This window comes from Chlamydotis macqueenii, chromosome 16, assembly GCF_036417535.1.
Source record: "Chlamydotis macqueenii isolate bChlMac1 chromosome 16, bChlMac1.mat, whole genome shotgun sequence".
In the NCBI taxonomy this organism is placed as follows: Eukaryota; Metazoa; Chordata; class Aves; order Otidiformes; family Otididae; genus Chlamydotis; species Chlamydotis macqueenii.
The window spans coordinates 11829116-11953478 of NC_141571.1; the positions used below are offsets into that span (position 1 = coordinate 11829116).

At 39.9% G+C, this 124363-nt stretch overlaps 1 protein-coding gene across 4 annotated transcripts; it reads left to right on the top strand.

Annotated features, from left to right (window-relative positions):
* Positions 1–13915: 13915 nt before the first annotated feature.
* On the top strand, positions 13916–121299 carry PHACTR3 (phosphatase and actin regulator 3). 4 transcript variants are annotated; one of them, XM_086760549.1, is made up of 14 exons: positions 14246–14330; positions 36863–36917; positions 69213–69374; positions 70351–70428; positions 74667–74849; positions 78912–79115; positions 82870–83134; positions 84095–84342; positions 91098–91251; positions 111665–111720; positions 115891–115952; positions 116795–116935; positions 118675–118751; positions 120693–121299. In XM_086760549.1, the coding sequence occupies exons 3-14, from the start codon at positions 69218–69220 to the stop codon at positions 120706–120708; spliced, it is 1641 nt and encodes a 546-aa protein (XP_086616675.1). In that variant the 5' UTR covers positions 14246–14330; positions 36863–36917; positions 69213–69217; the 3' UTR covers positions 120709–121299. The 4 variants fall into 4 exon arrangements, with proteins under 4 accessions (XP_086616672.1, XP_086616673.1, XP_086616675.1 ...); XM_086760546.1 differs by lacking the exon at positions 36863–36917 and having other exon boundaries at positions 13916–14330; XM_086760547.1 differs by lacking the exon at positions 36863–36917 and having other exon boundaries at positions 13918–14330; positions 82873–83134.
* Positions 121300–124363: the final 3064 nt, after the last annotated feature.

Consider the following 124363-nt stretch of genomic DNA (forward strand, 5'->3'; position numbering starts at 1 on the left):
CCCGTTAACAGTTAGCACCTCTTTTTCATTTCAGTCCCTTTTGCTTTTAGTTGGAAATGTTCAGTTCGCTGACCTCCAAACCACCTGTATCGCTTCCAGTGTTTCAGATAAACTTTTCTTAACCTCACAGCAGGAAGACAGAAAATTAAATCTATTGTTCCTGGAGTATCCACAAGTCTATGGAACTGGAGGCCCTTAATATCTCACAACATTGAACCTACAGTGTAACTATTTGTCTTGTCTGTTCAGTTGGATAATAACCAGCTATGACTTACACAAGTAGTTTAAATCAGAAAGCTCCTTTATAGTAGTTTCAGACCTAGGATTTATTTTTAAGGTATTGATCAATGAAAAGAAAACACTGTGTGATGGCTGCAGAACACTGAGTAATAACACTCAACAAAAAAAAAAAGCCTATCAATATATCCACAAAGTACATCATATAATTGCAAAGATACCTCTTCTCCTGGTAGTACTACTTCCTTTCGCGCTGTCAGCTTCAACACCTTTCACTCACTACTAAGTACTACTGATTACACTCCCTAGCCTTCAACATCCTCCCAAGAACCAGAATACTTGATGAAATTGTTATTTTGTGTAGTAACAGCCATCCAGCTGCCAGGCATCAAGAGATAATAGATTCATTGCTATCAATGGAATGGTAAGCAGGTGTTGAAGTGCTTTTGTTGAACCCAGGAAATAATAGCTCTTTCACAATGGGCAGTGGGAAGATGGGTATATCGCCAATAATAATTTTCTAGATTGATCCAAAGGAATGGTAGTCTTAAAAGAAAAAAACCCAAAACTCTCCCAGTATCATTCTACAATACTAAAAGAAAATGAAAGGTTGTCTCTACAATATTTTATGATCCTATCCCTCATTTCTTGTAATGACTTTCCATTTGATTCCTACTGAATTCAACCTTAATTTAGCATAAACATAGACATTTTCATTCAAACCTAGTTCTCAAGAAGGCAGACCTGTGGTTATGGTATTAGTTTGAAAAGGGGGCTCAATCCCCTGCTCATGTGTTCCCAAATTGGGTACATATTCCTACAGGAGGATGTAAATAATTTCAAAATGATGAAATGACATCTTTGTTGTCCCAAACCACTCATAAATAACCTGGAAAAGGAGTGAACAAAGATGTGAGAAAATTTACTAATGAGATACTAAATGACTCAGGATAACAAAACCAAGGACCAGTTGTGAAAAGTTTCAGAGAAACCATATGAAATAGGTGACTGCACAATAACATGGCAGATGAAAGGCAATGAAGATAAGTGTCAAGTGACATGTCTAGGAAAAAACAAATCCTAACTGATGGCACTGAGCAAACATTGCCACTAAAGGAACATGTCTTGTGATTGATATGTAACTAGGAAAATGTCAGCTCAGTGGTGGATAGTGGTTAAAAAAAATAAATCAGGAATTACTAAAAAAGGAACAGACAACATTATATTGCCACTCCATATATTCGTGACTCACCATCTCCCTGAATATGGTGTGCAGCTAGACATTCTCCTCTAAAAACGGAATGGAAAAACGTGGAGGGAAAAAAAATGCAAAAGAGTAACAAAGATGATCAAGAACAAAATGTTTTCAAACAAAATAACTGCTAGAAGATAGTAAACAAAACTAGCAAAAAAACCACGTTCAAAACAAACACAAGGTGGTGGTCCTTCGTGTAACAGATGGCAAACGTACAGAACTCCTTCTCAAAGCATATTGTGGATGCAGGGAATTTACAGGGATTTAAAGGGAGGCCAGGAAAGAATTTAGGATGGATATACAGTGAGATGTACACATGCAGCATGGGAAGTTTAAAACAGTTGGAGAAACATTAGGTAGAAATATCATATATGCCCATCCTTGGTATCTGCTTAATTTGGTAGTGGCAGGACACTTAGGGCAGGCAGGTCTTTGTTCTGCCTCAGCAGGGCTTTTCTTATAAATAGCCCAGTGTAAAAACAGGTGATTCCACTCACTGTTACACTACAGAGTAAGAACACCATCTCAGGAAATTTCTGTTGCACTTCACTGCAGTCTTCTTGCATAATCTGGGACAGGAGTAGAAGGTTTCTAAACCCATTTGAATGCCTACAGATGAAGACAGATTGCTCTCAGGCTTTTAAAAATCACAATTTTAATCCAAAACATACCTAGGTAATTTGGGATATTCTGGTGGAGAAAACATCCATGTCTTCAGAATCCTAGATAAAGTAAAAATTTGGTTAAGTCTGCCAGTACTTCTCAACCTCCATTGTCACAATAATATAACCTCATAATAGTTTGGGAAATCCCTGGATACCAATACAAGGGAGAATTCTTCTGTCATAGATGACTCTCAAGACATCTGAAGTCCTGGTGTGTAACAGTCTGACAGGAGGCTATGGTGCTCTGCCCACAGTAACTGACACGGTTCTGTAACCACTGGTGTGTTAACGCTGCTGATGTAAAATGTCTTACTAAGCATAAATTATACTCTGGTATTTGTTACTTCAGATGCATAAATGAAGGCTAGATAACAAAACTACCTTTCAAATAATTACATAATTCCTATGGCTCCCTGGTAGGCACACCAATAATTTCCTCTATACAATAGTGTTTCATCAGTGTATTCTCCCCGCTCCATCAGATATTTATACAACCAAATAAAGCACAAATTGCTGAGCATAAAACCACTTCCGAGTGCTTGCAGTATCATCCATTAGCTCCATGATTTCCTTGACAGCACAAAGGATTGCAGACTGCCAGTTATAATTAAATAGAGCTCCCTATGGTCTTAAGCAGAGCTCCTCATTGCACTGGATAGGAAAATGCAGGTTAAAACCCAAGAGTAATATAAAATGGACCCAAACCTGGTCCTAGTAACTGTGTTGTACAGAATTGGAAATACCTCTGTCAACAATATTTATGTGACATTTGCACTGGGCAGAATACACAAGCTGTGACATTCTTATGTTGTCAGCTGGTCTGTTCAGGAAATCCAGAAGGAGGCCCACATGAAAATTTAAGAAGTACATACTGTATCGTTCAGATGCACATATATAACATCTTTACAAATGGAGAGAAAGATTCATTTTGACAGCTTCAGTTCTTAATGGATTAATAAACAGAATTTTTGTAAGAGCCACAAAGCCAAGGCAGAGAGAAGACAAAATGTTAAAATAATTCATGACATCTAAATGATTTTTGAAGAAGCAAACCTACTGGCATCTTCCCTGACTGATCCGATTAGTCTTGCAGTTTTCTAAAATAAAATACAAAATATTTCCACTTTATTCTTTTTTGGGGGGGGGGGAAATCCCACACACCAACACAACAAAACCCCCGTTTGCTAGTTCACTAAGTAAGTGTATAACTACCTAATTTTGAATACTATGGGTCATACAATCCTTCGCTGTATGGACATTTACCTCCAATACACATGCCTACAAATGACTAGCAACATTTCTAAGAAGCCATTCACATACACAATTATTTGCATATTTAGCAAAAAAACTGTGTTCTAAATCTCTGTATTTCAATTTGTGGTAGAATAAAATATTTTTAGACTACATGTTAATAATAAAAAAATCTAGTTCTTCAACTAGACCTTACAACTTGAAGTACATAGCCTTGCAGAACTAATTTCTAGGCGAGAGGCCTAAAATATCTGTGTGCTTCACAGACGATATTAAATAAATCCTGGTAATTATTTTCCAATGCAATTTTTTTATATCTAGCCCTAGAAGCATACATTTTTATAACAACGAGAGGCACATCTTAGGGACAATCTCTAAGTGAAAACAATGGACTCTTCCTATTGACTTCAGAGGGGTTTGGATCAAGGTCTAAAGCCCATTCCATATTCCAGCTTGGCCATGTCTCTGTTTTTAGTACCATTCCTGGTGTTGCTTCCAGTATAAATTGGCATGCTTTCCCATTTACCTAACACTGCTGTAGCCTTGTACAGTACTCACGCACGTGGTATGCAAGCCAAAAGACTAAAATGTTCCAATGTTTACAAACACACGACTGTCAGACAAGGGTCTTGATAGTATGTGCATTTTCTTGGTGCTCTGGCTTCATATTAGATTACGCCAATGGCTTTGAAACACAGGAAGCAGCTGGGGCAGTTGGCCTTGCAGTGTACAATTTCAGAGCCACATCCAATGTCCTTCAAATACACATGTAATACTTCCTTAAATCCACTCCGCACTACAGCATTTCAGAGTGTTTCCCAACCTTGTTGGTGAGTGATGAGACTGCTTTGTTAGAATGTCACTTTTGGTGTAATTACACTATAAGAGGACTTTGTCAACAAAATCCCCATAAATCACGCTTGCAGAACACACCCTACTGACCTTCTAATTTGCAACCCAGTGCTGATGTAACTCTTCCTTTGACCATACAGAAAATCTCATCACTGATGTAAGCCAGGTTAGAAGCAGCACTAAAGAAATGGGATTGGTTTTTAGCCTTCATCTTTTCATTGATTCCATTTATCTCACAGTCCCACAGCTATATTGGTACAACTGATGGAGACAGCAAACTACAATGCACAGAAGCAGCAGGTCAAAGTAGAACTTCTGAAACCAAATTACCTTTGAAAGCACCTGTAACTCTCAGATTCCTGTGTTTTAAACAGACACAGTAATCCTAGCAAAGACAGACATCTGTCTTTAAAGTACTAATTAATGAACTCTGACATGCTCAAGTTCTGGGTCAGAATTTGTCTCTTTAATAAGTTTACCAGAAATAATGTTTGTAAAATCCTGCTTCCACTTTTATTCCAATGTGGCACTTGGCCTAGAAAGGGGCTTTGTAACCACCAGCTGAATTTCAGCCTCACTGGAAGAGTATTACAGGCAAGATCTGCATTTTACTTGTTGGATAAAGATGTTAAGGGATTTGTTTCCAAAATATATGAGACCAAAGCTGCATAGTCTGAAGGTGTTCACCTGATTACAATCTATTGCTGTCTCGAATCCAGGCTGGCAAAGTGTATTTTACAATAGAACCGCGGTACAGAAGTGTCCGTGATTAAGTTGTTCTGACTTTGCTCATGATGTCATAGTCTCCAGCTTTGAAGTCATGGAACAGAAGATCTGTCTAATTCTGTCTTGGGTTAACTTTTCAGGTTAAAAGTAAACTTTTAGAACTGATCCTAGAAAAACAACCACTACCTCTGTCCATCAAAGAAGCTGTGTTTAAATTGCTAAGAAGCCTGCCCTTCCAAAGTTTGCAGCAAGATGGCACCTGCACCATTAAGAACCAGCATACTGAGCTGCAATACAGTAGATGAGCAGATTGTTTTGAGACTGCTTGCTGTCATGGCAACATACACAACTGTCAAAAAAAATGATACTTAAAGTAAAAAAAAAGTTAGCTCAGTTTTTGCTGAAGAATGATTTCTCAAAAAGACTTACTACATCTGCAAAAGAGCAGAAGCACAACTTCCACAGCAATAATCTTACTGCACATCCGTATTTTGCCTAAATGAAGAGCGCCTGAAACACTACATAAATCCTTACTTCATCTCTTAGTAAGCTGTCACTTTACTCTGTAGGAATGGTATTCAGTCCTAGTTTTCCTTAAAATTAAAGTAAAAATTAAACTACAAAATTATTTGTAGTTGTTGTTCTTCCCTTCTTAAGTCTTGCCTCAGGAATTGGTGAGCAGGAAGTTGAATGGATGGAACCACCCCAAGATTTACTCTATCCTAGGCACCTATAAAACTAGGTAACACATAGTAGCCACTCAGAGAAGTAAGAACACATACCCATAGAGTAACCACTGTGTTCCTGCCTAAGGAAGCTCAAACAACGAGCTTAATTTTCTTAAATCAGTTCTGCACACTGCAGCTCTGCTGACTCTTTGGTTACGCTACATAGCGCCCGAATATCCGAACTGGAACGAGTGGCTATGACTTCTAGGGAGCCATGTAATACACAACTTCAATCTCAACCCAGGTACTGTGCTGCTAACTTGGACGTTGCTTATTATGAGTTCAAATCAATTTGATCTTTCATTCTCTTGTCTGCAGCTGCTGATCAACTCTAGACTTCCTATATTTCCTCCTGTGAAGACAAGCCCAAGTTAGCTCCCAAGTATATGAGGTTGTGTCTTCTGTGAGATGCTTATAAATCCCAATTATTAGGGTCTTCACTAGATTTCAGGTCCCCAAGAACTACCAACTGATCTACTGAAGGCAGCTGTCACTAGTTTCATGTATCCTTGGCCTCCAAAGTATTTTAACCTTCCAACTGCCAAAATTCTTGTGTATCATGGTCAGTGTGTGAAATACCAGCCAAACTCCTGTGTTACACAAGAATGGAACTGATATACAGATGACATCAAAATGCCATTGCATAAACGTTGAAACTTATACTAACAAGAGTGGAATCAGAATTTTGTCCAGCAGCTCTATGCCAAAGATTCCTCAGCTCTCATCCAATTAGCACAGAACAGCAATTTTCCCTTTCCGCTTCTGCTGACAAGTGAAAGATCTTCGCTATTTGAATTAATTTGAAAAAATTATATGTCAAAATTATTCTAGATTTGGTAACAGCAAGATGAGATCTGAATCAGAATGTACTGTCTGAATACAATAAATAATGAAAAGAAAGGACAGATCTGATAAGGGTAAAAGTTACCCAAACTTATCCCTGAAAAAATGAGCTGTGTTGCTGCTAAAATACAAACTCTTCCAACAGCAAAGCATAAGCAAAGCATTTTTTTTTTAATTTTTTCCTATATGTTTTATTTCCTAATAGAATTTAAGTGCTCAAAATAGTTATTAAAAAGTTATTTTAAAAGTCTACTTATTTTCTAAGCAATTTACCACTTGCGAGGAGAAAGCAAACATCACTACCATAATTACAATGTATTTGCCTCCCTTGCACTGCGGTCCCGTATCACTTACCCTCTGGGAGGTGGAACCCAAGATCCAGTGATGTGAGAGAGACATATGGAAAGCACAGGAGAGGCAGCAACCTGCATACACAGGTTGATCTTATTGACACATGCCAATATAAACAAAAAGTCACATAATGTACTAAATGTAGGGGTGTTATGGTGATTACTAAAACTTTAAATACGTGTGTACAAATATGATTTACTCAGCTGTTCATTGTTCCACGCATCCTAAAGAGTCTCTCTGTTCCACAACAGAGAAAAGACAGCGTATGTAACAAAAGGGCTAGACTGCAACTATGGATAAACTTAAGTGATGTGTTAATTTCTAGCACCTATCTAAATACAGTTTCATGCATTCTCCAACAGCACAGGGGATCACAACACAGGTTATAAGGAAGCCTTCCACCTTCTTCCTTCCAAACCACAATCCCTTCCCAAGCATGTACCCTCCTGTTGTCAGGACAAACTGATCAGAATTACTGATATCAGACTTTCATAAGCAAGTGGCAAGCAGTCACGTTTTTTTAATAATCCAAAGAGCAATCATTAGCAGATGCTAAGTCTTACCCAATTGTGATCTTCCCCCACATAGTACACTAAGTCAAATAGCTTCCTTTTTTTTTTTCTGCTTCAATACGTTCAAGTGATTTTGAAATATAAATAATGAAAATAATATATATAAGAAAAGCTGACAGAAATATAATTACTCAATGAAAGGGGTAGTGAAGAGCTCAGGTACTTCAGGCATGGCACGCAAGATGAAAACTGGCAAAGGAAAAAAAAAGCTTCTGAACATACTGCAACCAGGCAGAACGACGAAAGGAGTTAAACAGAACAGCCAGCCAGCAGCAAATCTGACACAGCACCTATTAACGCCCATAACAGTTTCAGGATCACATCCCTAGAAGCATGAAATGGAGAACAGTGGTTTTCCTAATGAAGTCTCAATTGGATGCAAATTAATCCTCCCATATTTCTTCTTTGCTGGACACACCAGGAGAGGAAGGTGACTAACACACTGTCCACAATGCCTTCCTGACACTCATTTCACCAATACTGCCAAGCCTGGATTTAAGAGTATTCGGGCAAGTTAAGACTGTTACAAACACTTCACGAGCATGTGTTGCCTAGATTTATTGTGAAGAGCCCTAGATCTTTACAAAATTAAGAGAGAAATCAGCTATTCAGCACTGGATTGTTAGCAGGGGGCTAAACAAAATAAAATAGTTCCCAGCTGCTCAAAAATCATTGGGAAAGCAGCCTTCCCTCCTCCCCTTATTAAATCAGGAGGGAAAAAAAAGTCTTTAAACAGTTGCTATGATGAAACTTAACTAATGATATTTATTCAGTATTACATGGGCCTCAAACGTTTGCATAAAATGAGGTTCCCGATTCTACGGAGCTGAGGTTAAACTCCAGGGTCAAGTACCCAAGTTGAGATAAACCCTGGTTCAACCTGTCAGAGTTTACACACAGGGCAGGGATTCTTGTGTGAAGTCTTTCCTCAGCCTCCACCCAAGGGAATGCCTGTGGCAAACCCCAAGGAAAGCACCAGCCCTTGAGCAGGTTTTGCTAAACCCTGGTGAAAGCTTAAAGGGAAAGCAGGGAAGAAGTCCTGTCCGTAGGGCAGGTACCTCTGAAGGAGCCTCCTCTCAGTGCCGAGCGCCCCCAGCTCTGGGAAGGCTGCGAGGGCCCCACGGCTCTGAGGAGGTAGAGGCGGCTCAGCGGGCTCCACTGCGGCCGCAGGGAACTGGGAGCATTCCCCAGGTGAAAAGCGTTTTAATGCAGGGGAAGTTGCGCACGTATGGAAAAGGATGCCGCAGGGAAAGTGATGCTGAGAGTAAAATGATGTCAGTGGAAAATTTCCCTCGCAGGTGGGCCAAGATCTCACCTGTGAGGGCACCTCTTGGCCTAGAGAGTCAGGCCAGATTACACCAATTAAAATGCAGATCAGGCACGACCAGGTATTTTCTCACCCTTGAGTATGTGAAAGGACAATTTAATGATTCAAAGTGGAATTTCCTAACTCCAGTGGTAAACTTTTTCTGACATCTTACATTCAATTTTTTTTTTGTATTTACAACAAACACTAATTTCTTTAAGCTATTTCTATTATCCTGAAGTCTAAAGCCTCTACCACTTATGTTACAAATGTAACAAGAAATACTTCACTGGGTTTTCCTGTATTAATGAGTAGAGCTTGCAGGGTCTCAGTTATACTAGACACGGCTGTCAGACCTCTCATGTCTGCAGTTTTTCATTGTTTTGGATATCTGAGACCATGGAATACTCCAAGGATGAAAGTGAGAACGATAAGAAACTTCCAGCCATGTGTCTTTTTAAGAACACTGTGCCTGTCAAAAAAAGAGAAAGATCTGTGTATAAGAATGTTCATTCCCCAAAGGGCGACACGGAAAGGAGGAAGATTTGGACTTTCTATGGAAGTTGCATATATGCCCCCTTTCCTCAGACATATTGAAGTCTAAGTGGAACAAAAAATGGAGAGGAAAATCAGATTCATCCCTTCAGAGTTCAAATTGGCACAAACAATACTTACATGGCACATCACCTCTAGCCTCACTGGCTTTGACAGCGCCACAGGAGTCCTCCACTGTCTTCCACAGGCAGCTGCCTTTTCCTTGCTTCTTATGCACAATTATTATGCACAGTAATCACATCCCTGTAACCCTCTGTTGGCCTTGGCATGTCACAGATACGAGTTCCCTCCCCATAAACTGATACGTTGCTGTTACTATTATAATCTGCATAAATTGGAATAACTGATGTACAAGTAGATGTTCCTCTTCTCATTGTCACTGTACCACTACCTCAAAGGACTTAGGCAAACAGACATCTTTCAAAGAGCCAGACAGCTCAGCTGTCTTCCTTTACATTTTTCCCTGCCTCTTCCTCTCCTGTTCCTTCACTTATAAAATGACAGTGAGCACTAGAGCTGCGAGAGAAAGCAAACATGAAAATCAGATGGGTGATTCCTAGAATAGCTCTTGAGTACCACAGATGTTAAATGTGAATGTGTACACGAAGCCACCAATAAACAAGTCCCTGATGCTTGTTCATTTTTTATTTGCCTTCCATAGTAGCAACTACATCATCATGCTTCGGAGAAGACATCTTTCAAGTCTTTGTACTTACAAAGTTGTGACTGCTGGATGATACTTCTATCTCTTCTCAGTGACATGCATTTATCTTCTTGACAAATAAAGGCTCAAAATAAGCCCCGTGTCCTCCAGGAAAAACATCTAAGGGGAAAAAAAACCACAAACACAAAGTAAATAGAGACAAGGGTCTTTTGAGCATGGGAATGCTCATCTTTATTGTTACTGTAAGCATACTGAGCTGCAACAAGGTGGTTAGGTTAAGACTCAAAAGCAACAGAAAAAAACGGTTTCTGTTGCTGCATCTAAGAAAACAGCTCTGAGCAAAGCTATTTGTCTCTTGGTCATCAAAATAATTTTAACATGAAAGCTGGTATTGTCAATCCAAATGTATCCTGAACTCATTTTTCTAAATGCTCAGAAATCACATGTAGGCTTCAGATTAATGAAAATGAGGTTGTTTAATATTCTGCTGATTTGAGAAAAACAGCACTGACATGACTCACCTCTTTTCTTTCTCCTCAGAGAGTCATTTCTTTCTAACACAAGTTAGGATTTCTCTTTATATAACTACATCATGAAACAGTTAGCTGTCTATCAATCAGAAAGCAAATTAATCAAATAATGCATACCATTTATATAGTTACATTAAAAAAAAAAATCAAGGGAAGGCATATCAAATGGCCATGCATTGGTGTGGTTGTCTGGATATTTAAGAAGCATTTTTCTGCAACTGAATGGATGCCAATTGCAGAAATATCTGCCACTAAGCTAGAAAAACCTTGTTATAACTTTTAATCATAAATATCAAAGGCTAGAAATTCACAGAGAGAGAAATAAGCATATCAGATCATTGTACTTTCTGGGAAATGCTGCAGATTTTTTTACCACAAGACCGCTATAGTGAGAAAATAAACCAAATAAAAAGAGAAACATATTTCTACTAATAGCCATTCTGATCCTGTAAATATTTCTGTTTGTGACATTTATAGAATTATATCAAGTAATTCTAACAGGGAACTCAAAGGTGCTTAGTACCCACAGCTAGAACCAGGCTTAGTTTCTTTCCAATTTCAGGGAGATTTACAAATCAATATACTTACAATATATTGGTTGGTGCATGCCTCCATCAACTTCTATTTACTTCTGTGAAAACGCTCCATTCCTTTTGGCATTGGTCCTTCAACATGAAGGAAAGACTTCGGCTCACATTTATTTTTCCAGTCAAAAGCTTTCCCCCTAGAAGGGATGCAGAGCCTGCTTTAAGGCAAGGAAATGGAAAGTGCAGATATAATGCTGATGATGTATCTATAAGAAACCTGAAAGTAAAAAGCATGTGGATAAACATGCTCTTTACATGAAAGACATTATTTAGCAGCATAGATTTAAACAATTTAACATCTTTTTTTTTCCCTTGTACTGCCTCCCCCAAACATGACGGTTCATTCGGAAATAGCAAGGTGGCCTGGGGCAGCTCGCTCAGCTGGCATGCACAGCACCTGGGATTTATTCCCAGACTGAGTCTCGTGATGCTTGGTTTGGCAGCAATGAAAGAAAATGAAATATTTTAACTAAGTTAAAGCACCAAGGCCGATTCCAGCCCTGTTTGAGTGATTTCCATCAGACAATTTTTTAGAGTCCAAAGGAACCCTACAAAGTATCCTCTATAGAGGCCATCGGTATGTGAGTTGGTTAGAAATACATCAGTCTCATCTTGAGTGCTTCTGTAGGGTACGAAAGCCATCTTGGAAATATTTTCTTGGGTTGAAAATATTTTAATATATTCAGTCTTGTATACATGCTTAAATCTGATATGGAACTTTTCAACTATATATTTTATAAAAGAAATCATTATCATTCTTCATTGCAGAAGCAGGTATATTGATTAGTATGAACAGACTTTCAAAGAATTCACTAGAAACCATCAGCATTTTCTAGCATGACCTAAAAGCTAAATAGAGAAAAAAAATCATTTAAACTTGCTACTTCCTCTTTTTTTTTTTTAGGACTAAAAATAGATTTTGCTTATTATTTCATTATAAAGCTGAGATTTCTTACTTGAAAACTGGGCCCAGTATCTATGTCAGACAGTGCTATCTGTATGCACAGAAAAAAAAAAAATCTATAAGAAGTAATTTTTAGCGTTCATGACTCCCTTTCAAAGCTGAGTCATGGCAACTCAACAGCTTGGCTCAGGGGGGAAAGGAGTACAAAATACATCCGGATCTCTTTAAAGCATCCCTTGAACCAGCATTTTGGATTTGTTTCTTTGTTTGTTTCCCTATAAATGTTTTATGGCATGATAAAAATGGTTCATTTAGCTGTCTTTTTGGAATTATGATGAGCTGTTTGACTGGGAAGGCTTAGAAGAAATTACAAAAACTGACACTGAAAATGTGTCAAGATCGCAATGTTAAGCTCTCAAAAAAACCCAATTTACAGAACGCCCTTACTACCTTAATTTACTCCCTTGCGTTATGATACAGCTTAGATTATGCACATGCTGCTTTTTCCTTAGGATCTACCTTATACACAGCAAGAAGGGACAGTACTCATTGAATGAGAAACTCTTTAATATTTTGCTTTAAACCCTTTGTTCAATTTCTGTTCTTGTGACAATATTCAAGCTCCCTGATCGACGCAGCAGCTTACCCCAGCCGTGGGCAGACAAGACCAGAACAGCCTTGCTCAGATGGAGCCTTTGAAGAATTTTCTTATCAACTCCTACACTAAATGCAGGCCCACGGATTTATTTTTTCCAAAAGGTCCCTAAGCTGACCAAACTTCAGGGAATACATAGCCTAAAGGTGACTCCCAAATGAGATGTGTGCAGGTGGTTAACTTTGAAACTCCCGCTTCAAGAAAAAAGGCAAATACACTTCCCAGTGTGACAGATGTGACAAGTTTTGGGTTAAAACCCTGTCAAAATGTAAAGACACAACCTCACAGACCTGCTTTGTTTGCTCCTGCTTTCAGAAATGGCTAAACCACATTTGCTTTATATAAGATACACAAAATGTTTTCCATATATTTCTGCAACAACCAAAACGTATATGGATGAATGACCGTGTTATGGAAAATTTTCTGACACTAAGTTTCATCCCTAAAATTTGGCAAGTTTATTCCTGTCTTATGATCGGAACTCAGTCAGCTTCACGTATCACCACCCCTCCCAAGGCTGCCTAAGAAATCCACTTGTAGCTACGCACGTTCCTTAACGCCGTTCCATACAATGACCAAAGCAATGTTTAACACGCACTCCTCAGCCGTGCCCTGCTGTGATAAACGAGGGGGGAAGCTAACCAGAGCACTCTCTGGGGCTTTTCCCGGAGAGCGAGTAAAGCATCCCTGGTTCTCACAGGTCAAACCACCAAGACGACACTGCCTGCAGCACAAGATGGGGGAGTCACCTTTCGCTGAAGGAAAAATTCCGTAAAAAGTTATCCCCTTAAAACAAGTTCCCAAACCAAACGACTTAAACACCCCGTGTCCCCGGGGTCACCTCCGTCACCCCCAACACCTCCTTTGCCGCGAGCTCACCCCCGGCCCCGCGGAACCTCCCGCCGGGCTGCGTCCGGCCGCCGAGGAAGCGGCACCTTCTGACGACGCCCTCCGAACACCCTCCCCTCCTCCAGCCCCGGGACGGGACGGGACGGGACGGGCGCTCTCCACGCCCCCGTCACGTGCTCCTGGGCGGGGCAGGGCGGAGCCCCCCGGCCACGCGCACCTGCGGCGGCCCCCGCCTTTGTGCAGTGCAGGTGCAGCGCCCGAGCGCCCCCCCCGCCGTGACGTCACGCAGCCGCTCGCGGGGCACCATGGGAGAATCCCAATGTTTTCCAACGGATGCGCTCAGCATCGCGGCGGCTTGAGGCGACTCCGGGAGCGACGCTCGGGGGGGAGCGACCCGGGAGGGGCCGGGCGGGCGGCCCGCGCCCCGGCTCTTCCCCACCCCACCTCACCCCGCCTGGCAGCCATGGCCCACCCCCCTGGGGCGCTCGGAGCGGCCCCCTGAGCGCCCGGTGCCGGCGGAGCGCCCCGCCGCAGCCTGCCCACGGCGCCGGGGAAGATGCTGCCGCGGCTGGTGCTGCCCGGCTGAGGCCCCGCCGCCGCCGCGCCCCCGTCCCCATTGTCCCCCGGCCGCCTCCGGCTCCATGAGCGCCTCCTCCTCCCCCCGCCTCTGAATCTTCCCGCCCTCCACCTCATGGCTGCATCGGAAGAAGGGACCGGCTGCTTTCTCCCCCGAGGCAGGTCGCAGAGTGACCCCAGCATCCTCACCGACCCCGCGGGCTCCGGGGCCGGGGAGCACCCAGGTAACAGCCCCGCTCTCCCCGGGGCTATGGGGGGGCAAGGCAGGGGCGCGCCGGGATCATCCGCCAATTTGCAGCGCGCCTGTATCGGGCCGGCATTGGGAACGGATTTTCTGCAGTAAGTGCTAAAATGATGCGGTGCTCGTCCCGCGGCTTTGCCATCGCAGCCTTGAGGGGTCCCGGGGCCGCCCCCGGCCCTGGGGGAAACGGGGAGCTGGGGCGGCGGGAGCCCAGTCCGATAAAGCAGGCTGTTTGCATGGGGTCACCATGGAGACCAGGGGAAGCAGAGGCACAATTAAACGCTTTCTCCCCGCCAGAAGGTAATTTTCACTTCATGGGGAGAAGCGTAATCTTCTTACGAAGTGTAGGCACAGCGGGTGGTGCTGGGGGACACGGCCCAATCGCTGGTATATAAATAGAATGTTGTGATCAGAGATTTTTCTTCTTTAACAATGGCTAATGGCGTTTTCAGCTTAACTTCACTTTGAGGAATAATTCTAAACGTTTGTTGGTGGTGTAATTTCAGTAATTTCAGGTTGTCACAATTTAAGCAATGATGACCCCTTTAGAAAAAAAAAAGAAACAAATAGCTACATCACTTTGATGTGATGTGATTGCACGGAAAGGCACAACAAGCTGGAAGCAAAGGCTGAGAGCCAGTTTACTCTCAGTTTATCTGAACAGACAGTCATGCAAGAACGAGGAGGTTTCTTTATGAGAAAAGCAGCAATCAGAACAGCATAAGACAATGAATGGGGTGTTGATCATCACTGCCCATTACACTGAATTCTAAACTTAGATGGGTTTGGGTTAGGCGCTATCAGCCTGGAAGAGACAGCCGCTGGATGCAATTTTGGATTGAACTTTAGTTCTGACCTTTTTCAGATTACTGAGTAAATAAAATATTCCAGGCTTTTTCCATACACCTGCTATACCACTTCCTTCAGAGCCAATGAGGATATTAATATTTATGACTATTTTCAGTTCTTCTATTTATTTGTCTTATCAAGCAATTCTGAGCACCTTGCTCTGGAGTGAAATACAAATTAAATTAAGGCAAGCAGTAGATGATGTATCTCTGATGCCCAACTGTTCCGATACCCTAAGTGAGGGAACAAAGGACTCTTCTAACATGAACTGCTTGACTCACTCCCAGAGGGGCAATCTTGACTGAAAGAGGAATGTATGTTTCTGCCATTTGATTTCTGGAAGCAGAAGTGACTAATGAAAGGAGGGCATATGCAATCTCCCTTTTAATTCCTCTATATTATTTTTTTGCTACTGAATTATTTTGGCCTTTGTGAAATATACAACAAAGAAAGTAGACAACATGTCTGACAAACAGACAAAGATATAAACATTACTATGCTTTTTGTAAGGAGAAGGAACTATCAATACTAAGCAGCATTTTTTTTTTACTCTAATACAGACTTCATCAGATAAGACAGTGTCCCATTGCATGGCAGAAGCTATGCTGATATGCAAGAAAAGATGTCTTCTATGCTATTGTGTTATTCGTACAATATGTGGAGAGAAACAAAAGGCGATAAATACATACGTGTTTTGTCCAGATAGGAATAGTTAGTAGTAGAGTTAGCACATTTGGTAAGCTTTTCAGGTTTAAAATTTGTTTATCAAATAGTATTGAACATCTGTATGCTTCAAAATGGTAATAAAATGAACATAAATGACTTAATTTAAATAATAGTTTACCCTACAGTGTCGTAAGTAATCACTTACTATGAGCAACTGCATGCTATTGGCTACTCAAAAAACTGAAATACAATCTATACTATTGTAAGAATAATGTAAGCTAGATGACATAATTGTAATTTATCTTAACCATCCATAGGCTCCAAGTCAAAAGAAAGACTTAGGAGCACTAAACAATACATACAAAGTTTGTGTTTACATCCCAACCCTGCTCGCAGACAAACTACGTAGAGAAGTAAGTTTGAACATGTAAGATTCTCTGTTAATTTAAAAATTAAATGAATTATCATTAATATTTAAGTAACGCATTTAAATTATACAGACAGATAAGCCAATTAAAAATACGGATATAATTGAAGGATCACTACAAAAACATTCCTACTTTTATATGGCATTGGAAGGATACTATATTCCTACTGGAGATGCCCTCTTGTTTTGCAACATTTTCTTGAATGTGTGATGTGGTCAAGGATTATTCTGCACCAATTCATTTGGCCATGTCTACTGTAGGAAAGTATATTGAGGTACAAAATGTGGTAACAGCCTGTATTCTAAAGGTTTTTCTGGTGTTCATGTGGATTTGTTTAAAGTCATAATTTATATTCCTCTTCTTGACCTATACAATTACGGTATTTTTTTTTTCAGCCCATACAGGAAATTTCAGTGACGTAGCTGAGCATGTAGAGGCGACCATATATAGCTTTTCATGTATTTACCTGAGAAAATTATTCGGTAAAAAAAAATGCAATGCTTCATTTTCCTTTCTCTCTTGAAACACCAGCTTAACAGTAGTACTGACTGTACACAGCATGGTTACAAGACTTGGTGGCTGTCTTGCACAAGTTCAGAATCTTCTATCACTGGACCATGTAACATCTTTTTAGCTGATACTGAGTAATGTGAACATCAGATTCAAGGAACTCAAGATGAACAGACTGCAGATGGCAAGTGCTGGTTCACCTTCCTGTTGCTTTCATTTGCATTTTTTTTTTATGAACTATTGCTTGAGGTCAAATCCCAAAGGGAGCTTCCCATGTAAGAACAAAGCTGAAGTTTGGGTTTTGGGTTTGTGTTTGTTTGAATGTGGTTTTGTTGTTTGTTTGTTTGTTTTTAAAGAGCACTCTCTCTTCTTCCATCAAGAGCACAGAATAACTAAGTAACTGGCTGGTTCAAATAGCCTTAGATGTTGATTTTTGAGAAGTTTTGGACACTCACAATTCTGACTGATGCTAATAGAAGCTGCATTTACTCCAAGCCTTGAACAATCAGGGCTTCATGATAAGGCTTCTTATCTAGTGTGCTTTTCTTCACAAAATATTCACTGTAGGAATGAAAAACTATTTTATAACGTTGATTTACTAGAACAGATGTGATCTTTACAGACTACAGTGAATTTTATCACATGTAAAAAAAAACCTTAAAAAATTAACCCATGATCTCATTAAATGTTCCTGTAGTAAACAAGATAAACAAGGTGTTCAGTAACCTAGACTAGAGGCAGTTAATAGCTATTTATTCTAAAAGAGATACAAATCCACTGATTTAGATCCTTCACCTGCAACTTTAATTAAACAGCAGCTCCTCACAGTGATCTATTAAGACATCACAGTCATCCTCTGAGAAGAAAATATGAACTTCCGTTATCTTTGCAGGCTCTACTGACAAATAGATCATTTCCTCCAGCATTTAATGGTGCATATAGTTCTTATTGGCAGTGTAGAGAGTACTGGAAATAGTATAAGAAAGATAAGAAGGAACTGATGTTTCTTTGTTTAATTGAATCAGTTATTTTCCTCTTTAAGACAAAATAATGCATTCCAGCCTGTGATTTAAGTGAAATATTTTATGGCCACTGAGCAATATTTTATGAGAACTACTACAGTACAGTTAACACTGGACTTCATCTCTCAGTCTTTATTTAAGCACACTGTCACACCAAGCCTTAGAAAGGAATATGTCCTGAATTTGAGAAACACACATCAAAATATTTATGTCTTGCTTAACAGCAGCACAGTCTAGAGACAGTCTATAGTTAAAAAAGTGAATTTCATTTTTCTTATTGTGCCATGACTTAATGCTAGATTCACAGAAGAATCGCAATTAACACCACAATGAGAATTCTGAAATCCTCATAGGAAAGACTTCTAAAACCAGTAGCATCCTTCCCTGCTGCCATTAAGATATCTGTTTAAAGTCCCATTATTTTCACTGAGTTTGGGAGAAGGCCAGAATAACCAGTTGCATCAGATTTTTTCTATAAAGGTACAATTTAATTGATTGTAGATCTAGGGTTAGCTCTGAGCTGAAAAACTACTCTAGAAAATATCACATGCTGCCATAACATCAAGGGGAGTTTTTTGAGGCAGTTAAGAAAATGTAAAAGTTACAAAATACTAGTTAAGTTCTAATTTAAAAAATTAAAAGGTGACGAAAGATGATTTAGATGGCAAAAGACAGCAATCACTTAAGAAAACATAAAGTAAAGAAGGATTTCATTAGTTATAGAGATCATAGTTTTTTCCTTTCCCCTTTCTCTTTCCTCTCCTTCATCTTTCCCAGTAAGAATCAAGAAAGGAGAGTCTAAAGAGAGCAGGGGTATGAAATTCAGAACAGATTTCAGTATCAACATCTATTTGAAAGACAGTTGCAGGAAGCCAAAATATTGCTCTCATTATATCCTTCCAGCAGTCACAGGGCATAGAGAAGATTGACAATCTCATTTGATTTGTAGTCATAAAAGATAGGGCTCAACAGACTGAAGAAGAGCACACCATGTCAAAACTCTGTTATTACTTGAGCAGATACAGACAACCATGACAATGTGTGAAAATGTCACACTCCCTCCCCACCCCCCCACCAATTTTGGGATAATCCATTTTAATTTGTGTAAGTATACCTTGGTGCCATAAACCATATATATGAAGCTTTGTGATATTTAAAGTTCTCTCACTCAAGGTCAGAATGTTTCTGTTCAAATGCAACCAAAGGGTTCCCAGCAGAAACCGACTGTTCCACACATAATGGGGAGTACACTCAGGAATACTCAGGAGGGACTAGTTTACTTAATATCCCATACATGATACTAGTTTACTTAATATCCCATTATCCTTTTACATTGAAATCTAAATTTCTGTTCTGTAAGGCTTCTCAAAATACTTGTTATTTGTGGGAATGTAGAGTTAGAAAGGTTTTTTTAAGCCATAACACCAGAAAAAAATCATCACCGTATCACCCAGTACTGCATTGCGAGTTATAATTTAATGAATGGTCCATTGTGCTTTTTGGGAAGGTCTTCTTCTTTCTCATCAAATCCTCAATCCCTTGCTGGTCTGATCTAACTGGATCCCAAGTCCCTGTGATGCAGAGAAGCCTCAGTAGAAGCACAGAACTTTCTTTTTTTCCCCTCTGTCCCACAGTTGAGAGTCTTCTACCCCAGCAGCCCTCCTCCCTGTGCGTGACTCATACGCATGGCATTTCTTCTCCACCATTTTCCAGGAGGGAGAGTGATCTCTCAGTTTCTGGAGAGCAGAATGGGCACAGTGCACTTGAGCAAGCTGCATAGGTGGGACTTACTAGCTGTAGATTCTATTGCTCCAAATGTGTAATTTGAGTACTGCACGTACTTAGATGTGTGGCAATGGTGTGCTATCATTACGTTGCATATTACTCAACAAGATGCACGCTGAACACAAAGGGCTTTATGCTGGTTGCCTGGGTATTTTACTTACTGGAACTCTACTTATTTTATTTTTGAGGATTCAAAAGAGAGCTTAGTGAAGTTATGTTTTAATGCTACTTGTGCAGCAGTTAAATGAGATCAGTTAATAAGTATGCTGTACATGTTGAGGGCTGGTTTTAGGCTTTTCCAAGGTTTAACTGTTCCCAGTGTTTGGAGATTTGTATTTAGCCGAATATTAGAGTTCCGTAAATGAAACAGAGACCTTTGGGGGTAGAGGGGAAGAGTGTTTTACCATTCTCTTTTCTCCTAAATCCCAAGTTGGCAGGTAGTTAGAATGTTGCTGAAAAGAGACTTAAACTATTTAAACCTCTTTATCCAAGAAGTAGAAATAATGATTATACACCATCATAACCTGGACTGGATTTATGAGAGTGAGGTCACCATATCAGAAATACCTGGTGGTGTTTTACGAACTTTTTTTGCACCTATAGTTACTTCTGCATCCTTCAGTAATAACTGAGGGTCCTGTTTTGCTCCTAGTTTTACAATCATTGTTTTCTGAGCAGAAAGACTGGACAGAATCTCACTTTGAAATGCAGAAGCCCAAGGGACCGACACAGGGCAAATGTGCACTCTGCTCCCACATTACGGAGACCCAACACACGGCTATTCTGATATTCCAGGTCTTGTTGGTTCTCTTATTCTCAGTGCTACTAGCAAACCCCTTGGGACACGTAAAGGATTGGGTCTAAACTTGAGTATCAGAGTTAAAGCAGGTAGTTTGTCACATGTCAGTGAAAAGCTTTTTCACTAGTTACCTGATCCAACAGTTTCTATTATCTCTCGTTGAATCAGAATTAATTTATTAGTTCTAGAATGTCTTAACTACTGTATTTCCCCTAGTTCCTGGAATCCTTTCTCATGCACCAGAAGGAATCTAGTAACATGCACACAAGTTCTTTCTTCACACGTATGGTTGCACCAACTAAACTCTGGCATTAAAAGCAGCAGGGATGACATTGCACACTGTGCAAACAATGCAGGATTGATTTTTTTTTTTATTTTTGTATTGATATCTAAATAATGCATTTGCATCTTATTGAAGAAATTTTTGCATCTTAAGTATACAACCATCAAAGCAAGCTGTAGAAGTGAAAAAGGGTTTTTTTCAGAGTTGCAGTATCTCATACATCACACAAGTATTGCAGGTCTCTTATATACTCTCTACAAAGGGCATTTCTGTTTCCCTAGTTAACTCTTCAGATGTTTTCATGCATCATAAAAGAACTATCACAGATTACAAAAAAGATTCAGGCTCAGATTCTTCAAACACAGATGTCTTGTCTGAGAAATACCTATGGGCTATATTGGAAATAATGCATGATTGTGCCAGTTGCTGTGCAGCATATAAAGAGAAACTGTTCCCACTTTAAGTAGTTTGCAATCTTATTTGAAAAAGACAGAAAACTGAAAAAAACCCAAGCGTTTCTTATATTTTACATATGAGGAATTGGGCTGTAATTAAATGCCTTCTGAGAGTTTCTGCAGGAAGCCAGGGGCACCACTGGAAGTTGAGTCTGAATTTTGCAGTACTACTGTTGTGATAAATGCTGCTAGTCTAGATGTTTCAGAGACTACTTGTCAACTCATGGAAAAAACTGGAAGAGAGAAGAAAATACATTTTGTATGGAAAAGGAAATCTGTTCTTATTGTAACATTAGAGAACTTTGGTTTTTTATTGATGTATTTTTAAAAATGTAGCTGCAGTTTCTTGTTCTATGGCTTCCAGTGTTTCATATTACTGATAACAGAGAAAACAGTTTAGGCCAGTACATCTTGGAAATTTGATGAATTAAGGAAAAGAATTCTGAAACGCTCCTCTTTGCATAATGTTACACTGAGACAGTTCATTTAAAATCACAGGCAAGGCTGGTCTCTCACTTGGAGATATAGGACAAGAATTTTTATTTGTTAAAAGTCTTCAGAGATTCAGTCTTTGTGCTGAATATTGTTTCACCTAATAGGAAAAAAAAAAAGGCAAACCATGGGCTTTTCAAAGAGAGATGGACAGGGATTTCTAGTTACCTTTTAGTACTTCTCCTTCCTCTTTGCAATTAATTTACCTTCCAATAACCTTTTTTGGATATGAAGTAGAGGTAGTTTGGAACTTGACAGAGAACAGTTAAATCAGAAAAGATGTATTTGTCCACAGTTTTCCACCCAGCTTTGGGCAGATATATGTACACCAGTTCTAGTAAGGATAGAATTTAAAGAAAGAAAAGAAAAAAAAATGAAAAAAGGTATCAGTAAACAAGATAAACAAGCATCCCTCTTCTACGTTAGGCAGAATGGGCACGTGAACAGAATGGAAATGGTTCAGTCAATCAGCTACTCAATGGAGTACTGAAACCCTGTCTTACCTTTCTCTCTTTAATGTTACAGGCTTTTAAATGTTCGCACCACAGTGTGAAAAAGTAATGAGTTATAGAATGCTTGGAGTCACGTTTATCTGCAAACACAACTATTTATTTTTCACTATCTTTAATTTTGGAACTCTGTTTCAAGACTACCCAGTTTGTAATGTGTAATGAATGGGCTACACCATTTATTTTAATGGCATTTTTAAACCAAATTTGTGGCTTTGTGTTTTTTAAATTTAATACATAAAATTAATTACTTTGGCTTCTCCAAGCAGGCCAGATCTATATATACCAAAGAGTAAGTAAAGCTAGATATGATACCTTCATTATGCTTCTAAATGTAGTTAGAGTTTATATCTAGTGCAACGGAATCTTTGTGTCCATTAAATCCCATGCTTTTCTTTGAAATTCAACGTGATTTGCGGTCTAATGTATACACAATTTATACATGCCTTAGAGCACATCACTTGATGCAGGTCAATAGCTTAATCATAGAATGGTTGGAAGGGACCTTCAAAGGTCTTCTAGTCCAACCCCCCTGCAAGGAGCAGGGACATCCCCAACTAGATCAGGTTGCTCAGAGCCTCATCCAGCCTGGCCTTGAACACTGCCAGGGATGAGGCATCCACCACCTCTCTGGGCAACCTGGGACAGTGTTCTACAATCCTCATGGTAAAAAATGTTTTCCTAATATCCAATCTAAATCTACCCCCCTCTATTTTAAAACCATTACCCCTCGTCCTATCACAACAGGCCCTACTAAACAGCCTTTCCCCATCTTTCTTGTAGGCCCCCTTGAGGTACTGGAAGACCGCTATCAGGTCTCCCCGGAGCCTCCTCTTCTCCAGGCTGAACAGCCCCAACTCTCTCAGCCTGTCCTCATAAGAGAGGTGCTCCAGCCCTCTGATCATCTTCGTGGCCCTCCTCTGGACCCTTTCCAACTGGTCCATGTCCTTCTTGTGTTGGGGGCTCCAGAACTGGACACAGTACTCCAGGTGGGGTCTCACCAGGGCAGAGTAGAGGGGGAGAATCACCTCCCTCGACCTGCTGGCCACGCTCCTCTTGATGCAGCCCAGGATGCGATTGGCCTTCTGGGCCGCAAGGGCGCATTGCCGGCTCATGTTGAGCTTCTCGTCCACCAGCACTCCCAAGTCCTTCTCCTCAGGGCTGCTGTAAGCATTGCAATTACTTGTTCCCTGCATTTTGAAAGAGCATGGCAGTGTGACGCAGGTGGGTTGAGAACCTTAAATCTTGACCATCCCGAATTGTTTCGGCAGCAGAGAGAACAGGACAGTACAAGTGAAAAAACACACTCACTCCACAGTGTGCCAGGCCTCTAATGATGGCTCAGAGCAAGGGGGGATTTCAGGAAATGCTGCAGAAAAGGGGAGAAAAGTTGCACAGACTTTCACTGTCAGGCTTTGGAAATGACAGTTGAGATTGTTTGGCAAACTTGGTTCTGTACGCTTGCCTTCTCTCCAGTTGCCTAAATCCTCAGCCCCTTTTGGGTTGCTCACAATACTTGATAGTGTATGGAACCCTGACTTCATTGGGTTTATCTGAGGTTTATGCTTTGCAGATGGGACCTCTATGATTTTGTAAGCTCTGCATTTATGATAGAAGGAAAAAAATGTTAGTGGGGTTTTTTAATTATTTATTTTTTTAGAATTATAGCAGCTATGCAGACTGGGATTGCAGAGATTTGAAGGAGAAGAGCATCCTATTTTCAGATAGAGCAGTTCAGCTTAACTTCAGCTAAAATGTTTCCTTCCACAAACAGTTTCTCATTTGAATTTGCTCTGTGTTATAAGGCCTAGAAGCAGAGAGTAAGTACTCATATCAGAATATTAACTATGCAGAAAAAGCTCCAGAAAACAGAAAATGGAGCCTAGTCTTTCACTCATACAAATTCTCCATTTGTTCGCCGTGAGTTTTAAATGCCTAGTTTCTTGAGTAACTCAGGAAAATTAATGGAAAAATCAGAACTGAAATAAACTACATATCTTACTTCAGGTTTCCTATATGAGATTCTTAACTCTAGAGAACCTAGCAACCTATAATACACTGTCCTGCAAGTGAGTAACGTAAGCGAACTTACTGTCATCTGGGAATCCTCTACATTTAGAAGCAAAACAGAGATCCTGAAGAACATACTATTTTACTGTAAACTGCTGATACTAATACAGAATTGAATGGCATGATACAACAATTTACATCCTCACTAAAACCATGACTCCGCCAGATCTGTAATAGGAGCAACTATCAGCCATTGCCCGAGGCTAGTTTACTTCAATCCTTGCAGTAGTGGCTTTCTTAACAGATGACATGATCAGATGCGTATTTTCTTAAGGCAAACATAGGGTATGCGACCAACAGCTGTCAAGATAGATAGCAAATAGACTTCTTAGTGTTATGGTGTACATTTTCTGCTGTAATTCAACCAGAAGAATAAGCTGAAAGGAAGCCAAGTAAAAGAGATAATTTTAAAAAGTAAAGGTACAAAGAATAATAGAAATAGAAAATAGTAATAGAAACATATCCTGTATCTCTCTTCTTTATTTCAAATTATCTTTGAAGACAACACAGGCTGATCTGGAAAACTGGCATTCCTCCTGTCTCACTGAGTTGGTGCTTTCCTACATTCTCTTGTTCTCTAGCGAACCAGTAGAGCTGACTGCAACTTTTAAATTTAACTTTTGAGTCTATTTTATCTACAGTCTTTTTCACTTTTCTGCTGTCTAGCCTGAGTTTGTTCTGTTACCCAGCACTTTTCTTCTGCCTTAGCAAATGCAGGAGCCCCCTGCTCCAGATGCCTTTTTCCTGAATTATTCTTCAGGCAATAGCATGGGTGTTACTACTGTAACAACAGAGAAGCCAACAAAACCTGCTTTCCTATAGTTTCAGCATTTTCAGTCATCAATTTGATCTGAAACTTTCAAAAATCTCATTTATGACTTAAGACTGTATCCTCTATTGTCTAATGAATTGTCAGTCTGACTGAAAAATATTCCTTTAGGGCACTCAGTGTCTCTCCTGTGTGGATGCTTTGGTGCATAAGCAAAACTGACCTCACACTGAGGCTCTTCCTACAGGTAATGCTTAATAGGGTCACTAGTGTCTTTTTTTTTTTCATGAATTATATCCTTTGTTGACAGCTGCCAGTAAGCTCCAAAGTTACTGTGGGCAACGTGAGATGAAAAGTAATTAAATAATTCTTGTTTCTGAAAGAAGAACCTGGGAACAAAAACAGAAAAGCTGTTTTCAGTAACTTGCTGTTCCATTTATATTTTTCTTGCTCTCATAACTCTACTTCTAGGATGCGTTTAGGCTTTAGTCCAACACATCAAAGGTCTCTCGTTCTACTAAGCGCTTCGAAGAAACCTGCACTATGACCTGGGGCATTGCTCATCTATCTTGCTTGGGAAATGATGTTTTATATAATCAGCTCTCGTGTCCTGCACCTGCAGAAAATTCATTCCACTTCTCATCCTGGAATTTACTATTTATCTATTCCTCTTTTTGCTTGTTGAGCATTTTAGACATATTTTGGACTAACTTATTAAAAAAAACCCCAACACCACCCCCATCCCCCAACGCAAACAGAAAACACACTGCCAATAGCTTATGCATTTTGAGATCATGGTTTGTTTGGCTGCTCTAATGAAGTGATTTTAACAGAGTTAAGTTACTGAATATGCTCTAGCAGCTTAGACATCATCAAAATATCAGCAGAGAAATACACCCTACGTTCTTGAATTGGTATGTGTGGGATGATGTTTTCACTCAATCCAAAGGGACAGGTCTCAGAAGGAGAATACGTCTTTACACATAGGTATATGTATATATATTTCTTAGATATATATTTCTTATCCCAAGAAAAGAAATGTAAGGCTACTTCTGGTGGGTTTAATTAATTAGTTTTTAATTGAAATTCCCCTCCTACCTTCCCTCAAGAAATTCCCCTGCAAAGTGCCACCACAGCGTTGTAGAAATCATTTTTAGACCTTGGTAGCTGATGCAAACTTGTCTGAGAACAAAAACTACTCTTGAACAGATTAATCTAAATATACATATTCAAGTAGAAAAAAAAGCAGAAGTAGGTACTCTAGATCTTCAAAAATTGACTTTCATTTTAAGTAGTTTCTTGAAGAAAGAGGAGAACTTCAGGTATTACATAATGCCTTTTTCAGAAATACTGATTTTTAAACACCAGAAAACTTTTCTGCTTTATATTAATGATCTGTTTTTTAGCCCGATAGTGTCTGTTATATTTCTAAGTACAGACTTAGCAATATATTTTCTGATAGAAAGAGACAAGTCTAAGCATATCAGAGCCAACGGGAATGCATGCAGTGCAGGGATTTTGTTGTTGTTGTAGATTATGATATTCTCATAATACAAGAGAGATTACAGAAATATGGCATAGTCTTATTTTGTCTGACATTGTGAAGAAAGAAAGACTTAAAGGATTAGTCTTGGTAACTTATCTGTTCCTTTGCAACGTATTGTGATATAATAGGAAATAATGCAGTGCATATCCTGAACATGAAAGAGAGCCTCCGGTCAGAATCTCGTTAATGCCAGAAATTATTTAAAGCTAGCTAGCAGTCCCAGTTTCTGTCCCAGAAATGACAACACAAGATGTGACACCTCTTATTCTAACGCTACATAAGAGCGTATCATGCATATGATTAAGATATCATTCAACACAACTAATTCCTCAAGATTCACTTCTCTTCATTGTTAGAAACCTGAGGACAGCACAAGAAAGCAGGATTAGGTTTTAGATGGAAGCTGCTAATTTGACGGCAGGGAACGAAAGTATCTGACTACTTTCTTTTCCAATGTCTGTTGAGAGGGATGGGCTAAGGAGGCAAAGCGAACTGTTTTTCACTGAAGTAAGCTAAGCACTTAATTTACACATTCATTGGACACAAAGCTTCACTCACTGTGCTAACAAACCACCTTAATGAAGCCTTTGCACACCCACACACATTTATACGCATACTGTTGCTCAGCTTGCACCTGCAATGATGGTGAATAGATGTGTAATTGCATATGTAAGTTGTTGAAAGAGCAGCTACTAGGCAAGGTCTATATAGCTATAGTAAGTAGCTGCTTTCGTTCTCCACATTGCTGTGGTTGGCAACTTTTTAGAAGCTGTTTTACCACACAAATCCTGCTCTTCTATTATACAACTCTCAATGACTTTTCCAAGCAGCCTGTATGAGCTCTACAGGTGTTGGTACTGAGTCATGAAAATGTTGGGTAACTGCTCCATGGGCTCACCCCCCTTCCAAAGTCAGAGAGCTATGAGTCTCCCAGCTCCTATCTGACTTTGACAAGCCTAGACCAAGGACAAGTGCTAGAAGGCCAAAGTTCAAGAACGCTTAGATCTTACGGCTAGAGAAAGTTGTGTATAAGAGGCTGAAAACTAGTACTAGAAGATTCCCCTGCGAGTAATATTATGTGCTGAAATCTGCAAAATTTGCCCTGTATGTGTTGCTAATGGTAGTACTGCATTTCCTGGCTTACAGCTTCCAAGTCAGATCTTTCGGTCTCTTGATACCACAAACCAGTAATCCCATCTTCAGAGGGGCCACTAAAATCCTGAAGTCATACCACTTCATTAAACATACAAGCCATGTTCCAAACTTTAATATTACTATTATTGTGAAATTTGTAATGATACCATCTCAAAATTGATTTATTTTTTTTTTGTTCTCTCATTTCCCATGTAACATACATCTGTGCACAAAACAAAGTCATTGATAACTCGGATGTTTTGTATCCTCCAGAAATAGCACTGAGATTCCTTTGTAGGCTTTTTACCATTGCAACAAGCCTGACTGACCCAGTGCTCCTGCTCTCATCTTGTCATTTGGAAAGCTTTCAGAATCTATGACTTCAAAGCAACTGCTCTGAAATAGTATGTCTGGAGTGGTTTTAAGTAGTTGCTTTATTTCATTGTTGTTCTGCCCGTAACACATTCTACCTTCTGAGATGTGAAGAAGGGTTCATCTATTCTACTGCCATCTAAGCCTACTTAAGGTGACAACCTTGTTATTTAGGATTATTTCTTGTGACAGATGGGTTATTTACAGCAATTGTTTCCCAAAGATCTACGTAGTATCATTTTCATGAATTGTTGGCAGCTCTGGGATCACAAGTATCACAGCGTATTTGTTTAGTCTTATCCATTTATTTGCAAATCAGTGAATTCAAATTGGCTTCAACATCAAATTCCAATAACAGTGATGTTTGAATAGTAATTGCATTCTTCTTTCTAGAGTTTTGTCTGAAATTTAACAGTTCTAATCATACATTTTTAAAGGGCACATGTCTGTGTTTGATACCACCGTCCATCAGTTTGTTTGAGGAAAATGGAAACTCACAGTTGCACAGCTAAACCAGCGTGTCACTACAAAACTATTCGCACTATTTAAATGCACGGACATTGAACTGTGATTCTCTCTCAGGTCTTGTGCTATCATTTAAACCATATCCATTGAAAACGTATTTGCTGTGCATAATCACTGTTTAATTGCAGTATCTCATAAGAAGGCTATTTTATATAAGTGAAAATAACAGCATAGGACAAGTGTATGGTTTTCTCTAATAAACAAGCTATTCTGATTACCCTCTCCTAATGGCATAATTGCATTCTGTATGGTCTCTCCTCAGTAATTGCTCTGGTAATTACAGTCTACATGTAGTCCAGGTCCTGACTGGAGAGGAAGGGGTTTGGGTTTGGGGTTTTCTTGTTGATGTTGTTGCTGGAATCTGAATTTTAAAAGTATGCAGCTGGATTTTTCTGCACTGCATCTATGCTGAAGCTCTAGAGTAAGGGAGGGTAGCCATCAGGTTTTAATAATTTTTCAGGTTTTACCATTGCTGCTGAAAAAATAAAAATTGCAGCCTTTATGGGTGGGAAGAGGTGGGAAAAGGAGAGGTAAGGAGGGAACGGGAATTGTTACCTGTTTACTTTTGTATTTTGGTGTGTTTTCCTCTCAACATATTAGGTGAAAAGCACAACCCAAAGGGTAGTCTGGATTTCCTACATTTCCTTTCTTCATGGCTCATTTCACTATAAATCCATCAAGCCTGCAGTCACATCTTCAAACTAGCTCTGAGTGGGCTTAGGCGAGGCCAACCTGGAGCACCAACTTTGGCCCTAATGTCCATGTATAAGAGGTTGCTCAAACTTCAGCTATATTTAGGACTGAATTTCAGCCAATGAAGTACTACTCTAAGAGCTGTTGCTCTAAAACAATTTGGAATGTAGAGCCGAGGATGAAGCCATTTGGCTGTCGTAAGAGATGAGAACAAAGCTTTTACATTCAAGAGAATTTAGCTGTGGAACAACCTTGTAGAAGTACGTGGGCAAATCTAGTCTGATAGTCCTTAAGAAATATTACAAAGTCATCCTCATATTCCAATTTTTTCCACCAAAAAATACATTTACAGTTATAATACTCATTATATTTCCAGAATGTTCTTACCCTCCCTTCCTGAAAAGGATTCCAGAGAACCCAACCCCAACCAAAGTTTGGCCCCCAAAAAAGAGAAAAGCCAGGCAATTATGTCTATAAAGTAACTAAGTTATTGCTAATGGTTTTATGCTGAAAGCGCTCAAACACTTGGACCTTAGACAGCATTAAAAAAAAAAGTATATAACAGCTCTAAGAGAACACCCAAGGTTTGAAGGGGCCCAAGTAACCCATCCTGGTGATGTGACTAAGGCCTGATGGGAAGGACTGGAAGGACAATTTCACTGGTATTGCATGTGGAATTCTTGTTCTGTAAACAGATCAGTTCTGGGAATACTGCAGGAAAAAATATAGTTTGCAATTTGTTGTTTCATGATATGCACTTTGTTTACTATACAATAAGAGATTTAATGAAATGGCTTGGGGACTGAAACAGAATTTTTCAGCTATTCAAAATTTTTTAGCTGATTTAACCATTTACCTAGAATTGTGATGCAGAGCAAGTAATTGCACATGTTAATGGCAATTACAATAACTAACAGGCATAATTAAGTGCTTTGCATATGCACTCATGGGACTTTTGTGCATACAAATGATTTGTATATTTCAGCATCTGATTTTACAAATTTTCTTCATTGTATGTAAAAGAACTTTCTTTTATATGTTGTTGCCATGCCTGTTTCATTTTGCACGATATAGTCTACTAAACGTTCAAAGCATTTAAGCACACAATTACCACTGATACATATTTCAAGCAATGATTGTAATTGACTGAATGCTTAACCAGATTGGATGAGTAATACTTTTTTTTTTTTTTTTATCAAAGACATTGTTTTGTGTTTATCTAGTTCTTCTGTAGATAAAGGACTGTCTTATTTACTAGAAATATACATATTTCAGAAACATGGTTTTATAACTGAGCTTTGAAAAATCCCTTTATGGGTCTTTGGGGCCTTTCTTGAGAATCTACCTGTGGAAGAACCTACTTACTAAGGAGCTGACAGCACAGAGGCCAGAATTTGCTAGACTGCTTCTTTTCTTCCTTTGGTTTTGATTCATTACGTCAATGCTTTTTTTTTTTTTTTTTTTTTTTAAAGACTGAATAATTCATGCTACTAAATTATTACCCTATGGAGTGCTTATTCTGGAACTGCGTACCTTTAGGGTGTGATCATCTCCTCAGAAGCAGAATGTCTTCTTATTCCCATTTACAAAGGGCCAACTTTGAGTGGCACCCACGTTGTCCAAATGAACCAGAAACACAGGAGCTGTCATTAGGCTTATCCACTTTCACTTACTCTGTGTTTCTCTGCACTTAAGACAGTTCCTTTCCAGGGTAAGCCAGGTAGAGTCCTCCAAGAGACCATAGCTGATGTGACTGTTTGGTAAGGGAAGGGGATCCAATCCAAACAGGTTTTTCTCTGTATATCTTCACTTTTGGAAAATTTTGCTGAGATTAGCCTTCATGTATCTGGATAACCCATTTGACCATGAAATGGAAAAAATCTCCTAAACTGAGAGAATGAGCTTACATAGGAGGACAGTCCGGAAAATTTTAGCTATCTCACTGTATGGTTTGGCAGTTTTATAATGCAGCTAGACCTTTTTCAGGAAGCAGAATGCTCACTGCAGAAGAGAGAGCACTGATGATGGTTAAAGAGTTCTAATGATGCCTTTTGTGTACAAACAAAGTACAAATCCATTATATTCTGCTTTCATTTTATTAATTAGTCATTATCCAATGCACTATCAATTAAGCTGCTCTGAAGAAATTCTTAGTAGCCTCCTGTTCCTTTTATTCATAATAAACATAGCAGCCTCTGATTAAATATGCCTGAATCCTTACAAAAGGTTTAGAGGATACAACGTAGTCACCTCTTTACAGCACGACCCAAGGCTCCAATGACACAACTAACGCACGCTCCAGTGTGCGTCCTGAGTGGTCTTGTCCCAGCTCATACTGGTTATGGTTCAACCTAAAAATCAGTCTCCAGCATTGTGTCAATATACACCCTCCAGCTGTGTCTCACGTACGTATTTCTCAGAACACCCTGAGTCAGCCTGTGCCAGAATGAAGCATGTAGTAAAACCGAGTAACAATCCATGTTTATTAAAAGCACAAATTCTTATTTCAGAGCATTTGTAAATAGATGAAGTATTTAAATTCCCACAAGCAAGGTACCAAATGGTCATGTTTAGTCTGGGAACACACTCAAATGGTTCAATCTATTCTAATTTGGCTAATTTCTCCTAAAAGTTATAGTAGTCTCTCCCACTTAACAAAATTAGGCAACATCTGTACAAAGCAAGGTTTGAATAACCAAGCATATGTTTTGCACACATGCAAATAAACTTAATTAAGAGTTGCACTCAGTCATAGGGTGAACTGACGTAAGGTATTGGACTAGAACTGAGCAATGCCACTTGCGTTTGGCTGCTGAACTCATACAATACGCATTTTGAACACTGCAGAAATAATCAGGCAAGTGCAAGTTGATGATAGTGTCAGGAAAACCGTAATACAATCAAAGGGAATAGGCAGATAGAACGCAAGAAGGTGCAAATATATTACTCATCAGGAATTATTTGCTCAGCTATAATGGATATCGTTGAATCTAACTAAAACTGTAAGGGCTGTAGAAACAAATTTGCATCACTCAATAACCTTAATTAGTAACTTCTAATCTTCCTAAACTTATTGCTTTCTCAACCAGTAAAAAACCCAGACTTTTGCCTCTAGTTCCCCAAATGACCTGTAATAACTTTCATATTGCATTTTATTTAACTGAAGCTGACTTGAAACATAAGAAAGTTCTATTATTCCCAAAAAATACAGGAATAGCTAAAAATGAGAATTAGAGAGAAAGCTCTCCTTACTTCTTTTTATAGTCACAGTTTGAATTTCATGCACGGCAGTAGCCATAAGGCATTGAAGCTATTAGATCATTTTTAGTTCTACCTATTATGTGAGCTGTTTTAGAAGGGAGAAAAACCTACTCAAATATATTTAAAGATAAAAGCGAAACATGAAACATAGCATTTTGAATGTAGGCCAGTGTCTGCATCAATGACATTCATGAGCCAACTGCATTCTAAAACAATCACACAGAGCCTGTATTCATTGCCTGAACCATTACAGCAAAACCTGCCAGTTCATGTATGCGGTGGTTTAACCTCCACCGTGGTACTGAAAGATGGCAATCACACATCCTGGCCACAGCACTTCATTTTGTCATTACTTTACACCAGTTTTTACCAGTCACAACAGTCTAGTGCAAAAGGTGGCTTTATACTCAAACGGGGGAAAGTTTTTGTAGGGGGAAGCCACTTAGTTACATGCAGTAGGACTGGTACCAAACATACTTGGCTACCTGCAATTTCCAATGGGCTGGATTTTCAGCCCATGGTGGAAAATGGCTGTCTGCAGTGCGATCAGGATAGCTAACTCAAGCTGAGGAACGGCTGTGTTCTCTTTTCTTATCTTTCACTTTCTCCCACATACACCCCCATTATCTTTAAAATGTATTAACTGCTTAAACTGGGGAGAGGAGGAGAAGAGAAGCATGGTAGCTTCTTGTCAGAGTAATTGCCTTATTCTCTGTTTTAATTGAGATGACAGAAGAACCAACCTGGAAAAGTCATCCAAATATGTACATATAATGAAACATAAGCTGAAGGGGGTGCATAAAATTCTCTAGTCTATTGCCTTTGCAGTGGGCCATTAGTTCTTCGAACGCAGTTATGAGTATTGTGTCCACACCTGGCTTTGCAATCATTGCAATGCCTGCTGCACTTTCTGTGGAGGTCTGGGATAATAGGACACCCTCCTGCAAACAGTGCTTGTTAGTACAATCTCCTGGGCAGTGGGGAATACCCACATCAAATGACAAAGTTGTCTAGCTGCTTACTTTCTTCTTATATACTGGAGGCAAATGTTTACCTACTGAAGAGGTAAAAAAGACAGCCTGTTGGTTTTTTTTTTTAATTTTTTTTTAATTTATTTTCTGAAGTCTCTAACAGTACTTGAACCAGTTGTGCAACTTCTTCTATTATATTTGTGCTTCCATTTATGTCAAAGAGATTTGGGGTGCTTAGTGCTTTGCAAGGTTTTGAACACAGTGTATAAGAGGAATGCGGAATTTAGACTTTGGAAACCAATTCTACACTGAGTCCTGTGAAACTCAACAGGAAGTGGTCTTAGAAATAACCACTGCATATTAGCATTCTACTAGAAGGACTGCTTGTGATCCAATACGCTATTTAATTTTTTTCTTATGCTTTCATAACCTGTGGGTATATGGGTTGTACTTATTTTATATACACTGACTACTATTTTTAGCCAAACGTATTTTTGCTTCAAGAAGCTCCCATACCAGTCTGATCGGTCTTTTCCTCTGATCTGTTAAAACCTCTGGGTTGACTTAGTGCACTAATAATGTCTTCCTGAGATACTTCCTTTACCTAAGTCATGCATGAGAAATTGAAATGTACAGGGACTCTAGTGAAGATCAAAAGAATCCATATCTTAAATTTCATCTTTCACTACTGCTGTGCAAGTGAGTATAGAAAAAAAAAATTTGCCTGTTCTCTCCATCATGTGATTTTAGACAAAGACTTTCATTCTGTAGATGTAGTAAAAAGATGCTAAAACAGATTTCTTGTTAAAAACTACCATTAAGTCAACTTTTTTTTTAATACAAGAACATCTGTGTTTTCATGAACAGAAGTCACGTGTTGCTAAAGTAAAAGCTGAAAAGATCTTTTAGTTTCCATTGAAGAAAACAGTTGAACTTCCATCTACTTCAAAGAATCCCTATACGTACTCCTGGACATTTTAATGGTTTTGTCTAGTAAATCTGAAGGCAAGAAGATCAGTTGTCATGGGAACTGGCAACAGATGACTCAAGAAAACAAAATTAAATGTTGGCTTGATGTCAACAGCTAATCTAGTGCCCTGCCAACTGAAATCACAGTTAACACGAACCATGCCTAACAAGCTGTGATTTGAAGAGAGTTGCAGCCAAAGATAGAGTTTCTCACCCTATGATCAGGAGAACATTTTAAAAATTGAAACTAATGAGGGGACCTAACAAGTTTGGGAGCAGTGAAACTTAAGAAAACATTGTTTATAATTGTTGAGTTAGAACCTTCACAGGTATAAATCAGAGTTTCTTCTTTGATGAAAATGATGACATCAAATTAATTACCATTTCAAGATCTGTCTTAGCATCTTCAGAACCCATAAGATTGATTTGTGCTGGGACACAGTCCAAAAATTGTTTCAAATTGTGGTTTTAGCGCATCTGTTATCTAGCAAATCCAATTCTTATGCTATAAGCTATTTTGCAAAGGAACATCTTTAAGCATCTCATTTTTTGTCTTCGAATTTAAATAAATCTACTTTTTTTTTTTCCTGAAGAATCATATCTAGCTTTTGTTCATCATCAGTAGACTTTAAGGCCTAAAGGGCTACATTAACTGTAATTCAGAAAATATATTAAAAATTGTCTTTCATATGCAGTGATAGAAAATACAGCCTCAGTTGAGAACAATCCTCTAATACTTGGCTCCTCCTAGCGACTGTTAAATTAGCCCATATGGAGTGTAATAGAAAATAGAACAGTCTTGAAATAATGTAAGAGTGTGTTTAGAGCTTGTTTACATAAACACAGACTATGAAAATCCATGCACTTTAACTTATGAAAATACAATGGATTAAATAACTATTAAAATCTATGTGGACACTCATGTCAAGAATTAAAGTGAGCTCAATTTAATTTAGCTTTATTCTTTTCCAAAGCAAATGAGCCTAAATTGAATTAAGATTACTTTAATTCTAGGAGAGGGTATTCATGCAAATTTAGTGTGGTTTAATTAAGCTACTCCAAGCACACACAGTTAGATAACTGGAATTAGATTTTGTAAAAAAGCCCTTAGATTCACATAAAGGACAACATGTAGGCTGAAATATCTTTGTGTGCAGTAGTGCATCAGTCTGGTTATTTAAGTAAAGGTACCACAATAGACTTTTCTCTTTGTTTTGGGATTTCCCATATGTATTATTGCCATGTTCTCTCTAGTTATACTACATATTCAAGGTGACTGCATTGGGAATATTTTCTAAACTTACTGGAGTTTTGCTTTTTGGACTATGTACCAGAACTGTCTACTACCACAACACAATAATCTACACAACCACTTTGAAGTTTTAGAAGTTTTATACTGTCAGTGTAGCTTTGCTGTCACTGCTGGATTGCCAAAGTCTTGCTCAGAACCTGTAACAATTTGTTCTATAAAAACTAAAGCACTCTTTGGCTTGATACATAATAAATCCAATAAGACCTCATTTGCCTTTTTACATGTATAAAATACAGAGAGGCCTTCTGCATTTCACATGCATTTGGATCAATTTAAGGTTAGAAATAGATCAATCTCAATCTACCCAATGAATCTCCATGTTTCAAGTCCACACTCAAAGGAAATAAGTCAGCTAAACCTACACAAAAAGAATCTCTAGGTTTGTGAAAGACTACATATATTTGTTTAAGGGAGTGAAAATATATGTCTGTCTGTCTCAGTATGTCTCATATGAGGGGGCATACATGCAATCTGTTACCTATGACATCTTTCTTCTCTGGAAGATAAAGCTGAGGAGTAGACAAGAAGAAATGGAAGGAGAAATAGCCTTTTGTTGTAACAATGCAATGCCCTGGTTAGTGAGCGCACCTGAGACATTGCAGACATGCTGTAGACTGCTTCTGAAAAAGTTAATTTGTGGCTGGCCTATCATGAATCAAAGAGGGAGTTGTGCTACAATATCATGTCTTCTGAGATTGTGCAATTTATGATCTTTGTTTAAGACTGTGCCTAAAGGCATGATTTAGCCCATATTTTGTACATTGGCAATTCAAAGAAAAATAGATGCAAGTGCAGTGCACAATTCATCTGGCCTTTTTTCCACCACACATAGAGGTAGCTGTACTGTGAATTACTAAGAGCCAATAATACTACAAATTCTATGTCACATCTAACCATTTGCATTATATTCCACATAGAGTGTTCTATAAATAATATAGTTAATGAATAAAACTTAAGGTTTAGCAATTTTTTTTTTTTTGTAAAATCTTCTCTATTCTGATTGCTTATTTCCAAGAAGTGTTGGAAAAATACGGATTGCTCTGTATTTTTGATGAGAACTTTGACTTTTTAATGAATCAAGGTCCTGTTCCATAGGTTGTGTGTGGACCTGAGCTGACCTTGGTGCTGAATATTGGAGTGGTCTTTTCTGGTACGCGTTAATAAATCACTGGTACTCCCAGTGCTAGAGATACATGTACATTTATGAAGCTATATATCATGTTGGTATGGCTTACTCTTATTAGATGATTAATGTAAAGCCAGTCTCAAATTCTTACAGTAATTTTTGAAGGAAGTTGATGAAGAGAGGCCCACAACATCAGTGCATGAAAGCATTATTAGACAAGAAATCAGCCATTGATGTGCTGATTTGGATCTATGTATATACATAGAAACATTAGCCAATTTCAGTTCTCAAAGCAATGAAAATGCAGTTTCGAGGCCATAGCCTGTGCAAAGTACAGTATGCTTATATTCAGTTGTTTAATGATTTATCCTGTATAGTGAGGACAGAAGTCCACGTTTTCAGAATTGACTGCAAATAAAATACCTACTTTTACACAGTGTGCAGTTTGCTTTCTCATTGATAATTCTCTTAAAAGATCATCATGATTTCAAATGAAAAGGCATGAGAGATTGTGAAGTAAGGCTCATATGATTGTGAGAAGAGACAGGAGAAAATCTCACAGGGAATTACAGTTCAGTATTACTGCTTTTTGACATCACTCTTTTCACTCTTTTTCATGTAGGCTGGTGAAAAAATGGTCATCCATGTTTCAAGTGACACGTTCAGTGGTGATGAATGTTAAAAGTTACAAGGATCTTATTTTAACACATGAGAAGAGAAATATATAGTGTGTGTGATATTAGGTAATATCTGTAAAGCTTCCCTCAAAAATTTATTTGGAGCTAAAACTAGCGAGTTAAGTTGCAAATGCAAAAATTCATCCCAAGAAGTTAAACAATACCAGCTGTTGGTTATCAAAAATTGTTTCACTTCTGCTGGCTGTATTTTTTGTACTGAGCCAAAATGGACCTGACTTACTATTTCTTGTTTTACAAAAGTTACTCTAGTAGTCCAGAAGAGCGGATAATTTATAAGCTTCTAAGCTTTTCAACTTTGGTCAAGTGGAATTTTCTGTTGTGCTTCAGTGTTTCTGCCTGAAGGTCAAACACATACATTTGGGACATCTGTAAAAATATAGGTAAATAATTGATGGATGTGGACATGGATTGTATTTGTAAGGGTTACATAAACAGATTATATGAACGTAGGGTGATTCAGGTTGGTAGGGATCACAGAAGATCATCTAGTCCAATACAAAGGTTCTTTGCAAGGAGGAGTTTCTATTTTCTCAGAGGATGCTATGGTTGGAAAAAACCGAGTTATGAAGATATATCTTGTGATTGCAGAAACAAGTGTATAGCACAGTTACACTTTATTCTGTTAAATACCTTAAGATGAGCTCTTATTCCTGTGGAAATCAGTGCCAATGAAATAAATGCAGTTAGGTCTTTCACTTCTCTTGGAGTAGTACTTACATATAATCAGTTGAGAGTAAAATCATCCAGCTTTCATTCACAGAGTAATGCTTTGACCAACGGTCAACAGAAATACGTATGACTTAGTTACGCGAGTGAGTAGTACTGGCAGAATCTGCCCTTTGCATTAATTGCACCCTGCTCCTCACACGCTGGATAGCTGTATATACTGTCACAGTAGCTAATAAGCTGTATCAGCAACAGCGTTACCATTTGATGTTTCCCATCCACTGTATTCATTTACAGGATTATAATGAGTATTGATAGAAAGCCCTTTAGTTCTGACATTAGTGCAGTTGGGTTACTGCATTTATCTTTCTTCACCTACACTGCTAAGACCAGGTTTAATGATTTTAATAGTAGCTCAGCATTACACTGAGTGGCTTCTGTTCAAAAAACTAACCATGAAATGGGGCTAGCAATGGTATACCGTTGAAATAATAATTTCAGACTTATGTAAAACAGATATGGTACTACGCATTCCCTATTGGCTAAATTATGACTCCAGAGTCTTAACTGTGCTGGGAATAAGCAGCTATCTATTCTTGATCTCTCAACATGAGGTACCTAATCTTCTCCTCCCTCTTACACTCACAGCGTAACAAAGAGAGCAGCTATACAAAATTATATATAAAAGATATAAATACAAACAGAAACATATTTAAATTGTCAGCTTTTCACCATTTTGCTGTTTTCCCTTTACAGTATTTTCTGGGCTTGGACAGGATTTTATACAATTCAATTGCATAACAACCTTTCAGTGAACCATTAAATTGCTTACACATGCAACAAATTTTTATGACAGATGATAAAAATAAACAAAAAATGACAAAAGGCCTTATTGAAAAAAACAAAATGAACTTATTGCCACATTTAAAAACAAGAATATCCTAATCAAGGCTGATCAAGAGGCACAGGGATAGTGGTATGGGAATTTTGTAGCTTTTGAAAATACTTTTTAGGACATTTTAAAGATACTTCTGGGAATATATTGGAACAGCTGGTCTCTTTTTCTACTAACTATAACATTAATTCCAAATCAGACAAGGTTACAAATGTTAATTATTGAAGTATTAACAAAGTACTCCAACCGTGACAGGTGTATTCAAATGAAAAAGGCTTTACAAGAAGAGGGATTTCTTCAGGTTCATGACAGTAAGAGAACAAATGTTTCATTCTACAGTCCTTCTAAGTCTAATCTCAATATTTCTGGTTTAAAGAGTAGCTGTTTCCAATTTTTAAGAATATACCTCTTCTATAGGTATTCCTTAAATCTAATAGATTTAGAAGAAAGTCTCAAAATTGAATCCAAACATGCTTTATGAATATTTAAGAAATACTGAACAAGCTATAGTCCTAATTTCACCTAATTTAAAACCCACTTAAGAAGGATTCCTCAAATGCCAATTTTTCTTCAGTGTGTTTCAGAGAGTCTACTGATACTATTTAAAGAGTTCTAAAATTAGCACACAGCATTCTGAAACTCAGACACATTTTCACATGATCATTTTTTTCTTGAAAAAATAGGAATCAGAAGCAAAACACCTTGAATTTTCAAGAGGTAACCTAACCAATTTGCCTCCACCCTTTGCCCTTCCTCAACAGGGAAACAAACTTTTCAGTATCCACGTAGGGTTTTGTATGCCAAGTTTGTGCTACGTCAACTGCTCAAGTCATTACCCGGTAACTTTGACAATTCAATCTCTATTTATTAAAGACTTTTAAACAAACTGCACAATAAAACATTGGAAGATGGAATGTTGTGTAGCTTCTAGCTTCAGTGAAGGGGGTCACCATTTGATACCAGCAAAGAATATCTTATATTTTAGCTTCTTATAACTTGTCATAAGCCAAAGAAGTTCTATGATCTCATAAAGAAATTAATGTCTTCGTTGTCATTTAGCCCCACTTGGGACCAAGCTATGCAGTCTCTCACTCAGTCCCCCCACCCTCCAGTGGGACGAGGAGAAGAATTGGTAAAGAAAAGTAAAACTCGTGGGTTGAGATTAAAAAACAAGTTTAAGAGCATAACAGAGGAAAAGAAAACAGAGATGGAAAACAAACAAACAAACAAAAAACCCCAATAACAGAAAATACTGAAGCATGTAATTTACAGTACCATAGCTCATGGATCTTGATACCCAGCTTCCTCCAAGTAGCAGGAACCTGCCCTCAGCACCCTCCTCACTACTACACTGAGCATGAGGTCACATGCGATGGAACAGCCTTGGGGCTCATTTGGGTAAACTGTCCCACCTATTGGCTAATCAGTAACCTATCCCTGCTGTGTCCCCCAGCCACAGGTGCCACCAGCTCCAGTTCCTCTCCCAGCTCAGGTGAAAACTAACTCTGTCCCAGCCAGAACCAGGACAGTCTTCTAGCACAGAAATACAGCTGAAATGTGGAATATTATATCCAAAACTATTACCATATACACACAGTTTTAAATGAAACATTTAGGATGCGAAATTCACATACTTGAAGTATGTTTATTATGAAAAGCTTAAAAAAAACTTAGTTCTCCAATATAGGGAGAACACCAAAGTGTATGAAGGGAGTTCAGACTCTTAAGGAGGTATTTTTAAAAGGCATGAATTCACTGTAGAGATTATTTATTCCTGCAGTGTAAGTTGCCAGAGGTGCTTCATATAAGGAAGTGTAAAAATGCAAAAAGGCAAGATTAAAGTCTGGGTCCTGTTAAGGAGGAAAAGTTCTATTTTATTTATGGCAATGGAAAATCTGAATCTGAAGTTAAGCCATTCCAAGCTTTTGGGCATTTTTGCCCATTGGCAAGAATACAAAACATCAACTTTCTCAATATATTCATTTGTTAGCTCAGTCCTTCATAAAAAAGTTTTAACTGACCTTGGTCACTGCAGTCAGCCTCAGTAGCCCTTCAACAACATGTGTGTGGCCATGACACAACTCCTCCATTGCTTAACAACCAGTTCTGCTGGCCTAAAGAGTAATGATTCATAAAAACTTCTAAACAATAAAAGTTTTTTGTTGGATTTTTTTTTTTTCCCCCAGCAAAACATTTAAGAAGCTCTTGCCAGATTTTCAAACTTGTGTGCCTAAGTTTAAAGTATTTAGATGCTTAGCAAACGTGGTTTTAAAACTCAAAGAAGCATGTTTGCACATAAGGCATCTCACTGACAGATGAATCCTATTAACCTTGTTAAGACTAAGTACATTTGGGAACTTTGCTGGGTCAGTCTTTAATAGAGATTTTGCTTAATATTTTTTATTCACATTAAAGTTAGCCCTTTGATTGTCATAGCTTTTTCCATAACTTCAGTAAGTAGAAGGGATGAATTCTGTACACAGAATGGTGAGATAGTAATTGTCCCTTTTTTTTTTTTTTTTTTTTAATTAACTTCGGACTTCAGTACAAGCAAGGAAGTACACTTTTAGGTAGAAGGATGTTTGTCCTTTTCCTTGATTGACTTTGTCTTACTCTTTTCCCTACTTTACCTTAGTTACCTGTCCAATGTTAGCATTCCTCCATTCAAGAATCATTCAGGGAAAGCTAGTCTTGCCAGCAACAAGGTGAAGAGATTTACAAGATGATGCAACATCCTTCTTTCTCTTGTGATACAACACAGAAAGATCGTTAAATGTTGCAGCATGTGCCTGAGAGTTTATAATAGGGAGAACTTAACTGAATAACAATTAGATTAATGGTCATATACCAATTAATGGATCAGGATAATGCTCACTAGCAAAGTTCTAAATACTAAAAAAAAAAAAAAAAAAATCAGGGTTTTTTTTTTTTTTCAGCTTGTCATTGCATTTGATTCTCAAAGATATTTAATCTCTTGTCACATTACAGATGTAATTACATAAAAACAGTCAGGAAAATTAAATTTATCAAAAAACAAAGTTCCCAAATTTCTGGGCTGGCTCCCTCTTAGAAAAGAATCAGATACTTCTGAAATGCAAAAATTATACTCAGAAAATATAAGGAAGTCCTTAGCTTGAATATATATATAGTATATATATGTATACAAAATTTTTGACCTGTTATGCCATTGACATTAAGCACTACTTCATTCAACTTTTTCCTTAAAGTATTCTTCAGGGAATAAGTAACAGGCTGTCCATTGAAGTCTTGTTTATGATTGATAGTCTATGCCTCTGTTTTACATATGTTCATTGAATTAAAATAAATCAATCTTATATTATCCGTATGATTAGTGCACTTTTTTCAGAAGAAGCAATTTACCTGAGTTGCAATGGATCATTCAGTCCCTGACTAAACTATTCCGGAAAAATAACATAAATGTGAGTGGTTGCAGAAGATGCATAAGAAGACTAAATAAGAGAAAAACCTGTTAATATATATTCCACAGGGCAAAAAAAAAAAAAGACTGTGGTTTAGTATAATTTCATAAGATTTTTTTGAAAATTTGTTTAAATTTCTCCCTGGATTTTCTAATTCACTAGCCATTTTAAGAGCAAGAGGTATGCTCAGTGTTCCGAAGTGGAATAGTTTGCCAGAACACTATTTCAAGAATTACATGACCTAGTATCCACATAAGCAGACAGTGCTCCATTTATTTTGAAAATATTTTTCCTTTAGAACTGAAAAAATTGTAACTTTGGAACATAGGTTTAATATCCAACATTTCAATCTACTAACAGATGTAAAATAATACCACTCAGTAGGGACAAGACAGAAGAGCTGAAGCAGCTGCAAAATGAAATTTCAACAAAAAAAACCTGTGAATAGTGATTGTATTTGAAAGTGTACAAGAATTCCTGTACCTGTATTTTCGGCAAGTTCTGTACACACACTTTGCAAGCAAAGATCTCAGACAAGAACTGTTTGTCACTTTGATCTTATTTTCTGCATCCTTGGCATAGAATTCTTGAACAGAACAGTCATTGTGGTTTTAAGTCTGCTTTTGCCTTCGTGCAAGAAATCCAATGTCTTTAAATTTAGATGGTAATAATATGTTCCCAGTGACAAAATAACGTACAAAACCATTCTGAGACATGGCTCGCTTGAAGCTGAGAGCAATGTAGCTGAGAGTCCTCTCTTCTTGTTTCTTTTAAATCCAGAGCATGTGCCTTTCCAAAACACTTCAAGCCTCCTCTCCCTATTGAAGGCATTTAGGATTGCAGGAAGGAAAGACTGTTTTCCTGCATTCTGGGAAGTATGGTTAAGACTGGGTGGGGAATAATATGAAATTTAAATATTCTAGAAAAAAATAGTACGGGAAAAGCCCAGAACAGGCTTTCGCTGCTGTAATTTAGGCTGGAATCTTTTCAAACAGTGCTGAAGCAGTTTGCTGACAGTGCTATAAGACAAAATTGCCTTGGGAGAAAAGAATCACAGGTTTGATGTGGTAGCTGACCGAAAGTTACACTGGAGTCAGAGGCACTTTAATGACCAAAACATCTCCAATGTGTTTGTCTCTGGTGTTAAACCAAGTCTAGAGGTCTCCTCCAGCATTTCCAATGAAAAACTCATATTGGTTAAACAGTGACTTCCAGCTTCTTCTACAGGAGAGAAAAAGAGAAAATTTTGCAACAAAGAGAAGTCGATTTGCAGATTTTCATCTGGTTCTTCATTTAGAAAACTGAGCCCAATTCTGAGCATTATGTGGGCTTTCACAGTCACATACGGTATACTATTAATGATCCAGGCGCCTGTCAGAGAAGAGATGATTTTCATGGTTAAAATAGGAAGAGCATTCATCTGTTTTACATAATATAAACAGACCTGGATAGAGCCTAAAGGGTCCATGCTTGTATTCCTGTGCAACTTGAAAGAAAAAAAAGTAAAGGAGTTTCAAGGGAGAACAGTAACAGAGGGTGAAAGGAAATAACCGTTTTCTGCCTCGGATTGTGTTGCTGCATTCTGTGTGCTCCAAGCAACAGCAGCACTCAGAGGTAAGTAGCAAGGAATAGAAGAAATGAATAGAAAAATGGCTAAATACTTCCTGCTACTGATGCCTTCTTTTGTTAAATTGATCTATCATATTTACTTGGAGTTTTAACTGAGGTGAGTGGACATTATGTACCCTAAAGCTTTTGGCATTTAAAGAGTATTTCTGAGATTCTATATTGAGGGGATGCAGCTAGCTTTTATCATTCAGGAATTAGGACTCCTATGACATTTTGCTTGTGATACAATATGCAAGAATGTGTTATTTCTGTGATCATCAAGAATATAGAAAAAAAAAATCCATTGGCTATCTTTTACCTGAAAAAGTAGGATTGTTCTTTCATACTTTCTGCTCCAAAAATCATACAATTCATGACCATGAATGTATTCCTGCAAAACTAGGAATCAGTGATGGTGCTGGCAGATTAATTGCATAACTATTACACATGCTTAATTTCAATATTGATATCTACACTTTTTCAGTAGGGAGAGGGACTTACGTCTACAGTTATGTTGCAGAAAAGCTGGGTGGGGGGGCAGGGAACAGGGAATTTTTCCCACTGCAAGTGTCACAATGCTTTTTAGTTTAGACGTCTGTAGGATTGCTGGTCTCTTTCCTCTTGGAACTGATGAGAAAAAGTGTTTCTCAAAAAAAATCCAAGAGTGTAAGAAAGTTTATTTCTATGAAACCTTTAAATCTAGCCAGTTGTCCAGCATGCCTATGATTGCATTTTGCTGTATAGTTTAAAGATGCAGAATGTTTTTATGCTAGTACTTAAGACATTCATTTTCATTTTCAACCTACTATTGAAAAAAATCAGTTGAAAAGAAATGTATTACTTTGTAAAAGATTAACTTTTCCAATAATGTATAAAATAACATATTGAAGCATTCAGGAGGAAATCCTTTTTTAAAATAAATTTGGATGTGCATTATGATTGAAATAAAGTGCCTGGTGAAATTAAATTCACATACTTAAAAAAAAAAGTCATCAATTCGCTTCCTCTCTCACTCTTCCTACACATTATTCATCTGGCATGTGAAAAGCTGTTCTATGGCTTCCACACAAAAGCAAAGTGAAAAGAAAGCCAAAGATGTTTTAGTTAAATAACGATTATTCTTCAGGATCCTTTTAAAGCACAAAACAAAATGTTCTCCAGATATTGAGAAAACATCACATACGTAGTTTCAGATAATTACATGTTATATACCGGAAAGCCACTATATTAAGAGCACTTTATTAAGATTTTAAAGGCAAGCACTAAAACCTTATGAAATGCTGGAATTATGGTTGCCTATGCAACCTTCATTTGGTTCCTTGTGCATATGCATGATGATGCAGCCTTTAAGTGCATGATCACACACATTTTTCTCCAGTAATCTATGGAGGCAGAAGTATTAATATATTCAGAAGCTCTTTTGTAGTGCCTATCACCACAGTAATGGTTCCACAAAAGCTCTAAATAGTGTGGGGCTGTTGTGTCCACCTTACATAGTTGAGGAGTGTGCAGAGCATCTGAGAGAGATTTAAAAACACTAATTTTGACTGCCTCCCTTGAGACGTGAATACTATGATTTTCCAGAACCATTAGATAAGGCAGCATTTTATATGCTTAGAAAATAATGTCTACTAAATTCTGTTGTGGATTCTTACCTATCTGAAGATTTGCAGTCAACCATAGTTTCAAGATGAGTGCCCTATTTAAATAACTTATTCCTTTCCCCCATGAGCAATCTGGCAGGGGTAGGAGAGAGAACCCCATTCTCCAAGGCCTTCTCCATCTACCTTTCCCCACAGTTCCCTGACCCATTCACAACTTTTGCAGCAAAGCTATCATACGATTTCTCAGTCCTTAATTTTTGCCCACTGAATGGTTTCTGAGGCTGGGAGCATGGAAATAATCCAAGTTAAGAGCACCCTTTAAAAAAGAAGTTAAATTATACACATTAAAGGGTTAAGGAGACTTTCAGTGGCTCTTGGGGTAACATATTTTTTAAGTAAACCTAGATAAAATACTTTAATCTCAATTTAATGAACAATATGGGTTTTGCCAGTGGATTTATAGTGTTGGTCAACAGATTGAATCTATAACACGTGTGATTCTTAATAGCACCAGTCTTCATACTTGTAATAATCTATAGTGCCTATGCTGTAACATTGACTGTTACACACAAGAGCATACTATGAATGCTATATTATTATTGATAGCACAATCTGATAAATTATACTTGATTAATTTATAGATCTCAAATGTGTGGAAATATTTTGTCCACCACCAAATCCTTGTTTCTGCTGGAAATCCGGCACAATTTTGCCATTATGAAACAACCTTGGGTTAACAGAACGTGATTTATATAGTTTTCGGAGGGCTGAAAAGGAGGAGTAGCAGACCTCATATGGGTAGCATCATGGTATTTACTTCAGCATGGTCTTGTCACAGTGATAACTGCCCAATACAACTTCAGACTTGTGTGACTGGAACACTTTTCCTCAGTCTCCATTTGATGTGAGAGGTGAACAAATCTCAACTGAGAGCAGGTAAAAAATTTCCAGTTTTGCTTTAGTGTTTTGTGGTTTTGCCCTAAACACTTAACAGGCTCTTGCAGTAAAGAGAGAGTGGAGAGCAAAGCTGTTTGGAGGAAGAAATCTACTAACCTGGGGAAACAGAAATGTTTTTCTTAATGAATGGACATCATTTGAAATCTGATTAAGCACATGAGATATGAAAATCCCAAAGGCCCATGTGGTGAACTGAATCAGATTGGTGTTTGATATGTAGCACTCACTTTATCATATTATTGCAGTTTGCTTTTTCTATTTCTAATCTCTGAAAGCGATGTCTATGAGAGGTAACTTTGCAATGGTATGACATTTTCTGTCCTTTTTTGCACTGTTAGAATAGTCATTTTTCATTAAAGCAGCTAGTAAGGAACATAATAGTGAAAGTGCTTTAACTGAATAGATCGATGACCAATCTTATTTGGACAACAGTTCCTACTGTGACCTGGGAAAATCTTCTCATTGTTTCCAAGAACTGAAAGAAAGGTTATATTTTAACATAAAATTTTTAAGATTATGGAATTTTTCATGGCACAGGGAATCCTGCTACTATGTATTTCTCATGTTTATGAAAGCACTTTCATTTGATGTATATATTTTTTTACTTGTCAAGGAGATAAGCCAAGGTCAGTTCTGAATCTATTACTGGAGAGTCCTGTGCCAGATCCTCAGTTGATATAATCAATAATAGATCAACTGATTTCATAAAAGCTGTAACACATTATAACACTGATTGTGTTTCTGCCCTGGAAAAAAAGATATTTTTTAAAGTGCTTAGTTCTCTGTTGTAGGAAAAAGTTTTGTGGTTAGAATATTGGACTAAAGAAAAGATCTGTTCTATATCCAATTCTTCAAAACTTTGGAAATATGAGTAAAATCTGTGCCTCACTCAAACTGTGAAGTTTGACTAACCTTTTTAAAAAAAATATTTAAATTTCAGTCTCTTCAGAAAGAAACTTACTTATCAATTCTTTTACTAGCTGTTTTTACAGCTTATATCTTGGAGTCGTTATATGGCTCCAAAATAAAAAAAAAAACAACCCTGCCCTGCAACTTTCACAACAATAATTTTTGAATTCTAAGAGGCAAGTTGCATTAAAAAAAAAAAACCCAAACCTCCTTATTTGGCATGGTGGTAGAGCCCATCACTGTAGATAAGCCTGAGCTGTATACAAATAGGGGCTGCTTTTCTGTGAGTACTGATCACACAATAATCATGTCATGACAGAGTTCTAAAACAAGAATGAAGATGTCAGAGCTACCTAGCAGCAAATGTAAATTTAATCTTAAGATAAAAGCATATCAGATATCCCCAAGTGGATTATTGCCACAGATGCTAATTAGAAAAAACTGTATTATGCACACAGTCGTTTGTTCCAAACGGCTCCTCAGGGACCAGGTTAAGGAGGCATTTCTCCTGTGTGGTTTGTTCTTGTTTACAGGGGTTGTTAATATTTGCATTACCATCTCAGTGAAAAAATATGTTGAGTGAATGAAACAGACTTAAATGTGGCTCTGTAAATTTCAGTTTTCAATTAAAAAAAACTTGGAACACTTCAGGAGCTGAAATTTTAAGAAAAAGCTGTAAATTACAGACAAGCATCAACAGCAGGAGATTTCAGCTCCCCTCATATAGCTTGCATCACTGCCTCTTCAGGAGAAGATGTAGGGATAAATAATTTTGGACAGAGTAAATGACTGCTTCATCAAACAGCTAATCTTAAACCCACAAAAAAAAAGATACCATTCCGAATTTCATCTTGAGTGGTGCTCAGGACTCAGTTCAAAAGGGTTTAAGTGGGTAACAGCCAAAATACAACTGTGAGGGGATAAGTGGCCAAGTGCATCCAGCATACAGGTACTGCATTTATAGAAAAGAGATTACACAAAAATGAGGTGATTAGCTAAAAAAAGAAAACCCTAAAATGCAGAGTCCAAAAAGCAAGATGTTTACAAGCTGCCTTTAAGTTGACAAAAACATACTGTGTTTGAAACCCAGGTGAAATATATGTCCATAGCTCAGGATAAAGCTGTCCTAAAATACCATGAATGGCAATGGGAAAGTTAAGGAGATAGTGTAGGGAAAAGGCTGGCATTCAAAAATTAAAGTTTGCCCAAACTAGGAGAACAGGATCACCTTAGAAACTCTGTGCATCTTTCTCATTTTCCCCTCACTAGCACTGCATGACTCTAAAGCCATCAGATTTCTTTTTGCCTAAAATGGTGCTCACAGGTCCTGTCACAGGGAAGGCATCCTCCTGCCAAAGCAACTGCCAGGAATGTCCTCTCTATTAAATGGACATCCATCCATTATCTTAAGAATCCAATGGATATTGCAAGTGATAGTCATACCTTTCGCAGTAAATTAAATTACTTGCATCCCTTTTACTCAGAGGATAAATGAAGCCCAGAGGGAGGAAACAGGCCACCAGAGAGGTCAGTGGCAGGACTGCACTAGCAAAAAAATAAACTGTACTCCCAGGTTTGGAATATCTTGACTCATGCACACAGACAGGCTTTATGACAAGCGAGGCAAGAAATGTAAACAATGTCCGATATATGGATAATTGTCTGAAAAAAACCCTACACCGAAGCACAAATACCATAAAACCTGGGGTAGAATTCTGAGCTGGCAATACTCGGTGTGTTAGAAGAAAAATTAATCTTTCCTGATAAGGATTTACCAAAAAAATAAGTGAGTTACCCCTTAGCAACATTTTTTCCTGATACATCCACCAAAGCTAGTTCTGCCATGAACCACTCTCAGTCATAGCAACATCATCATTATTTTTGCTAAGCATTTAGCAACTGTGTTGCCACATTACAAATAAATAATTGAAGTGACAAGTCAGGGAAGTGTGAATGAGGAGTTGTTAGAACTATTTCACCTGGTCAGCAGGCAACGCAGCCTGGGTGAGGGTGCCGCAAGCTGTCATCGGGGACCGTTGTAAACAGAGCCGCTTCCAGTCCAGAATGTGCTGGAAAGATGATTAACTTTGTCAGAGAGCTTTTGCTTATCAAAAGCCAAAGGAACAACACAAACCTGACAGTATAACAGTGTCCAGCAGAGAAACCACTGTTAATTCCCTAATAAAATAATGAACCATAAATATTAGTGGACTGAAAGCCCAAGGGGAGGCTCTGCACAACCAGCTGAAAACAACCAGCAGGACGAGTGGGCAGGGCAGTGCAGTCTGGTTCCCACATTACAGATTTGTCTTTTCCCACAAGATCTCTCTGGCTTGCAACACTGCTCGTGGGGTAGCCGTGCTGCTTGGGGGAAGCACACTGCTTGTGAAGACTTCACTGTAGCCATTCCCCAACCTAACTATTTCCCCATCGGTCACTGTGAAGCCAGGTCAGGGGAGCCATACTGCTGGTATTTCCTAGGATGAGAAGTTGCTGAAAGGTCAGGGGCAATTTGACCACATTCTTTCTGCCTCTTAATGCAAAACCACTAAGCTCTGAGAAAGGGAGTCCTCGTACCTTGTGCCACAGCAGCGCCTGGAAGCACCTCTTTGCTTTTGCCCTGGGTGCTCACTGGTGTTCTCCTACTCAGTGCCACTCTGGTCCTAACGGGCCCACAGCAGAGGAATTCTTTCTCTCCATTCTGCAATGCAGGTGCACGTGATGCTTTATTATACATATCAAGGCTGTCTGTAAGGTACTTGCTCTTACATATCCAGCTCCAGATTTACAGAGAAGCTGTGCAAGCAGATGCCTCAGTCCAGTTTATATATACAGCTGTGAATCTACCCCATGGGCACAGTTATGACAATTATGCGTGCAAGCTGGATAATGAAAAACCAAAAATATCTAGTGAAACATGAATTTGCTATTATGCAGCAAGTGGAACTGTATGAGTTTATAAATAGTGTACAAAGATCTTCCTTGCTGGATGACACAGGATTACTGCTGTGAAATTTTCACAAACCTTTGAAATCCCTGCAAAATGAGGCATCATCAGGCAAGTACAGAAAGAGATGACAAAGAGAGGAGGAGCCTGAGTAGACAGTTGTGTTAGAAATACGAGCCTGGCCTTGCTAACAGAGAGCTGAATTTTAACCTGCAAATACAGAAGCTCTGCGAATGCGATCTCCCATTACTTAAATGCATTGTATCACAATCCCTTCTCCAGCCACACTACCTGCAAAGATGTTTCAGTTTTAATAGATTAGCTGACATTTAAAAATATAAATGTTGAGAGTGTTGCTAATATATTTAGACCGGAGAGCTTCATTTTGGTCATCTCTGCCTCTAGCTTCCTCTTGAAACATTTAATAGCAGCTTCATTCCTCTTGGCTTCTAAGAAGTTGGGATTTTAATTTATTTATGCTGATGAGGAACTTTTCAATATCCTCTTCCCCTCTTGTCGCCATTACAGAGAAGAGGGCAAGGATTTTTAAGGGAAACTTTTTTTTTATCTAGAACATGCAAAATTAAAAAGATACTGGAAAATGCAGCATAATTCAGTCTCACAGAACTCTAGAGACCTAGTTAAAGAATACCTGTTAATGGAATTAATTTTTCATGCTCCACATACGCAGAGGAATGTATTTCAGGGAATATATAGGCCTACAATATAAAATCAGAGTAAATTTCAAAAGTAATGTAATGAAATGGTAGAAACTTGACCTGATGAAAGCTCCGATTTGTTCAAATATCCCATGAGTTGTTAATGGTACAACAAATGCTCAGCTTCACCTGTAACGCAGTGGTTGAAGTGGAAAATGCCACATGTGACTCATCTAACAGTTACTTGTAATATTTAATGCAGCCAGCCCCCTCTCAGTCTTCTGCTATGGTTAATCTATTTATTTATAACTTTGCTGCCAAGTATTACTTTAAAACTAAAACAAAGGACAGGATTCAAATATGAAGCATGGGTCACTGCCATCCCATCTTCCCTTGAGGCCGCTTGTGCCGGCTTTCTCCAGATTTTGTGCACCAAATCCTTCAGATTTACTTCTCCAGTCCTCCCCTGATTGTTAATTCTTTCTACAGAAAGTTCACCTTCCCCCCTCATAAAATCTTGAGATTTCCTTAGAAGTCATGTAACTTTAAAATTAAATAATGGGTTTTTAAGCCTTTATGACTCATTTTACCAAGCTCTTCTGAATAACCATGTAGGCCAGAAAATTAATTAATTTCTATTTTCTCTTTGCAAGATCTATTAACATTCTTTAAGAAGAAATAAGCTCTGTCACTCACAGAAAACTGAACTACCAGACCCTAATGTTATTTTTGCAGCACTAGATTTATCTCTAAAAGTAGATCTCAGTCTACTGCAAGATTATCGAGGCATGATCACCAAGCACCATACTACCTAGGCAGCACTTTGGAAGATGAACAAATATATTCAAGTATCAGAAACTTAAGAAAGCAAGTTTCTGATTTTTACTTTTGAAGAATAAGCCTTGAAAATTTGATAAGGTGATAATTCCCTTTCAGTACAGCATGTAACAATAATCTGGAAGGTGATAAATGCTATACTCCAGAGAGATTAGCACAGTGAAACCTGATTATAATAAATATAATGATACAGCAACTGCAGCAATCTGCAAATCCAGAGATCCTTGGAGCTGTGTGAAAAACTGATAGTTTGCTATGCTGGCAGTTCTGAAAAAGTATTTTAAAAATTTCTATTTGAAGGAAATGTTCAGCATTTCATACTTTGATAAACTGAAAGAAGGCAAAACAAATAGTTTTATAACAAAGATATTAATCAGAGGGTTTTTCATGGTAGAAGGTAAGGATACTCTTAAACTCAAAGGCATTACTGAAAAATTTTATCCAGAATATTTTCTTCAGCTTTAGATTTTGCTGTCTTCAATGAACTGATGGCATAGGTCAAAAGCCTTTGGATCTGCAGAGCTGTCAACTAGTGTAATTTTATAATGCGTATTACATTTGGAATGTGAGGTTCTAAAATTCTGGAATTAGGAAGTTGCAAAGAATCTTCAGTTTTCATCTAAAAAGCTGAACATTTTTTTTTAATATCTTTCCGGCTACAGACAAGAAATGGGAGGCAGCCATTAAGCTAGAGAGTCCTTGAAGGCAAAATAAAATCCAAAGTCATCCATCAGTCAGTCCTGTGATTCTGGATCTCTGACTCATGATTTTAAACAGTTTGAGGTGAAGAAACTGAGTTTTGTCCTTCCTTAGTACAGATGTTTACTGTGGATATGCACTTCTGTGATTATTCAGAAGGCAATTTATGCCAAAAGACACACCATGTTATTTTCTTCCAAGCATACAATAGCATGGCAACTTACCAAATGCCATTATGAATGGCAGTTACTGTTATTTGCACATGTATCAAAAATGCAAACATATATCTGTCATTCCATAACTACTAAAGCACAGTTTGATGCTTTTCCCACTGGGTGGCTTTTTTTTTCAGTGTAGTTCATTATTCAGAATTCATAACAGAAGGCAACAAATCCCTGAATAAAATTTAGATTTTAGGGACCATCCGTAAATGAGGGGCTAATATATACGTTACTCACAGTGCAACTGTATTCTGGTCTACGTAGCTCTCACTTTTCTTTCAACTGGGAATGGAGCTGGATTCATAAGCAAACCAAGAAACAACCCTTCCCCCCTGCCCTGAAAGACAGAGCCCTGTTTGAAAGGGGAGAAAATCCCAGGAGATTTGCTTTCCTTACCAGTACACAAACGAACATTGCTGAAGCTTCAAAATAGCATTTGGAAGACGCTTGTGAAGTCCTTTGAATGAAATATTGAACAAGGGTCTAAAGACAAACCCTGGTTATTCAAAGTAAACAGTGTAGAAGGAAAATTAGTATTATTGTAGAGCAGAAAGGAACTGTTTAGTTTTTATATTTCTGCTCATTAAAAGCGTGATTAAATGGAAGAAGGTGAGATGAGATAGACCATGTGTCATACATTTTCACTGAAGACAGCCAGGCAGCATCATATTTTACTTCAAAATAAATTCCCCTGTAGCTCTGCATGCTAACAGGGCTTGATTTTATTAAATGTCATGCTAGAAACTATTACTTTGCTGTGTTTGTATGAAGTAACTACTGGTGCTATCCCATCTGTGCCTCAACCCTCATTAGCCTCTGCTCTCGTTTTCTACAAAGATTAATCTATTTTGAGAAAAATCATGGCAAGAAATTATGCTTGTATAGCAAGGTCTCATTCTGCAAATTGCGAGAACTGTGAAGTTGTCCTTCTGTTTGCACTGAATCTAAGGCCACAATGTCAATGAGAGATGATTTAATGAGTCTGCAAAAAGGCGTATTTTGGCAATCTTTGGTTTTGCTTGTGTAACTGAGTGGTTACATGTACGTAGTCAGAACTGGCCAGGAAAATAGCCATTATATGATTCATACATACAGCTGTGGCAACTATACATCAAATTAGGTCTAAAGACGTACATATTTCATGTACAGCTGCACACTACCATCATTGACAATATTTTTCTGTGACTGTCAGTGCAGTCATCCTACGCATCATTCAGCTCTATTTAAAAAAAAAACAGGTACGTTATCCATTTGTGCACCTTTGGCTTGTGCTCACTCCAGATAGTGCTGGCCTCACAGCTTCTGAATTATTTTGTGTTCACAGCAAGATAAGACATATCATGCTACTGGGCAACTCTGTGGAACTGCCTCGGCCTGTGACTGCAGTCAGAATTTGCTGGGCTGCAGGATTTAGCTAAAGAAGCTAAAAGGCAGAGTGAAGGGTCTCTTTTCAGCACTGGTTCAACCTGAGACAGGGCACACTACACGCTGTGTTTGTTTTAGCTTTCCTCCTTTGTAAAGCACTTGTGTATATACTTACAAAGAAGTATTATGTAAGACTCAGATGTTATCTTAACAAAACAATTGGAAAACATGATACTAATACATCATACTAAGACACTTCATGTGGGCTTTTTATAATTTTTAATGACCACAGAGTATCCAGATTAGTTTGCAGAACAAGATGCTGAGGATCACTTTACTGAAGAGTCTTGTATGTCTCAAGTGGCTTTACAGTTGCCATGGTAAAATGTAAAAAGTACATAAGCAAAAAGCCCAAAGCCCAAACCAAAGCCAAACAAACATGCAGAAAAGGGTGGTCTATTGCTCTGAAAACGGAGCTGGTATGCCTCATCCTGCTGCCTTGCTCGATGCAGCTGCACAGCTCACGCCCTGCAAAATTACTCTCCTTGCTGTTTGTGTAGCACGCAGCTGCTGTTGAAAGTTGAGGTCTCTGAGCAGAAGTGGTCTGTACAGAAGCTAGAGCCACCACGTGATGTCTCATTTTGCTTCTTGCCACCCAGAACACTGCGCTGGGGCAGCAGGCAGAGAAGTTCCATTAGTTTCACATCACTTTCTGGCACAGAGAGGCGCTGCCCTTGTATTCCCTTGTATGCCCTTGTACATTCTCTGATGTTAGCACCAGATCTGTGCACGATTGTTTTTAACAGCAGTACAGGTTTCATCCAGATCAGGCATGGGCAAATGACCATATTTCTGTCAAATCAGCCAGAGCTGTGATACAGAGTTTATGCCAGCTCTGTGCTTTCATGCCAGATTGATGCCAACTGTGGGAAGACAGATAACGGTTGATATGGCACAAAGTGCAGGTGGGGCAGAGAAATGATACCTGATCCAGCAAAAAGCTTGCAGGAACAAAGTTGACTGACCAACGTTTTTTGAACACATTTATGATGGCAGAAAGAATTTCTACTGGATCTGCACTTTGTATCAATGGGACCACGATCATTTTGATCTGATACTAAATGCCCTAAAACTAGATTTATTGGATGCCAGCCCAAGACTTTGTAAAGGTAGGCCTACTTGTTTATTTCTATATCTTCTAGGTTGTGGAAGAAAAGTTGTGTTAAGGAATCTGAGCTGCTCTATCTAATTCAACGCCATGCATAGATCATGGAAATACACAGCTCCTACCATCCAGCACCCTGCTAGCCGACTGTGCTTCTTAGCTCTTCGGTTTAGAGCTCAGAGCTGTACAAACGCTGCAGTGATATTTAAGCACTCTGGCTTGTTTGGGTTACTCGGAGATCTCTAGCACAATGCTTCACTGTACATTTTACAAATACCTCTTGTTTCCATTTCCTTATTAAACAAAAGAACAAAATCATGAGATGTGGTTTATTTTCAGCTTTAAGCATTCTGTTCTGGTTTTGGTGGTTTTATTGTGAATCACATGTTTTGGGTAACATACCCATGTGGTTTTGAAAATATGATCTCTGAGCGATCCACCAGGAATGCACCAGACATGTAACTCTCTAACTCCAGAGTAAATTGCTAGAACAGAACCTGGGCCGTGCGGTCAGCATGTGAACAAAATCACCGAGCACCAGCACACGTCAAAGAAGGAAAGCCTAATGGATCGGGTGCCTGGAAGCAGGATATGAGCTATTCAGTATAAAATGTCCTCTTTACACTCCTGGGGAGGTATTCTGTTTGCTGATTTATTGTGACAGGGATTCTTAGTCCTGTGGCCACATGGAATGTCATCCCAGCCAGTATCCGTTTCATACCGCTGCGGGAAGATCACAGGGACAGACTAACACCTGCTCTGCTGCTCACGGGCCATTTAGGTCAGGGTCAGGCTTGACTGACCGGCAGCATGGGGAAGTTAGGCTCCATCATTAGCTGTGCTGATTTCTGTGCATGTTTTTCACTGCTACCCATCCGATATCCTCAAATTTGCTTCCCTCAGCCCTAAGGGACAAGCTGAGTGGGCTTCTAGCAAGTATGCAGCCACTGCATGCAACTGTGTGGAGAAAGGGTGTCTTGTTGATCTTTCTGCCTTATTTCCAAATAAACATATTTAGATTAGAGCCACTATCTGAACTCATCATCCAAAGACTATACCAATAGCCACATGTCAGAATCATAATTTTTGGTTCTTTCAAGCTTTACCACAGTAGCTTTAAATAAAAGAATAAATTTTCCACAAAGAATCTGCTATTAATAGCATTAGATCATTTCAGCACTTGAAAGGAAGAAATTAGTTGAGTTTTTTATGGGTTTAAAAAATACATTTTAAAAAATATTGTAAGTTCTTCTATTGTGCAGGCCAGAGCGTCTGCCTTCAGAGTTTTAATTACTGGAGAAAAAGAATTTCTCTCTCTTTCTCCAAATTAAAACAAAACAAAACAAAAAAAGAATGAGACTATGTGAAGTGGCTTAAAATAAACATCTTCAAACAATCTGGTCCTATGTGTCAGTTCTTTCTCATGCTTTGATAATCTCATCTCAGTTGTTGAAACAGACTTACACAGATTGCATAGGAGGCTTCAAGATGATTGAAAGGACTTCTGCTTATCCGGTGCAGTGAATTGCCAATAAGAGGTGATGTTCTGTAGGGCAGTCTCAACAGATTTCCTCGCTATATTTTCTCATTATGGAGAAAATCTGGCCAGTTACACTTCTGTGTATCTCACTTCCGTGATCTCACATTCTAAGATCTCTCCTCATTCATTTAAGAAAATAAGAGGAAAACAAGCCACAGGCTTCTCTGCGTTTTCCAAATAAACTTCGCTATCCTCTTATGTAAAACACTAAGAGGATATTCCAAGTGGCAAAGAGCTTTATACACAGCTTCACTTAAAAGCAAAAACATAAAACATGTTTTGTTCTGCAGTCACAGAAGTTTCAGTCATTTATTGTAATGAATGGGCAATGTCAAAGGAACATGTGGTATTTTTAGCTCTGCTTCATTACCCAATGTGGTAAACCAATCCTGAATACTTGTAACATCTAAAAGCTTTCTCTGAGAAGAAAGGCTTTTCCTGCATAGTCGTGATTAAAGTCAGACTGTTATTGTCCAGAGGATCAGTAAACTGTACTGAGCAGGAAGAGAAGGCTGCCTGCAGGAGTACTCAGATCTGTACAAATGTTGAAATGATAGCAAAATGAGTGTAAAAGCAGAATGGGTATAGAGAAGAGGAAGGGTAGCCCAGTGAGAAAGGGAACAACCTCTGATGGGGAGATGTAATTCCAGTGTGACAAACTCCTTGTCTGACCTTATGTTCAGGAATTTAGGTCTGAAGCTCTATGCTAGAGGCAGATAAGCTCAAGCTAACATGACTGAAATAGGGCAGTATAAGGCATAATAATACATGCCTATGAATGCAGTAGAGCTGACAGGCATATGTGATACTGATATCCTCTGTTAACATAACAGTTTAAAAATGTTGTGAAATATGTTTGCTATATAAATCCATTTGGCCTGCCAATGAATTTGGCTTATGCTTGAGTAAGTTGACCTTTCTTTCTTTTTTGTCTCTTACTGCACAAGATCCTTAACCTGCTTTGATATACTCTGCTCAGTGTAGACATGAGCCAAAGTATGAGGGATCTGCCTTACTCAAAAGGAAGTTATGGGATTTCAGAATGAAGAATGGTTTTCTGCCTTGCATTTCCCCTGTTGTTTCTAGACATAATGTTATAGGTAGCTTCGAACAAAGATTTAGTTTGGATATAACCTGCACTGCATAGGAAGGAACAGGCCATGATGAACATGTTAGCTTGGAATAGCGTGGATCAGCCTGGCAAGCGCTGAACACCCTTCTAGTTCTCATAAAAGCCTGTGGATTTCAGAATTTCTTGGAACATCACAGGATCAAATACAAATTATGCCTAGACCAGTGAAATTCAATATCATAATTACACAAAACAATCCACAAAGTCAACAGCAGTCTGAAATCTCTGCAAATGCTGAAGAACAATGGCATACATTTCAAGACAGAGGGATATGGAAATCTTTCAGTATCTTAGTTTTCATTACTCTCCTAAGTAATCAGTTTTTGCAGCTAAGATATTGTAACTTCCTCTATTAGTTCCCATGTAGGTGTCTGGCACAAAGAAGCTTTCAGGAGATTTTTGTGGCTTTTTAGTGGTATACCCCAAAACACACACAGGCTTCCCCATGAGGAAGCAGTTATTACAATATGGGGGGGGGGGGGTCTTGTTTCCAGCTCTCCATAACTCATGCAAGCAGCTGAGAAAACAGTTAAAATATGAAAGCTGAAAAACTGAGAAGGGGGAGTAGTTATTCCATTTCTAAGAACTAAAAAATACATAAATTTAGGTCAGACAGGGTAAAAATATTCCAAGCTGGTTTTCCTTCGATGTTATTTGAGCTTTATGAGACCTTGTAAAGGCAGAACTGAGGCACTCTTACCTGCTCAGACAAAATGTGCAGAAGGGGATTTTGGCCAGCAATTTCTGCATGTATGTGAAACACAGTACAGAGAGGGTTTGTTACACCAAGGCAGATTTGAGCTGCTCCACATCGACCATGGTGGCCTCAGCCACTAAGTTGCCTTGACAAAGCTGTAGGAAAACTGATCAGTAGGAAAACCTTGTGCAACTCAGAGCTGCTACAACCTCTCCTGTTTCATCTGAGGCTGATCTAGGGCGGGCAGGACAATGCCTGACGCATTAGCCATGTGATGACACTTCTGGAAAACTTCCAGGCACTTAAAGGCAGATGTGGGGAACCTTTACCAATGCTGCTATAAGACTTTTAAATGCAAATTCTGATAGTAGACTTTAAAAATATCCAAAAAGCCATTTCTCAGCAGTTATCATTTAGATTTTAGTTCAGCTCATGGCATTCTTTGTACCTACTTTGAATGTATTTGTATGCTAGCTCCTTCCTCCTACATAGGGATGTATAACAGACAAGTGTAGTCTATGGACATTTCAGATAAGCTGTAATACGGGCTAAAACACAACTCAATGGAATTTTTACTTTACCAAAAGCTTGAGAGCCAAAGTCTTGATGAAAGTTACTGACTTTTGGTACCACGACTCATAGGAATTTGCATGTGTGTTTAGGGGCTTTTGAATCTTGTAATTTAGTAAGAGAAATAATGATCTTTATCCTTCCTCTAGAAAGAAAGTACAGGAATTCTCAGTTCATTTTTGGAAGACTGGTTGTTTAGTTTGGTCAGAATTTTTGTTTTAAAGAACAATCTTTCCTTTGCACTTTGTAAGGAAAGAGCTTGTTCTCTGTCAAGTTAGTCACAGGATCACACTACTTAACAAATGCACACCGGAAGATGTTGAGTTCTCAGCATCAGCTGCTCACAGACCCACTTCTAACGGGCTGCATTACTTGCTAATGTAGACACAGCCAATATATTAGATTAGCAAAAAGAATAGCATTTACATTCATAGTTGTTGTCCATGCTCGGCTACTGGGCGACATAGAGTTAATGGACAGAGATTTCTTCTGCCAGGTTCTCATTTTGTTGTTGCCATGTGGGACACTGTCTCCCTATTCTATTTCTTACACAGGGCAAGGATTACAACTTAGTAGTTTATTTTTCCTATAATACAAGAAGAACATGATCTGGAATAGAGTAATTCCAAGAGCTGCAGAGGAGACAGCTCCATATATTTTGAGTAATTTCCAGATTGGTTCCTTGTCCTGAAGATCCTACCATTCCCATTAGGAATAGACTGTGGCCTTGTTTCAGACAAACAGTGATAATCACTACAGTAAACTGGATAAGCAATTATTTTTCTTGGCCCATGACCATTAAAGAACTTCATTTTAGAACACATACTGCTCTATTAGCACTTTAAAGATTGTTAACCAGAGCCCATCCATTTGGAAGCAGAATCTCAATTTTTAGAGTATAGACCTCCTAGGAACTCATTAATTTTTAAAGATACTCATATCTCTAGAGTTAAGCATGTTGCAGTTTTGTTAGATCAGTGCTTTAAAGCCCTTTTCTGAGCCTTGACGTAGTACCATGGTAAGGAGCAAATAATGTTAACTTTAACACAAGATTTAACAGGTTAGAAGTGCCATTGTCCATGGGAACTTTATACTGTCTGACTCTATGTGCCTGTCTTTTCAAAGATGCTGAGGACAACAGAGGGTTTAGGGTACCTTGCTGTCTTTTGAAGACTTTCAACTATTTAGTATAATTGCCTCTTTGGAAAATACCAGTAGACAGTAGGATAAATTGATCTTTAAAAATGATCCTTCCCTCAAACTATTTCCTACATGTGTCTTCTATTTACAGAATGTTATGTGCAGCAGACCAAGCCATCTCTAGAAATTATTTAACCATTCATTCAGGTGATATGACCTCCTAAGAAGGGTTTCATCACAATTTGTATATGAACCAAATGTAGAAATCATTGGCAGCTTTGTAACAGTTTCACAAGGAGCCAAATTGGAAGCATAACCTTTAGATAAAAGTTTAATTCAGTCACTGTGCCTGTTTTCTATCTACTTTTCTCTGTTCTGCTTTATGTCATATTTTTTGTTGTCTAAGTATTTCTTCTTCCAAATCTCTGTCCTATTCTGCATAGCAGGCCTGAAGCATGCAGGAAAGACTGTTGACTAATGTGTATTTGTTGCCAATGGTGGTAAGGAAAGTGAAAGTGCAAAGCAGGAGTAGTGATAAAGGAGAAAACAAACAAAAAGCAGATGCTCTTGTGTTTCATAAAGCAGAAAGAATGTTTTCTATCTGCAGTAGTGGCATTGTACAGTGACAGATGACCAACAGAAAGCTGTGCTGCGTTCGAGAGAAGAAGGAAATTATACATTAAATTACAATGGCATAAAAGTGCATAGGACATGAGGATTTGATTATTTCTCTAATATACAATTTTGGGATGGATATGAAGTGACAGCTGATTGTATATCTCATAGACAGACTCCCATAAACAGAACAAACTCTAAACAGGTCAATTCTGGGGCATGAATCCCAGAAAAAAAGCCATGCATAGTTCCCTGTTAGCAAGCACGGTGCTCTTACACTGATGACTTCCCTGGGTGTTACATGTCCCTCTAAACGTAACTGCTCAGGGAAAAACTGCAGTGAAATGGATGTGAAGGTTCCTCTTGGAGACAGCACAGGGTGTGTTTCAGTCTGCAGACTCCCTGTGGAAGCTATAAAAAAACATCCTTTCAACAGGTTTGCAGCAAGGCTACAGCTAATTAAACAAATGCAGGTGATAAAACACTGGTCCTGCAGTGCAGACAACAGCTTTCCTAGTACGAGTGCTTGGAAAGCCTAACTCAAGCCGTTCCTGTGCTTCCTGGGCTTGGCCTCCCTGTGTCCTGCAGAACAGCATCTCTCCAAGTGCCTTGGGGAAACTGCCCAGTCCTGGGAATTTCTAACACATCTCTAGTACAAAACCCTTTGCAGGATGGACAAGGTTTGGTGCACAGTCTGCCTCTTGGCCCTCTGCAGAGGCAGTGCTCGTTTGACTTTATTTGAATAGATTTTTTGTGACTCTCAGGAGATGCTGCTCTACCTGCTGCCTGAGCAAGCTGTCAGGGGGTGAAAGGCATGGAAATGTCAAGTTTCACCTCTCAAAATAAGATATCATACAGGCTCAGGTAACTGAATTAATTGTGATTATACAGCAATCCTTCATTAGTCTCATTTACTTACTGTTATTTAGTTCTTCCTTATCCAGGTAAAGCACAGTTTGGGTTCTTTTACGCAAACACTGAAAAACTTGTTTTGTTAATGAATTGCTAATGTCACGCTGCGCACTGTAAATCACAGGAAGTGCTATTAGGACTTGACACAATGATCCAAAAAGCATGAAAGATTCCTGATTAATTCCTTTGCACCTTGGCTCATATGGCACTAATGCCATTAGGTGATAAGTCAACTTCCTGAAGAAATGTTTTCTGGAAGAAATCACAAATCTCAAGCATATAAAGCGTATTTTTATCTAAGAGATTTAGCTGGAGTTGCACTTCCCTGCTCTCTTTCCTTTGATAAGTTTAATCTGTTTCCCCATTCATTTCAGCTAAAGCTTGTTTTAAAATACAAATACTTTGATGGGAGGCTCAGCATGACAGAATGGAAATAAACTTCCTTGGCAAGCACAGCCCCCTTCTACCACCCACAAATAATGTTTTGGGTTTGGGTTTTCTTCCCCTCCTTGAATAAAAGAAAAATGTGAAATCATAATTTAACATACGAAGGAGCAGTGGAAATTATAGAACAAGGATACATGGCAAACATTTGAGTATGAAGTGAAAATGGAAGCTCAGACTCTTTTCTTTCTACAAAAAAAAAGCACCATAACTTGCATTTTCATGCAGGGAAGTATAAAATCATAATCAGGATTCATACCACCTGGCTAAAAGAAAGGTGATACAGCCCAAGAACAGCCTGTACTCAGTGGAAGCTGAGCCTGGAGCTGTTTTGGGTACGGTGCCCGAAGGACTCTATTCCCCTATGCCATTCTGCCATTTATCTTGGTGTTTATCTCCGTGAGTCTGAAGTCTGCACAAATTTACTATGCCAGATTTTCCCCCCAAGGTACTCAATGAATGACGTAGTTATTATGTGGATGAACCTGGCCCACTATCCATCTGCTTCCTTATGGGACTACAATATTGGGTGAAATGAAATCCAAGGTGGGAAATCATGAACATAAAGGAATACAATTTTGAGAACAGAGAGATAAGAATTCAAGCCATTTTTTACGTACATTGGTGACCATACAAAATCTAAAAATTTAATAGGTAAATGTCTGAATCTGCACCTCAGTCCTGTAATTTTCCCTACTTTGTTTCAATATTTTTCTGATGTAGCAAATATGATGTGCTAGAGCAACAATCTATGTCACGTCAGCAGCTGTGCATCCAAAATTAGCCTATGATTACATTCAATAATGTACTACAATAACCTTGCCTTTTCTAAATAACTAAACTGTTAGGAAGTAGGTTTTATGTTTTACAAAGGATTCTGTGTATTTTTTTCCAAACCAATGCAAGACAATATTGAAACGTTCACAGCTCCAAATAAAAAGTCCTTTAAAAATTAAATAAATGTCAGGTTCATCAAAAGCTTTTTTCTAATTTCTGATTTTAATTTCTAATTTCTAACCATCATTCAAAATTGGAAAAATCAAAATATGACATGTTCAAAAAACTGAAATGGAAACTTCAAACTGGAACATTCCACTGCAGTTGTCTTTCAAATGGAGCCAAGAAGGAGAAGATGTCTGCAGAAATGCAGGTGACAAAACATTTTTAGAACAGGAAACATCTAACTACTGCAATAAAAAAAAAGCTCTCCAGTTTGAATTCTGCTTCTCTGTAACATCACAGAAGTGTTCAAAGGCTCCTAGACACAAACAATTTACCCCTATCCTGCAGATTCAATCATTGTGACCAGTTCTTCCTCTTTTAGGATGCTAAACCGAGGAAAACGCCTGTTCCTGCTGCTCATTCTCTTTCCCAAAGCTCAGGATATTCCTTACTCTAAAACCAAGACAACCTTTCTGCCTTCTTGCCCCTGCAGGTTTCTCTTGCTAGATAAAAAAAATACCCTCTCTGTAGAGCACCCTTTGTAGAGAAGTGCTTTTCTTGGCTAGCCTCACAAATGTCTGGCTTGCATGACTGACCAGTGTAGACATGAACCCTTTAAAAGCTCAGCTCTCCCTGTGACATCCCCCTCAACACCCTTTTTAGAGGTAGACACTAATTCTAGGCAGCATTGAAAGTCAGTAGTGGTAAAAGCACCTCTATCCCAAAAGCCAAAAAGGTCATTTTGATTCCACTCACCATCCCTACCCTTAGAGTGGACCAAAGGGACCCTTTTTGCCTTTTTTTAACTCTGTATCTGAGTTGCAAAGACAGATGCAATAACATTAAAGGGGGGAACATGCAGAGCTGCATTACAAACCCATTCATCAGAAAACAGAGCACGCCTGCCTTACAAATTTGCCTGCAGCTCTTGTCTGCCGTGTTATTTTTAAACTGCCTGCAGGTTGCAGATTTTTCAGTGGTCCTTCTCCTAACAGCGGACACAGAGGATTTAGCAAGGCATAACTTCCATTACCATAAATTTAAGTTACCAAAATTCCCAGCACATTAAAATTCAGCATCCTTCATCTTCCCATAAACTTCTTGCTGCAATTTGCGTATTCACAGGAGGGCATCCCAAGTCTCTCACAGCCTCTCTCTGTGGCAAGGTCAGTGTAACTTGGCTCTGGATTCCCGATGTTTCCAACTGCCATACATCAGCCTGCAGTTGCTATAATCAGCAACCCAGGCATCAAGCTACAGACTCTTTGTCTCATCATGAAAAACCCAAGAAGACAGACGCAACTGACTGAACCCAATGCTCAATTTCACAACACTGTTATCAGCCAGAAATGATCGTCTCAGCACCAAAACCATCTGCTGTACAAGTGAAGGTTATGTGCAGGCATAAGGCACTCTTCCATCACACATCCAGGACACAAACTTAACAGTACTCTCAGCAAACCTGCCCCACTTCTGTGGGAGGGTGGATGGGATAGAGTCAGGACTTGACTTCTGTAAATGGGAAAGCTTCAACGTGCAGGAAAACTGCACGGTCCATGTACAATTCCTGTAGAGGAGGGACTAACAGGAAAAGTCATCTATTTATGTCACCACAGTATTTTAAAGAAGAAAGCAATGAGGCATTTTTCAGAAACACTGATCAACCACAACTGCTGGTGATGTAAACAGAAGCTGCAGATGCTCAGACTTTCTGAGAGGTTAGAGCCTGTAGCCAAACGTAAGGAATATTATGCTTGGTTTCCTTCTTCTCCGTTGCCTCGTTTATTCTGCAGCCCAGAGCAGTACTGCAGAGCAATATCGGTCAGCTTACAATCTCTCCCCTCATCTGATCTTGATGTCTCACATCAAGCCGTGCACACTCGTGACCACCGTTAGGAGCTCTAGAAATTACACCAGCACTGTAAGAATCACTTGCCCTGCATCATCATCAGAGGCACAGCCATGTTCATTTCCACCCCTCTGACACACACAGACCAGATGACAACTGTGTGATGTATGAGGGGTTTGGTTTGGATCTGGAGCTCCAGCATAGAAGCCTTTGCTCTCAATAGGGTACAGCAGAGACTTGAAAGGAATTTTGATTATTTCAGCCAGAGCAAAATGCTCTGGCCCCACAGGGCTGACGACTGTCTCCTTGTGGGACAGTGTGGGACCAACTGGTCTGAGCAGTGATGGCCAAGCAGAGCCTGGCCTCCCTGTGTTGGGCAGGGTTAGGTTGCTGTGCTGTGGGTTAAGCTTGTGCTCGCTTGACCCTGTATAATGATTGTCCCTCATCCTTCTACATTACACAGCTAGTTAAGCTGTTGCTCATTTCTCTCTGCTGATTTGGAGTCTCGATTTGGCTCTTGACTGTTTACATTTTGCAGACATCCTCTATGTAATTTCATGGCCTGGCCCCAGGCTATCAGGCTCTTGGAAAAATAACCACATTATTCCACAGAGCAGTTAGCACAATTAAAATATTGACTGCAGATTAAAAAAATGTGCTGAATATTTCACAGAGCGGTTGGAGGGTTGGCAAGTCTTGGCAGCTTGTTGGCTGCAGGAACAGGCTGATATTTAGGCGTAGCCTTCTCCTTCAGTATTCATTGCTGTACGTGGGAACTGCTTTTTGTGCTGTCAACTTCTTATCTCCCAAGCAGCCAACCCACAACCAAGAAAAAATGAACTGACTGGAAATGAGGAGCTCCAAGGGCTTTCTTGTGATTCTTATTGCCAGTAAGACCATTCCCTTGTTATTTATGACTTCAGGACATCTGTCTTACTGTGTCTCTATCTATTTTTATTTTTGTCCATCTCTCCAAATGCACAGTGTAGGAACTGCATATGGCGAGAATGTACCAGGTGATAAAACCATTTGCTTAAGAACTGTCTGTACCATATGAGAAGCATTAATAAAGTTAAAAAGCCCACGAAAACCCCCACTGGACCATTTGTTTCAGCTACTATTCCTTCTTTGATATTTTCTTTCTATCTGTATTTCATCTGTAACCAAAGTCTAAGGCATAAGATCCTTACATTTCCACAACCAAGAGGGGAGAAGGGGATAGAAGAAACCCAGTTGTCAGGGCTGGCAGAAACTGAAGAAGCACTGATCACTGCATGGCACTTAGGGAATTCTTAGTGGCTTTGCAATATCTTCCCATTCTCTTTCTTAGGGGAATATCTGGGATAATAAACACTGCTAGAGACACACAGATTTGGGTTTGAATGACTTCCTGGTTCTGTCTACATCCCCTGCTATCTGGCAAAAACCATAAAATTATCTCATGCTACCCATATTAAACTAAACACGTGGATGATGCCTAAACCACTTTGCAGACACCTACATCCTGAATGAAATGCAGTAGGATCAGTAACTTGCCAAGGTGCTGCTTTAAATCAGCTTCTTAGTTAATCTTCACTTGCATGCTTGAGAAGTTCCTGGGATGATAGAAAGTGAGCACCAGAGCAGTTCCCGCTGGTCTCCAGGGCTGGCTAAGCTGAGGCTGTCCTACTCCACTGTAGCTTCCAGGGACAAGGGTCTGATTTACAGTCTGATCTACAGCTCTTTTGAGATGAGCTAATTTTGTGAACGTTTCCATTCCTACTCAAGGGATGTCACAATAAATGGCCAAATGCTATTTTCTGAAGCTTCTATTACAGCTTTAAAGTAATCATAATGGCAAATTAATAGCAGATCTACTCTGACATTTTCCATTCTCATTGCCATCTCTGTAATCAAGAGCAGTTCTACTTCTTCAAAGCTTATTTCTGCGATACTTCTCATTTTTGAACACGCAATTAGGAAAGGAGCAGGATATCTTGGCACTCCAGCTGCGCTATATAGGCTACTGCCCTCCTTCTCTGCTAGGCTCATTGCTAGTTTCTGCTCTCAAGTTAAAATTGACCTCCAAACTGTAAATCATCAATCACCTTGGATAGACATCATTCTTCCAAAGGCAAAAATATATTTTTATGTACATTTTAAATCTCTTCTAAATTAAAACCCAAGATAAGCTCTGTGGAATGAAACAAAATATGCTCTTAACTTCAGTATATAGAAGGACAATTTCACTGGGCCCTCACAGTGTGGGGGGATGGCTACAGCCTTTTCTCTGCTCTGATCGTTCACATGGCCAAGTTTTTAGTTTGTCTCCACTGAATGATTCATCTCTATTACCAGCATTTTCAAAATTAAATGGAAGAGGAGGAATGTGTTCATTCCCCTGCTGTGTTTAATAATCTTCCAAAAATTGTTTCCTGTTTACTTGGAAATCCCCACCTCCATGCTGTGATTTAAGCATTTTCACCTTGTTAACTTGAAAACAAAGCCTAAAAGACCTTACATAGTTTTTTATCTTGCAGTCATAAAGCAATTTATGATAAACATTGTTGTTTCAGAGAGAAATTACTGGGAAATGTACATATGTTCATAGCTGCATATTGCTCATCTAACTCATAACTCGTTGAAAAAAATAAAAATCAGTCAGTTTTTATTCATGTAATGTGTCTGATGACTGATGGCAGCTTCTCTTTTAACAATCGCTGAATTGGTGCTCAAATACAATCTCAGCAAAGACATCAATAACCCCATTTATGGAACCGTGCTACTTACTTCCATGGTACTGGCTAGCACACAACTGTGAATAGTCAGTACGTATTGTTTCGTGCAAGACTTGCCTATAAGCAAAACTTAGTGAATTTTCAAGACAAAATATTAAAAATATACCTAAATTTCTTTTCCAGCTGAAGCATTACCTCTGAGTTCCTGTGGCTTGGCTGGACAAAAGGGAAAGAATTTCCCCCTTAGCTTCCTCAAGGAATAAATTTGCACAATAGTTTAAGTTTTTACTTACGTAGCACATATCAAACAAACTGTTCTTATAGAAAAGATTTGCATTAGCTCACAGAAGGCAGTGTGTTCTGTGTTAGCTTATGTGAAAAGAGTTCATTTAAAAGGCAGTAATATCCTGTGGCCTGAGAACAGATCTGGAAGCTGGGAATTCAGGAGGGACCTGAGCTTTCTCACACTTCCTCTCAGCTTTTCATAAAGGTCTAAATTTTTCTAAATGAACATTACATTTACGTGATTAACCGGAGGCCGCATGGGCCTGATTTACAGATGTGTTAAATTTCTACTGCTTCTATTAAAGCCATTGGGAGCTTTCAGCTCTCCACATTTCAGAAGACTGTAATGCAGTTACATGCAGCCCTTGGGAGGGAGACTAACACCATTACTTGGTGAGTACCAGGCACGGACAAAGGCAGGAAAGCGATGGAATAAAGCACAGGGTGTACAAATTCAGCACATGCCCCTCTCTATGGGCCCCTAATAGCCCTGCTTAATCCATGAGGGACAGCAGCAGTAGAGGTACTAAAATATTTGGCATCCAGACAGGTACTGTGCAAGACCAGCATCAGGAGAACAGCTGGTAGGAAGCACCGGGCTGGCCCGGTGAGGTTGAATTCTTCCGGCTGGCATCCCTCAGCCTGGCCATCAGCTCCAGCAATGCAGAGACTTTCTTTCAAAGTCTTGCACTGCTTATCTTGGTGACTAGACTGAGTGCTTGTTAGCCTCCCTTTGCTTCCCCTTTTTACGTCTATGATGAAGTGCTTTGTCTAACAGCTGTTTTTCCTCTCTCTTCCCCTCTCAGATGAGATGGAGCAGTCCCCTGCAATGCGTTCTGACTACTTGGTCTCAGGGATTCGAACTCCGCCAGTGAGGAGGAACAGCAAACTGGCAACACTGGGCAGGATCTTCAAACCATGGAAGTGGCGGAAAAAGAAAAATGAGAAGCTCAAGCAGACATCTGCAGGTAGGATGAGAACAAGAGAGTGATGCTGCAGAGAGCAAAGCTTAGCTTAGGTGAAACGTACATATGTTCATAGCTGCATATTGCTCATTTAACTCATAACTCGTTGAAAAAAATAAAAATCAGTCAGTTTTTATCTATGTAATGTGTCTGATAAGTACTTAGGAAATGTCAACAGTAATCTAAACCTAATTCAGAGATTTCAGCATGTTAGAGATTAATAATATTTAAGGTTAGAAAAGAGCCCATATAGGCTGACTTTCTATATAATACAATATAGCACATTTGGAAGAAAAGGTCAAAATATGAGAGTGAAGCAGAAGCCTCAACGCAGACTGCTTTTCATGGGCTGTCCCTTCTCCAAAATAGACTACATTTATGGCCTCAAGTACCACCACCCCTTTTATTTGGGGTGAAGATTATATAGGTCACAGTAACATTATCAAAAGTGACAGGAGGGAGCTACAGCATGTAAAATGCCTTCCCTCAAGCATCTGTCTCCGCGGTGAAGGAGCCCAGCACACAGCGCTGCATGCTCTCGCTAGTCTCCAGGGACGTCCCAGGAGAGCAGTAAGGAGATAAACTCACTTGTCTTTTCCTAGGATAGGATGGTGCAATTCCCTCCACTTGTCCCAATATCATGTGGAGTGTGGCAGTAAAGGACACCGCTTCCTGAAGCAGCTTCGTGTCATGTTAAACAGCATGAAGGCTCTAATGTCCTCATTACTCTGCACTCAGGGTGATCAGACAGTAGGTTAGAGACTCAGCTCTACATGTGGGTGATTTTACAGCTGCTTTAACAAAGGAAAAGGCACAAACAAGCTGACCGGTCCATGCTCCCCAAAACAAATCTCTTGCAGTTCTTTCCAAGCCCACAGCAGTTGAGACTGGAGGGAATTTGCACATTGCATCTTTCTCACTCCATTACATGAATACTCTGTTGTTAACTGGTGCTGTGTTACGCTACTACTTCATGCAGTGCTGGAGAAGAAGATGACAGCACGACAAGGTCGGGATGAACTCATTAAGAAAGGCCTTCTGGAGATGATGGAACAAGGTAAGTAAAATTTCTTCATCTTTTTTTTTATCAGTCTTTTTCAGGACTACAGGAAACATATAATTGCAAAAAAAAAAAAAAAGAAACCAAACAATCAAATTAATAAAAAGGAAAACCTTCAATCCAAATAGAGAGGAAAATTCACTAACTGAATTAAGCATATATTTCTTCAAATGCCTCCCTGCTGCAATCAATTCACGCAGTTTAATTTTTGATGTTTTACCATCTTAAATGCAACTCCATCTTCATCTGATTTGTCCATGGTGCCATCTGAGCTGGTACGTACATTTTACGCAATTGCTCTAAACCTAGCTAAATCCTACTGCCAAGAAAGTCAGGTAAAGCAGGTATAAACATAAACTTAGACATACAGATGCGTTCAGCTAACATGTACAATCCATGAATCCAAATCTCATAAAACGATACTAATCTGACATTTTCAGCTGTCTTCCCGGTAAACCAAGTTTGTGACAAAACATATTACCATTCCGTCTGTTTTTATTTCACATGGAAAAGTGGAGCGTTTGGTAGTGTCATTTTAAAGCTTTCCTGAGCACAAACCAGGTTCAGCAGAAGCCACTGAAGGAAAGATGATAAAGCGTCAGAAACACGCACAAAGGCCTGTGGTTCTGCGCATTGCTGCTCCAAGGCCCCAGCAGACGCTCAAAGGTGACAGAGATCTGGGTGGCTGTTCTGTGAGATCAATGTTACGGACAACATCCCAATCGCCATTTCCAGCTAAACAGAGATGAAAAAAATAAATCCATCTTTTCTTTGAAAACTTTATAGCAGAAAGTATTGTCATGAAGAAAGACTGGCCTTTTGAGTTTGGCCAATCTGATAGACAGAAATTATGTTCTTTTAAACTAATAATTGAGTTTCTTTGTATAAAACAAATGCCATGCCTATAAATAGCCTGTGGGACAATACTCAGTGATGCTGAGTAGCTCCCTCCTGTCACTTTTGATAATGATGCTGGAGCCTATCTGAGCAACTGAAGAGTTAGAAAAAGAGATTTTTAAATAGTTTTTTTTTTTTTAATTATATTGGATATATTTTAATAGAGTTTTATGTTCAAGTTAAAAAATAATCTATCAAACCATCAGCTTATTCTAAAATTGAAGTTTTTAGAAAGCTCATTTTTTTTTTATTCCTGTCCATTGAACTCTTTGTGTGTCTGTAATTCTAGATAATCAGTTGCCCTATTAGCATATTAGCATTACTGGATAGAAAAATACACCCCATTTCTGATAGGAGTATGAAAGTTTCCCATAATCCATGAATTTGAAGACATGCATATCTAGAGCTTTGCAAAAGAAGAGTAAAATAAAACTTCTGTAGAGCACATTAAAAGGTAATAATAATAATAATAATAATAATAATGAACCAGTAAACCTCTTGCATGCATAAAGAACTGTTTGGGAGGAAAATTGATGGTATTAAGTTGAAAGATCATTTTAACAAAATTAAAATAGTTTAAATAAATACGTGTAGTCCAGTAAGAAGTGATGAGATGCTATGCTTTTGAAAAGGCAGCTGCAAACAGACTGCTTATCTGTCTGCAATAAACTTGCATAGAGCTCCTATAAACATCAAACAAATTTTCAGTACCACCCTGCTGCTCAGGAAAAAAAAGAATAGCTAACAGTCAGTTGAAGGACACTGCAGCCCTACAAGTTATTTTTCTTTACAAAGTGTGGTGAATCTCCAGGGTTATTTTACGATATTATTAGTAAAAGCAGCTTATTAACTGGAATAAAAAATTGACCCAAATAATTCTCCGTAAATGATTAGTGCCCTACTTGGACTGAGCTGAAGTGGCAGCAGTTTCAAGGCTAAGACCTCATTTACGCAGTAAGTTGCAATTGTCAAAGCAGCAATACTATGCTAAAAGACTACAGTAAATCCTAAAATCCCTCTATTTCATCAGGCTCTACTCCACTTCCAGGGACCTGATTCCTGCTCACTTTCATAAATAGTCCAAACTGGGATGAAGCTGTAGTCTAAGAATCTCCAGATCCACTTCAGGCACTTACAAAAGCTGTGTCACACTCCGGTTTCGTAGCACAAGGTCTGTCAAGCTGCATTTGGAACCGGACTGTTTGGCTCAGAGCAAACCACAAAGCCAGCGCAGAATCTGCATCAATCTGTGAGCAGCCCAGGGTGAAATTGCACCGTCCTCGCTCTGGTGATGAGTCATCCTAACAGGTTATGTCACCCTTTCTCCTCACGCAACCCCAAACCCAGCTGCCCAGACACACTGCGCAATTGCACAGCCTGGGCCCCTTCAGTCCTTCTTTCCTCTCCAGCTCTGCTCACAGGGGGCAAATGCCAACCTGCCCCTTGAAAACCCCTGAACCTAAAATACAGCTTCATTTCAGGGAACCAACTCGCACTCTGTAAGAGCATATATGTGCAGAGTCTGGCACAAAGTGGGATTCATTCCCAACAAAATGGCAGCCCTACTTCTCCTGATTACTTTGCAATACTCAAGACTCTGCTGCTTTTCTTACCAGTGGATTTAAAGTCTGTGTTTTCTCCTGTCCCCAGATGATCTCTAAAATACGGTGTGGGGACCCACTGCCAATCAAAGCAGTACACTCACTTTGATCTAAGGAGGAGCTGATCATTTCTGCCCAGGAACCTCACTGTTGTGAGTTTCAGATGCTCCTCAGCAGAAATTCTTCAAACAGAGCTGTCTTCTGCTTGTCATGACTTCATTAGTCATTACCCCGTCCATTGGCCGGGATGTGAAGGAACTCATGGCTCTGACTGCATTTTCATTGTGGCACAGCTGGCAGCAGCTCGCCTTTCCAAAGGATGCAAGGAACACGCAAAGCAGAGTTACCTTGCAAACATTTAGGGAGCTTCCCCGACATTTCTCCCCATTGTGAAGGCAAAACTGATCAGATGTAGCTGTAGTTACGGCACTGAGATACGGGCTGCCTGTCAAATAATGCAGGCAGCTCTTAATACACCAATGATTATGTATAGGCTGCCTTCACAATGAGCTGAAATGTAGGCAATGAACTTTTTCCCCCTCCCCTTCCCTGTATCATAGCAACTGTGCTACTGCAAGGGCTATTTTAAGAACAGTAACTTTTCACCAAACGTGATTATGAGGCAGACTGAGTGAGCTCAGCGTACAAAAATACTGCATCCCTTCTGCAGCATCTCTGGGCCAAAATCTGACACCCTTACCCAAAAGCACAATAAATTACTCTGCAGATTGTCCAAGTAGTATTAAAAAGGGGTAGCTGTGAATGCCAGCTATTTTAAATCAATGTTTAAGAAACTTGTGATATCATTGCAAGAAAACATAGCCCTGTCAGCTTCCAGAAAGGAGTGTCTAGGGCTGAGAAATACGAGTTAGGAGGTCGGGGTGGGCAGCAGACATGTCCATCAACACACAGGACTGGAAAGAGTGGGAAGTAATGGCTTGCTTTGGTTTGCAACAGTGATGTAGATCTAAATTCTGAGAGAGTCGTGAAGTAAAAGGATAGTTTGTATTCTGAGGACTCAGCCTGAATAGGAGAATGCTAGAAAAGCTTCAGTCATCAAGATGCGTACAGCTGCAGGGATCACTGGCACAAAAATCTTTCAGAGTAAGCAAAGGGAGCAGTTTCTAGGTCTGCAGGAAGAGGGATTTGAATTTCTGATCAGCTCAAGCACACAGGACACACTTTTCAAAGCTGAGTAACTAAAACTATGCTCAAAACCTACAGCTTAGTAGGAAATATTAGCAGCCTTGTCTTCGGTAAGGCTCTGGCATTACTGCTGGGGCAGCTGGATGGCAGCGTGTCGTGCACAGAGCCTGAACCAACTCAGACCAACCTGTGCACGTGCTGCACCATGAGCTCTGCTCATGCCAGGAATTGCCTTGTCCCAGAGATCTCTGATTTCCCATGCTTGTGCTCATCTCCCACACAGCAGGTGCCTCCAGAGCACAGTGGCCTTCCTGTACAGGCACAATGGCCTTTTTCCCAGGCTGCTGGATGCCCACAGAAGAAGGTGCCCCACTGAGAAAACTGGGTGGATATTATTATCCAGAAGCGCTGGTCTCCACATGCGGTGCGTTACAGATGCTTAACACTGTTAGAGATCAGGTGCTGCTCTAAGAAAAATCTCTGTCCCCTGTGCACTAACAGCTTTGAGACTCGCGCTTCTCAAGAGGATAGCAGGGAGTTTCAGCTGTCACTGCTCGTGGCTTAGTTAAGATCAAATGATTTGTGTTTTAGATACTGAAGGCAAAGCCTGCACTGGTGACGATGCCACGAGAGCAACGCAGAGCGACCCTCCAGCTCCTGTGTGCCAGGCACTTGCCTCAGAAGAGGTGCAGCAAGAGAGTACAACAGCAGCCACAACGAATGTGACCTCGTTTGGTGAGGAGCTGCATTTGGATGAGCTGAAGGAAGATGCAGGTATTGGACATGAAATGTTTTCAAAAAACTGTAAAATGTTAAAAAAAATATTTCTGCTAAGCTGCTTTATGAGTAGTTAAATATGTCAGTGCATTAAAGGGTCAGAGCACCCAGTTCAGCTCAGCCCATACCAGGTTAGCAATCAGTACTTAAAAACAATGATTTCTGAAACTCCTACCAAACTGAGGGACCACACGAAGCTTGGCATAATGGGATTAGTTGGATTATGAGATGATCCCATCTTGGCACGGTGCCCCTTTGGTATTAGCAGTGACTGCTGTGAAGATGAAACAAGCTTCTCTTAAAAACAGCTCTTAAACTTCTGTGCCAAGCCTGAAATTGTTTGTCCTGGCTCAGGAGAACAGTGTCAATACACAGCCCATGCTGTCCATATCATCACTCTGTCTACAACATGCTGCAAATACAAGTGAAGTTCAACAACAGGAGCACAGATAAGCTAAACCAAGCTCATTTCATGCAACTGGGCTCCAGCAGAGCTCATCTGCGACAGCAGTTCCTTGGGACCAGAGCAGCCAGGCACAACCCAGCAGCTGGATGGTTTCCATTCACTTCCTGACAACCAAGAAATGCAAAGCTGCAGAGATAATGCTTTATCCTAGTTTGTGAGGAGTGCCATGCAGTGATTACAGATCTTCCTGCCCCCTGGTCAATCTTTACACCTTCTCCATCTGCCCTGGTTGCCTTTTGTTCTCCATCCCACCCCCTCATGCCTTGCTTTCTCTGGGGTCCCAGCCCCCGGCCACTTTCACCAAGCTCACTCCTACCTGCCGTGGTGTCCTGAGCCATGCTGCCTGCTTGCACCATCAATCTGCTTCAGCAGCTCAGAATGGAAATCATTCTCTGAAGTGTTTTCAGTTTCTTTACTTTATCCTTTCCCCCTTCATTTTCCTCCTGTCCTTTCCATCCCTATGACTCATTCGTTCCCTTTTGCAGTTTTGCTTTTATAGAATATTGCTCTTCTGGCCCATTTGTAGCTTCACTCCACTCTTTTCTCTCCCAAAAAGTATCTCTCCACATGTTTGCTCATCACAAGGATTTTTTTTTTGTAAGTTTAACAACACCTTTCTGTCACCCATCACCTTCTTCATTTCAACTACATGTGCTATTTCATCAAGAAATATCCCAAAGCAGTGTATGTGAGCTTCTAAAGATTTAACCTCTAAACACAGAGGATATAGACAGCCCCTATTAATACGTGCCCTTAATGCTATTTTCCTTTCTCTTCAAAACCTGTCCTTTATGGCTGTTTTTGGTTTTGTATCACCCTAAAAATGAATTGAGGCAAAACCTATTCATCTCCCTGTTCTTAGAACAACCAGATCAAGATCTTGACCAGAATCCTTCAGGTCTTCCCCCCCCCCCCCCCTTTAGAGCATTTCATTCCATATCACCAAGGAAATTTATCTCTGAAGTTCTAATTCTTATTATTGGGACAGGCTAGCCTGCAAAGATGGCACTAATAATGTATCACGTATTTAACATTATGGATCTGCAAAACCTAGTACTATGATTTAAAATTCACCTTACACTGCATTCAAAGTTGTGTATTAAGACTTTCAAAATCATCCCAATTTCTTATGTCTCTTTCTCTAATCCCAGTTCCTTTTATTGTCTCCTTGGCACAACCTTTCCTCTCTTCTGTATTTTTTTTCCCTCCATTTTTTGTGGTGTCATTTTTCCAGGTTCAAAAAAGATAACAGTGAGATTACCTTCTCCTGTCTCTCTGAGCTGTAAGACTCCACTCCTACTTCTTGGAAATCTTCCTACCTCTTTCATCGGTGGTCTCTGGCTTTTAAAATGATGTTGTCAACCTAGTCTATGCACTAATTTATCCTTGTCTGTGCATTCTAGCATTCCTGTCTCTAGTGAGTCCACCTTAAGGAATTCATTTGGTGGGAAAGCTCTTCATAATTGTCAGAGTGTGTTGCTAAGTTTATTGTAATGTTGAGTTTATTAGAACGTTTGTCCTTGAGCTCAATGTAGGCCCAGCGCAATATCTTTCCACAAATTCATATTTGACCAGCTAGAAACAAAATGAATGTATTTGCTTTATACCCAATATGTCTTATTTCACACTGAGGATGTGGGATGAAGGCCAGGGAGGGGAAGAGGAGGAAACAAAAGGAAATATTTGTAGACTTATGTTTGGTTAACACACAGAAAAAGAATGGCCCAGGCAGAATTAGGGCATTTTTTTTCTCACCTAACCTGGCCAATGGGCTTGGGCACAGTCCCAAGGGGAGGATTTCTACTTAGTAGTGAGATGGCATTTTGACAAGTGGCACTCCATGAATAATTAGCTGCTCTGGCAAGGAGTCTTGTGCTGAGCACTTGGAATATTTTCAGCAGGATAATATTCACTCTGCAGTATGAAATCTGTTAATAGGTTTGTGTACTCAAGACTCAGGTCTGCCTTCAGACTGAGTTAAACACGTGCTGCCACCAGAAACAACCACAGGGAAAACATAAAAGCAAACCATTCTTTGCAGTAAATGTAAAATAGACACTCTTTAGACAATAGAACATAATGCCCATTTTTTTTTTCATGATACCACTTTCAGAATGGGATGGAGTTCAGAAACAAAAAGATCTGTTTGACTGAAGCTGAGTGTGTTTCTGATCGCCATTCTCTATAGGAAAGGTCCCACTATGGCTGCTCTTCTACATCTGTCCCAAACAGCTCTTCATGTCGCAGGGAGATCTACTGATTTCAGTGAAGTTACTGCTGGAATAAAGTATTGCTCGACTCAGGGGAATGCACTCAAATCTGACTAATTTTCCTATCAAGCTACTAACATCTACTAGAGCTCTTGATCTTTCTGTAATGCAACCCATTAGTGACTTTATTTTTCTCATCCACTATTGCACATTCTGTCTTCTATGCAGTAGGCACAAAAATACAAAGGGATGTCAGCCTGGAACAAAGCATTTCCCTGCTAATATATTTAAAAGAAAATTATTTCCTTCTATAATTCAGGCAACTATCACATACAACAGCTTTTCTATCAAGCCAATTTTCAGAAGAACTCCTGTTAACAATGCATATTTATTCTACTTTCCTGTCTTTTTTGAATAAGTAGTCATTCCTCCTCTTCTAGGCATACTCATTAATCTGTTTGTCAACAAATTAAATGCTATTATCTTGCCAATGCTATAGTTTCCAACTGCCTAAGTGCTTTGGTGACTCCCCATGCACTCTGAACATGAGGATGCTAAATGTTCATTAATACACAGAGTTTGTATTCTAAACAAGACATAAAACAGCCAAGAAGATTTGCGACAAAGGAGTGGGATTTGCCATTTATCCAGCCGAAGCAGTTTGGACCTCTCTCATGCTCTGCTCTGGTGGGATCCCACCTGGAGTACTGCATTCAGCTCTGGAGTCCTCAGCACAGGAAAGACATGGACCTCTTGGAGCGAGTCCAGAGGAGACCACAAAGATGATCAGAGGGCTGGAGCACCTCTCCTATAAGGACAGGCTGAGAGAGTTGGGGCTGTTTAGCCTGGAGAAGAGAAGGCTCCAGGGAGACCTTATAGTGGCCTTCCAGTACGTAAAGGGGACTTATGAGAAAAGACAGGGAGAAAATCTTCAGCAGGGCCTGTTGCAATAGGACAAGGGGTAATGGTTTTAATAATAGAAGGAGGTAGATTCAGACTGGACATAAGGAAAAAAGTCTTTCTGAGGGTGGTGAAACACTGGAACAGGTTGCCCAGAGAGGTGGTGGATGCCCAGGCTGGACGGGGCTCTGAGCAACCTGATCCAATTGGAGATGTCCCTGCTCCTTGCAGGGGGGTTGGACTGGATGGCCTTAAAAGGTCCCTTCCAACCCAAATTACTCTATGATTCTATGATCCTCATATTTTATTCTTTACCTGCCTTGGCTGGTTGGCTATTTCACACAATAATTATTTTCGCTATGGAAAATAAGTGCTTCTAGCTGTGTGCTATGAGTTGTTTTTCTGAATGTTCCTGGCATTGTCCCCTGGCCTATCGTTATCATTAACTTCATGTTCCATTAATTTTACTCATCTTCTTATTAGCCAAGAAACCTTCAGGACCCACGGAAGAATTAGAAGATGCCAGCCTGCCTGCATCTGAAGACAATCCACAAGCCTTACTTGTATCTGAATCCACAGATTCCCCCCAGAAACAGACAGAAAGAAACCCAGCACAGCTTCCTAGCCCTCCGTTGCTCCCTGCTCCACCACCTAAGGCAATCTCCAGAATCACAAAGAGTGTAACAGGTCAGTCATTAATGGTCAGTAAAGACTTTTCCATGCCTTATGTGTTGTTCACCTACACAGTACAGTACATAATTTTTTTCTTACATCCTTTTTTTAAGTCTATTGCCACAAACCAGTGAATCAGGCTACTTATATTGAGTGAACAGAATGCTAATGATTTCCGTGAACTGAGAGCTCTGTTTGCCTGATAATAACAGACTGATCTTTGTACTTCACATAGTTATCTGGATCTCTCAGGGGATTATTTATTGCGAGTCTATTGCACTAAACACATGTAAAACAAATCAAACCAACTGGAAACATCTGCTGAATCAGATGCTCATATCGATATGCCATAAAACACAAGGAAGATTTAAATGTTTTCATTACCTAGAGTCGTGCTGAATAACAGTACAACAGCCAAAATCAAGTTCAAGTCAATAGGTTCTGTAGAGTTTTCCATCAGAAGGGTTTGCTCTCTAGGGCAGTTCTAAACTAGAGCTATGAAATCTGGTCTAGTTACACAGAACACACAGAAGTGATACACCTGGCTCCCACAAAGCAGTCCTCCGTGCCAGACTTCATCAAATGTTTCAAGAGCAATTCCTCTGGGCCTGATTTACTAATGTATTGCCAATGTTATTACATTTTCCAACATTCTGGCACTGCAGAAAGGGTGTTCAAGTAAATGTGATTTTAGTTTGTTCCAATTTTAAGGCCCCATACATATGGTAAAAGCAGTTAAAAGGGCCTTATTGCAAATTAGAATCAAGTCCTGACATCTAAATGTCAGACCTGTTGGATATTTAGACTTCTAAATGACAGCCATTATCGCAGCCCTGATTTGCATCCACACTCATCTACTGGCACAATGAATAGGGTTTTCAGACTCAGCAGGAAAAAAAAATACCAAAGGGGCATTGTGATCTGACCAGTGAGGTTCATGGAAAATAGAGGTTTTCAGTCTTTTTGAGGAAAATTACAAGTACTTGTTTCTCATAGAAAATATCAGTATTTTGTCCATACTTAAGAGTTGAAGTGGGAGCTGGATTCGAAATTACATCATAATGCTCCTTGGGAGCTCCTGTTCAGACTGCTTCAGCATTCTGTGGTGCGGGTCAGGCTCCAGCCTGCCCCCTCCACCTTGCAACGTGAACAGGCACGAGGATACCCCTTTGACTTTGCTCAGCTGATAAGGCCATGCTCTGCATGAGACAGACACTATTTGGAAAACTTGACCCATCGAGGGTAATGAGATTACAGCTCCACCAGGCACTTCACAGCATTTTGAGTCTAGATATTTCGCTGCTTAAACAAACTATTTCCTGTAACATCTAAGATATTCTGAGTTTCGTTCGGTATTTCATTCTCATCTAAATTTTCCACAAAGAACAGCTCTTATTTTTCTCAATGACTCCAACAGCTATAGACCCCTTTTCAGCAGTGATTATACACTTGTTTGTTTTTGTGTGGATGTGGAGGCAGTGGTAAGTTAAAACTCAACAAATACTGTCAATAAGTGAAAGGGAATATAAATGAATGGGGAGAGATAAAGAGCGATTATGAAAGAAAAGGAAGATGAAGAGGATGAAAAGCTCTTTTGTGTTTAGTTTTTTTCCCCTTAACAATGTTAGAGATGCTGTTAGCAGAGCAGTGAGGAATAAGCCAAGCACCAATTAATCACGGAGAGAGGGGAAACAGGGCAAGGTGCCAAGACATCACTTTGCAAGATTATTCACTGAATAGCTGTCATTAGACAAATAAGGTGTGATCTAAGGAAACTCTCAACTCTCAGTACTGGCCCAAGCTGCAATGAGGACAAAATTGGCCCTTGACCTATTCCAGGAACAGGCAGGTATAAAGACAAAACAAAGTCTCTTCCCTTCCTGCTTTAGGGTTGAGCTGAGCCTGGGGTTGAAAATACGGATGCCCTCTCTCACCATGCAGCAATATAAAGTGACTTAAGAGGTGGTTTTTGCATTCCTTCAGGCCATGATTCAATGGGCAATGATTGATCATAAATATCCTTTGTGCATCTCCACAGCAGCACACAATCAAAACGCCCTTGCATGCCGAAATGGCAGAGCTTTGCTGTCTCCTGGCTGTAGCAACCACTCTGATCAGTGCAGAAGGAGCTCTGCAGTGGGATGGGAAGGTGCCTCATTGCCAAGACATTGGACACTGGGCACCTAGACACGAAGAAATGCCCTTGTGCTTTCAGACATTTCAGATTTTAAATAGGGTAACTTTTAGACTAGCTTGACCCCTGTTCTCCTGGATGCATAGAAAGATGAATGAAGCTCTGGCCATTGGTTAGGGTTCTGGGTTAGAGGGAGACAAATGTGCAAAAATGCCTTCCAAAAAGAAAAAAAAAATAATGTTAGACTTTTCTTAGAATAAAAGAGAAGATTTTACAGTGGATGCAGCTCTCCTCATTGAAGGATGCTCTCCTCACTCTCCAAACTTGAAAAAGAGACCAGGCTTAGTGTTGTCACTCTCAAATTGTCAATGTTTGATTTTAGTTATGGCTACAGGAGTTCTTCCTACTTGTGCTTTTGCTGTTGCCCCCAGTAATTCTGCCCTCCAATCTGCAGATGCCCAGCTCTGTTCGCAGAGAGCTGTACGTATTTCCATGACTGAACTTAAGAAAAGGCATGTAGTTGGTAACCATTATGCAGGATGCTGGATCTCAGAAGACATATTTAATAACTGAAGTTTTAATATTCAAACCTACTTCTGTCCTCTCCGGTTTTCTAGTATGTTACCCTGCTAGTAGAAACCAAGTCCTCCTTACATGGGTATTTCAGGATACTCCTGGCCTGAGCAGAAGTTTTTCTCTGCTATGAACTGAACGCTAGGTGGCAACAAGAGAAAATAAATACTCTTCTGTATGAGGCACTCATATTGCTTTTTACACCCAGGCTGAGCTATTGGCGCAAACAATGCCAGATGCCAGGGGCTTGAGATGGAGATACAAGGGAAAGGGGAAAGGCAAAGAGAACTGCAGAACAGAAAAACCTATCAGCATCTTTTTCAGGCCAGATGTTCAGTTATCTTAAGAGTGTGAAACTACAAAATTTACAACCAGAGAAACGTCCACTGTGCTTTGGTCTCAGGTGCTAGAGAAATGTATATATCAAAGTCTAATTTCCTATAAAATGCTTACATGGCATGAAAAATATCTGAATCTGGGGGTAAAAAAAGATTCGATTGCCCCACTCTTCTTTTCTTAGTGCTCAATACCATATATTTCACTTGGATTTCATTTGGCAAGTTTCATTATACAAACTTTATCCTCATGTTATAACGATTTTGGCGTTTGCTCAACTGGCATATGAAAGACAGGTCTAAGCTGTGCAGCAATCACAGAGGAGCAGATAATAGACACTGGTACATTTTGTCCTGACTGGGAACCACACTGCATAAATCTTAATAGTCTGCCAGCACCCAGCAAAGAAAGCGCTAGATTGGAAAGCCACTGCAGTACAAGCCATTGGTGGTTAGGAGGAACAGTTCTGGCAATCAAGAATGCATTGGTGGGCTTCAGAAAAGGAGCACCTGATACTGTGGGAAAGAGGGGAAATGGGGGAGGTATCCACGTAGTATGAGCCTTTTGAATTCAGATAGTTACTCAGCTTAAGCAGTAACCTCCTAGCAAGAACAAAACATGACCATCTTCCTATGTTCAACATAACAAATGAATGTCAGTGCAGACTCTGTGTGTAAAAAAAATAAGATGCATTATACAACCTCTTACCCTCTTCTGTTTTGACAGCAGGAAGTGAAATAGATGACCCAGTCATGAAATCTCCTCCTTCCACCATCCTGAAGAACTATGTCATTGTTGGTTCCTCCCAAATCTCAGGACAAGCTGCCCTCTTCCATCCCTCTGGCCAGAAAAGTTCAGATCCTCATGTCAGAGGACAGGTAACAACGCCAACCGGTTCCCCTCACCTGGCTGCCGTCCACCTACCTTTACCTCCCAGCAGAGTCATTGAAGAACTCCACAGGGCTCTGGCCACCAAACACCGGCAGGACAGGTACCTACAGCCTCTTGGCTATATGGGTGCATGAGGAGAGTCATTCCACTAAATCATTTTTCTTGGTAAATGTTCCTACCCTGTTATTAGCATTTTATTTACTCCTACAGCTTAGGTTTGCCCTCCTCTTTGAACATCCATCCCTGGTTAAAGGGCTTAATTTGGCAGTTACTTCAAAGCATGTTCTTCCTTTATAAGGAGGCTACCGTGACATGGAAGTAGGTTTTCAAACAGGTACAATCATTTGATAATCCTTGACCTAGTGCAAAAGAAAGTCTCCCCACAAGATATCAAGTTAGAGTACCTAAGGCAAATCCTGCTCTAAGTATCAGTACTCTACATATGAGAAATGCTACTATTTCAGTATATGTCTCTTGGCTTACACAGGAGCACATTCAGTAGCCATTTTTAATAGAAATGCTTGTGTGAGAGTACATTGGATACTTAACCTGGTTTTCATTATAAGCCCTCCTGTGTATTAGAGCAGGACAGAGATAACCTTTTCCATCACAGAGCTTTGGAGTTAAGTTGGTAACATTTCTCAATTCCATAACAGCTATTGTAATGGGGAATGAAGATATTATTTCCAGGCCCTGTTAAACCTCTGTCATGATCATAAAATATCAGAATGGTAATATTGCATGACACGTATGTTTTACATTAGAAGGATATGCTGCGTGGGGTTTTTTAATCAGTACAGTATAGCATGTAGCTGATGTATCAAAGAAATACATTAGTCACTACCCTTCCATACTTTATTTTTTATGACAGAGGTAGGAAAGTAGATCTGCATTAGGCATTCTCAACACAGTCTTGAGAATGCCATCCTGTATTGTCCCATGTTGAACCCTCTGCCCTGGCCTTTATGAGCTACCGGATATTCTCATGTAACAATAAGTTCCTATTGTGGCAACAAAACAGTCTTTTGTAAAAACTGGGCTGTGCACCTTCCACCCACAGCTTCCATGGAAGAGAAAGCAAAGGATCTCCAAAAAAAAGAGTGGATGTCCGTCCATCCAGAACATCTAGCATTGAGCGCAACAAAGAAAAGGAGAATTCACTGAGTTACAGCAGTGATTCAGAAAATAAGCGGAACTCAGTTAAAGAGTCGGATGAGAACAAAGAAAATATGATCATGAACTCAGAGCTCAAGGAAGACTCTGTTTTTTATCAGGATGAGGAAGTTTTGAATGACTCCATTATTTCTGGTAAGGAAAGTAACTTCTTATATTACAAAGATACACTATCGTAGCCTAACGGAATGCTCTAATCAAGGCAGTATGCAACAGAAAATGTTGAGCAGTATCAATTTCTCTATTGTCACATGAAGTTTTTCAAAGACCCAAGTTAAATTTTTCATAGTAATTGTGATCATGTTTGTTTTGGTAGGTACTGCATACTATGATGATGTTTAGAGTTATGCTGATAAGTCAATGTATCAGTGTGCTTTACACTTTGTACTGCTATACGTGAACGGCAGCACTTGCAGACACATCTCACTGTCAGTAGGCAAAGCTTTCTGTATACCTGGTGCCACGCTCTGGATGTTTTGGAAACATCCCATTTTAGGATTACTATTCCAGTGCAGTGTCGGTACAGTGAAAAGTGGAAGAGACCAATGAATATAGGAAGGACAAACATCCAGAAAAGATACCTTAAAAAATAAAGTTACTTCTCCACTTGGTCCATTTTACCCTTTCTTGAGACATATGGGGAATGCATTGTATAATCCTAAGTGGGCTTTGGCAAAATAATCTCATTAGAAAATTAATTTTTCATTCAAGCTTTTAATATTTTCCCTGTTAGCAAGACAAAGATTCAGTCTGAAATGAATCCTTCAATCTCTTCATCAAGGCATTAAAAGAAGGCAGGCAGAGAAAAATACATCAAAAAATAATTGTTATAGCAGATGATGGATGAGTTTTAAAAGAAGCCTATTAGAAAGTACAAGCCAGCAGATAGGACACGTGAGTTCTGCTCCTGTGTCTTAAGACACCTAGTTCTAGAGTTCCGAGGTAAGGCAAAAGAAAAGAGAATCCCTTGCATAACTGCTGTGTGTTTAAGGATAACTTAAAAAATAAAAAGTACCTTTTAAGTTCTGGGTTTTTTTTTTTACTATATGTTGTTCCTGATTTTAAAAGTGGTCTCCTTTGATATAAATTCCAAGAGCTAGAGGCAGCCAGGCAAAAAGTATGTTATCCCCTACTGGTAAAAACAAATCTGAATATTTTACTGTTGAAGATGAATACTCTATATATTTAACAAATAAATATTCACTGTCTGTGAAGACAGAAATTATGATGATAGAAGGACACTGCTTATTGTACAGATTTCAGTGATATCTAGAAGCAGGTCTTGGCTTTCCACAATCAGTGTTAGAGTTCTGAAGTATTTCTACTTACTACAGTTGAGCAAGTGTTGCTGTATTGATGATGGCTTTAAAATGGTTTAAATACAGCAAGTATTATATGGCAACATTAGATCAACTGATGTAAAAACTGTATGGAAAAGCTTATAGAACTAATTGGTGAACATAATGAGGTGGGGCTGACACATTCTTGAATGGTTTAGTGAATAGGATTAATGGCCAAAATTCAAAACGTCAAGGGCCAGAACCACATACAAACTTGCTTCCCCAATTCTCAGGATGGTGCGCTAGTAACAGAAGTGCATATTTACAGACAGATGCTTATCTGAAAGGCTGAAACCTCTAAAGTTTCTTACGAGATTAGTTAGTGCAGTGATGTATGCAGATTAGTATTTACCTGCATACGTATACTAAGGAAAGCAAAGCGAGCAAAGAAAGATAGTTTATCAATTGACAAAGAGGCCCCAGATATGTATAGAACCCCTTTTTCAATGCAAAACACTTTCCAACTTCAACAAAAGTATTTTTAGAAAGAACATTCTCTCATTTCTTTGTAGCTACACAGCCTTCTTCCTCGTAATTAATTTTCCTCACTCTTTGGCATTCAAGTCTTTTCACACCTAAACTTCAGTCTCTGCACCAAGAAGCACGTTCCATACATCCCTGAAACTTACCCAAGTCATCATAAGACTTGAACTTTATGTATAAGATCAAGGCAAGATGCCTTGTCCTTGCAGGTTGTACATGTGCATTACAAAGACCTAATTCCTTATACAAGCCTGGTGCTTGCTCTGCAGTGTTCCAATACAGGCACGTTTTAGGGGCACAACAAAAACCCAGGCCATGCAAAGTTTCAGCTGTTTGATGTCCAGGGAGGCTGGATGGGTACGTGGCAAGTTGAACAACACGGCTGCTTAAACCATAGAAGTCCTGGTGTGTGGTGGTCTAACCTCAGCCCCCAAAGAGAGAGCAGCTTTGGGGAGGTAAGAGGGGCCCATTTACTCAGTGCAAGCTGGGACATAAGCAAGGCATTTCTGGTCTTGACACTGGGTGGCACTGCTTGTGTCAGCATTCATTCAAATGCACCCACCTGCATTTCAGAGAGGAACGAGAGTGACAGGGATAGCACCAGAAAAATTCCCTGGAAAGCTCCAGATTATTTCTAGTTTAAAATATCTGGGCTGGTTTGCAAGTCAGGAGGTGAACTATCCAAAATTACTTTACAATTAGTGTACTGCCTTAGGACGTCACCAGTTTTGCCATTGCTACTGTGACGTAGAACAAGTGCATCAGTGCAACAGCCCCATGGTTACAGGGAGGTTGGTACACATCACAGACAACTCTGGAAAAAACGAAGAACTGTACCTTGCCTTTCCATAGCACCCTACCCTATAAATCATACTTTGAAACCTCTAAAACCACAAGGCAAGACAGTAATCTAGTGCATGAGTTTAAAAAACAACATATCTAGCATGTAGCCTGCAACTGATAACTAGTGCAAGCAAGATCTTTCCATCAGTATGAGGATTTGCCTTTTGCTTCCTAGAAAGAACAGTAAACATACAGGAAATTAAATGTCATGATTCAACTTAAAACAGGAACTTTTGTCAGGAACCTGCAGACCAAGCATGAAAAGAGTGTGAATTTTCAAAGCATTTATTGTTGACCTAACTGAGCTGCCATAAATCATGAAACAAGCCGCAGCCAAGATCCTGCCTGAGATAGCTCAGTCGTGGGGCAGAACGTATTGAACATGCCGTAATGACCAGGAAAAATACCCCTTAGGAAGAAAATACTTAAATAGGGGTATTTGCAGGTTTACTTTCCACTGAGATAGTGATCAGGAAGGAATTTCCCTTAGGGTTCTGAAAACAGTTGTAGGGAAAACTAGTTTGGGGCTTTATTTCCTCTTTGTTCTCTGGTTTTGTTTATTTGTTTATTAATTCTGAAACATCAGATATGGGTTTCTGCAGGAGGTAAAATAACAGAACGGGCCATCAGTGGGCCAGTCAAGATGAAAACACAGTGTTTCCCAGCATGTCTTCCTGAAGGGGGTAACATCATCTCCCTCTTTTCACTTTGTCATGCAGGTATTATTTTGCAGGAAATAACCCAATTGGTCAGGCATAGGGAATGACTTCTTAGACTAGCAGATCAGCTTAATCCAGATCTCTTGTGTTTTTATTTGGTGAAATACCCTAAAGATTAATCAGTTCACAGTGCATATGGACCACGGGAGTGGCTGTAGCATAAGCCTTTTAGAAATCCAGACATCTAGATGAAGTGAGCGCAGCTTATCCTGAGTGGGATATATATTCTCTACGCCTCTAATACAACAGCAGGATTTGGGTTAAAGTTGAGATTTTTCAGACATGATTTGTGTTTTTAATTTCACAAAGTAATAGACACTTTCTAAGTGTGCAGCAGAGCAGCCTGAGAGTAGTCAAGGCCCTGAACAGCAGCTTCATTTTATTTTGTTTCAAGCAAAATATTGCATTGTTCCATCTGACTTTAAAATGTAAGCCTCTAGGGCACACACTGAGCTAGCTTAAACTGATGTCTCCACATAAAACTTGACTCCTTGCAAAAACGTCCAGTCTTTTACCTGCAAAGCATTGGTTTCAGCTAGCCCTCAATGAGATGAGGGACAGCAGAAAATGAGTCCTGATCTCATCTGAGCAAATAATCACTGTGATTCTAGCCCTGGTTCTCCCAGAATTTAAAGCTCAGGTATAGTATGGCATGGCAAGTAGTTTCATAACAGCTTGAAGGGATGAGGGATAGTCCTGCATGCTCATACCTAAGTTTAAGGTGCATCTCCAAAAAAAAAAAGAAAAAAAAACATTGACTACATGTGTAGTGCTCCCTTGTTTCCTTCAAAGCAGTTCTGGACAGATGTATGCATGTGCTATACAGTGTGTATATTTATATTGCGTTCAGTGCACCCAAGATGCACTGAACTGCTTGCAAACGCACTACGCAGACGCCCAGCACACGGGCGGTACGTCTATCATCTCCTGGAGACATCAGGCTTAATGTGCACGTGCAGTCTCTCTGCAGCAATCTCCTGACATAACCAAATTCCTCTTACGGTCTGTTTAAAATTTCCAGATGAAAATGAGAACATGTTCAGGGATACCCCGGGAGTTTGCTAGCCCCAAATGTGCCTCAGATTGTTTCCAGAAGGAGTTCTGTTGGTTTGTGTGCTGTACGGATTGAGCACTACAAACTCCCACCCTACACCCACTCCCAGTGAGGTGGAGGCTTGAAAAACCTTGACAGAGTCCCAAGCCCGCGGCTTCCTGAGCCAAATGTTTCTGATGGAGTAATATATTCAGTTAGCAGACGACTCTGTGTGGCAGCAGCCAAATAATTTAACTTCTTTACCCATCTGTTAAATGTATACCTACTACTTCAGAGGGCTGTATGATTTAATTAAATTAATGTTTGCAGCAGACTTTGAAAGCATTAGGAGGAAGGTGCCAAAAAAGGGCCCAGCTTTTAGACTCTAAGTGGGGTTTTGAGCTGATTATGGTTTCTAAAAAGTTTAATTTTAGATCACTGCAACTATCAAAAGACTTGTCCCTGCTCACACAGGGAGACTATAACTATTCTCTGCCCCAGTCTTCTCAACATGTATATGTAGATGTGGTATAGATGCCTCCCCTTGGCATAAAGAAATTCGAGATCAATAATGATTATAATAATAACGTAGGCCTACAGATCCCTAGCAAATAAAACTCCAATATTTGGGAATGAGGATCTATTTAGAATTTAGTATCTTGCCAACCTCCAGAGCATCCTTTAAAAAGTAGACTTTAATCCTATCTCAAATGCCAAACAAAAATACCAATTAAATGTCATTTTCTTTAAAAATGAAGTGACCTTTTCTAGAAAAGGTGAAACATTGAATTAAAAATATCCCTGAAAGTAAAAAGGAACGAAAACAAAATAACCTGCTATTACACACCATGCTCCCAAGATGAAGCAAATACAAAGATTTAACTGTATTTCCTGCGTACCTTGACAATACTCTAAACCCCATCTGACTGGTGCTACTCTGCAACAATAATTTTCAGACTCTGCTGAAGCCCTGGACTGGACACCAGAAGAGCCAGTACAGCACAGTAGAGGCATGCATGGATCTGGTGTAAATTCACTTACAAGCTACCCGAAACCTGCAAGTCTGCACTCCTACCAGTATGACTCAGCGGCTCACTGGTTTCAATAGCACTTCCCTCTTCTTTTCCCCCATCACAGGCAATCTACCCCTCATCAAATACAGACAGCACCTCAGACTTTCAATCTGCACTTGAAAATAAAGCTGGCTTTATGCTTTCTAAGCAGTTTAAGTTTACAGCCATTTTATCGCATACATTTAAAAACACACGGCAAAATGGTTTAATAAGCTCAGGAGTCCAATTTTAATTTGTTTAGCCTGCTGAAGTCTAAGGAGTTACACCAGAGATACAGCAACACTTAAGCTAAGCACAGTTCCCGTCAGTAAGAATGAAAGGATGTTTCTAATGTCATCAGAGGGGCAGCATCAAGGACTCCACATCCAGCACACTGAAGAGCAGTAGACTCCCACTCAAAACAGTTGCTGCATGTTCTCCTACGAACATTTCTTTTGTAATGGCAAGGTTTTAGGTTGTCTGGTTTGATAGAAAATATGTATTATTATATTTTTACAATAAGCACAACAGGTCATGCAATCACAGTAAGTATTTGTGTGTCTTTTTGCCCGAATGCCCAACTAAGTTGCCAGCATCTTGCAAATCGTCACAAAACCTGACCTTTTCTTTCATTCTGTGGACTATTTGCCCCTGCTCTCTTCAGAGGAAAAGGCCTAATGTCAACAGTATAGTCCTGATTGCTAAATGAAATTCTTTTATGACACACTGTCACACTGGACAGGATGTAGACATACATAATGGCTTTCATTTCGTGTTAGAGTTACAGACAGTGTCTGATCACAATTCTGATTTTCCAATTCCTAATGCCAGAAAACCAGAATGACATTTTATATATATATATATATATATATTTTTTTATATATACGTGTGTGTGCATGTCTGTATATACACACATGCCAAGCAACAACTTCAGTTATTTCCCTTACCATTATCTATTCCTGGTTATGCCTGGTGACCCAGAGATGAAGGTGTGCATGTCCCGGCCACTCCTGTCACGGAGCAATCCAGTCCTTCTACAAAGGAACCACTAAATGGTTCAGGAAATAGGGAATGCTCTGGGCTACAGGGATGCTCAGAGGATTAAGGCAAGATGCACAGCCTTTGACTTCTAAACTAGTAATGTGAATCATGTCTCAGTGGCAAATAATTGTCACCTGAGAGCACTGCTTACTTATGGATAACAAAGATAATAGAGGAATGCGACCCCTCTGCACTTGTAAGCAGTTTTGTGTATGAGCCTTGCACAACTGCACTGCTACTTATATTAATTTGTACATCTGCTCATTGCACACCAACACACTGATCACTGTCACTCTGTAGGTTTCCTGCTCTTCGTATGTTCATGTTTCATCTCCAGGAGCTGTCTTTCTAATAGCTTTCTTTTCAATGCATGTCCCAGGTACTTTGCCAAGAAAATGCAAGAAAGAACTGCTGGCAGTAAAACTACGAAACAGACCAAGTAAGCAGGAGCTGGAAGACAGGAATATTTTCCCAAGGAGGACAGATGAGGAAAGACAGGAAATCCGGCAGCAGATTGAAATGAAACTCTCAAAGTAAGTCTAAGAACAGGGAGGAACCTCCCTTTACAATGGGGTGTCCTCTGACTACTGTCAGACGAGATACTGTCACCCACCCCCAAGTCCATTTCCTGCAGTGAATCATACACTATTAACATAGCACATTTTCAGCTGTCAATCAGTCACATGAAAAAAAAACCCTAACTCCCTCTTAAGTCAGGATTCCCTTGATTTCAATAGAAAACAAGACAGAAGTCAATGTGGGAAACAAAAATTCTGCCGTATCTACCTGCAGCTCCACTGATGTAATCAAAATTTTTAGGTTCTCCAAAAAGGTTAGTGCTTTAACAAAAATAATAGTATAATGATTTAACAACCTGATTTTGTTTTGTCAGAGCTAGCTGAATTTGAGGATAAGGACAATTGTTACAGCTGCCTATTTACTTGAACAAGGGAAAGCTGCTGTGTGAATTGGTGGCTGTATTTCTGCTTTAAGGAAGAAGCAGCTCCAGCAGCGTTGCCCTCACACGGGTAAGGTGTTTGTGTAAGCCCAGCTGCAGGGATGGCAGGGATGGTCTGGTTTTGATCAGTAACCAGGGCAACAGGGTAGAGCTATGAGAGAAATAGCATTACCGCGGCGTGTAGCCTAAAGCAAAGATTTAAGGTAACTGCAAGGCTCAGACTGCACCATTTGGTTTTTGTGTGTGTTTTTTTTAAGCGCTACATTTGGATATCGGCAAACATGAATATTTTAGATGCGACAAAGTGGATTGTTAAATAGTCTGTGCTGCGCCTGCCCACATTGGGACAGTAAGCACTGCTCGCCGCCAAAATGCTTGAATCAAATTGAGAAACATGAACAGAAGTTCATTTTCAAGGCTTATTAAATATTAAATATCTCAAGCCTCTCCTGAAAGAAACATTTATTGGTATTTAGGCTAGCTCATTCATGTGTGTGCATTTGATTAAACTTTACCTCAAGGGACAGGGAATGAGAAGCACGCATATGGATCAGAGCACAAGTCCTAATGGACCAGAGTTTATGGAGGAAAACATCTCTGCCGTCACCACGCTTGCCCTCAGCTAAGAAAGGAGCTGCTGAATGAACACAGATGAGATTTCAGGTGCACTTCATGATGCCCCTGCAATGTTGGAGATGTAAAAAATTACCTTCCCCTAGTCTCAGTGATTGCTGTTTTTTTAATTTCTAGCGTGGTAGCACTTTACATCTAAACGAGAACAGTGCATTGTGTCAGTGACTGCACAAGACAGAACAGTCACTAGCACAGGTTTGTGACAGTCCCTGTCACAAAAAACATGTACCTCCCATATAAGTAGAAAATATCACATTACAATTTACATTCACCAAGAGTTACAGGCAGAGCAAGTCATAGATGTGCCACACTAATACCCATCATCTTAGGAAGGAAAGTGTCATGGATTTTGACTATGGCCTTGATCATCTTGACCTTGCAAGCCTTGTGTATTTATTTCAGGGAAATATTTCAAGCTGCACTCTGATATTCTTAATTCTATTTTGGCCAATCAATTGCTCATGAAATGTCCTAATAGTCAGGAGCCTAATTTTATGGCTCTAAAATACACGAAAAATGGTTTCCATCCCTCTCCATCCCTAAAATCAAGTTGGACCATCACTGAGTAGTCACTGAGAAGATTTTCTCATATCCAGCCACACCTCACATTGCTGAAATGCCTAGGTCACACCTCTCTTCAATACAGCCTGCCTTCTTTTAGTGTCAAAGGTCTAATGGAATTGCAGCTTCAGGTGGTATAACTACAGGCTTTATCCCTTTTTTTTTTTTTAATTTACCATTTAGCTTCTTAATAACAAGTCTAAAGAATTATTTTAAAGGAGACATACCTAAAGTTAAGTGCCAGTACAAGGACTTAAAAAGGAAACTGCTCAACTGGTGAAGAAAGGGGCCGGTCACTACTAGAAGCTAGGAAATGTACCGTCCACAGATGAATGCAGAGAAGGAAGCCTCCATACTGTCTGCTCTGGTCTTTGCAGAGCAATCTGTGGTGCAAGCTATTAGTCTCATTGGTAACATCTAAAGGATGGCTAAAAGCCATCTTTGTTCCAAGTGCTGGAAGACAGGCTTTCATTTAGCTCCTTCTTCCTGGAACGTGAAAGATTCAGTGCATCTCGGGGAACAGACGGTGCAGAGATTGCCGGAATAGCCAGGAACGGCAAAACAGATTGGAAGCAATCTCCCACACAACTTCCAGCACATATGTGCACTGGCAGAGCTCAGCTCAGCTTTTAACTCATCCACCAGAATAGGACATGACCGTGCAAACCAGCTCAGATGGTGGATGCATGCAGGAAAATATTTACAGCAGGAAAAGCAAGTACGTGTCTGGGGAGGGAGGGGGAAAAAAAATGGTAAAAATGGGTACTGGTACAGGCCAAAGAGCCAAAGCCCTAGAGATATCCCTGTGGAGTTTCTGACTAGGTCTCACCCCACTAAACACAGCCCACCCCAGAGCCCTCACTCAGAACAGTAGAAATGTAACCACACTGGGCAGAGTGAAAACCTTGCATGAAATTTTGAGGTCTTTAAAGTCATTTATTTTACTGGTACTTGTGCAGCCTAATCTCTTCATGACAACTTGGGAATTTATAGCTAAGGAAGGCACTGCTAAGGCGTGTGCGAAGCACTGACTGGGAAATAGGATCCAATAGAAATGGCTGTTCTTTGTATGATTTTGCCACTACCTATGCAGACAAGAGCACGTTGCTGCTGCACTAGTAACACTTCGGGAACAGCAATGGGACTCGCCGGCTCAGTTAGGAATCCACATGTACTGTCAGGCTATAGACCTGTAGTTTAGCACACAAGAATAACGTACAGATGGATTAGTGAGTAGTTATATGATGGCTGTCTGCATAAGAATGGGAAGTAAACAGGCAGTTGCTTTCAAGATCAATATTTTTCAGCACATTTGTAGGGATTTGAAAGTCTATAGCTGTCTAGCAAATTGCCTCAGTCCCACAGCTAACGCAGCCTAGCTCTGTGCTCTGGAGGGAAAGCTGTGCTGACATATATAATCTGCAAAATACACCGAATAATAACGTCCATCTAACTTCAAAAATAAGGAGACAATAATACGATTTTCTTAAAACCACCTCATTTTTTAAATGGTTCTGGTTGTAATACATTTCAACAGTAGTTGTGAACCTGCTGAGAAAACCAACTCCCTACTTTCATGCTGATGAGTGTTTATGCAGGCAAAGCCAAAATCCCTATTTTTCTTCATTTTCCCACTCATTCCATCTCAAAAGAGCGATTGAAGAATTCTGTTATATCTTTTGGGCCAGATTCTACTTTTCCAGCAGTGCAAGTCCACTGGCTTCAGATTTATTATTGACTGACAGTAGCGTGAGCACAGATTCAAGTATTCATTTATGTGCACTGCTGCTTTTGAAAAGTGTTCTTCCCATCTTTCGTGCTCCCAGCCAATTTAGTCTACCACTTGTTGCCGTGGAAACATGCACGTCTCCCTCCTCCTCCATCCAAAATGGCAGTATTCCATTTTCCCCAGATTTCCCTTTCCAGCAGTGTTTTCTCTCACTAATTCATGCATCCCCAGTGCCTCAGGCCACGGTGTGCACTTGCAATATTCTACTGTGCATTAGGCAAGAGGGCTCCCAACAGGTCTTGGTTCCCATTATCATGTGTTTGGAGTGCAGATAATAAGCCCTCAGTGGAATTCAGTGAATTGAGAGCTCTTTGTGTCAAGAGGCAGAAAAGACATTTGCAAGTACGATTATTTGCAATAACTGCTTTCTGCCTTACAGACTCGCGTTGTTCTAGAAGGGATTTAAGATGAAACCTGGAGGAGTAAAATTATTGCTAGACTGAAGAGTGACGCAGGAAAAGGCAGTTTAATTAAATTTGATATCTGACTGTTCAGAAAGTTAATGTTTGAACTGCCTGGGTGGCTGGTATTTCTCAAGTATGCCTTGTATAACCACAGTTAAAGACACTCCATTATTAGTTAATGTTTCAATGAAAACATGAATTCCTGGAAAAGATTATACTTGTAATTTTCACTTCATATTATGTTTCACCTCCTTGGATATTTGCATAAGTAGACGTGATGCATTAAGCAGCACTTAAAAGATTATGGAGACAGAAATTCAGATACAGAAATGTGAGCATAAAAGGAGTCAGACAGCAAAATGATGGCTTTGTCGACACAGAGCAGAACCAAAACTTAAGCACCTAAAACTGATCTTTACCACATTGAAAATCTTGGCATGGGTAAGTGGATCATGCTGGGGCAAGGTTTCTCGGCAATGTAAATTGAAAAGGACGTATCTTTATTCAGTATTTTACCACATCTGGAAATTTGTAGTTCTAATGCTCCTCTGAGGTTCTTGGAAAGGCATTTTCGAGTTGACTTGCCCAGAAACTGCCAACATTGCTAAATGCACACCGAGATTAGACCCTGGTTTGTAACTCTGCCTCACGTAACAGAGCGTGAAGTTCTCAGTGCTGCTGGAGACAGAACAATACCAAGCAAACAGCACTTCAGATTTGCAGCCTCAAAGCATAGAGCGTGACTGTTCAACACAGAGCAATCATAAAGGAAAATTTTACCTATTGATGAAACAAAAGCTGTGCCCCGTTTCCCAGGAATGGCATGTCCAGTGCCGCTTCCTTACAGAAGTGGCCCAGTGCAGCTTTGCTGACTGGAAAGGCGTCGACCCTCCAGACAGAGAGATTCAGTGGGAAACTGGGCTGAATCCACAGACCTTTGGGGAATATTTTATTTGATTTTGACCAAAACAGGGCTAGTGGTGTACAAACTACTGGTAGCCCTAATGCAGAACAGTATTAAGTAGATACTGAACTGAGCCCAGTTTAGAGATGAGCCTAAATTCAGCTGGAGATTATCAAGGTTTTTTGATGAAGCTCTGACTGTCCTCAAACTCCCACTTGCTGAACTAGAAATCAGGGAATTGCCCTGGTTTGAGAAGGCTGGGAAGACTTGACACAGATTTATTTCAGAGGCAGAAAGGCAGGGGCAGGCACAGCTGTCACTGCTAATTAGCTGTGTACGATTTAATGCACTTCGTTCTTATTTGGCAGGAATCATCCAGGTAACCTTGTCACTGACGCTAAAAATAAACCCAGCGAGCACAGCGTGGGCGTCTGTGAAAGCTTCAGCTCCTCGCATGAGACGGGAGCTATATATAGAGCTACAATTTAATTCTGTAGGCGTGCGCGTAAGCCGAGGGAGTCTCCCGATCTCCTTGCTCTGCACTAGACAGCAAGACGAGATGCTGGCAGCGGGGACCGGCTGGGGGTTTGCTGTTGGAGATTTGCATGTGGCCGCAGTATTTTATTAACAGCTTGCACAGTGCCCGAGTGCTTTTTAAACTTGATGCTGTGTGAGGATTTGGGATTTTTTTCATGTTTTGTCTCTTTTCCATTACAGGCTCAGCTTTTCAGGCTACAGAAAACTGTTGCAGGGGGCAGAGGGGGAGGACTGAAAGAATGGGGGAGGTGCAAGTGATAGCTGAGATTTTTTGGAGCTGCCTCCAGGATTTAGATGTATGGATCTCATAAGCATTAATATTCCCCATGCCCTTCCTTGGTGTCAGGCAGCGGCACACAGCTGGAAGCCCTGTTATGTACCCAGTGACAGTCAGCAAACGGGCCGAGGTTTGGTGTTTACTGCCAGGGTTACTCTGAGACAGTCTTCAAGGATAAAAATTAGGAGGAAAGCAAGAAAGCTTAAGTTTTGTTAACGTCTCCAAGTAATGAGTAAGTTTAGCCTCCCCTTTCCAGAGCCTTTCAGGTCCAAGCGAGCTGCAGTACAGCTCAGACACATGAACTAGAAGAGGTTCGAGTACATCTCTACATGCCATACATTGGCTACCCCATCCTTTTCTCTTAAAGACTGAAGAGCTCTTGAAAGGTAGCCTTTGTTCTCGTTCAGGTATTACACTTGCAAAACCAGAATGAACTTCACTACTGTGAATCCCTGGTCAGCATGTTACAAACTTCACAGCCATGAGCGTGTGATCATAACGGACCCTCTGGAGCAAGCTCTTTAACCAGAGGTGCTTGCTTGCTTCAGTAACGAAGCATGCACAATTAATTATGGAGTACCCTATCAGCTCTGGGCAAGAGCCATGATCTGCAGCTAAACCAGAAAGAGCAATTTTCTGTCTCAGAACAGCCCACAGCATCTTTAGCAAGAATTTTTGAACACACTAATTCATTTATAAAGCACTGCAACAGAGAGGACTTAGTGTGTTAGTTTTTGATTTGAACAACATGAAGAGTCTCAAAGCTGCTCTCAGTGCAGGTTTGTATTGCTAAGGATTCAGCGTGCACCTCCCGTTGAACATGTTGGGTATTTACTTCATGCAAATATGGGGAAGTGTCATTGCACAGGGCAGTTACTTCTGCCGAGGGACCAAAAAAAAAAAGTTTCACATGTCCGGGGCACAGGTGATGAGAGATTGTCTTCTGGGAAGACACTAACTCCTTTCACTGCTCTGTTCTACTTCCCTGGCTTCAGTGCCGGGAATTCATAATCAAACATGTTTACCACGGCACAGTGACGGCAAGGGCAGCAGGTCAGTGCACAGCAAGGAAGGGAAGAGCAGAGCAGCAGGTGTAAATACAGACAGGAATATCCAGGGCCTTTTCTGGGACACAGAGTCAATTCCTCCAATAGGTCTAGCGTAACTGGCACATGTGAAACTAGAAATAAAAACCACCAGGGTTCAGAATCCTGTAATGTATCACAAGGGAGCATAATTATGTACATAAACTTGCAGAAAAACTGCTACAGCAAGTGTAATTAAATAAAGAAAAAACATTTTAGGGAAGAAAATAGGGCACTGGTTTTGCCCAGCCACACTGCCTACAGATAGCAGCATGTGTTCAGGCTCTGATCATCTCTCAGAAATTAGGCATCCACACATGCCTGAAGATGGGGGCCCTAGACCTGTAAAGCGACAAGCAGTCATAAAACAAAATGGAAATCTGCAGAAAGCCAATAATGCTCTGTAATGCTTCACCTTACACTGGATTATGATTCAGGTCCTTAAGCTAGTTTGGATCTGCAGCACAAGTAATTACAGAAAGAAATTACTTTAATTTAATTTGCAGAGCTTAATCGATAGGGACCAAAGTAAGCCGCTCTGGTTGTCACAGCGATTTGTGCTGTTTTATGACAAAACCCTGACCAGAAGAAAGTGCTGTTGTGAGCTACTGATAAACCAGGGGCTGAGCAGGGATTCAGGCATTTACGATGCCCTCACCATTTGTGGGGATGGTCGCTGTGTTACTGAGATTATTTAGGATTAGTTTTTTGTTTTAGACCTGTTCATGAAATTGTGGAAAAATGTTTTATACACAAAGCCAAGCACTTCACTGTAGATGAAGAGAAGCAAAACAGGATGAACTGTGTGTATCTGAAAGATTATGAACTGATATAAGCAAAATTGCAGCAAGGAAGGGGTTTGGCTGCATATTTTTCAGTTTTAACGTACACAATTTCAGACATGTCACTTGAAAGGATACAAGAAGAAAAGGGGGGGGTGTAGTTTTGGTGTTGTGTTGGTTCTTCCCCCTGTCCTGCTTTTAAACTTAATCAAATTCATATGCAGACTGGATATAAATGAGTTTCACCATAACTGTTGCTGTGAATTGCCTGCAGAATACCTAAGTGGCCAGAATTCACTTCACCACAAAATCTGTACTGTGGCTTTTAGTTTGTGGAAGGAAAGAAACAAAGCTTTCTTACTGTGCCGTATCACAGTAGCACACACCGTACCTGGAGGGCACATGGCTGGTACCACAGCAGCACGTTACCACTGATTTACTGATCTACGGGGCAGTGCTGTCAGGCGAGTCATCTGCACCTTTGCACAAAGAACTCAAGCACGTTTTTGGACTCTCTTCCAAGAACTGGCTTACCACATGTGATCCAAGGAAACTGCAACTAATACAGTGCAGTTGCTGGCCCTCCCAATACTGTCAGAGTTACTACAGTTTCATCCTCCCGCGGCTCGGAGCGTAACTTCTGTAGCCTGGTTCATTCAAGATCTTAATTCCTCCCAGGCATCAGAGGCTTGAGCTTGCTGCTTTCATCTAGAAAAACTAGGTCAGTCTAGCAGAGTTTCTACCTTTTTGAAATAACCTTAGAGAAGGTGAGGGGAGTGAAAAAATGAAGGAAATAAATATTTAGAAAATAAGGAGTAGGGGAAGGAGAGAAAACAGGTCAGAACAGAGGGTCATTGTTTTCAATCAAATACTACTTAATAAATATTGTACAGTTATATCAATTATTAAAATGTAGTTGCAGCTATATCTTTTGGATTCCCTTGCCTGTGCCCACCTGGCAAGCTGCAGCTGTATAATCACATCTTGGCAGGGGGTTCCTGTTTATTTTTGTAGCGTGGGAGCTACTCGGATCAAACAGAGCATTGTGAGTTTCCCTCAGCATCTGTTTTTCAGGATAATTAACTCATCCAAGTAGCCAGCACACTTTGACCTCTCCAGACTCTAGAGTGGTTTTTTTTTTCCCTGGAAAGCACTCTTACTTTCAAAGGGAAAGATTTTTCTATCTTTTTATTTAGCTGTCGCAGGTAACACACCAAAAGACAAAAAAAAGGACTCCCAGATTTATCAATTCATGCTCAAGTATTTATCCAGTGAAATGAAGAAACAAACACTTCTACAGGTTGAGCATCTCCTTCTGTTGAAAGTCCACTTACACAGAGCACCGTATAAAGGCAATGAGGAAACATACCTGCTCGAAGAACCAGCATGTTGGTAAAATCAGAGTCTTAAATCCCATTAGAAACTGGTTATTTCAATCTAATTAGTCCATTGCTATACAAAGCTGATAGTTGTTGTCTTAAAACTGTACAAAATACTATTCGGCCAAAAGACAAACACCAGAATAAAAACATGGGTGCCTCACTGGTGAAAAAAAGCCTGCAAAATCAAGACTACATGGCTTACAGACAAACAGCCATTGTCATTTGCTTGAGATAATCATATTCATTAAGCAAATTAAATTCTGAATGAATTAATAATTCATTAGTTTTTCAGAAATCATGTTTAAAAAATTAAAAGCCACGATCTCACAACAGTCTCTCCAGCTAGCAGCTGACTGTAAAGAAATCTGGCTAATTTGAGGGTGTCTGCAAAAGCCACGTTCTGGCCAGGCTACACAGCAGCCTTATCACTGTAATTATCACAGGGAGTGGCTACAGCATTTCCAAATCCTACCCAACTGGGGAAAAGTCCTCCTTCCTTCTCAAGAAAAGGTTAAACAAGCCAGTATTAATGGGGTTAGGAAAGTTGTATTTATAGGCATCATGCAATTAAGTTTAAAGAAATCTTTTTGCAGTCTGTTTACAACATAAAGGAAGAAGGTAACGGAGAACATCAGACACGTGGAAATACCAAGCTTAGGCCTACAAGGATGATCGCAGCAGGAAGCTCAGGGTTAGCAGGGACTTTCTGGTGGACTAGAGACCCAGCACTCCAATGCAGCATGACCTGTGACTTGCTGGGCATCAGCTGCAATGAAAATAACCATACTACAAAAGCCTAGAAAACCAGTGTGTGGTGGAGGTCACTGGCAGAGTCAAGGCCTGTTCTGCCTAGCTTATGTTGCTCCGCCTAGCTTACCCCTGTCCTAGCAGTCCCTCAGCAGACAAAGCAACTCTAAGGAACACGGATATGGGAAAACTGAATCCTTTCCCAAGAACAGAGACAAGTTTTCTGTCATAGCCTTGCACTTTGACAGTAAGAGTCAATGTATGTTGTACCACAACAAATCATAGCAGCAATGTCAAAACTAAATGCACAGGTCAATAGGAAATGTTACATAATTAAATTCTGACATTTTATTCAATTGAGGAACTCGAATTTCAAAAGCTGAGAATCTTCTGTCCTGACTGAAGTTTGCTACAACCTCTATTTGCATTTACACCACCACAACTAAACACAGAATCCTAAGTGGAAATAAGGAGAGTCCCAAAAAGCTTAGGGGAAGAGCAGACAGAATATGAAGATAACATTTTAAAATTCAAGTGCTCTCTGCATTTTCATGTAAGTTAGCCTGTCTGTAATGTGCTGTGTCACGCTTTGTGGCATCAAGTGACAAGTCATACCCCTCATACAGCCCAATTTAAAAACAAAGAAAAACTGAATCACTAAAATACCATTTGCAGGGGAAGTGAATAAATCCCTGGATGGTCTGCAAGTCTGGTTTTCCAGACAAGACAGTTTGCCACATTTTCCTATTCTGTACAATAGAGGTAACCATGTAGACCAGCTCTGCAAAGCACTATGAGATCCGTCGGTGAAATAACTACAAAACAGATTATTATTCCTGTCATTGTGACCAGAGGATTCACGCTCCTAGAGAGTGCTTGGGCCACACGTTGGTGTTGTCAATGGAATTTCTCATTTCAATCTGCATGCTGGTAACAGGAACACTCTGCATTGAAAATCAAGAGATAACCTCAAGAGGAATTCTGAAAAAAAGCAAAAGATTAAATTAAATGGGAATACAGTAAAGAAGCAGGATTCAGGGAATGCTGCGGGCAAAGGCTGCGTGGCTCTGGTCAGCCTTGGTCAACGACAGCATGAGGGCAAGCTGTTGGTCTAGCTCTGTGCCGGAAAATGGTGGGGTAACAATAGTGTGCGTGAGAGAAACGGAAAATAGCACAACAGATGGTGACGTGCAGGGATATCCCATCCTCTTGGAGATGCTGTGTGGGTGAGTGACAGGAGAGAACTAGAAAGTACTTGTGTTGCCAGGGAGAGCGTTCCCAGAGAGATCCCTGCAATTGCATAGCCGGTGTGCAGTCACACATACGGTCCCAGCAGGGACTGTCTATCCCAGAAGCATTTGCAACTTCAGGAATCACTATCATTTAGTTTTTTTCTTTAGGGATTACACAAAGCCAGGAGAGCACTACATTTTCCTTGCTTTTAGTGATTAAGAAAGCTATCCCTCTGCATAAAGCCTGGCATTACAACCAGTCTGCAAAGCGCAATGGCATGCCCTCTCCTGCCAGGGTGTGAAGCTGCTGGGTTAGCAGGCTCACGCAGCTTGACACCACCAGCCCTGGGGTAAATCCTTGCTGTTGCTTTATGCAACACCTTGCAATGGCAAATACACCTGCAGCTGTATATTTGTCACTTCACAGACTTTGTAGGTTGCCAAAGAGTCCTTTGTATGCAAACACAGGGCACACGGAACAGAGAAGTATATTCTCCAGAGCTCATGCTGCACAGGGAAATTCTCAGCAGCTTCTCAGTATCCATGGCAAGAATAGCCATTCTCAAATCATTTTGCATTAAATGAGGGGGTGGAGGAAAATTTACATACAGTCAGTAGAGGCAGGCTGACAAACTATGCATACCAATATTTCTTTATCTGCTCTCTGCAAATCCAGCTGTGGTTTCTTCCAGTGACCCAAATCCCACAGTTGTACATCGCAGTGGCATCTGTTGGTAGGGGCAACTGTTTATAGGTTAAGTGGACAGTATTACAGGATCTTAATGCTAGCTGTGCAATAGCAAGCATCCTAGCTGAATTCAGGACATTCTGGGACACTTCCATCCATGCACAGTATCTCTGTTTGATGGTCTCTGAAACATAGCTAGTGCTACAGTCCAAACTGACATGTCTGTCTGTCCTCCTGTCCCTGTTACCTCTGAGTGTGCAGGCTGAAATTGCATTCCTGGCTGCCCAGGAATCTGAATCATGAGCCTACAGACACTTAGGGCAGCTGGCAACCCAGCCTCAGTCTCCCTGGAGGAGATCAAGCACAAGCTTTGCATTAGGCATCGTTTATACAGTGAAGTTAAAACCTAACTTCTTTTTTCTTTTTTTTTTAATTTTTTTTTTCTTTTTGTACATATCATTACCCAGTAAGCACCCAGGAGTATGCAACTGTTCCAGGAGGAATTTTGGAAAGTCTCAGTGAAGTGGCAGTCCCCACTACTGAGCTAAGATTTGCTTCTGATCTACTAGTGATTGACTCGCAGACTCCCTGCTGTTGCTCAAGCAGTTGCTATCAGAGTTGATTTTAGTATCACTTCAGCAGTAGCAGATGTCTTTATTTAAAATAATATAATGGTAATACGTACATAATGGGATAGAACTAAAACCCTGGGATTTATACAATTCCTGAAGCATCAAATCCACAATGTTCTCAATTTGCCCAAATCTGAGATATGTAACATGGCTTCCCCCCACCCCTCCCCGCCGTGGGAACACAGGGCTCTAGAGTTTTACTCCTGCTTCAGAGAAAAAAAGAAGAAAAATCTACTGCTTTGCAATGAAACATTATTCACCATTTTCAGTGACCTGCACAGTGTGACCCAGATCATGACCAGCATGTGGTTTCAGTTGGAAGACCCTTCAACATACATTTTAATACACAGCCTTGAGCTCTCATCAGCCGTCAGTGGAGGAGTTGCACTGGGAGTCTACACCACTTGCACTGTTATTTGAAGAGCATGTTCTTTCAGTAGTTTTTCTTGCTGAGCTATTTTTAGCTTGAATGTATTCCCCAAACCAGTTCCTTGCCCAGCTGCAAGGTAAAGCAGAAGCAAGAGGCAGTGGGAGTGCTGCTCACGCTGACGTTGCTATCAAGAGAAACACTCGTCGAACTACAGAGGCAGAGCATGTCTTTGGCTGAATAATCAGTTGTACTTTTGTCACACTAATGACTAAATATTGTAATTCTGTTACAAACAGGACAGATCCACTAGCAGCTCTGTTAAGCCACAGAGTGAGGGAGTAGATGGAAGTGAGAGGAGAAAGTTCCTGTTCTGAAATAAGCAGCTATTACATTTACACCCTAATGTAGGCACATTAGTTCTTGTATATTATCTAATAACTTGACTGAAAATGAAAATCCTTATGTTACGTTGGTCCTGGAATCTGCCACAACATCCTCCAGGAGTCCTTAACTGCATGTTGAGAGAGGTATGAAAGGAAAAGCCTCCTGAAGGTGATGGAAGGATGCTCAGCATCTTCACTGAACTTTGTGGCAAGCCTGTGTGAACTGAGAGACAGGTTCTGCTCTCCAGCTGTGTCTGGCCTTTCTTCCTCACACAGTGAGGCAACTATGAAACCAAAGGTCAAATTCAGCAGGGCTTTCATAGGTGGTGAAAGCAGTGATTATCGCAAAGCCTTCTCCATCGGAATCCTCACACATAATTAGATACTGGCACTGGTGTATTTCAGCCCACACAGTGCTTATCACTAAGTAACACTATGCAAAAGCAAACCTGTCACAAGGATGTAGGTCGTTCAGGGACAATGGGTTATGATACAAGGGTCACGCTGGGCAAGTACATAGTTTTATTCCAACTGAAATCTGAACTCCTCATTGCAGGGCGTATATCATAGAAATTATAATGACGGATCACTGTAATTGCCTGGGAGATGAGTGACAACATAATTAACTGAACTCCTGCTGATTTGCAGCCTTGAAAATCCAGACAGAACAAAAGGCCAAACAATAAGATATGTAATTAAGGCAACACAGAGGGCCTCTGCATTTATCTGGTATCTTCTACTGGACACCCAAAAGCAGTTTTCTTATTTGGATGGAAAAAATAGTTTATGAAACAACATAGACACAAATATTGGGCAATTTTAGAGCAGCAAAGGTTTTGCATGCAACTTGCAGAATCTACCACACCAACTCACCCTTTTCACGCTGCTCTTTAGCCTCCTACTACCACAGAATTGCAGCAGCTACTCTTACCCTGTTACGGGAAATGCTGGCGCATCACTCAGCTACCACTTTTCACATGCTCCAGAGGTAAAAAACAAGTTAGTGTTTCAGTGTCTGCCTTCTAATTCTGTACAGACGGTAAAAGGCAAGGCCCTCCTACCAAGGATTTACTACTACCCGTAATTGTACATTGCAAGCAGTACCGCACTGCCACAGTGCAGCGTGCGGGTGACTCAAAGCCCTGGCACATGTCCTCTTCATAGCTACTTATAGGAAGGATGAAAATAAACTTCTTGTTGAATCGAACATGATGTTCTGGTAATAGGGATGACAATTTAAGAGGCAGAGCCTTTGCCTCCTGATGGGCAGCAGACACGCTGCTTTATGAGAAGCCAGCACAGGGCACTCCCATTTCTCCTCCCTTTGCCGGGACTGGAGCTCTCCTGTGAAAGGGATCCTCCCTTCCCCCCCCCAACCCCCCCAACTCTATCTGCGAAACTACCTGTCACAAGGGACAATCAATACAATTGCTGGCTACAGCTCACTTACTGAAGGCTGGATTGATTGCTCACTTGTCAGTCCAGAGTCCACAGGCACATGCACGTGTCCAAGCCTACCCATCTACCCCTCCCTCTGCAGAAGATTATCAGAATCACATGAATCTAACTAAAGAAGAGCAGAAAAAGGATTCCAAAGTATGTCTTTTGACTTCAGATACGTATCCAAAAGAAATTGTTTTATGACAATCATACATACAGATACTGTGCAACAGACTCTATGCAAAAATATATTTGGGAATCAAAGGAACACATTTTGGGGACAGATAAGAAACTTCATGAACCAAGAATGTGAGCTTTTTTTGCACTAGAGTCTGCTGAATGCTTGTTGGGGTCTGCCAGGCAGCTAAGACTGCAGACTAGTAAGAGGAGCTAGAAAGGATGGACTGTGGGAGGTGTGGGAAGTCAGCATAGCCCCATATGCATAAAGGTGGGCTGTACCTGTTCCCAGTTTCTCATCAGCTATTCTGTGCCCACACTGGCAAGCCCAGAGCTTGCTGTGGCTTTGCTGAGATGCTGTTCCTACAACGGACAAAGCAGACACTGCTAAGGTTAACTACAAGGACAGAGAACTTGGCAGCGTCTCCTGCTTGTAAGACATATTGATGCACTGCCCATCTGACAGCAGACCCTGGGATCCTAGTGATACGCAAATCCTCAGGCTACTGAGGATTCAGAGTCACCTGTAACAGTCCAGTACCATCAACCTTGGTGTAACGCTGGTCCCAAGACATTAATTCCCCTGAATGCGAAGGAGACAATCTGACTGTGTGAGGTAACTATTGATCTATTGATCAGCAGTCACAGGCACATGTGAGAGTTGCTGGGCTCATGAACATGTGACCTTGCTCCAGAGGGGACAAGCAATTAGTGGTTTTCCCCTTGAAGCCAACTCCAGTATCTGCACTTGCGCATGTGTCGCATGTGTTAGTTAGCAGGACCACAAGCTAGACCCGTGGCAGAGGGCTGCAGCCCACTCCACCAGATCAGCCAACAGAGACCTCCCCACTGATGGCACTGGTAGGGGCACTACTTGTTATCTCCCTGGGCAGCCTGTTTTGCTACAATTACACGCCGCACATGTACGTCAAGGGAAACAGCCAGACACGCATAGATCTATTGCCCCTCTCAGAGCCAGTATGGAGCACTCATGAACATCACAGGATTCCCATGTGTACAGTGCATGGAGAAAACAAATATCTTGAGGACACGTGCAGACTCTCAGCACCCAGGGTACTTTGAGACCAAGAATGCACATGGCCATACCTGCAGGGTGTTCTCAGGGTGAACCACAGGCAGCTGAACTACCCTGCAGTGCCCTGCCACTCTCACCCTGAGGAGGAACTGCAGAGGACGTAGGAGTAGGCAAAGTCTTTGGCTTCTGAGAGATGGAAATACGTAAGTTTATCCAGTTATCTTTCTGAGCTCAAATTACTGGAGAAAACAGTCTAAAGGTAATCCCCAGAATGCTCCACAAACTTCAAACAGCTAAAGAACACCTGGTGCTTGAAGGTTTATGCTTGCTTTCCACAGAACAATAACAAACTTTGTTCGTTTTGTAAACTTAAAAAACAGCTGTGTCCTTCCTGCCCCCCCCCCTTGCCAACTTATGGTGACTGCTTTAGCTTTATGACAAAATATTCAGATTTTGGTCTCTATTCAAACTTGAAGCATCACTGACACATGTATAGCATACTCTGAACTGTATCCAAACATCATTTAAAGGGAAGTGACATTATTGCCTCCAGTTCTGCTCAGTTTCCCTGAGGCAGCTGCAGTCACCTCAGCTGAGGTGCTGCGAGTTCAGCTCTGCTTACTTCTGCTCTTGGCATCCCTTGGTTTAAGCAAACATGGAAGCAAATTCTTGGAGCAGATACTCTTAACATGAGACTATAGCAATATCAGTGACAGCCCGTGCATTTACACCATGGGGGATCTGGACAGAGACAGGATTTGCCTGCAAGTTACCCAAGAGTTTTCAAGAAAGTTTCAAGAGCCAAAAATGGCTGGCCCTGCAGAGGTGCTCAGAGGGAGCACTCCTGCCCCAGCAGACAGTGCAAAAATATACAAACCTAGATTTTAATATCACACAAGAACACAACAGCATTAATTGGATGCTTTTCCCAAAAGCATGAAATAGATATTCCATTTTAAATCAACTGAAAAGAAACCATGACTGTGACACAACAGAAGTGGTGCACTACGTTTGTGCTCCCAGCAGAGCTCAGTCATCTCACTAAGGTGACTCCCACGTGGGGCTGTGAAAAAACAACATAAACAGAAAGCACAGGACTCACCCAGCCATGTCCATGTCCATGTTCACATTCACATCCACGTCCACATTGCAGCAGTACTGGAGTCTCATGCCCACCTCAGACCTTCACATGGCTGCTACAACCAGAGCTGCAGAGCAGCATGGCGCCCAGGGTGGAGCCCTGCATCCACCCACACTCAGGTGTGGGAACTTTGCTGAACCCATAGGAAACGAGCCAGGACTCTGCTCTGCTTCAAAACGGCCTGCAGTTGAGTAATACAAAATCTTCTCTGTACAAAGCACATGGAGATCATCCACAGCCCACTGAGGGTTCAGTTTTTAGCCTTAACAAATGTTCCTTCAAGGCAGGTGCCTGCTTCCTCCTCCGGGATCACACACCAGCTCCCCAGCTGTGATGCAGTCTGCTGATAATCATTGTTCAGCTGGAATTTGTTTCCTTTAAACATCGGAGACTCGAGCATCCCCTCTCTAGAGCCTGAGTCTCTCAGTCCCCACTTCCTGGCCTGCACTCCCTGACAAGGGTGTGAGGAGAGCCGGCCGCCATTTCCTCCCGCCAGGTTTCCCTGAGGTGTGCCGGCATTTCTGAGGGCACGGCTCTGCCTCTCCACAGGGTTGGATGGCTGCTTTCACAGGAAATGCACCGAGATCAACGCACAGGGGACATTTTCTGGTTCTGTCAGGGGCAGGATTTCATATTTTACCAGCTTCAGAGAAAAATACAAAATAAATATCCAAAATAGAGCACTTGTTGCTCAAGAGAGCACATTGGAGCCCCTCGGTGCCCAGAGAACAGCTCACCCAAACAGAGGCACAAACTCATCTGAAACAGTTTCTTACTTAAAAGCTCTGTTCAAGAGGGACGTGCATTTTTGACAGGGGTAACCTGCAGCTCACCTGTGCTACCCTGAGCTGCTGGCCTGACAGAAGCCCTCAGAAATTTCTTTGTCCTTATCTCGCTCCAGGCCCAGCTGCAGGTGAGTTTTGAGGGAAGTCGGCCATATCAAGGGGGACTGCTAGTCACCCTCTGAGGAAACAAAACATGGCTGGGGCTGTTTATACCCTCTGTGGGGGGCTGAAGCACCCTCCTCCATCCTCCCAAAGCAGCTGAGCGACTCAGGCAGGGTGGGCTCTGTTCACACAGTAAATACCTGCAGCAGCAACTTGTTTCTTGCTATGATGGACGATCAGGCAGGGCCGTGTGCTCTGGAAGCAGGCACACTCCTCTCCGGACGTAGGAAAGACCCTGCTGCAGAAAGGGCCTCCCATGTCCTGATTTTACTCCAGCTGCAGCTCTGCAGATATGCGTGGCCCCCTCCACCCCGGCCCTCTCTAGCCCGGCTGGGCCGTGCACATGGCTGCTTCCTCTCCGTACAATCTGCAGCCCTTGGTGGAGGCATCTGGAGTCCTTAATCTTCACCAACTCACGCCGTTTCCCCTTCGCTGGAGCCCATCCACCACACAGCACAGCTCTCACAGCGGAGAAAGCAAACAAAAGGGGTTTCTCGGCAGAGAGAAGCTTCTCCTGAACAGAAAAAATAATAGAAACAAAATGTCCCTACACCTTGGCAGCAGCAGTGTCAGTGGCGTTGCCACTTCTCATCATTTGATCATGATTCCTGCTGTATTTAGTGTTTTCACTCTATCCCCAGCTTCCTGAAATCCTGTTATAATTTTATTTTGAAGAAAAGTCCACATCTAGTTTCATGACTATGACAAAAAACATGGAAGTGTGGTCCAAATCTCTGAAAAACTCACGAAAAAAAATGCAATGCCCTCTCGTGTGTATATGTACCTGTGTATATCTGCACCTCTTCCTTCTGTTGTGGGTAAACATGGGGGTGTGCTCAGAAATATGTTCTGTCTCTGGGCACATACCATGTATTTATCAAAGCCAGAAGAGAAACAGAGTTTTAAATAATTAACCATCATACATATTATAACTATATATATAAATATACAGAGAATTCGTATACATATGCATTTTCATACTGCTTTACTAATTTCTGTTAGGCTTTTAATCCCCCAGTTTAAAAGGGGCCTCTGAAATCTAATGTATGGATTCTGAGAGAATCTATAAATCTCGCATGGAAGGGCTGTAATTAAGAATGGCTCGAGAGAGAGGCATGTGAGCAGCATGTCGAGTGGACCTTTCATTTGCAGATAAGCTCTCTGAGTAAGTCATTCTTCCCTGATTTATATTATAAAATGCACATTAATCTCTTTCAAACAAAACCTAGCCAGAGTTGTATCGTTTCTGAGACATGCAGGGAAATGAGGGAGGAGTCCAAGGGTAAAAGGGATTAAAAATACATGTTTAAAGTGTTTACTAGGACATTTCAGCATCATTCCTGTTTCAGTTTGGGTTATTGCAACTTCCACTGCTGGAGTATCCAACTCATTGCTCCAAAGAGAAATCCAAAGACCAGGAAAAAACCTTAGGTAATACAAAGTGCTAGGTAGTTGTTTAGGTAACAAGAGTTAGGCTGTAGATGTTTCTAAGCACAAGAGCTCATAATTTAATTTTTCTGTTGGTTTGAATCTGGTATAGTAGTTGTGATGCCTTCCCATTGCCAAAGATGAGAACTTTCCCAGTGATCTCAGGGAAATTAATTAAAAAAGGATAAGGAGTTGCATTCATATTTTGGGCTGTTGGTCTGATAATATATAAATACAAGGTTGATTTTGAAGGTGTATTTAGTAAGGCTTACAAAATAAAGAGAAATTAGCATCAGGTACTTTTACTGGTTCTTTTACAGTCTGTTAACATTTACTTCATTTTTTTCATCTTTTGGATATTTGATTAAAATGTAGATCTTGTTATATAGCATCATTTTATAATCATTCCTTTATTTCCTATACACAGTGGAGGGATAACTACTGCAGCAGTGGTTTGCAGTGTGGTCCCTGCTCTGAGTATTTCTTTGTCTCTGTAACTTCATCTCTGGCTTGGCAACATCTGCTGGAGAGGAGACGATGAGAATCCGTAACGTTGCCAGAACACAGGCCAGAAAGCATCATAAACTCTTTCTGATCTGCTTGCTGGATTATTACTTGAAAGCTAGCAAATACAGCGTGTGTGTGTGTCTGCCTAGGGGAGGGGTTCAATTACCTGAGATTCTCTGCAGATATTAGCAGTGTCTCCTGGGGATGTCTCATTTAGTATGCAGAATAAAATCGCTATGGCACTGATCATATGATTTGAAGACTCAATCGTGAAGCAGCACTACTGAAAAGGGGAGGTGAAACTGCATAAGACACTCCGTTCAGACAGCATGAGGCTGTGAGCAGCACATGAATTTTATTCAGCAGGCAGGAGGAGAGCTGCTGGATTGGTCTGTTAGATGTGTAGTCGGGAAACCACAGGAAAGCTTTATTTCTGGCAAGTCTGCATTTTGTCAGGATGCACCACTGGTGTTACTAGAGAAAAGGAAGCCCGCTGCTACGTGAGATTAAAAGATAGAGGCAGTGATAGCTACAGAGGATCACTGTGAAATTCATTTGATAACCACCTTAAATACCTCCTCAAGACTGAATTTAACTGTTGGAGAGCACTGGTTCCAACGGACTGCCTGAAAAGTATGGTGAAAAGGATGCTTGTTCAGAGGAAGCGTTTCACTGACAGCAGAGCAAACTAGAGGATAACTTCTACCTGCATTGCTGATATCTGGGAAAAATAATATAAGAAAGCATTCTGGTGCTGTGATTCTTGTATTTTTTTTTTCTTCCTGAGTCCTGGAGAGGGATTTTGTAGTCCCCTCCCTGAGGAAAACACCATCCAGAACTCAGAATACTGCAGACTTTCCAAAGAACAGGCATGGTACAAAATGTGATTCTGGTGTTTTTCCGCAGGCGACTCAGCCAAAGACCTGCTGTTGAGGAGCTAGAAAGAAGAAATATACTAAAACGTGAGTATTTTTTTTCCTGAAGTATTTTATATGTGTTTGTTGAAATCAGTGATTGCATTTCTATAAAATATTATTTTTAAATAGACACATTAATTCACTGGGATTATTTTCTGTACCTAAAAGTTTTGATTTTGCACATGTCCTGTGTTTCAAATACTGCAGAAATCGGGATTTACAACTTAATAAAGGCATGCAATTTAGTACAGAAAAGAATGAGTTGTTAAAATTTAGGCTTTCAAATAATTTTCATTCTGATTACACTGTTATGGAGGTCTACGAGGGGAATACAGGCTTAGTGTCACGCAGTGCACTGAGAATTGGACTGACATTTTTCAAGATGTGGACTGTCATGGCAAACTGTACACCAGATACCACCCAGGCTAAAGTGGAGTGGAGAAAGCACCCTTGCAGAGGTGTGATTCTCCTGACAAGTACATTTGTTCGTATCATTAGAGATCTTCCCAAAAACAAGTCAAAGAAAGATCATTCTGAGATATCGGAGTTATTAGAGGGACAGTTCCAGCGCCGTTACAGATGCTGCGACAGGGGAATGTTCTCAACATCTCTCAGATAAACACAAGGCAGAAACTGGCAACTCTTTTCCCACAGATTGGTGTTCTGACCTGGGGATCGAACAAGTGATGACCGTAATCCTTTTCCTTATAAGCGCTGGGAATCCTCTAAGTTAGGGGAAGGTGAGAGAGGGCTCTGAAATTGTCTCCATTATAGGTCTCAGACAAGAGAATGGAGAGGCCATCTGCCTGAAGGAAAAATATATTGCTTCTGTTATTTTCGTGGTCTATTTAGTGTTGAAAGGTCAAAACCAGAAATATGTGAACAACAGTTTGGTTCTCATTAAACAAGCATAAAACAAAGCCACATAGGTTTATGTCTTTCAAGCAATGCTGCCTATGCTTTTTAATTCATATTTAATCATTAAATGATTGTAATTTGCTAGAAGAAAAAGTTATCTACATTTTGTTGCCTAAAATTTAATGTCTCAGAACTTTCTTAGTAGTTCATAGAAAACACCTTATGTTCTTGCCATTGAAGTTATTGGGGATTTCATTTCAGTTTTAACACAAAGGAATTCCACAGTCAATTTATAGTCATCAGTATTTTCAGTAAATGCATACATAGCACATGGTAAAATTAGATGTGTCTAACACGTGCATAGCTAAATGAGAAAAATGATAGAGTCTTTGTGAATGTGAATGGATGAACTTGGCCTAACTTCACCTGTCATCTACCACAAGAGGCAAGAAAAAGCAGTAACTCAAGATTCTGAAATATGTGGGGCAAAATTTTCAAGAGTCAGTACCTAAGATCTCTGAAAATCTGTTTCTTTGGTTTTTTTTCCTGGCTAAGGAAGAGCTGAAAATATCTCTACTGAAAATATCTGTTTCTTTATGTTTACTTTTTGAAGTGTGCTGGTTACATCCTTAATCTGGGTTAAACTGACCAGCTTTAGTAATAAAAAAGTTCCAATACATTCATATAATGAGCTTAGAGAGAGATAAAGCAGAAAGAAGATAAAGCAGAATTAAAGATATTTCCTGAATGCCGGCTAAACATACTGGTCTAGATTTGTATCTCATTTAAAGAGCTCCCAGCATGGAGCAAATTTATTGACTTCAGTTCAGTTGCTCAGGCTTTATACAGGTTCAGCTGAGATCAGAACCACTTCTATTTTATTTACCTCTTCCATTATATAAAACACTAGGTATCTTGTAAAGCGCCAAGGGCATCACTTAGCTGTGTCAGCTGTAATCTTAAAGGGCTGGACAGATCAACAACTCTAGTCTCGGTTTTGAATGAATTTGGAAATGAGTAAAGTCTCCATTTATTAATAGGGATATTGAGATTCTTGTTTTTATGGACTTTAAAAACACTTGGCCTGCGTCTGACATGCAAAGCTGTAGCAATCACTAAAACTGCCTCCACGTTGCAAGGGTTTGTACAGTTGCATCCCAAGTTTCCCAATATCTTTGATGCTCATAATACGTACTGCTAAGGGAAGCAGTGCTATCCCAGAGGTGTTTTAGGACTAATAAATCACATCTCTACAACTCTGTCAAAATGAGAAGCATATTGCAAGTGCCTAAGTGCAACTACTGTGTTATTTTAAAGCAAATCTCAGTCCTTATCTCCCTTAGGGAGATGTTCTGAGATAAAAGTAATACTTAAAAAGCAAACTTAAAGCCAACACTTTCTTACAGTGTTGTTGATCTTCTATGTCCTTTAACTACAGAAACACTGCTGGTTTACCACAAAGTATGAAAAACATACGGACTAAAATCACAACCCAGGTGTACATGTATTCTTCCTGTATTCAACCCAGAGCTGACATGAACATTCAAGAAGGCAGCATCACTTAAGTCACACTATACAGCCCCCAGTTCATTCTTAACATTAGAAATTGTTTTGGTGTCACATGCAGTTAAGAGTTCCCTGAAGAACGCACAGGCAGCAAAATGAATGACAGAGCTGCACACGCCACTTCCTAATTGGGAGCGTCTCTCTACGGAGATTTATAAAACCAGCCCTCACTAATGAGTGGATCTAAGTGCAGGCAGAGTGATGTTGATGCTAGCATTTCCTACCACATCTTGTTTTATTTTGTCTAAAAGAACTGTTTCTTTTATTTCTTAAAGCTGGGAATAAGCACTGAACCCGAGTGTCTCATAGAAAGGGGTCACTATTCATTTTTAGTATATTTGCAAGAGCATTTTCTGATCAGAAATGTGTATTTGTGGTTTTTCTTTAGGAATTCTCTCAGTGCGTATCACAGTCATGTCTTAAAAGGCACTATGCCACAGAAAATTATCTTCTTTCAGTAAAAATATATAGATAGGAATATCTACTCGAAAAGGGGTGAATTAAAACTGAATGAAGCATCTTAGTAACTTCTTGGAGGTATCTCTACATCTTAGAATGCACTTTATTTTTTAAAACCTGTTCTCTTTTTAAACATTCCAGACTTAAATAGCTGTTCCTCCCTGACTAAGCACTAAATTTAGCTGTCCTATTCTCTTTTAAATTTTTGTGCCTTGCCACTGAATTGTAGTAGAGCACATTATAGCATTTTAGAGCCATTTGATTTACATTTCTACTACAGCCAGTTGTGGCTATGCACTACTGTGTTATTTAAACAGATACTTATGACTGCATTTCAGTGTAATCTAATGAGCATAAAAATAACAGAGAAGAATACTTCACTACTAAAAATACCACTTTGGAAACTCATCTGCAGCGCTAGTGTCTTTTTGAGGCACATTAAAAATCACGTGTGTGCTGTAACGCTGGAAATACCTAATGCAAGTGGTATAATACACTTCACAGTAGTATCTAGAGAATTCCCAGAATGGTTAAACATTTTTCTCTAGGTCTTCAGCTTTGTTCAGGTCACAGGCTCATGCCTTGATTTAGTAACAGAGAGTACTAGAAATAGAAACGCCATTAACTCGTTTCCCAAGGCCAAGGATATATTTCACACAGCGTTACAGCACTCTCGTCTATTTTTAGACCCAGCGTGTAGGAGTTATCACGGCTTGAATGCTAATAGGCACAACACACAAAAGCGAGCTGGCTTAGGTTGGAACGGAACACTACAAAAGAAAACCCCGTGAGGATAAAGAGGTTCTCGTGCCAGTGGCATATCTTGAATAGCAGAGAAAAAAAGCACGTGAGTCAAAGATAACTGCTGTGGCAGTGTGACCGTCTAGAGATGTAGCCTGAGAATAAGGTTATACGGGAAAGAATATACTTCCCCTGAGGCTGCTGCAGTGAGTCTTCCCAGCACCTAACAGCAATTGCTCCGGCAACAGGGAGAATAAAAAAGGATTATTAACATGGAAAGCTTCGATTTACCTTCTGAAGTGTATACAGTTGGAGAGTTGGTGTCGGTGATGTTGTTTTATTAAATCTCCTTGGAACTGGAGTTTAGAGCACAGGAGAAGCTGACATCAGCACCAGTATGATGTCCTTACGGCGTGGTAACTGTATGTTCTAATAGAGAACCAGTGACACATACTGAACTAACAAAAGACACAACTAAGAACCAGCTACTAAGTTTTCTATGCTCTAATTTTTGTTGCCTGGAACTTTGGAAGCTACAAGTCCTCCTCATGAGGAAAGTAATTTTTTTTTTAATATATATATTCTCCGCAGAACGAAATGATCAAACAGAACAGGAAGAAAGAAGGGAAATCAAACAGAGACTGACAAGAAAGGTAAAATCTTGCAAGACCTTCTATTAGTATTTAGAAATTTAGCAAAGCTAATATAACATAGACTAGTCATAGAAGTCATTATTATGCAAAAACCTCCCTTAATATTCATCCTCCTCAGCGGTGCCTGAGATAGCGGTATCTAGTAGTATGAATTATAAAAATATCTACCTCATCTCCGCTACAATGAGACTTAGCAGTATATTTACATATAAACTTTAAATAAGAAAATGGATATTTGCTTGCACGCTGCCTATTTTGCAACTGCCTTGCTAGAAAAGGCCTGCTCCTTTCTCTGTAGCACTCAGCAGCAGAGCCGACTCCCTGCTGAGCACCAGGTGTGCTCCCCCAGTAAATTTCTCTTTGCATTAAGGTATTCTCAGAATCAGAACTACATTTTGTTATTGTTCTGTTCCTAGGAATCCCGAGGGGAATTATAAGCCAAATATGCCGATAACTTGTTAAAGCCAAATTGAAATTCTTACAGTGGTCCAGTCCTGAAAACCTTACACAGACAATCTGCCGCTGCCCGTAGCAGAAAACCCCTAGGTTATATGATATTATACACAGACCATAATAATAATTCCTTTACATATTGTAAATGTATTTTATCAATAACCAGGTTAAAATATTTACCTCTTTTGTCCATTATAAAGCCACTGTGCTGTAGCCCACAACTCCGCTTAAACCATTGTTACTCTCCTGATAATCCTCTGAGGGCTGGGCTTTTTTGTCCGTATACGTAAATGCGCACGAAGCGAAGATGGGAAGCAGAAAATGTTGCATGCTTTGTTGATATGTTTGTTATTAATACTGCTTTTATTTTACAAAACTATTTAATACAGCTTAACCAGAGACCTACAGTTGATGAACTAAGAGACAGAAAAATCCTGATACGATTCAGTGATTACGTGGAAGTGGCGAAAGCCCAGGACTACGACAGGCGAGCAGATAAACCGTGGACAAGACTATCAGCAGCAGATAAGGTACTGACATCATCACAGTGACATGTTACTGCTTTCTGCTTGCTTTGTCTATAATGATTCATCAGATCCTGCAGGACATTTAACCTCTGTAAACTTTACCGTTATTTTTTACGCTGAAACCACACTGACCAATGCATACTGTCACAAAAAATGCTATTTACAAAAATGCCTGGTTTGTGTTATAAAGGCTTCTGCCCAGCCCGTGAACTGATAGGGGGAAAGGAAAAAAAAAAAAAAAGGATGGATAAAGTATCTCTTAATGCCTTCGGGCTGCAACTCAAAAACATTCCCAGCCAGTGCAGTATTAACATTTATCCTCAGACTGGAAGTTTTGTCCCAAACATGCAAATATCCTCCGCTATGTTTCTAAACATGCAAATATTTCCTTTCCTGTTCCCTATGGATGCTGCAGGAGTGACGTGATCCCACATTTTCACAAACATAAGCAAACACTCGTCTCTGTTGTCACATACCTGCCACACAGCTGATTTACATCCAAATTTAACTTTCACATTTAGGTGCTTGAGTAGTAAGAAAACTACTACAGCATGAGTCCAGAGAGACCAGTTGCTGAGAAAGGTTTGAAGTTTCAGGGCAATTAGAGATGCTGAGATAATTACTGGGTAAAATGGCAAAGACCACACCATTACTTACTGCTTTGTTCTGAGATGTGGGCATCATACACTTCATTCTCCATGCCAGCGTCTCCTCAGCACAAAGCGTAACAAATGGTTTCAGAAGACTCCTGTAGAAAAGGAACAGTGCATTTCTACTACAGTAGCCGTTCTGAGCTCACTGAAATGTGAACAAGCTACATATTAATCAATAGAATAATGGTTTTGTATTTTCCTTGTTTGTACTGGGTATGTTTCTAGTTTTACTGTTTTCACATTGCTAACTAGGCAGGTTTATAAGCTAAAACAATGTGACAGAGTTCCATTGCATATACTGGTGGCACACATCAGGAATTGAGAGTCAGGAGTTTGACCACTGCATTTGTGATTGAAAAACTTCTCTTTCAGAGTAGCACAAATACCGTATTTTTCCTAATTTTTTTCCAAATCTATGATATAAAACATGAATATGGGTACAACCCTCAAAATTTTAGGTGGCTAAACTAGGAAGTACCAAATATATAGGAAACTATGAAAGCACCAGTATGTTCCAGTTCTCTTGCAGTTGCCATTTAAACAAAAGAATGGTCTCACTCTTATAGTCTTTAATTTCATTATATTAAGCACCAAAAGTGAACATTTTTCTTCACTTATGACTGTGCAATCCTTCGGATCCAGGTGATAACAGAGCCTGGACTGATATTTGCAAGTTGTGATAAAGCAAACAGTCTGATTTTTATTAAACAAATGACACACATTGACCTTCCATACAAGTCAGTTGACCAGTTGATCAATTTCTCGCCAACTTCTCTTAATCTTTAATAAATTTTACCTAGAATCTCATTAAATGTGAGGCATTAAGCATTGTGGTTTGATTCCCCTGTCAGAATTGCTTCTAGAGAGAAGTGACCCTGTAGCAATCAGAAATGAACGGTAAGAAGTACCATATCCCCGATCCACATAACCTAAATACTCAGCATCTCCACTGGCATAGCATCCTTTGCTATACCCAATGCCAATTATTTTTACTTTAGAAAACTCCTGTTCTGCTCTGCAAGTCCAGTATTTTACAATGCTTATAAAGCCAAAATTGTTTGTTAACCTTCCTCTGTTTTCAATTCCTAGGCAGCAATTCGGAAGGAGCTAAACGAATACAAGAGTAATGAAATGGAAGTACACGCATCAAGCAAACATTTGACAAGGTCAGTTTTCCAGCTTTTGCTCTTACATGCTGCATATGGGAGAATGTGCAAAAGAAGCTTTATTTGAAAAGGAAAATGGAAGTATTTATCTTCCTGTTCAGAATTTGACTTTTGTGGTGTTTTTGATTTTTTTTTGTTAGGTGTTCTTTTTTTTTCTTTCTTTCTTTGATTAAAATATACTGAGATGCCCGCAGACCTTCTCCAGAACATCACTCTGCGTTCTTTGCACAAAAAATTTAAAAGCTATGACAAAAAATTAAGTGTAGGGTATAACAAAAAAACTCCAACACAACAATTTTTTAAAGTAGACTTAATACAGTATGTAATGGTTTTTAAATGTACTTGAGTGTGCAGCCTTGTTATCAAAACATTGCAACTTCCCTGTTCAGAAACATAAAATCCTACATACCGCAACAAGACATACGTGACTCCCATAAGGAACGCGTTTGTTCCGATGGATTCAGCCTGTAGATTTCACTATCACTTGAATGTCGGTCCAGTTGCTATGGGAAGGAGTGCAGCCCCCTCCAAGCACACAACGGCAGTCCAGCAGAGAGAACTGGTCTGGACGCTTGTCACTCTGAGTGGCTGGGCCACTGTGACCCTAGTCCAGCCCAGCTTGCTTCACGTGCCAGCGCTGGGGACAGGTACTATGTTTAAATGTGCATGAAAAAAATAATTTCCCTTCTCTAAGTGGGAAAAAGTGCGAGGGTGGTTGATTCCCCAGCCATTGTTACTTGCAAAAAGACCTTGTTTGTTAGAGAAAATCTGCAACAACATTTGGTTATTTCCTACAATTTCTGTTAGGTCTCTTGAGCAAGTCCAATTGTTCTTAAAACTCAATCTTAGGAGTTGCTGGGAGCGCAGTGTACTCTTGCCTTGTCTGTAAGCATCCTCAGGTGTGCTTGCTGCTAAAATAAGTTGCCTCACGCTGTACTAAGGAACTTGGTGTGCAGTCTCACATTTGGGAGGGCTCCCTGCAGCAGCGCCTGGGCCCCAGTTCCATGCTTATGTCTGAACTCGGAATGAATTCCAGCTTAACTGAGCTTTGGATGTTCAATGAAAAAATGGTCTAGGCAAATACACTTGAGTGGTAAATGCAATGTACATTGATCTTACGGCTGTATTTATGTAATTCTAGACTGTCCATGCGATTGTTAGGGCTCTTCTAACATTACGGGACTCAGAGTCAATGTTTATGGCCAGACATTGCTGCGTTGACAGAATGAAATACAGAGGGGGAAAAAAAAAAAAAAAGATGGCTGCAGTTTAAGTTTGAAAGTGAGATATACTTTCTCTAATTGAAGCTACCTGGGGAATTTAAGTAGATTATAATGATATATTTTGAAATTTGTTCAGGATATTAGGAGTAAATAGGCTTACAATTTACAATTAGTGCTAAGGCATTACAAATTATTGGGACTTTAATTACGTATCTCAACCAAAAGAACAAGCCTACAGAGCAAGAGTATATTTATTCCAGACAGATCTTAAGACTATCCTACGTTAAACCAACAGTATGTCGTCATTAGTTTCTGACGCATCAGCTCAACATTGCGCAACTGTTACAAAAATAACAAGATCACCGCACAACAAAGAGTGCTTCTACCAATGGCAAACTGTAGCTTACTTCCTAAAAGAAAAAAAACAACAAAATCAACCTCACACCTCTATTTGCACTTGCACTCCCAAATCAACTGGTTAGACTGGGCCCTGAGGGCTGTAACTGCACTACAGTCATGGCAAATGTGTGGAAATGTGTTGGTGGAAATTAAAACTTAAAGTCGCTAACATTCTTCAATATTGTTACTATACTTTTAAACCAAATGAATACTGGTTTTATTTGTTATATATTTTTGTTAATCTAACATAGAATTTTTTAAAACTACGTCTTTTTTTTTATTTCAAAGTGGTTTGAAAAATTTCTCTTATTTCTCCTAGATTTCACAGGCCATAGAAATTTTCTTCTGAGAAGAATCTGTCTTTACTTTTTGATAATGCTGCTGAACACACATCAGGGAATACATAAGTCTTTCCCTAAAGTTCAGTCCAGGACACCTTGATGTTTATGTGAAAGAAGGACTCTGCAGACGAAGTCTCTACAGCACTTACATACAGAAAGGAACACCAGAGGTGTACTCCGCTCTGAAGTCAGAAGAGCGATGGCCTGTGGAGTGGGACGATCTGCTGAAAAAGACTGAAGTAAAGCTACTTGAAAGAACCTACTACTCTCCTTTAACACTTGTTTTAAACTGTTTTGCAGTCTGTCTTGGAAAAGGAGATGTTCTGCATGTACAGGCTTTACCATTCCAAGGCCTCTGACATAAACGGACATGACACACTGTCATTCAGTATTACGTTGACAAGACATTTGGAACTTACCACGATTAGTTTGTAAAACACTTAAGTTCATGTTCTAAAAACTAATTTAATGTATTATAATTTCATTCTTTTTTATATAATGTCTAACAGAATCACAGCTGCAAGCATTTTTGATTCCTGTTACTTTTGTTCTTTAATTAAATGACTACTTATTGCAGGAAATGAACGTTCCCTAAAGCTCTTTTTTTTTTCCCCTAGGGATAGTTGGGAAGGGAAGAGATTACAATCATTATGCATCAGATTGTATAGCTTCTTTACCAATACAGAGTCTTCAAAAAGGATGATCTTAACTAAGGTTTTCCATCTTGTGGAGTATCCATGTTTTGGACCAGATCCTAACCAGCGTAACATGATTGTTACAGTTTTATCTACTGTTGTCCAGTTTATAATTTTGAATAACAATCAACTTAATTGTCACCCTTTAGAGGGCCAGAAGCTGAAGTAGTGTAGGACAGCAATGTACTGCGATCTTTAGCAAACAAATTATTTTAATGCTTTGACAGTAGAAGGAAAAAAGTTACTAAATGCTAATAACAAAGCAAATAGAACTGGTTGGGAAAAATGTAAAGCCAGACATTCTAGTAATGCTGGACATCTAGAAACATCTGAGAATTCTACTCAAAATACTACAAGAAAAAACTTAGGAAAAAAAAAATACACTGATAACTGGAAAGCATGCCTGATGAGACAGCAACAAAATGGCACATACGCTCACCAAGACAAAAATTTCTCTGCAAGAGTCTTAAATGCTGTCCTTTTAGGAAGTCATTCAATGTTAAAAATTTGAAAAAGGCTCTCTCAATCTTGTAGCTTCATTGAGATGATCTCCATAAAGAGTGAAAACAATAAAAAAAAAACACAGTTTGTAAAATTGTTTGTATAGACTACTACTGAACTGCTGCAAGATGGTGAATACAATCAATGCAAACAGTGGATGGACTCACTTTCAGTTCTCTTCTGCTGCTCAGTGTGGGGACGAAATAAATACAGTGCTATTCTCTGGATAAGCTAGCATTTAAGAATGAAGGTAAGAACATACAGTGCAACACTTGAAACATACGTCAGTAAGGGCAACGCTAGAAGAAACGGATGAATCACGGCAGGTGTGGTGCCCAGGACCAATGACGCTTGCTAGCTTCGTTGCAGTTGGCTGTAATTTCGTACAAGTTTTTAAGGTTTGACTTAGGTGACTACCAGTTGAAGACTTGAATTACCTGATTACATAATCCAGAGATTTTTTTTCCTATTTATGGCAATTTTATGACTTGCTGGCTTTTCACAGAAATATGTAGCATAAGTAGCCTTTAAAAATACTATTAATTTTATTTATTAATAATTTTAATTTTTTATTAATAAAATACTATTAATTCTACACAACAATATGATGATAATCCAGGTGTAGTATACTACAAAGGGTAAATGGAAAGGACAGAAAAGTTTATTCAGCAGAAGAACCATTTTTAGCTTGAGAACAGTAGATGACCCACTGTCAACTACCAACTTGGCTAATGGTCCATGAAAGTAACACTCCTGTTTAGCAGTGGCACATACTTTTACTGATAATAAAAATGTTGGATAAAACATTATGTTGAAAAAATATGATAAACAGAAGAATATTTTAAGGGTAACATAAACCAGCTTTTTAAATTTCAAACAATGCCTGTGAGCTGCATTACTGATGTGACTTAACCATCTTGCAGTTAGTTAGCAACAGCTTTGCTTATCCCCATTCTCAGATGCCCTTCCATCACGAGCATCCCAGCCTTTTTTCTGCTTCAGTCTGGTAAGAGACAAAGTTTTAACTACTGCAGAGCCGCACACGATCACTGTCAGCTAACTACTGACAGCTTACAGGTGGGCAAGTCTATCAAGCTGTTTGTAGACTGCAGGCATTCACTGTGTGTACTGCGCTCAGTTACTGCTGGAACGTACGATGGCATCCACTGAAGGCACGTTTAGCTTAGGGAGGCTGTTCTTGTGCCGCTTTTTCCCAAAGGAAAAAAAGAAACGGGGCTAAAGTGCACACTTCCTATTTAGGTCTGCTATGAATGACCCCTGGGCTTTCGCATTCACAAACTAAATAAAAAAAAAAGAGCACTCTCCCTGTGCCGAACTTCCCTTTGTGAATACTCCTTTGTGATATGCTGCACATTTTTACATTTGTTAAATTTGATTGTACCTGCTCACAGTTTTTATAAGTTAATGGGAGCAGGGTAAAGACTGGTAAGTGGCCAGTAAAATTTCACACTTCTACTTTATCATGAGTCCTCACTAAAATAAATAGTTGTATTATTTTTCCAATGTGAACTCACTGAAAGAGAAGAATTTGAGTTTTGCAGTGCACTTTTAAAAACCTTGTACAGTTAAGAGAAAAATACCGTTTCATATACAGATAAAATTCAATTACACAAGTAAAAAGAAAGTTTACTATCTCATGAGCTCCATCTAGTGGAGATGACAGTGATCACAGGCTCAAAAAAACCCCCCAAAAACAGCCCAAAAAACCAAACACCCAAACAAAAATCAGAGGCTCAGAAAAATTAGAAAAGCATTAAGTACACTTACATAGATGGGATGAGTAGACCAAATAATTTACTAGCAGTTTCAATATAATAATTTCCAGAGACAACGCAGCCTTGTGTTTTTAAAATTAATTATTAAGAAATAAATTTCATTTACAAGTATTTCTGTTTACAGCAAACCACTTCCCATCGATTAAGTCTAAGAACACCAATTATTCTGCATTCTATTCTCAGTGCACATTGCATAGAAATCTAACACATCCATTTCTGATCTAAGAAGTTGTTTTTTAAAGATCACATTTGCAATAATGATAACAGCAATCTTTCTCATAAAGTCATAGACTAATTTAGGTTGATAAAAACCTACGTCCTTTCCCAAGGTCACTGGTCCCACTCCCTTGCTCCGAACAAGGCAAACTTTGAAATTACAGTAGGCTGCTCAGTGAGTGCTGAGTTCAGGCTACAATCTATGAGTATGGACTTTTGTTTTTTCTTTAATTTAAATACAACATTAATAAAAAGATACAGTAGTAATTTAGAAATAAACAGATTTCCCATTTTCTCCGAGAACTTCAGTTAAAGAGTATTCTACCTTGACTTAAAATTCAATTTTAAATAATGCCATTTTTCTCTCTGAAAATAAACTTTAGGAGTTTATTAGTTCAGTTACTCTCAGAAGTAGTGAAGGATAAGCCAAAGCTATATGAA

Excerpts from the sequence above, each read along its gene's own strand:
- PHACTR3 (XM_086760546.1), top strand. The coding sequence starts at position 14,222 with ATGGCTGCATCGGAAGAAGGGACCGGCTGCTTTCTCCCCCGAGGCAGG. Across the intron at positions 79,116-82,869 it reads AATCACAAAGAGTGTAACAG|CAGGAAGTGAAATAGATGAC; the intron begins GTCAGTCATTAA and ends CTGTTTTGACAG. Across the intron at positions 91,252-111,664 it reads ATTGAAATGAAACTCTCAAA|GCGACTCAGCCAAAGACCTG; the intron begins GTAAGTCTAAGA and ends GTTTTTCCGCAG.